This window comes from Thunnus thynnus, chromosome 2 (assembly GCF_963924715.1).
Source record: "Thunnus thynnus chromosome 2, fThuThy2.1, whole genome shotgun sequence".
NCBI lineage: Eukaryota > Metazoa > Chordata > Actinopteri > Scombriformes > Scombridae > Thunnus > Thunnus thynnus.
The window spans coordinates 32,558,113-32,702,291 of record NC_089518.1 but is presented as its reverse complement, the minus strand read 5'-3'; the positions used below and the strand labels follow the sequence as shown (position 1 = coordinate 32,702,291).

General features: G+C 38.8%; 3 protein-coding genes across 3 annotated transcripts; 1 reads left to right on the top strand and 2 right to left on the bottom strand.

Annotated features, from left to right (window-relative positions):
* The first annotated feature begins 36,394 nt into the window (after positions 1-36,394).
* On the top strand, positions 36,395-37,831 carry si:dkey-1k23.3 (heat shock protein beta-1). The gene is made up of 3 exons (XM_067570593.1): positions 36,395-36,975; positions 37,343-37,406; positions 37,631-37,831. The coding sequence occupies exons 1-3, from the start codon at positions 36,609-36,611 to the stop codon at positions 37,782-37,784; spliced, it is 585 nt and encodes a 194-aa protein (XP_067426694.1). The 5' UTR covers positions 36,395-36,608; the 3' UTR covers positions 37,785-37,831.
* Positions 37,832-39,542: 1,711 nt separating this feature from the next.
* On the bottom strand, positions 39,543-54,297 carry hspb8 (heat shock protein b8). The gene is made up of 3 exons (XM_067570580.1): positions 53,653-54,297; positions 48,751-48,814; positions 39,543-41,098 (listed from the first exon to the last, which is right to left on the bottom strand). The coding sequence occupies exons 1-3, from the start codon at positions 54,077-54,079 to the stop codon at positions 40,924-40,926; spliced, it is 666 nt and encodes a 221-aa protein (XP_067426681.1). The 5' UTR covers positions 54,080-54,297; the 3' UTR covers positions 39,543-40,923.
* On the bottom strand, positions 54,167-122,206 carry srrm4 (serine/arginine repetitive matrix 4). The gene is made up of 13 exons (XM_067570567.1): positions 121,082-122,206; positions 79,318-79,458; positions 68,984-69,067; positions 68,773-68,853; positions 68,655-68,681; positions 68,301-68,351; positions 66,321-66,404; positions 65,539-65,704; positions 61,392-61,714; positions 60,979-61,173; positions 60,374-60,475; positions 60,106-60,255; positions 54,167-58,501 (listed from the first exon to the last, which is right to left on the bottom strand). Exons 1-13 carry the CDS (start codon positions 121,282-121,284, stop codon positions 58,237-58,239), a joined length of 1,872 nt encoding a protein of 623 aa, XP_067426668.1. The 5' UTR covers positions 121,285-122,206; the 3' UTR covers positions 54,167-58,236.
* Positions 122,207-144,179: the final 21,973 nt, after the last annotated feature.

The window sequence follows — 144,179 nt, the reverse complement described above, 5'->3', positions numbered from 1 at the left end:
TATTACAAAGTGAAGTAAACAGAAAAGAAAAACTAAATGAAGACCATGCTTTGCCTTTAAACTGGCACCAGTTCTCCTCGGTACACTTTAACACAGTTTTTCAGGGTAATTGGCAGGTAGGTTGTTACAAGCATCTTGGGGAACTTACCACAGTTCTTCTGTGGATTTAGGCTATCTCAGATGCTTCTGTCTCCTCATGTAATCCCACACTGACTTCATGATGTTCAGATCAGGGCTCTGTGGGGGACCATACCATCCGTCACAGGACTCCTGTTTCTTCTTGTCGCTGAAGTTTTTTTTATGACTGACTATATGTTTGGGGTCGTTGTAATGTTGCAGAATAAATTTGGCACCAATCAGACACCTCCTTGATGGTATTGCATGATGGATAAGACTCTAATAAGAATATAATTGCCTAAAAGTTTTTGCACGGTACTGTATACGCACACACACACATATAAAGGTACAGCAAACCATTTTTGTGGTCACCGGTGCAACAGACTTGAGACTTTCAACCTATAGAGGTCAGTACAACAAAGCTTTTCTGCCATAAAAGACTTACTGTGGAGCTGTTCTTGTGAAGTCGTTTACTTCCTAATTTAAATTCAACCTTCAAATTGGGTCCAAATTTGAACCTTCAAAAGAAAATCCACCATTACTGACTTGAAACGTTTTAACGAATCTTATGTTATGTTAGAAACCATGAAGTTGTGGTGTGAAGTGTGTTCTGTATGGATTTATTTTGTGATAAAAGTGTCACAGTTTGTGTTATTTTACCCAGTTTTACCTCAACCTGCATCTATTTAGGTTAGTCCTTTCCTACATTTCCCAGTTGCCTTTCTAAGAAGCTACCACAGCTCTTCCTCAATAAATAACACCTCTTATGGCTAAATTACATCTTTGTCCATTGAGGCTACTGTCAGTAGAGAAATTAGTGTGCTATAATTACCTGTTTTCTCTTTGTATAACTGAGTTTCAGCACAGAATAGAAGCTCTTGACATTAGCTCTAAGGGAATAACAAAAACTTGGCAGTAACAAGTGATGGTTTAGATCTTTTTTGCATCAAACTCCATTTTAGCCATGCTAGAAATATCACAGTGTGATGTCTAGCCATATGTGTTTGGCCACTTGCCCTTGGGAAAAAGAGAAGCAGACCAACAAACAGTGAAAACGCCAAGAAATGGTGAAATTTTCGTATAATAATAGCTGTTTTTTTAAAGTAAGAGTCAGTTCTAAATTTAAAACAGCTCCTCATGGGGACATTTGATCGTCACAATTATATAAATATGCAAACATACACGCACACGCACACACACACACACACACACAAACACACACACAAGCTGGCAGGTGGCAGCTTGGCACACACTCACAGGTAGACCAATCTCTCAACAACTGAGGATGACATATGAACAACAGAAAGGAGCCAGACATGTCTCTCCTTCCCCTCCATCCCCCCCTCTCTCCCCTGTGCCCTTCCCTCTCTCCCGCCTGTCTGTCAGAGGAGACCCAAGCCTTAAGTGTGTGTGACGCTCCCATCAGCCTAATTATCAGGGTGGAAGGAAGCACAACACTTCAGCAACAGCGGCAACAGCTCTCCAAATGTCCTCTGCTGCCACACACTGCCATCCCCTAAGGAGTGTGTGTGTGTGTGTGTGTGAGAGAGAGAGGATGCTTTTTTGCTTATTGAGTGAGTCAGTAAGTGGGTGTAGCCAAGCGGGTTTGACTGTTTCAGTAAGTGTGTCTGTGCATCAAGATTTAAGGCTTAGAGTCTATTAAGTGTGTTACTCAAGCATGAGTGAGTACATGTAAATTCACCTGACTTTTCTTCTTCTTCTTCTTCTGTGTGTGTGTGTGTTTGTGTGTGAGGATCTGTGCATGTAGGTGCCACAGTGCAGGATTTCTCTGTTTCTGCAGAGCGTGGCAGGTAGAGCTCTTTGAAAGATAAGTTCTGGGCAAACTCAGACCTCCGGCTGAGGACTGAAGAGGGAGAAAATGAACTCCCTACATGGCCAAAACTACATGGACAACTGATAATGGAGCATCTCATTCCAAAACCACGGGTTAAAGGATAGGTTTACAATTTATCAAGTCAATCCTAAAACAATAGTCAGGTGCCTAAATGAACACGGACACATTTTTCTTGCTGTAATCATTCCTCCTGTTTATACTGGACATTAAGAAATCCCTTCATAATGCACTTGTGATATGTGATAGATTACAAAATACACGGTCCTCCTACTGTGCAAAAATGTATTTACAAGTTTATTTGAAGCTTCTTCTCAGTTTCTTTTTGTTGTTATTGGTTCACTGCAGCTTAACAGGAAAACAAACCGGGACACTAAGAATGAATTTTTTACTAAAAAGGCTGTAACTGTGAAAGATATCCACTCTGTTTGTACAACTCAGACTGCTGAAGCCTCATATTAACTTCAGATTAATGTTTAAATAAATATTAGGATCTTGGTCAGTATGAACAGCAATAATTGCAGCAGCAAGCAAAACCTCTTTCAACCTCATTCATATGGGCTTGACTAAAAAAAAAAAAAAGAATTATGAACCCATCATTTAATATGCTGCTATAACAGCCTTCACTTCTCTGGAAGACTCTCTTTTGGAACCTGGCTGCAGGGATTTGCTCCCATTCAGCCACAAGCGCATTAGTGAGGTGAGCCACTGATACTGGGCGATAAGGCCTGGCTCACAGTTAGTGCTCCGGTTGATCCCAAATGTGTTGGATGAGGTTGAGGTCAGGGCTCTTTGCAGACAAGTCAAATTTTTCTCAAGCTGGGAAAACCATTTCTTAATGGACCTGGCTTTGTGGCAGCAGAGGGACATTGTGAAGTTGAAACAGAAGCACACTATTATCTAAAATATCATTGTGTGCTGTAGCATGAAATTTTCCCCATAAGAATAAGGCTGGGGATATTCTGTGTTTTCGCATGAAAAGACAAAAACCAACAATTCTGACTCCCCTACCCTAAGCCCATTGCTTCCTACTGAGGATGTAAACCTTAACAAATGGTTCATAAATATATACTTTCATTTTATATAAAGGGCTAAACAATCTCTCTAAACCAGCTGTTGTTTTTATCAGATGTTATTCAAACTGGAATGCATTTGTTGGGGACTATTTTCAGGCGCGGACTAAATACGCTTATTTGGGATCTACTGAAAACAAACAACAGTAGCCGCATTTGTGATAATAAAAGAAGAAGTCAGCCACTGTGACGATCGCGCTGATGGGATTTTAGTAGTTTCTGGACAACAATGAAGGTCTGTGGCACTGAGGAATAAGCTACTGTATATCAGGCTTTGGCTACAGACAATACTTGTTGGAAGGATCAATTCATTGTTTGGTGTTGGTCTTTTTTTTATGGAATTTGTTAACAAGAAGAACAAACATAGAATATCATCAGATTCATCCTTTAACTAGAACTATGAAAACAGCCCCACACCAAAGACACACTAGAGCTGCAACTTTGTTTATTCTCTAAAACATCAGAGAAATGTGAAAAACGTCCATCCCAGTTTCCAAGACTCCAAAGTGACATCTTCAGATTTCTGATTTTTGTCTGATCAACAAAACCTAAATTTATTCAGAAGAGGAAGAAGAAGCAAAGTCTCACATTTGAGAGCTTGGAACCAGTGGATTTTTGATATCCTGGCTTGAAAAATGACTGAAACGATTAATTGATTATCAAAATAACTGCTGATTCATTTTCTAATCAATGAATTGACTAATCATTGCAGCTCTAAAGTACACAAAAGTATGCAAACAGTAGTGTCCACATGCTTTTTTTCCATATTCTGTATGTAATGAATTAAATATAAAAATAATAGTACAATAGAAATAAGTAAGTAAGAGTGAGGAATACCTCGGCTGAAACAAACTGCTCCCATTTGTTCTCAGTGGCTCTGTCTTTTTTCAGTATCTTAATCGTGGTCCTGCCTTGGCCAGGGTCTCTGCAAATGGAAAATAATAGCTGCTGTTGTGATACATTCATCACTCCAGCGACCTTCTGCGACCCACCACTAGTCGAAAACTGGCCTTCGAGGCAGAGACAGCCCGAGAGTCGCTCCGGCCATTATCAAAATCATAATTCATCGTATCGTAAAAACTGTACAGTGTTTTAGATTGATGCCCAACATCAGAGCTGCCCGCCTGGTGGAGGGCCCAGCAGTGTCGTAACCTTGTGATAATGTTTCATTTCATCCTCTCCTTGTCTTCCTGTACAGTAATACCTCAGCTGGATCATTTGGCCCATAAAGCTTAAGACTTTCTGGGAAATTGGATTTGAAGCTGAGTGTAAGGTCCTGGAGGCTGTAACATGACAACGTTTGGGTACCAAAAAAAAAAAATTCTCTTTGTAGCTCTTTTCTCCCTTTCCTTCCTTCCTTCCGTTCTTTCCTTTTCTTTTTTTTTCCCTATCAATTATTCAAAGCTTACAGTGGTATGCAATAATTTTCCTGTACTTCATTCTACAAGGAACCATTTTGACTGAGCACAGACACTTTTAAACTTTATGATTTCATCTATTCTCCTGGTCCAGGAATCCTCTGATACTTGAAGAAACTTCAGTGTTCAAATTATTACATGTGTTCTTATAAAAAGCAATAGAAAAGGGAACAAGACAGAAGTACAGAGCAGGACAGATCTGCTTCAAATCCACCACCATCATCCCCATTTCCAAACAATAGAAAGTGGCCAGTCTCAATGATTGGTGCCCCATAGCCCTCACCCCCATAACTAGCAAGTGTTTTGAGAGGCTGGTAAAATCCCTCATCTGTCCCATGCACCCTCACACCCCCGCCCCCCCCTGCAATTTGCATACCAACAAACAGAGCCACACATCCTATACACCACCTTCTCCAACCTGGAAAGGACTGACATCTATGTGAGGATGTGGACTACAGCTTAGCATTCAACACCATAGCACCCTCCAGGCTTGTCAGTAAGCTCGACGAACACAACACTGTATGATTGGATCCTGAACTTTGTGGTGAGAGTGGACAACCGCACCTCTTCACCGCTGACCCTCAGCAGAGGAGCGCCCCAGGCCTGTTGTCCTCAGCCCCCTCCTGTATTCCCACTACGCTCACTACACTGCGTGGTGACACAGGCTTCATACACCGTTGGGAAGTTTGCAGACCACACAACAGTTGAGGGGTTGATCTCCTGTGGCGACGAGACAGCCTAGAGGGAGGAACTATGGTGCCAGGACAACCACCTCACCCTGGACATCTTGAACACCAGTCATTGTGGATTACGAGGGGGGGAGGGACTCACCCTCACCCTCTCAGTCACCATCAACGGCAAAGCCGCAGAGAGAGTTGACAATTTCAAATACCTGGGGGTAAACATTCACAAGGACCTGACATGGGCTAGCCACACCACCACTGCACTGTTGGTAAAAAGGCCCAAAAGCATCAACACGGCCTCAAGCGCCTAAAGAAATTTGGCCTGAGGCCCCAAATCCTCAGGGACTTCTACCGGGACACTGCAGGGAACCTTCTGACAGGCTGCTTCACCACCTGGTACTGCAGCTGCACCAGCATGACTGCAAGGCGCTAGGGAGGGTGGTGCGCACGGCCGAGCACATCACTGGGTGTGAGCTGCCCAGCCTGCAGGAGCTGTACACCCAGCGGTGCCACAGGAAATCCCTGAGGTCATTACGGACCCATCACATCCACACAACAGCCTGTTCTCCCTGCTCCCCTCAGGTAGGAAGCACACAGGAGTCTCAAAACACGCACCAGCAGACTGAGGAACAGTTTTTTCCCTCAGGCCATAAGACTACTAAATAAATAACAAACACAGGGTTTAAATTCACTGATTCTGTCTTTTTATATATATTTTATTGCTTTTTATATTTTGTTATCATATTTTCTTTTTATATATTTTTGTGTACTGTACAATATTTACTGAGCCTTCAAGCCAAAGCATTTCACACGTTTGTACTTTTATAACTGGAGTGACAATACACATCTTGAATCTTGAATAAAGATCATCATATATCAATATCAAGCTGAGGGAAAAAAAAAAAGAATAATAAGAGTATAAAGAGGAAACCTTGGACAGAGCTGCCTTTGAGAAATAAAAGCAGACTACAGATGCAATGTTACAGGGAATGTGTGGGTTAAACATATGAGTCTAAGCACCACACAGCTGCTGCTTTTGCACTTTCTCTCCATTTTCTCTCTCTCAACTCCCCGTGGTGGGTCAATATCATGGGAGCTGAAACCTGGAGAAGGGTGGGGGGTAGTGGGGGCCGACAAAGATGGAAGAATGCAATCTCCTCGCTAAGCCTGGACCCCCTCCGGAGCTTTGGACTTTATATTTCATCCAGCACTGTCAGCTCGTGCCTGCAGCTCCCCATCACCTCCACCCTTCATCACGGGGCGCTCTACAGTACAGATGCAACATCTCTTCAGGTGTCTCGCTTAAAAACAGTGTGGATTTGACAGAAGTTACTCATCTGTCAACGTGCAGAGGTCAGCGCCGTAATGAGCCAATCACTGATGGATATGTCACTCATGCTGGTGTGTTTTAGTCTTTGGACTGGGGCTGCAGGCAATGGAATGACTCTTTAATAGTGAATGACAGTTCATGTATTATGTATGGGGCTTTTAGAGAGTAGGAAGGCAGCCCTAGTCATAATTCTAACACTCTATGTGTTTTTGTGTCTCATTGCTCAATCTGAATGCGCCATTATCTTGTCAAAATAGCACACCAGCTAAAATCTTTGCAGGATTTATGATTTAGAAACATATTAAATTCCACAGGTCAGGTTTTAACAGATCTAACCCCTAACAAATATTTACAGATGCACATTCCCGTACATACGCAGTGGCATCTGCCTTACATGGAACAACTCTATGGAGATTGAAAACACGATCCCTGTTATTAATCTTTGGAGCTGTAAAGCTCTAAACAAGCTAATGTGACTGAAATCGTCATGGTAAAGGAACATTCAGTGGTGTGGCTCACTGACGATGATTTTTAATAGTTTTTGGACAACAACGGAGGTCTACAGCACAGAGGAATAAGATATATCAGGCTTTGGATACACACACAATACTTGTAAGTAGGATTGATTCATTGTTGGTTTGGCTCTGCACATGACATTTGTTGACAGTAAGAAAAATATGGAAAAATCGCCAGCCAAATCCTTTAAGCTTCAGTACCCAGATATCATTACATTTAACATCTGTAAACTGTTTTGCAGCGGTGTCCGTGCTGAAAAGTTTAAACTTATTTGGGCAGTTGGAGCAAGTCCATCTATGAATCTCAATAAGGAGATGATGACAGCCTGATAAGGTGCATTTTTAGACAGAAATCTTGCCCAGAGCAACAAAGCCAACTTGTTATTCATGTATTTATTCAAACTGATCACTGGTCAGTTGTGTGTGGGAGGAAACCCCGACCCTGGAATAAATTACTTGGGGTCCCAGCAGGCGGTGCAGGGGCCGACTCTGCCGGAGTGGTCCAGAGTCAAGGCCTCCTGCAGCCAATTCAGACAGCAGAGCTGGCGGTAGATGACCTCCCCGCAACAGGGCACAATGACATGAACTTCAACATTCATCTGAGGTTTTTTTCTCCGTAAAAGAGTCACATGTCCACAAAAAACCCCAAAAACAACAAAAAAAAACCAAACACATTTTATGATCCCATTCAGACCCAGGCCAAAAATTCAATTTTTGCACAATTTCAATTCATCTGCCTCTGGAGAAAGCCCTTTCCTTGCTTAAAATATGAATATTTTTCACATTTCTTTTTCAGAATAATTTGGGATATTTGAAAATAAGAAGAAACATTTGATGTGAATTGTAACATTCAAGGTTCAAGACTCATGATGGTTATATACATGTAGAATTGTGGTTCATCTGGTAAAATCCTGTTAGAAAATGCATTTATTGTCAAATATGACAGCTCATAACAAAACCGCAATCTGTGAGTTTTTGTATAACAGCTTCAAATAAATAAATAACAGCAGAAAACTGATGAAGAATCTTTACTCAAAGTTTCACTGAAATTAGACTCAAGTAAAACCATGTCATTAACCTGTCTCACTTCATAGGGGTCATGGATCAACACCTATAATGTGAATTATTATCATTAATGAGGGACGCAACCAAATTTGTTGCGAACATGTTGCTTGGATCATCTGAACAACACTTTGTCGGTTACAACCGAGCATAATAGCGCATTTTGCTTGTAAGATCCAGGGGCCAGATGTATAAATAATGCATATGCACAAAAACCCTGCATAAGCCATTTTCCACACATATTTATAAAAACAAAATGTGTGGTGAGAATGTGCACACCTCATGCATAGTTTTAACCAGACATATTTTTCTAGAGACAGCCACGGATTATATGATAAGGTGGAGGAGGAGGTGGAAAAAGAAGGTGAGAGACAGAATCTAAAACATTGTTTAAGTTGTTAACTACACTGATTGTATGATTTTTATACGGTCTATACATTGATCTGTAAAATGCCAAAGGTATATTTATAAACTTAATATTTATTAACCACTTTTGTGTGATAAATTCGATCATTCTTCTAATTTACATAGGCGTCCTCTGTGTCCTCTGCGGCTCTGTTTTTGCTGTTAATATTCTTTTTTATCTTTAACTGGGACACACTATAAAGTCTGTTTTGATATGAGCGTTACAAACTAATTATTGATTACAGTGCTGACATTTAAAAATAATGATGATATCACTGCCAATGATGGTTTACAGGTCCATGTGATGAATTAATAAAATGAACAGTATAAATAGCCGCATATTTCTGTCTTTGTGCATACAAACAGTTTTAGTCTTCTGGGATGCCAGTTTTCTACTGGGACTTCAGAGAGAGGTTTTTCTATAAATTACAATAAAAACAGCCAGGACCACTCGATTCTTCTTTATTCTTAAAGTACCAGTGTGTAAGATTTAGTGGCATCTAGTATTGAAGTTACAGATTGCAACCAAAACTCACAAAAAACGTAAAAAACATGAAAGGCCCTCTCTAGAGCCAGTATATGGTTTGTCCGTTCTGGGATACTGTAGAAACATGGTGGTACAATATGGTGGCCTCCCTATGTAGATATAAAGGGCTCATTCTAAGGTAAAGGTTTCATGTGATTAGACACTAATTAAAACATACTTATGAATATTATATACCATTTCTGCCGAGTCTGCTCCACTAGATGCCACTAAATCTTACACACTGGTCCTTTAATTCAGTGCTACAGAGATGCTGATGACTCTTGTATTTAATTATCTTTTTTTTTTGTAGCTTTTTTTGTAAACTGATATTGCCGACAGTGTGGGTGTGTGTTAAGTCTGACTAATTGTTTTTCTTTGTTCTCTGGTCTCTTGAAAAATAAATCATCTTGAGTAAATCTATCAGTAGTCAAGTCAATTTTATTCGTCTAGCCCAGTGTCACAAATCACAAATTTGCCTCAGGGGGCTTTACAATCTGTATAGTAATACAACATCTTCTGTCCTTAGACCCTCAATTCAAATGAGGAAAAACTCCCTAAAAAAACCCTTTAACAGGGAAAGAAAATGGAAGAAACCTCAAGAAGAGCTACAGAGGAGGGATCTTTCTCCCTGGACAGACAGACATGCAATAGATGTTGTGAGTACAGAGTTGAACAAGAAAGACAAATAATAGTAATAGTACACTTAAAAGTGCTTTTAAGTGCTCTGCATCAGTGCCACCAAGAAAATGTTTTTGTGTTTTCTAAGATGTCTCTAAGATGATTTTGATTTAGATCCAAGTCCACCCACATGAAAAGTTAAACAGCACAATATCCAGCAATGGTACAGTGCCCCCTCCAATGGCCAAAAACAGCCACTGCAAAAACTAATTATACACAACACCCTTCATTTCCAGTCAAGCCCACTATTGTAGGTAAATTAAGTGGATAAAAAGCATCCACACAAGAGACCAGACCCTTTATATACGAGCTGCTGTAGTGAAAACAAATGCAAAACATGCCATCTCTCTAAAAGCTTGGTTACAGTGTCACCTGCAGTCAAGCGGTGTCGTCCGTCACCTCGACACTTTCACGCTTCGAGGCATTATGACCACATCCATTCCCATGATCTCTCCTAACACATCAAACACAATATGAATTCTGCCTTCTTTTCTTCCTCGCTCCCCCCAGAGCACAAATGTTGCTGCCCCAGGTCGCTCAAAGCTCTTTTCATTATCGACGAGGCCATTTGTCTGCCAGGCGGAGAGTCTGCTAGATTAGGATCTGTCAGATGTCAGGTAACAGCCTTCGAACAGGGTTGTTATTTTCCAGAGGTCTTGCCAGAAGACAAGGCTGCATTCTGGCAGTGGCAATAATGCCGTGTCAGAGGAAATGCATGTTGAATTGGAGGTGATGCATCATAAACACAGGCTGTAGAGATTTGTCCCTGTAGAACAGTGCACAGACAAATATAAAAGACAGAGTGTTTCACTGTGTCCATGAAGACAAGGAACAGGTTTGAAAGAACTTAAATAATTTCTAAGTAACACTTTACTTTAACTTCCTATTCCACTTCCTGATTTAGCATCTACATAAGCATGTAATAAATGAAGTATACCACATTACACACAGTTTAGTTATGAGCAGATATGGGACTATTTTCAGTGAGTCTGGGCTGTTCATAAAAGTCATAAAATCACCATGATCATCTTATTTGTGTCTGCAATGACTTTATAGCAGAAAGTAGACTTTAGACTTGACCTTAGGCTCAAGTCAAAGTCACAAAAATGAAGACTTGACTCTTGACTCGGATTTGACGGCTTAGAGAATTAAGACTTGCCGTGATTTGAGAATAATTTGAAAGATAAAACATTCAAGTCTAAAGTTCTGAACTGGGAAAATCCTTTGAAAAACAAAAAATACACAAGATAAAAAAACACAACTTTGAAAGGAAAATATTCAAATGCCGTGCTATTTTAAAGCAAACCTGAAAGATTTGTGATTGACTTGCTTATGAAAGCTTGAGTTGGACTTGTCTCAAAAGACGTAAAAACAGCTGTGCTTTACAGGCATGGAAATGATTTAAATGTTAATGCATTATATACACTATATGTGATGCATATATATATATATATACATACATCTATAAATATGAATACCCTTGTAATTGCTCTCTACAATACTATACTGTGGAATAAAGCATTTATTACATGATTGTACACATGTACAAATCCTTTGGAGGTAAGTTTAAAAATTGTTCATAATGTCCTGATATGACCTTAAAGCATTTTAAAATAATTTAAGTCCCCCCTCCACTCAAAAAGGTATTTTTCTGTTGGATGATCTTTTCACTGCAGGATGATGTATGTGTAGAGTTTGTTTTCACATTCATCTGCTGAGGGAGGAAAATTTATCTGTGCTCATCGTAAATCTGAGTTTAACATGTGGATGTATGAGCATGATTTCTGACATCACTACTAGTTTGGAGCCGATCGTGGTCCAGTATGCCACTTACACAAGTGCAATGTGGAAACCTGAAGCCTCCAGTGCACATACATTGAGAATGGACTTTGCAGTGTGGTAGGAGACACCTTGTGTCCAGCAGTTCAACTTTTGAAATCAACAATATTTACATATTCATAGATTCTGGATTAAGGATTTTTATCGAGGTAATTAAAAGTGTGTTACAGTATAAAACAATTACTATTTGTTTATACACAGGTACAAATCATTCAATAATGGGTTTACAGCTTTTTATGAATGTGTTTTAAACTATGAAAGACCGTAGATATGACTACAACTATATTTGACTGTGTTGTGATGCATTGATTAACTGTTTATATACCAGTTATTGACTATTGACAAGTTATTAACTTCCAGATGTCTGAATCGCCTCTGAAGGATTTTTTTTTAGTGATTCACATTGTTTACAATGAAAATTAATAATCAAGTGATGGTAATTCAGTCTGATTATCAAGTTATATAAATGCTAAATAGGAGTGTTACAATAGATTGTTACAGATTTATTTCACAGAACTGCAAATGTATCTTGGCTTTTTAGCAAACTATGGGTATCTGCTAGTTTGAAAGCTAAAATGTTCCTGCTTTGCCATTTGATCGTTTTCAACCACATAACACTACAAAACACAATATGTGATACATACTGTATTGCGCTGTTGTTCACAAAATAGTACTTGTGCATTGTAGGCAGCGTTGCCATCAAATCCTCTATAGAAGATCAAAGCAGTGCACAACACTTGAGAGGCAGAAAACCATAAATGTTGCTTTTGTGAACCCAAATTCTGTGTGTGTTTTGTTGTCAGTCAACACCTGAGTTTCTAACAAGGGAGATTTGTCAGAGAAAACTTTTTCTGACACGTTTTTCAGAAAGCTCCGGTTCACGCAGCATCAAAGCAGCCTGCCGAATGAAAGAAATACAAAATGAAAGCATCAGGAGTATCTGTCATTGTCAGATGTTTTGCATTAAATATTCAGCGATCTGCCTGTTTGTTTTTCCTTGTTTGATGTTTGCTGAGGTGTACTAACACATCTGTTGACATGAATCAAGTGGATGAGCACTGACTAACAGAGGAGGGTGGAATAAGTGCAGTGATTCCTTAAAATCAAAAGCTTTTCTCACCTTTACTGTGCCACAGGGTGCAGTGATTCTTTTCACAAATCTATGTCCTCATTCAAGCACGGAGTGAATAGTTCAATCATGACAGGGGGAAGATAATCAGATATTATACCAAACTCTCTGCGCTACATTACTGAAACAAGAAGTACTAACTAATCTTCTTAGCTCAGTTGCTTTAATTTGATTTACATGTAACCTCTGGTGCCTCATACAAATCGTTTTGAAGGTCAAACCTTTGAATTTCCTCATCTGGCTGCCCTGAACACCTTCCTGCATGAAGTAACCTGCAGAAAAGTACAGTACGCAATAACTCTTCCAACATACTTTATACAATACTGTGTACAGTACAGCACAATACTGTATAAGCACTGTATGTTTGAAGATTATATACTGACAGTGACATGCTGAAGGACAAAGCAAAGCAGCTGCGTTTCTCACGTCTCTTTCACTGGAAGTCACGAGCGTGTCGCCGCTTTTGAGTCGCTAGGGTGGGGGAAGCAGAGTGGGTTTTTTTTGCACGACTCCATCTCCATCTGTTAACACGGAATATCATTTGGTAGAACAATGTTTTTATAAGTAAAAGAACTGCTGACTCATGAAAAAATAAAGATCCCCATCAATCACCAAGATATATTATGGTACGTGAAAGCAGCGCACACCAACCAAGAGCAAGCTCTTGACCTCTCTGAGGTCTGTAAGGCCTGAAGAGTGTGTGCTGCACAACATTTTTTAACTGTGTATTACACAAATACTCAACCAAACAGAACCCAGCTTTTATACAGCTTGCCACCTTGAGTATCTTTTAACACTACAGCATGTATAGCTCAATCCAAGGCCACCATCTTGAATATTGTTGAAGGAATACACTGTTCAGTATCTTGTAACCTTACAGTGGTGCTTCACTAAGCAGAGGGGAGGTCAAGTGAGCGATGGACAGGGGTGAAAGGACGTGCTGTCTGGCTCTTCTTGGCAAAGGCCACCTGAACCCGGAGATGAACACTAGTACAGTGCTGTTAGCTTTTCTAGCATGATGCTGCAGTACAATCGAGATGTAATTGACATAATTAACGGTGATTTGTAGGCAGAACATGAACTGAGCATAATCTCACTGAGTTTTAGCTGAACTATATCAGCTCGCATGCAAGTTTGACTGGTTCAATATCAACAAATTGATGCTAATACAAGTAAATGCTAATGCTAGTCAATTATGTTAATACTAATGGATTTTGTGGTCTGAATGAAGCTGCTAATATTTTTGTAGCAAAATTTAAATTCTTTTAAATTTTAAATTTTCAAACCATATATTACAAGGATTCATTCAGTGTCTGTGAATCAATATTTAGGTCATTGTGTGGCTCTAAAATTTCTGGGACATGTTCTGATGAAAAACAAAAGAGTAGAAACCATTCCTGAACAATTAAATTAATTAATAAAATGTATTTAGAAGGTTTGCTGCAGGTTTGGCAGACTGTATTTGATACACCAAATTTTATTAAAACCCTATATATCAAATATTGTATAGGACAGTTTTATGATCCAAAGAATATTTGCAGCACCGCTGTAAGTTATACATATATATATATATATATATATATATATATATATATATATATATATTATAAATAAGGAATAACTTTACATAAACCCCTTTAATAGGCAAGTAGCAGTAGCAGTAGAAGAATTACAATATGTACAGACAGAATTACACTGTACTAAAGTATATAAAGTACTCAAAGTCTGGCATTATTCTTTTTTTTTAACAGTATTATCAACAAATTCCATGAAAAGACGTGTTTGTCCGTATCTCAGTACTTTCCAACTTCCTTAACCTGTCTGTAGCACTCAGCCCCAAGCTCACTGGTTCCTACTACAGACATACATGTTTAAAAATATATAGTTTCACTTTTTATAAAAAGGCTCTGTAATTTCCTCAAACCGCTGAGCACTGCTGTTTTTAGTGAATGACAATCAAATAAGAGGAAATAGTGCCTTTGCTGGGGGCTATTTTCAGCTGTTGATTAATACACATTTAGTGCTCGAGTGAGTATTTACAGTAGCAGGAGGCGTATGTTAGACTGACTCAAAATAAGCTACAGTGCTCATATTCATGGTAATGTAGGATGATGTCACTTAGTGCAGTGGCTCACTGATGTGTTTTAATAGTTTTTGGACAACAATGAAGGAGCCATAGAGAAATAAGCCATATCAGTCTTTGGCTACACAGGCAATACTTATCCATCATAGTTGGGATTTGTTGACAGAAAAATTAGAGAATATTGCCAGCCTTATTCTTTAAGAGGTTTACAAAGTTAGAGGCAGTGTAATAGTGTTGGAGTGGAGAACTAGTTAGTTAGTCCAATCCTTGATCTGATTTAGAAATAAAGTATACATTATACACTACATACGCCTTGCAACCAGGCTGATAAACTAAGCCAGAGGGAGATGCTGCAAGGAGAAGTGATACTGAGCTGATGTGAGATGTTGCCTTACCCCTCTGAATCACCGTCTGAGTCAGAGGAAAAACGAGGAGGTCGTGGCTCCGTCCTCAGCTGCTCCTCCTTCTTTATTCGCTGCCTCTCTTTCTTCCTCCTGCTCCTTCTGTTCGTCTTTCTGCAGGAGCTGGAAGCAGCTCTGGCCCCACTTAATTGCTGATGCCAAACGCCTGCAAAGCAGGGAAACACGAGCGAGAGTCATAAATACAGGGCATCACCCAGCATGCTTTAATAATGATATATGTTTGCTTTCCTACAATCCAAATGTCATAAATAAAAAACAAAAAAAACAAAATGCACATAAACCACAAATGTCAAGCCTACGCATTAATCTCCTGTCTTAGTCGGAGACATAAAAATACCATCAAAGCCAATGAGTTACGGTCAAAAGTGCTCGTATACCATTAGATTAATCCCTCACAACTAAGTATGCAAACATACACACACACGAGCACACAGTAAATTACCGAAATCAGAGCACACCAAAGCAGCAGGCAGGCACAAATGACACCTAACTAGAGCATTATGGGAGAAACGTGTTACGTCTGGCCAGATGAATGACTTAATTATGGAGGTTTAGCTTCCAACCATAACCTTTCCTCAAATACTGTTTGCTTGTTTTTCTCATACTGCACGCGCAATTACCTTTGCATTAATGCTGCGGTGGAAAATTAAAAGACATGGAAGCAACTGTCGAGGTGACTTTGCAAGGAGACCGGCCAAGGTAACACACCTTGATGTTTCTTAATCATTTCAAATGAGTGGTTTGCCTTCTTGTGAGTGAGGGAGGCTGAGAAAAGAGAGTCAAAGTGCAGACTGCTGGAAGGCTTGATGTAGTGAGCTGGAGTGGAGAGTCAAGGTGGTGAATGCTACCCCGGTTGTATGATCCTTTGGAATCAAAAGGAATTTTACAGGGCTGTTAAATGAAATGAGGGCTGCGGTTTAGCTTATAGCGACCTTGCTCATAGTGCAGGAAGCTCAGTGGTCATTAGGGATTTCAGTATGACTGACTCAAAGATAAGCAGTCACATCAAATCACAAAGGCAATATTAAGGGAATAATGTATATAGGGCAATTCAATGTTAATATGAACTGACTTTCAGTTGAATTGTATTAAGGTATGAACAAGGTGTTATCATTTAACAAAATTTTGCTGTTCATGAATGAATGCTACCAAGCAAACTATTAGAGCTGCAATGATTAGTCAGTTAATCGATTAATTGCCAACTATTTTGATAATCATTTTGAATCTTTTCCAGCTTCTGAAATATTTTCTGGTTTCTTTAGTCTTCTATGTCAGTAAACTGAATATCTTTGAGTTGTGAACTGTTATGGACAAAGGAAGACATTTGAATATGTCACATTTTCTTTTTACTCTTTATAGACCAAACAACTAATCGATTAATCAAGAAAATACTTTATTATTTATTTATTATTACAAAATAATTGTTCGTTGCGGCCCTACGAACTATAATTTAAAAATGAACAATATGAGTCATTTAAGAGTTTTTGACCATTGCTGGTTTTACTGAACAGTATCTCATGATTTACTAGCACACTGATGAGGACTCAACTGTATTCAAACATGCAAACAGATGCTTGACAACAGTTTCACACTCCTCCACTGATCGACAGTCGGAGGTGGTAACATGCCAAGAAACATGTTAATGAGTCAGCGAAAGGCAGGGAAGACTGCTAACTAGTAAACATGAAAGTTAACAAATTTGCATTTTTTAAAATATTGATTTGTAAGTGTTTTATGAGGAAGGAAAAGCACTGAACACATTTTTTAGGCCTCAAGGTTGGCTTGAAGCAGTAGTCGATGTTACTGGTGTTACATGGTGTTAGTGCGGACGATGGACGCTACAATTATAAACTGAAAATGTTCCAGTAGAGTCCCAGATTAAAAATATAGACCTGGAAATGTGCATGATATGTCCCCTTTAAAGTACCACAAACACATTTCATAGTATCTCATCATTCGATGTCTGAAGCACACACTGTACGATCCTTACAAAGTCAAGGGATGTGCTGATCCAGGGAGCAAATGTGATAAAATTCCTTCTTTTCTGGAGAGTTAAAGCGTGTGGCTGAACCTGAACCCATAAACCTGTAATGATCTGTATCGAGACACCTTCAGTTTGTGGGCTTACATAAAAAAATAATGGGTGCAGGTGTTTAGCATATGCCATCAGTGCACGTTGGCTTTTGTTTTATATGTGTAATGAATAATAACACAGGTCATTGCATTAATTGTTATGTATTTTGGCATGTTGTGACATATACTGCCCAGCTCTACATGTATACCACCCTATTAATAAATTAATAATAAAAAACTTTTGTCATATGCATTTAATATTTTACAGCAAACGTCCAGATTGACTGTAGTGAATGTGACAACCAAAGACGCTTAAATTTCCTGAAAAATATTAACTGATAGGCAGGGGTGTGAGGATCAGCTACAATGACCTGACAATATTCTGGTGACCTCTCTTCTCTTCTGAGCCTACTTGATTTTATTTGCAAGAGTGAAAACAGACAACTAAAGACTCAAACGCCTGCATATGTTCGGCTCTATTTCGAAAAGATGGCGCCATGAGTGAACGTGTCTCAAGCTCAAGTCTGTTTGTCTTTGTTATAGTAGCTTTGTAAGTTCTCCTTTATCCTTAACTACATCTTTTTGACCTGAATTGACTAAAATAAATAAATCAAGCATTAACTAAGACACTCTACACAGCCACAGGATTTGTGTATTTTATCTTTTTGCATCCCTGCCCAATGAAGAAGCAGCACATTTCACTCCAAACTTTGTGGGATGCCTGACATGCTGACCCATTTTGATGCAAAAGTGGATCCCATTCAAAGTAGTCTGAGCAGCACTCAGAATTCCTTAACTACTTTGGGAGAACAAGCTGATTTGTTATTGCAGCATGTTGGGGCCAATGAGGACAATATATAGGAGTTTGTCACTCAGGTTCAACAACTCCTACCTGATGGACAAAGTTGATGACTTGGAGAACCAAAGCAGATGCTCTAATCTCCGCTTTGTTGGAGTTCAAGAGTTCGCTGAAGGCAATGACATCATCTGTTTAATGTCAAGGCTGATCCCACAACTTCTGGAACAAGACAACTTCCCCACTCCACCGATCACTGAGAGGGCCCACTGATCTCTGACTATCCAACAAAGCAACAGAGCCGGTCCCAGGTCTATTAAACTTCTTGACTTCCAGGATGAGGTGAAAATCTTTCACCTTGCCAGGGAGAAAGAGAAGCTAGAGTATAATGGGACTCGCATCTACATCTATCCAGACTTGATGAGGAGGTGCCGGAGCTTTGATCCTGTCAAACACAAGCTTTCTAAACTCAATATAAAGTACTTTCTCCGTTATCCTTGCATGCTGTGTATTATAGTTGACAAAGAGCAGTGCTTCAGTTGCCACAAAGATGCTGAAGCTGCCTTCATGTAGTCTTCGACTTCTCCAGGATAATGATTATCTGCTGAGGTGCAGATACAATACTACATGACTCTTTATCTATTGTCTAAGCATTCAATTAGCATTTTTCATCTGCCTCTGTCTGTTCTACTGTATTACCTGACTCTTACCTGACTACTGGCTTTTTTTTTTTTTTTTAGCAATATTTCATGTTGCTGCAGTTCTTTTAGGAACTTAAGTTCACAATGCCATTAATGAATTAAATGTGAACAGTGGTGCTGGACTTGATGGAATAGAAAACATGTTCATTAAACTAGCTTCCCATTTTCTTATCTACCCCCTTGCTGATTCATTCAACCTTTCTTTGTCTACATGTGAGTCACCAGCTATCTGGAAATGTGAACGCATCACTCCACTCCATAAAGGAGGCAATGTACTTGATCCTAACAATTATAGATGTATATCCATTATATGTTATGTATTATAAGTCTTTGAAAAAATAATTTATAATCAACTTTTATATTATATCAGTATCAACAATATCTTATCACCATTTCAATCTGGCTTCAGGACGAACCACTCCACAAATACTTCCCTACTTAAATTCACCAGTGATGTGTTCTCTGCTGCAGATAATGATGAACCCACAGGTGCAATCTTTATTGATTTAACCGAAGCTTTTGATTTTGTTGATAGCTATTTGCTTTTAGATAAACTCCATGCTTGGCCTTTCTGAAAATGCAGTTCTGTGGTTGAATTCATACCTTCATAACAGAAAACAATGTGTCGTCTTACATGGGAATAAATCTGATCTGGTGATTCAACAAAGAGGTGTGCTCCAGGGTTCAACATTGGGACCACATCTCTTCTCTATTTATGTAAACAATTTACCATCAATTTTCAGTAACTGTTCAACTTTGTGCTGATGACACTGTCATATATACAACTAAACCTGATCTACCACTACCTCAAGCTTCTCTTCAGTCTGATTTCAACATCATACAAGATTGACTTTCACATAATAAACTATTGCTCAACAAAACAAAGTCCTTTATCACAATCTTTGGTACCAGACAGAAACTCAAATCAAAACCCGGTTCTTGAGTAATAACCTGTAATGATGTCACTCTTCTGCATAAAGTCGATAAATATCTTGGTATATGGCTTGATCATGTCTTACGTAAAGTCAACTTTGGAATCAATGTTTTACATCGGCAATGTTTTACCGACAGTGTTCATAAGAAACTTCTTCTCAACTTATACTTCAGATTCTTGACTTGATGTTGTCTATCAAAACACTTTACATTCAGACCTTGTTCCACTTAACACAGCATATAATAGACTGAATTTTCAGTCCTCAACTTATATTAAAATGTATTCATTTCAATTATCCTCCTTATTACAACAGTATCTTGTACCTTTTACTTCAAATTATTTAGTTATCAAGTCTGCTCACCTCTATTTCTCTGTCCCTCATGCTAAGAAAACAAATTGGCAAACGAGCTTTCATGTTTCCAGCAGATTGGAATAATTCACCTGTTGGTATTAGATCCATTTCATCACTTGGTATGTTTAAGCATGCCCTTTCTTCTTACTTTGAGATCGACTGCTCTTTTTATCAATGAAGCTGTCACTGTTTACACCTGATTGTATTTGGTGATCTAATCACACTCTACTGTTTATCTATAATTGGCCACTTTGTCCAACTTGCGGTTGTAATGTTTTCAGTGTTTTCATTAATTAATGTATGTGGTTTGTCTTTGTTCTTGTTTTTTTGTTTTTTGTCTCTCTGTACATTGCCGTAGTGATAATTGTGTTTCTATTTTTTATTTATTTTGTCACTCCTCTGTTCTTATGTAGTGATTGTGATATATGTTGGGACCCCCTCGAAAAACAAGATGGTACATCTCGAGGGGTTTATCCTAATAAATAAATTTTGAATAAATGTTCCAACCCTCTGCTGTTCCAGTTCTTATCTAGCGAGCAGCTGGCTGGTAATATTTCGCCCACAAGTGGAGCCAAGCACCTCGGCCTAGGAGGGGGGCACTGAGCACTTGTGTTCCAGCATTCTAATTTGGCTCCATTCGGTGATACACCGAATGCACCAGTTTTGCTCTGAGGCATGTCTGTTCTATTTGCATACCACCACACCCCTGATATTACTTATTAATCTTCAGATGTGACATCTAAGTCCAAAATGCAGCAGTCTTAATTAAAGTGTGTTTCTATCAGCATCGCTAATGACTCGTAGCATCAAATGTGCAAAAAGTTTTTCCCTGGAGTAGCTGCCGGCTGCCAAGAGTGTGGGAGGTGGCTCAGTGACCTTGCCTCAGACGTGACTAATTTTGTTAGCTCTTTGTGCTAAAGTGACTCTTTCACTTTGTTTCAGCTAATGTTTTTTTTAAATTGGATAAAATCTTCTAATTGTTAGGCAAGTGGGTGTCTTTCTGCTTGTGTTTGAAGCACCACATGCACAAATGTTTGTGACAACAGCAGCGGTTGTGCCTGAGTGTAACATGAAAGCTGAACAATAATACGCTGAAGGGAAAGGAAGGAAAAGAGAGAGAAAGAAGCAGACAGAAGAATGCTGCTGAGTCAATGACAGGCTGCACTATTTGGTGAGAAAAGAAAATAAAAGGCATTGAGAACAAGCAATGTATCATCAATACATAAACAAACAGTGAAACGTATGTGTTTGAAAGCCAAGATGCTCTGAAGTGAAACCCCATTATGTCTTTTCTCATCGACCACCATCTGTCCTTCCAGTCAATAACAAATTATTCTTCTTTGTGAGAGTGAATCATGACCACAAATCAAAGGCTGGCGTAAAAAGCTCATTAAAGATGACAATGCTTGGAAGGAGGACTTGATAGGTGGTTAAAAATTGATTTCAATGTAAAAAATTTAGACATTTGTGAAAAGGCGGGGTGGGGTGGTGGTGGTTGAGGGGGACAGTTTTAACAGATCAGATCATGGGAGCCCTTGGGTGGCAGCTTGTTGCCAGGCAACAAAAGAGATAGGGTTCGTGGTAGGTGAGGAATCTTTACAGTGATTAGAACAACTAAGATGCTGTGTCTCTTTTCTGAATCTACTCATTGCCTCTACTCATCACTTCATTGTAAATTCCTCAGCATGAATTTTTCATGCGCAAAATTATGATAAAAGCCGTCAGCATCGTGAATTTTGCAGGGTATGATGCACAAACCACTGCAACGTGACGTAAACGAGCTCAAACACATTTCATAATTAAATCCTAATTATAAATCTAAAAGAATGTAACTTGGAAGTATAATCTGTCAGCTACGATGTGATGAGAAACAGGACTTGCAGTAGCGCTGACAAGACAGCGTGGGATGTTTCATGTCAACATCACCTTCGACAAATGGCAGACCGCGACAACACAAGCTGGTGCAGTCATAAATGACAGAGTACTACAGGCAAGGGTAAGAGCCAAAACACAATGATTAGGCTTTATAGTCTGATCAGACACAACCGGGCAGTAGGGAACTACAAAGACGAACTGGACTCTCATCGTTGCTGTACACCAGATAATTTTATGTAATGTGACTGTGTGCTCAGAGCATGAATGGATTGATAATACCAACAAAGATACAAAGACATAAAACATATTTTATATACACATGGTGTATATAGCATCACAGTAGCAGTGCAGTTGATATTCAAGTGAATATCTTTACATTTGTGTCCTAATTTCCACCAAATCTTTAAATGGGAGATAAAATTGACATTACTTACAGCTGTGTCTGTGTTCTCAGGATTACCTAAATCATGTGACAAATCCCTGTCCAACAGAAGAGGGTTAGGGCCATTCGAAATGCATTATTTAACATTATGTAATATTATTAGCCCATGATTCTGATATTTTTGTGACTTAAATCCCAGAATGAATAATTTTCTCATAATTTCAAGACTCATCAAAGAATTATTTTTCTAATGGCACTAATAATCTTCCATACTGTCGACTTATAAAGATTTTGACAAGTGAAAATATACCAGATCCTGAAGTAACCTAAAACTATTTATCTGCTTTATTGAATTCTGGTGTGACAAGTAAGTGATAATACAGGACATATAAAATAACGTACATATAAAAATAACAGAAAAAGTGCAGGTGAGTCCAGTATTTTCACCTCAAAGTGTATTTTTGCATTTATTGCACTGATTGCATACCATAGCCATTTAAAAAAGGAAAAAACAAACAATTTTTGAAGCTTTGTTTGTAGCCAGTTTAACTCATGTTTACTTAAATACTACGATGGTTTCCTGCCGTAACTGATGATTAAACTGTTGACTGCAGTATGTTTGAGCTGCCCTGAATTAGATAAGAAGATGGACCACCCTTATGTATGGAGTATGTAGTATGGAGTTGAAGCCGAGAGATGATTAGCCTAGCTTAGCATAAAGAAAACAGGTTGCTGGAAGCAGGGGGAAAAAGCTACCCTGGCTCGCCTCAAAATTAAAAAAGACACGTACCAGCACCTTTAAAGCTCACTATATTGTATTTTGTTTATTTCTAACACAAACAGAAAATTGAAAATGACAAGTTGTGGTGTTACAGGGAGTTACGTGCTGTAACTACTTGATGCTACGCTAGGCTAATCACCTCCTGGCTCAAGAGTGGTATCAATCTTTACTCACTCTCACCAAGACAGCAAATAAGTGTAATTCTTACTAGTCCTTTAATGAAAACTGTGGTCTGTAGATGATGGGGAGTAATGAGGACATTTCTGGAAAGACACACAGCTGTTTTTCAGTTTTTCAGATTTAATATTTGTCTGCCGTGGGCACAAGAAATTAAACACATTGTTTTGTGGTGGAGGCAGAAATCTCAAAGACAAATATCCTAAAACTCGGACAAATAAAACTAAAACTATCAGCATGACTAGATACCATTAACGGTATGTGACAAAATATGTTTTTCTTTTTGTGATTTGGGTAAAGTGACTTTTTAATATGCTGTAATGTTGTGAGAACAGATAATGGTGATCGTATGGTTTACAATTCTATTAAGATATTCCTTATGACATATGGTATTGCTGCAAAACAGAACTCTATATGTCAAATGATTCCACTTAAATATCCAGGCAGAAACACAAAACCAGGGTGATTAAGTTTAAAAGGTTTACTCTGTCCAGAGAAGCATGTGAGCTGACAGAAAATGGGCTGCCATTTGGCCAAAAAGCCATCACAGCTCCAAATCATCACTACTGTATTCACTTGCAGGGATAAACAGCCACAATTCACTCGGGGGTTAGTTTCTTGTGTGAAAATGGCAACCTTTCCCCATAACACCTGTATGAATAATTCAGCACTCTGGGCTCTATCAGAGGCTGTCAGAAATGTCAGACGGTTGGAAGTACCCTTGGCCTCCCCCAGAGGATGTTGTCTTAGGGGCTTGCACACACACTCACAACATACACACTTGACCAAATGCCACAGCTTTTTCATTGCCAGAGCTCTACTGCCTGCAGGACACTGAAAGCCGAGCACACCTGCAGTGAGCAAACTGTTGCAGTTTTCCCCTTTTTTTATGGGCTGTTATTGTTAAATGTGACTTTTTCCACTAAAAGGTGCTACTTCAGTCAGCACTTTAAAACTGAGATAAACAGGCAAGGCTGCACTGGTTAGTGACCATAATTACAGATCATAAGCTGGACACGTTACTTTTGACTGAAACTTGGCTGGACTATAGTGGTAGCTTTACACTAATAGAGGCATCACCGCCAAATTTTAACTTTTTAAATGTTTTTAGGTTTGACAGAAGAGGTAGATGTGTATCTTCTCTGATATATTTTTATGCAGGTAACTCACTTTTGGTGAGTACGCTTCATCATGTAGATAACACTAGAGAGCTAAACAACCTGCTGGAGGCCTTTGGTTTCTCTCAGCATGTATGACCCACTCATAACCTGGACCATACTTTAGACTTAATTATGTCCAAAAGGAGTTAATGTCATTCATATGTCAGCAGTTGACATTGTTTCATCAGACCATTACTGCATCTTTTTCTAAATCAATCTTGATCCTTCAAGGGTCAACTGTCAAAACTGTCCAGAAATGGTACCTGTCTGGTAACTCAGCTGATATCTCTGCTATCAATTCTCTAATCTAGTAACGTCTATTATGTCATCCTGTGATGACACGGTAATCACCTTTAATCAAGGTACTAAACTGTTTTTAGATGATATTGCTCCTGTTAAAATCAAAGTGTTGTCTGATAAAAGCCCTTGGTTAACAGATTAATTAAATCAGGAGGAAGAAAAAGGACTGCAGAAGGGCTGAGTGTAAATGACATAAAACCCAGCTTCTAGAGCATTTTGATATTTACAAAAATCTATTAATTAGTTATGACTCAGAAATTAGAAAGGCAAGCATATTTTAAAAATATAATAAACAACAATACACACAATTCAAGGGTTCTCTTTTCTACCATAGATACACTTATAAATAACTTCAAACTTCAATTCCTGGTGATTTTATTTCCACTGATGAGTATGAGAACTCTGCAGCCTCCTTTCACAAGAAAATAATGACTATAAACTCTAGCAATCCTGTTTTTCGCCAAACCATAGTACAGAAACAGCCTTGGTCAAAGTAATTAAAGTGGAAATAGACAACTTTTTTGCTTTAACTTATCATTATGAAGTAAATGTTGATTGCACAGTGTAATATATAGAATATATATAGAATATCGACACCATCTGCATTTAGCTTGGTTCCCTATAAGTCTCGCTTTCACTATGCAATTCTGTCTGCTACCACGTACAAGGGAAGTGCGTCAACCATTACATAACCAATAGAGGAGGAGTGCTTTTGTTTTCCCTGGTAGCTACCTGCAGCTATATCTCATAATAATATGTTAGGTGGACAACCTCTTTCTATTGTCTTATTGCTATATGATAAATGTGGAATATTGCACAGGTAAATCTGATGACACACTACTTATAGCTGTGTATACTGAGTTTTAATTGGATTGAGTATACTACTGAATAAACTTTCTTCCCGTTAGCTTCGGTAGCTAACGAGAATAAAGCCCCCTACAGCCATCGAATACTGGATCAGTATCCAGTCAGGCAGATCTACTTGTTCATATGAAAATCTACAGACAGAAAATATGTTATCACTGACAGTTTCTTTTATTTTATAAAAACATAAACATGCTACCAACCCAGTTGGCTTTTCTCAACACATTCTAAAGAATTTCTATTTGCTTTCATGTCTCCATTGTAGACTAAATGATTGAAAAAACTCACACTTTTTCTCCTAATGTTTTCTTCTAACGTCCCTCCCGCCAACCCCTGCTGTAGTTACTTGTTTGTGTGAAACATTAACATTACTCAAACTATATTATTACCATGAAATTCAATAGCTTCAATTCAATATAAAATTGTGACAATTTCAATTTACCTCTTCAGTGAACATGCTTCTTTCTTCACTCTTATTTCCAAAGTGGTGTTGATCATTTCTTCATAGCGCTAGGCTCTGAGGAAAACAGAAAGTGATCCAGTTGTCTTTGTGAGAGCGGTGCGAACAATAAAACCACTTTGAAACGTAAGGGGGGGAAAGTTGAATGGTGGAGGCTTGAGAGGTGGGTTGGCCTATCTGGACCATCACTGGACTGGTTGTTACCATACCTCAAAGGACATGATTTTAATGTTTGTCTCGGAAATTTTAGCTCCAAAAAATTTTTTTTGTCTCATGTGGTGTTCCCTGGGGGTCAGTTTTAGGCCAGTTATCATGCCCCCGATAACCTGAGCCCTATTGACACGCTATCAGAATTTAGGATGTTGATAAATGGATGTCTAGTCATTTTTTACAGTTGTCAGTGACAAGATGACAATCCTGGTTATCAGGGCAAAGGCTAACAGAGAGGAAATCTATTTTAAATTTGTCACAACTGTCTGCGGAAAGTGTCACACAGCTCAGAAAACTTGGCGTCATCCTGGACGATGACTTCACTTTCCAAGCCACATAAGCAACATAATTAAAATGGGATTTTATCATTTAAGAAATATCACAAAGGTAAGGAGCTTTTTATCCCAGGAGGGTGCTGAAAAACTCATCCATGCTTTTGTTTCCAGTTGGCTAGACTACTGTAACGCGCTGCTCACAGGAATACCTAAAAAGCATCTCGATCGACTGCAGCTACTCCAGAATACAGCTGCTGGAGTTGTAACTAGAAAAAGAAAATGCGACCATATAACACCTGTGCTGAGGTCGTTACAATGGCTTCCAGTAAATTTTAGAATTTTAACGCTCGTTTTTAAGGCCCTACATGGTCTTGCACCCCAATATCTCTCTGACATGCTTGTAAGCTATGAACCAGCTAGACCCCTCAGGTCATCTGGAACAGGCCGTCTGGTTATTCTCCAAAACTGGTGAAACTGGTTTTAGCTTTTATGCTCCAAGCTGGTGGAACATCCTACCCAATCATGTTAGGTGTGCTCCAACGCTAACATCTTTTAAAACTATTTAAATTGAAAACATTCCTTTTCAGCTCAATAATCTGGTTTGCTGGTCTTAATGATTATATTATTTCATTTAATTTTATTCTTACTTTTTTAAAGGTTTTTATTCACATTTTATTATTTTTTACTGGTCAGTTGCTAGTCTTAATTATTGTATTTTGTTTGTTTTAATTGTGTGTACTTATTGTGCTTCCACCTGGAATATAATGTGATATATAAATAAAGTTTTGCTTGCTTGCTTCCTTACTGCAGCCCACATCTGTATGGGTGAAAGAGCAGCTAGACACCACACACCTATATCAACACTGTCTCCTGCGCAAAAGACAGCAGGGATTCTTTTTTTTCCCCCCATATTTGCTAAACATCCACAGATGTAACTCTCACCTGGCATGGCCTAGATGCTTCCTCAGGGATGTGATATCTGCTCTTTTTTCAACCTGAGTACAACAAACTGGCAAACTCTGAAAGCAAAATGCATCCCAAAAGATTAAGACATAAAAACAAAAGGACAAGCAGCTATTATAATTTCTTCTAAGTTGCTCGGGAGCTCAGAGCATTTCTTCTCCCATGAAAGACTCGTCCCCATGTGACCTCTGCAGAGGCAAATCGGGCAGCAGGCCAAGGGTAAAAATTGCATCTCTAATATGACATCGCTTATGGAAATGACGGATAATCAGGCAATTAATCTCCACATAATTAACTGCAATGAGTAAGAAAACCTCCTTATGTAAGATAAACTGATGTTTTCTACAATGTAAATTAGATAACAGGGTGTGAGAGGAATATAAATGTGGGCCCAATGATTAACTGTCACACCTTACTTCCTCCTGTGGAATCTGGAGGGTTGCTGTTAATGGGTTGGTCGCCTATCTTTGGTGGGTCATCTGTAGTCGCCAAAAAAATAGATCATCAGAGAGGAGGCAAAGTTTGGGGCTGGATATTCATGAGGAATTTTTTTATCTTCATGACTTTTCATTTTATTCTATTTTTATGGGTCTACAAAACACATTAAATCAAAGGAACAGTTATTTACAACATGGTCCCAAGATATTAGAAACAAAAAGACAAAAACATAATGAAATGAAACAATAAAAATCTTTAAAATCCATGTTGGCATTTAAAGAGTTTGGGTTCTGTCTCAGCAGCATTTACTACACCATCACTAAGAACGCTATTTCGACTTTAAAAAATTACAATGTCTACCTAAGGGAGCGTTTCTTCCCTCACAATAACTGACACAACTTTTAATTGAGCCACTACTCACACTCTGACCACGGATCAATGACTAAAAAGCAAGCCAAAGATATTGATCTTGATACGTCTTGTGTCTACTTCATTTTGTTCAGACCTCCACAGATCCACTTTTCAATTCCAGAAACAACATTTTTCGCTTAGTCATTGCATTCACAACTTTGATTACTGGTTCAAATGCCATGCAAACTGAACTCCTCATACCACGCTGACCCTATAGCAGGTCAGTCATGCTGTGCAGCCAAACTTTATTCAGACTCACAGAACTACATTTTAAATTCTAGTAAAGATACAAAATATGTCAGGCTGAATTTGCGGGTTATGTGCATGAAATAAATAAAGAAAACATCTATATTTCCATTTCATTGAGAGGTGTAACCATACACTACTCAACATGGAATACATGGGGCCCTGGGTTTGAATATTTCACTCAATGTAAACATCATTTACATTTAATGAAAACAACTGGAACAGGCGGAAACAGAATATATATGCAATACTGTCAGACAGTGTGGAATAAAATGATTTCTCTGACGTCAAAGCTGGGGAAACTTTTAGAAAAAGAAAAAGACAACTGAGTTCCAGAGAGTGAATGCTGAATCGTTGATGGTTAATACAGCTAAAAATGCTACTCCCCTAAATGTCATGGCTTTGTTAGATTTACAGATGAACTGGACAAGGACCAAGCTAAAGTCTTCAAGTTGCACCATCTAAAGGACAAGAGAATGTGCTGGAGAGCATACAAATGTCACGGCCGTCATTTTTCACTGTGAGGCTTCCCTCTGAGAAGTCTTGCCTCTACTCAACCCCTGCTCTGCCCCGCAGTCTTTCTTCATCTTCCTCCTCACCCTCCTTTCCTCATCATCCCCTTGTCCCCACATGCTTCTGCTGATGGATGAGCTCATTTGCTGCAAATCCCTTTCGAGTCAAACCAGGACACAGTTGTTGCTTTTCTGCTACTTCAGTGGACACAAAGAATATAGACCTCAGCATATGAATACTGTGTGCAGACATGAATACATACATGTATAGGAAAACTGATTCTTTTAGAAATGTTCTATGAAGTGGTTCTTAAGCTGTGTAATTCCAGCACAACCCAGGAGTGTAACACACACACACACACACCAAACAATGTTGTTAGTATTGCATTTGTCTTAACAGCACCGCAGAGAGCCGAATCAAAAGCATTGTAAATGAAATAACATTGAGCAGGAAACTGCAGAAGATGAGATTGCCTTGTTTTCCATCCTTGGTGATTTACAGTTTATACGGGTCTATTCTTGTTTACTGTAGTCATAGAGACAATGGATTGGCAACAGGCATGGCTAAACCAATTCAGCGAATGAATTTCTTCAAGCAATAGCATCATTTTATGTTAGATCGAAGTTCAAGCCTCGCTCCGTATTATTTCTGACTCATTGCTGGCTGCAATATCTTGTAAGACGGCATTCCAAAAATATATTTCCATAGATAAGCCACTTCATTCTGATGTGTCAGTTTTGATATGGACCACGTCTCCCTATTTGCTGGCCAGCCGGCTTGTCTCTGCCACTGAGCCAGCCTCACAATAACTATGATGAATGCAGTGTCCACAGGAACAAACCAGCCATCTGACACTTCATCCCCCTTGATGCATTTGCTGCTAATATTCCGTGGATCCATGGCGGGCTGTTTGAAGCCTCATGATTCGCTGTGACTGGCCTCTGCTGAGCCCTCCCCTGAGCATAGGTGACTGTAATCATCTTACAAATGGCAATGTCTTACTTCAAATGCATTTGTTGTTGGGAGCGGGGTTTGGGGGGATCAGACACTGCATCTGTGTTACAAATTAGGAAAACTGACTCTGCAGAACCCACCGGGCCTTCAAAACTATCTCTGAGATCCTCTCCAATTGGAATCACACTGAGGCTGGTTAAAGTAAACTGGGTCATGGGTGTGTTTCCCATTCTTTGATTGCAAGTCCGAAATGCATTTTCGTCTGGGCTAGAAAATTTGATTTGTGACATACTTGATGTGCTTGAGTGCAGAGAAGGATCAGTGTCCATTAAAAATAATGAAACGACTGGTGTTGGATGGGAGTGTTGAGGGAGTGGGGGGGTGGGGAGGTGAGTGATGAATGAGCGATAGAAGTCCTGCCATGAAATGAAAGGGATCACACACACAAACACAGAAAGATATGAACATATCACTTGAGAGGGGCATTAGTAGTTCAAGGGAGGAGAAGCAAGAGGGACCATGAAGACTTTCTGATCTTTACCAACTGCCAGATGGGATGGGATGAATCAGAAACTGGGGAGGGGGGTGGGGGGGTAGCAGAGGGTGAGAGAGATAGAGAGGGTTTGGGTTTCTTCAAATGAGGCTTGTTTTGGGTGAGATGAATAAACTGCCAGTGATCTTTAATTCAAGACATCAAAATTATTTGATGATGATGTGTTTACAGGGGGTGGGGGAACTCATCTGAGAGAATATATTATAAAGTCTCTCATTCTCCTTTATACTCACATGCACACACACAAACAAACAAACAAAGTCTATTGAATTTGATTAAGGTTCTGAAATTTATGCAGGCTAATAACTGTAGTACCTTTCCCACGTGTTGTTGTCTCACAGGATCACCGGTTTGATCTCCAGATGTGAGAGGGCAGTTTGGGTGCTTCACATAGTCTGCGGGGAGTTTCCAAATTACTCTGCCTGCTCAGCTGCATCTTTCTGCGGTTATGATTCTCCCGAGAGCCTGCCTCCTCCTAACATAAAAGTTTCTGGTCACAAACCAGTAAAAGTTTGAGTGTGTCCAAACTACACAAATTCAATGAATCACTCCAAATCTCTGAGTTACAAAGCAGTCTAAGTTGCACAGGAACAGTCTAACAGCTAACATATAGATGAATAAACAAAGTTAAAATGTTAAAACATTTCTACAGTGTAGTGTCAATGCCCTACTACCTCCATTTCCCATGGTAACAGTGAAGAAAGCTCAAGCCCCGCCCACAAGCAAAGTGAAAGTTAAAGGTGTAGTGTGTAGAATTTAATGGTATCTAGTAGAACGGACTCGGTCAAAATGGTATAAAATATTCATAAGTATGTTTTAAGAATTGTGTTTTGTTATCTTAGAATGGTTTTTATTTATAACTGGGACTCTTTCTGGGCAGACCTGCTTTATGAGAGATGGACTTCACCCAAATCATAATGGAACAGCACTCTTGGCAAAGATTATATTAGACCGTCTGTTATGACAAGGTGACCATGCAATGTCAAATCAGTGGAGAAATTTTAGTTTAGTGGGACCCTCACTGCTGGGGGGGGTCTCGCAAATGGTCATGTAATGTCAATGCACTGTGATGAAGCCGCTAATGGAGTGCCTAATGTCCCTGGCGCTGTGTCTGTTGCCCCCGTTTGTAATCGTGCCTTTAATATTGAAACTGTTGTCTCCGTCAGAGATGTTATAGCTACGAGGTGGCAGAGGAGAGGGCCAGTTCTAGTTCCTGTTCCTCTCATAGACTGTAGGCCAACACATATGCTGGCACAAGATAAAAGGTAAACATGGCTCTGTTTAACGTCTGTGCTCTCACTAATTAGACACTTTTTATAAATGATCTTATTAGTGAAAACAAACTTGATTTTATTTTTCTCATGGAAACGTGGTCGTGTACAGTCAGATGGAGCATCCCTCTTAATTGAAACATCACCTCGAAATTATAACTTTATTCAATCAACACTTAAAGGGAAGCAAGGAGGAGGGCTGGCTGCTATCTTCTCATATACTTTTAAATGTAAACACCTGAGCTTTGGTGATTTTTCTTCTTTTGAATATCAGGTCATTATATTTGAAAGTCAAACTCCGGTACTCCTGGTCACAATCTATCGACCACCAAAGTATTCAACCTCTTTTCTACCTGAAATCTTGGATCTACTCTCAGTCTGTGTTACAAACTATGACAGCATTCTACTAACTGGTGACCTGAACTTGCTTATTGATAATACCCTTGACTGCAGGGCTATGGATTTTATACAAGTTTTACATTCTTTACACACTTTAGATCTAGTGATTTCCAGATGGTTGAATACTGTGGTCGATAGGATTGTTGACTTAGCTGCGTCAGACTACTACTGTTTGTTTTTTAATGTTATTATCTCAGGGTTAGAAAGGAATGATAATAAATGTCTTACTAAAACATGCTTTTTTGGTCCCTCCTCAGCCGCTATGTTCTCAAACCATTTTATTTTCAACCATTGACCGTCTCCTAAAACCCACCCACTTTAACAAGCATGTCCATCATCCCTCACAGTCAAAGTGCGAGGAGTTTGCCTCGTTCTTTGAAAATAAGATTGTCAGCATCAGGACCAATATCATGACACTACTAATCAGAATATGCCAGCCCTACTCAAGGAAATCTAAATTATTTTAGAATAATCAGTGAAGGGGAACTCTGGAATATCATTTCACCTGCTGAAATCCTCCACCTGCTCACTCAATGCCATCCCCACCTCCTTTTTTAAAGAGGTCTTAGATAGGTTTATTCTTGATGTCCTAGATATTGTAAACTGTTCCTTAAAGTCAGGTATCTTCCCAGATCCACTTAAAACTGCTCTAGTTAGGCCTCTGCTCAAGAAACACACACTGGATTCCTCTGTTCTGATTTACTACAGGCCCTTATCCAACCTGCCCTTTCTAGGTAAAATACTGGAAAGGGCAGTGTTGATACAGCTAGAGGCTTTTTTACATGACAATGATATTTATGAAACATTTTAGTCTGGTTTCAGAGGTAGACATAGCAACGAGACTGCACTCACTAAAGTCATAAATGATCTTAGAATAAGCACAGAAAAGAAGAAAGTTTCTGTCCTTGTTCCTCTCGATTTGAGTGCTGCATTTGATACCATTGATCATGAGATACTTCTGAATAGACTTGAAAGCTGGATTGGTCTCTCAGGAACCACAATGAGCTGGTTTAATACATACCTCACAGACAGAAATTACTTTGTGAGTCTTGGTGACTATGTTTCTGAGAAGCGAAGCATTCTCTATGGTGTTCCTCGGGGTTCGATCCTTGGCCTGTTTTTTTTTCTCTGTAATGATCCTGCTTAGAGAAATTATCCGTGACCACGGGATTCATTTTCACTGTTATGCTGATGACACCCAGCTGTATTTATCTGTAGCACCTGACAATAAGGATGCCCTACGTCCTCTGCTAAACTGCTTCTCCAGTATTGTGCAGTGGATGAATGGCAACTTTCTCAAATGTAACAAAGACAAAACTGAAGTCCTTATCATTGGCGCAGATGCTCAAAGAGATTAACTAATAAATAGACTCGAAAATCTGGCCCTACAGGTAAAACCAAAAGTGAAAAACCATTCTTAATCCTGACCTCAACTTTGAGAATCATATCAGTAACGTTACTAAGATAGCCTTTTATCATATGAGAAACATCGCAAGAGTCAGACCCTACCTCTCCTTAAAGGATGCTAAGAAACTGACTCATGCCTTCGTACTCTCACACTTAGATTATTGCAACGCACTGTATACTGGTTTGCCTAATCGATCGGCTGCAACTCATCCAAAACTCAGCAGCAAGAATTCCAAAACCAGAAAAAGATGTCACATTACTCCTGTATTAGTGTCTTTGTACTGACTCCCAGTAATGTTTAGGATATATTTTAAATTCTAAATTCTTTTACTTGTTTTTAAAGCTCTGAATGAGCTAGCACCTTCCTCCCTGTCAGATTGCCTGTTGGATGTTCCAAATCGCTCCCTCAGATGGCATGGTACCAATCTGTTGAAGGTGCCACCGACAAATAGCAAGAGGTATGGCGATGCTGCCTTCAGAAGTTATGCACCGAGGATTTGGAACACGCTCCCTCCTGATATTAGACAGGCAACCTCAGTTTACAGTTTTAAGAAGCAGCTCAAAACCTACTTCTATGACTTTGCCTTTAATTGATTTTGTTTTACTTCTATGACTTTATCCCTTCTCCAGGATTTTACTGTCTTTTACTCTTTTATTATGTCTTAATTGGTATTTATCCCCTGTTTTTAATTTTTTTTTATATTTCTCTTGTAAAGCACTTTGAGCTGCATTTTATGTCATGAAAGGTGCTCTATAAATAATCTTTATCATTATTTGTTATTATATCTACATAGGGAGCGGGTCTTCTTAATGGATGTATTATAAGAGCTGGATACCAGACTAAAAATGACACCCATTCAGTCCAGTAAGAATTGCTCGGCCGCTGCATACGCCAAAAAAAGTTTCTAGCTTCCAGGTTGCTTCCGCATTGTGCGGCCCACTGAATATGTGCAGTAGTGTTTCTCCCACTGGCCCCGCTCCGCCCATACACTTTACATTGTGATGACGTTGCAGATTTTTAAATTGCTTCTCTCAGCTCAAGGAAAGTTTTACAAATATAAAACCCATGGATCAAAAAATCACAAAAGAAAGAATCATAATTAACATGGTTTGCAGTTAGTGGTGTCCTGTCAACAGTTTAACAGATGTCTCTTTTACTATGATGGTCTATGGGGAAAATGCTTTTTGGGCCACAGTGGTATTTTTTGCAGCCATACTGCAAGTGACCACTGGGAAAAAATGGCTGCAAGGCTAAGTGGTGGAGCCCCATCCAGCTGTTATAATACATTCATGGTCCTCTTCGACGGAGCCCGCCATGTTGCACCACCATGTTTTTACAGTAGAACCAAACACTGGCTCTGGAGAGGGTGTTTTGTGTTTTTCTCGGCCACCGTAGGTTCTCCTACACGCTTGGAAGGGGAGGGGGAGTGAAAGGGGTATTGAATTGGTTGCAATCTGCAACTTCACTGCGAGATGCCACTAAATCTTACGCACTGGTCCTTTAAAAGACTGATTCATATTTTTTTAAGTCTGTCTGAAAGTAGAGAAAAACAGGGTAAGCATCTGATTTGTATCAATTTTTGTTATATTATTTACTTTAAGGGATGATAAGTTTCCCTCTGCATATTCTTTTCATTTTTATCTCAAATTTCTATTACTGGAGGCATTGTCCAAGCTGTCACTAAAGCAAATTACATCATGATGCATTATAAAAAATAATTTTGACTACAATTGGCTTTAGATAAACTAAGCAAAAGATAATCAAAAATGTAATCAGGCTGACACTCACATATTTGAGAAAAACTGATGCAATTCAAAATAATTTGCTCCAAAAAAGATAATAATATATCATATATTATATACAATATAAAAATATATTCCTCCAAATATCATCTTCAAAGCTCACAACTTTGACAAATTACATCTTCACCTCAGCCTCCCAAGCTACTTTTAAAGTCTAGCATGAACACCTTTAGTGCGCCGTGACCATATGTGCCTTCAATGTGAACAGGATGGAAGTCTCTGATGATGGTTGTAACAGAGGAACCAATTTTTCAGGCGACTCCAGCAGCAGCAGAGAATCCCAATTTAACCTCTCACAGCGTAACCTACAGACAGAATCTGTGGGTGAGGCATCACACAAAGTGTCAGAAACATCTGCTCAATCTGTTTTGTGCTCCAATGGACAGTATGCCAAGATCTCAGGGCACATGGCTCTAAAAATGAAACACTGACAAGTCTGTCACACTTGATAAAAGAGGGAACAATAATAATCCTGTTGAAACTGCAGAGCAAAAGAAAAATGTAGTGGAAGGGAGCTTTGTACACTCAATACACACACATGCCACTGAAACGTTTCAGATAACACAAAAAAGAACATTTTGAGTCCTTCTCAGCCTCTAGCAGAGGTATTTCATGCTCCAAACAAATCACTGCCACTGTGTGTCCTTTGAGGGGTGAAACAGGGGGAAGAGAGTATCACTGGCTCATGACAAGACTGAGGAGGCCAGTCACTGCTGACAGAATAGAGTTCACTGAGATGTGAGAAGAACAGTCTTCAGGCAACAGATGCAACAGTTCAAACACAAACCAGCCTTAGCCAAGTGCTCGCTATTTGCCATCACGCCCTTAAAAGTTATAAATACGACTAATTAGTCTGCCGCCTTCTTCAGGCCAGCGAGAGGTAACAGCCTCCCTCAACGCCCATCACCCCATGCCTACACACCCTTCTCATGGGATCGGCATGAGTGCTTAATAAGTGCTAAAACAGACAGGAACACTATATAAAGCCCCTCAGAGATATCTCCATCTCACCACACTTAGCTTTGGTCAATCTTTCTTTTATCATTCCCTCACTCATTAAATAGATTTTAATTGCTGAGATTTCACAGAGTCAACCCCAAGAGTCCAAAAGTTATTCGCTGACTGTCATCAAAAGAGGGCTGCCATTTTTTAATCTGTGTAATTTTATTTCTGGAAGCATGAGCGAACAGGCCAAAACAGAGTCGTCATGTGGGGAGTACGGCAGGGGTGCCCCCTGGTACCCCCTGAGAAAATGGTGGCAGTCCAGCCGGCTTTTCAATCAGGATGTTGGCCTGCCGCCTTTCCTGGAGTCAGGGGACCCTCGGTGGATGGATGTGGACCGGCTCCAGAGGAGTCTGGCAGTCTGCTCCTGGCCAGGGTACATACCCACTCCCCTGTTTGTGCCCTACATCTCTCGGTCGATGCATCATACCAGCCAGGAGATTAGCAAGGAGGAGTACAAGTGGAGGGTCAGTCTGGATGTGGCTCACTTCACCCCCTCAGAGATTTCTCTCAGCGTCAAAGACGGATTCCTGGAGGTTGGAGGTACAGAACATTTGCATACAGCTCTGTTAATTAAACAGCTCCAAAGTTAAACTAATTACTTTTACACACAGGATAGTTTCTACTCTTGATAAAGTATTAATAATCTAATCTATCTAATATTATTATCTCAGAGTTATCTAAATAGAGTTCTCTCACAGTCCACTGAATAAAACCCTTAAAACTAAACACTGATGAGAAGGAAGCTGAATGTAACAAAATTAGAGCGCTGCTTAAATAATGTGCTTGGGGAAATTAAAATCACAGCTCTGTGGCAGAAATTAATTTCTGTGTTGAGTGGTTTCTCTGTGTTGCCTGATTCCTCTGTGTGTCCTCACATTCTTCCCCATAAATGGTAATCCATCCCCAGGGAAACACGAGGAGAGGCCAGACGAGCATGGATTTATTGCCAGATGTTTTACACGGAAATACAGGTATGTAAAGTAAACACTGATATTATTCTGCAGACGATGAAATATCCACAGTTTAAGCTATTCTAAACATCAGTCAACAGTCAGAGTGTCTCACTGAGGGTGTGTTTTTGATAGTATCCGATCTCTAAAATGCTCACTGGGCTGAGAAATTAGATATTATGTACATGAGTTTCAGTATCTGCAACATTGGCACACTGTATGTAGTAATACTCTGTCTTTTTCAGGCTCCCAGCTGAGATCGATGCTACTAAAATTGTATCCACGCTTTCTGTGGATGGTATCCTGACTGTGGAAGCTCCAGTTCCTGAAACCTCCGTTCCTGCTGCCATCACCATACCTATAAAGGTAATTACAACCGGGAAGTTTATTGACATTTAAACTGGAGATTTTCAAGAAAAGCTTTAAACAATATCCCCCAACTGTATCCAATTCATTATTTCTCTTGAGCTTCCACTTCCACTGAAAGGGCCTGGTGTAGAAATTCAGTACTGAGGTGGGCTGTGGAAGCTGAGTCAGCTGACCTTTAATCAAAACCACTCACTAAATTTCACTGCTGACATTTTCTACATACTTATCCACAAATGCAGATGGAGATGGAGGTTACTGAAGAGCGGGAAGAAATCACCCTTGATACAAACCCAGAGATTCCGTCTGCACATGAGGATCATGGGGAAGAGTCTCCACTAGAGGTCCATGGTGATCAAGCCCACCCTGGCAGCTCCACAGCTGGGCTTCAGGAGCATGAAGAGAGGAGGGAACAGGAGGAGGAGACCCATGAAGAGCCAGCTGGTGAGTCCCTCCCTTCAGCGCCTGCAGATGGCGAAGGCACAGAGAGTCTTCCCGATTCTTCTAAGCACCATGAAGCCCTGGAAAGCCAAGAAAGCCCAGACACAGACATGTCCCAACAGCCGGAGCACAAAGAACCAGCCGTGGATGTAGAGATCCAGGTAATGGCAGGCTCAGAAGCCCTGGAAAGCCAAGAAAGCCCAGACACAGACATGTCCCAACAGCCGGAGCATGAAGAACCAGCCGTGGATGTAGAGATCCAGGTAATGGCAGGCTCAGAGGAGGCTGCTGAGGAGATCACCCAGCCTGAGGTGCCAGAGCTGGGCCAAAGTCCAATGAGTGAGGTCCCAAGCCAGGACCTGGAGGCTCCTGAACAACAACACACCAAGTAGACGGACACACAGATATCGCCAAAATGTTGTTCACACCACATGTAATGCATCAGCCTGCATATGCTTGCCTTGCATCAGTTCAACAGATGCATTTTAGTCGATACCTTTATAATAGCCATATAACCATGCTGTGTTTTGAGCTCCAATAAAGCAATAGCATGTGAAAATGTTAAATATTGTACTGGCGTTACTCATCATGTCTACATGTTTTTACATCCTCTCAATCTTAACCTGAATAGTGCTGTCTTTGTCTGAATTTGCAACTGTTTATGAATATGTGATCACATTCATGAGCATCATGCTCACAGCTAACTCCAAAAATACGTGAGTGCAAAATTTAAAAAGTGATTAATCATCATGCGGTTTCAGCTAAGAGGTTTTGACATTAATCAGATACTATACATTTGCACAGCTGTGCATTAGTCACTTCTACATGAGTAACTTGCTCAAGGAGAAACTGGCATGGTTCCAGTTATGCTGTTGCCATGGCAGCACAAGTCCACACATATCATCCGATACCAATAAATATAACAGTTTATGTGAGCTGCACATCACAGAAAGCAGTGCTTTTGTACAGCCAAAACTGTGGGGGCCTTTTTTTTTGTTGTTTCCACAATGTGGCTCCAGTTTGAAAACTTTAAAAATTCAAACTGATCATCCCTCTTGAGTCCAACATACAGAGAAGATTATATTATTTTGCATCACACAACATGCAATGGAATTGCCCCAATTTTTGCACTCACATTCAAAAGCTCTGGCATTGCTGCCTCCATGAGTTCGGCCCATTCTGCAACACACAGCGGTGCCAATCTCACCCAGCACTAAGCCCTCTGCAAATCTGCTGCCCAATTCCTTCTGTTATCCAACAATGACACCACAGGCTCCCTGGATCCCTGGAACCAGGCTGGTGAGTGGCACGGTTCTCAATAAAAGACACAGATGTTAAGACACACTGGGAGACTGGCTGGACATTTTTTATTGCATCAGCCAATACAAAGACATCAACAGAAAAGAAGGCAGGAAACAAACGTCTTTGGCAAAGAAGTCAGTCTGTCCGCACCAAAATCATGCAGCCATCTTCCTGAATGCTCAAATAGAAAAGAAAATGCAAACCATATTGCAAAACCTGGAACACTTCAGATCAATGTTTATAATGAATTGTCACATATTAAAGTATATTTACAATACACTTTGGTAGAATACAGTATTAATGCACACAGTTCACCCTCTAGTGAAGCCACAGGAGGTGACTTACTTGCGTTTCTTGTCAGTTTAAGTGACATTCATTAACTTAAAAGATAACAGTCGAACTGAAGGAAGACACTCAAGTAAATAAAGGCACATTTGTCAAAATTGCTAAAATACTTATTTTTTTAACCAAAGAAATCATATACAATAGATTTTATGCAACTGTACCACAAAATTAGATGTTAATATAAATACAAACATAAATGTGATTCTTGAAAAGTTCACATATGGTGTCATCTTAACTTGCTGGTTGGCTTAAAATGCTATGACTTATAATGCATTAGTGGCCCAACAGCTCTAGCATAACCTCAGGATACATCCACATGTAATATTAAAGCTGCACTAGGCAAGTTCACACACTGAGGGCTCCGTGAGCTGTTTAGGTAACACTTTTTTTATTTTAGGTAACACTTTCACAACTTTTGCATTCAAATAGAGGTAAATAATCAATCAATAAATTATTTATTAAACATTTTAACACACTATAATGTAGTTATATTAAGATTTAAGGACATTTTAGCAACTATAGTATAACTCCTTCAAAGCATTGGTTATTGTGTAACAGTTAACGAATACTTGGTATCATAATGTAACACACATTAATTGCAATCTTATATATTGATATGTCTTCATTAATAAAACATTTTATGACACACTGTGAGGATTTGTTTGTGTGTTATCATTCATCATTATATATTATTACATCTATGTGATACTAACGTAAATGTAATTAACTGTGTATAAACAAGTTATGGATGCTTCACAAAAGGATTTATAATTGTTGATGCAATAATTATAGAGTCCTGCCTCCTCTGGACATGTGTCATTTGTTTTTCAGGTTAAAATGAAAGAGAAGTGAACAAGAATTTCATTAAGGCAAACTATTGCAGCTTGTAAAAAGGTGTATTTTTAGATAAAAAACCTTGCCTGGTGTAACTTTAATATGGACGTCAAAGAAGATCTCCCTATCATATTTTACACATTTTAATTCTAGATGTTTAACAACATGAAGCTGAAGGCCACACATTTCATATCAAACTTCAAATCAACTGTGCTGTTTGAACTGTTATGTCAGTGGGAAGGTGGGGGGTTTAGACCATGGTGGCCTCCTGGGGCTTGGGGACCTCTGCCTCCTGAATGCTGCCACCCTGCGAGCCATCGTTGCTGAAGAGGTAATATGGAGGCGTCTGCCGGGCTTCGATGATGAGGACGCCCTCAGGGGACAAGGAGGCGAAGACTGTCAGAGGGTCCACATCTATCGGGATCCTGGTGAAACGGAAGAGAAGAGGGGATGTGATTCAGGTTTTTTTTTATGCAAGGATACAAGTTTAGATGTAAGAGTAGCAGAAGTTTACTTGGTTGAGACTCTGTAATCTGCTGTGTGCGTTCGGCATGTTTAACTCTCATCCTGCCTACATACAAGTTTAACATACAAGGACTACCAACTGGGGTCCTTGGAGACCCCAAGAATAAACTACTGTAAGAAACAAGCATTATAGCAAAATGTTAACTTATTTCTTCTCAAAACATTATGAGTTATGTAATTAATGTAATCTGAAAAAAACAAGATTATTATTATTTTAGGAAAGTCACAGTTAGTTTAAATTGCAGCTTTTATCCCAAGTACAATCTTTCCACAAAGCCTTCAAAATGACTGACAGAGTGCCCCTTCCCCCCCCGATAGTGTGTGATACTTTAAATTAGGACCCATGAAAAACATGAATTCAATAAATAGCTCCATCTATTAAAATTGCATGGGCGTAATTGGGTCCTTTAGACGGGGGTCCCCCAGGACCCGAATACATTGGTATTTTTAAAAAGCAATGATTAAAACAGAAACAGAAAACAATGATGTGAAGTCATTAGGAACAGATTGATTGACAAAGTAATGAAAAATTGGAATGATAGAATAAAGCACCCGTGAGATATGACAAAAAGTATACCACTGGGGTCTGCTAGTACCCCAGTCGGTAGGATTAAGGTTAAAGGCACGAGTGAGAGGAACAAAATAAGGAGAGCGGTGAGGAAAAACAGTCTAGAGAAACAGTAGTTAGTTCCTGCTGGAGGTCATGCAAAACTATGTGACATTTTCCGCTATAGGAGCCACTGTGCTAACATTGTTAAATGCATGGATTTTTTATTAACACTTTGTCAATACCCGTAAACAGCTTCCAGTCGGATGATGACACCACTGTATGTCCAGGGGGGGAAAAAAAATGACTTGGCTCAGGATTGTGGCTGTTATTAAAAATGTTCACCCTGTCCTCCTCGGCTAGCACTCATTCTACACTCACAAAAACTATCTCACACCAAGGAGATGAAGTGAAAGCCATCCTCAGTTTTCATTATAAAAAATCCTCCTGCTCTGCGACAAAGACGAGGGAGAGAAAACACACAGTTGACCCAGGTGTGAGGTTTGCAAAAATGAAGCCTGAATCCAATTAAAGCGAGTATCTGCTCGCAGAAGTTTAACACTTATAAATTTCCATTGATGTATACTTTCCTAATCGGCTGCTCTCATCTGTCATATAGGCAACTGCTAATTTGTGTCAAGTATATATATTTTTTTCCCTGTTTGCTTCATTTTTTGACACTTCTCATGGTGAAATATTATAGTATTTATTTCCAGAGCAGAGCAGGATAATTGGCTTCCAAAACTTGCAGCAAGATCGGCCAGAACTGCAGCATGTGACAGCTTCATGTTATACAAATGTATAGAGACTTTAGGAACAATGATATCTTGTCATCTTAAAATGTCAAAATGATAAGTATTTAGTTCCAGCTCTTCGAAATAACGCATATATCACTTAATAGAAGCCCTCCAAAGTCTACTGTAGTGGTGCTAAAGTTCAACACATCCAGGCAAACTCTGCTCGTTGTCAGACAGCATAGCCAAATATGGGTATTCTAGGTTTTCTGTGTGAGCAGCCAAGTGTCTTTGGGAGTTAATATAAACATCAGGCTCTGTTGTTAAGAGGAGACTGTAGGTCTGCCCTCCATTTAATTAGAGAAGTCTCTCCACTGGCTTCCCACTCCACTGAGAAATACAAGTCAGAGGGGACAGAGGAGTGAAGACAGAAAGAAAAGGACCTCACCTCACAGAGGCAGACAGACATAGAGGTCGAGTATAGCAACAGTACGTCAAGCCTATTTGTGTAACCAAATACTACATATAATGTCTCATTGAGCTTTACAGGTTAACTTTAATAAAAAGTTCCATACGTAGCCCAAGATCTCTAAAGGGACAAGACAAGGAAAAACTCTCTAAAAAAATGAAGGAACACAAGGAGAAAACTAAAATTAGATTAAAAAAAAAAAGTCCATGGTGACAGGACAACAGGCTGTAATAGGAGCTGTAGGTGGGGGGAAAAGCAATTACAAAAAATAAAAAGAAAGGTGTGACAAAAATAGAAATACAGATTACAAATATAGTCATGACGCAATTATTAGACGAGTTAAAATTTTGACTTGATGATGGCCCTTGATGAAAAGTCAAGGGATCATATAAGTTGTTAAAATTCATTCCTAGGGGCGCCCCGGTGGCTTAATGGTTAAGACGCATAACACATAACCAGAATGTTCATGGCTTGACTCCTGGCCGGATGACCCTTGTCGCATGTCATACCCCTCTCTCTTTATATCCTGAAGTTTCCAGTCAATGCACTACAATGTCTGTCAAATAAAGGCATAAATAGCCAGAAAAAATAACCATTCTGAGAGGAACATCAATGTCTATGCCAAGTTTCAAAGCAATTTATGAGACATTTCAATCAAAATCATAATGTCAATCTCATGATGACGCTAGAAGAAATGTCAGCAGGTCACTTAAGTCAGCAGGCTTCATCCTCCAGGGACCATGACTGTTGGTACTAAATTTCATGGCAATCCATCCAACAGTTGTCCGACAACAATCCGACATTGTCGTCCCTGGATTCATGCTGCTAAGTCCCCCTGTTTAACACTTATAAGTATAATATAAACAATTAATAAATGGTTTATAACACACTATAATATAGTTATAAGCAGAAATAAGGACATTTTAAGTGTTTATTAGTACTTCCTCTATGAAGGCATATTTTATATTATTACAACTGTGATTTATTATATTGTCATCATTATCTGTTTGTCATCATTATCTGTTTATACACCAGCCTTCAGTTATGGGTGCCCACAGGAAGAGCTATACTGCAGTTGTTAACAAATATATAAAAAAATACTTATATCTGCTTATAGTGTCTCATAAATGATTTATTAAATGTTTATGTACTGCTTACAAGTGCAAAATAGGGGGACTCAAAGTAAAGTGTTACCAAAGCCAGTATTTAAAGTTTGTGGAAGCCAGTATTAATATTGAATATTTTTTATCAGTTCCCCGCTCCAGCCACAAACACACATAAACACACAAACACGTACTGTACCTACACATGTTTCAGTATCTATCTCCCTCCACCTTCCTTCAAGGAGCCAATTGCTGTGAAGCAAAGTTGCCCCTTCTGACAAAGTCAAATCACTCAGTCGGCCCATTACTTGGGACTCCGGCAGAAACCTTATCTGTGCAGCTCGGTGAGTTTATTTACCTCTGGCAAGCGCACATTTTATCTCAGACATTGATTTTGTACAACTGCCAAAAAATTGTCCAATATACTTTCCCCCTGCACAGATGCTGAGACAGAGACAGACAAGACAGTGAGACCTGACAGGGTGTGTGTGTGTGTGTGTTAAACATATAACCCATATGTTCCTTCCAACTGATACAGTGCACATATGGACTAAGTACTATAATGTGTCTCATGAGGATAGATACAGAGGAAGAACAAACAGAGATTCCTGAATAACAAGCCGATCTCACTGCAGACTTTCACATACAGTACAAAACATATAGGGGTTACTGTGTAGCTGCTGGGCCACATGACCTCAAGTTTCAAAGCTACCTTTGCTCTCAGGACTGATTTTACAACAACATATTTGGTTAATAACTGACATATTTCCCACTTGTTTGGAAAAACAGAAAAATTAACCCTTGGTCCCTGTTGCACCCTTAAACTTTTACTTTTGATTAATTGAATAACAAGGGTTATCGCCTTCAAACTGTTTGTTTTGTCCGACCAATAGTCCAAAAAACTAAGATATTCAGTTTACTATCACATAAGATGAAGAACTGCCATAAAAATGCTATATTTCTGATAGATTAAAGGTTTTTACATTTTGCTGTCTTTATCTTGTTTTTACATGTGGCAGGTAATTGATAAATGTGTTGATTTGTATTAATCTTTGAAGGATAATGCTGGTGATTTTCCATATTTCTCTTGTTGTCAACAAGCCAACAAGGGAACCATGCGTCACTGCACAAACGTGGGAACGTGGTTCCGTTTACTTCGCTTGTTTACTTAGCTTGTTGTGCTGCATATCACAACCTCTTGACTTTGTACTACGTTGCACATTGTTAAGATGATTCAAGTCAACAGGTTGTGATATATAGAACAACAAGTTAATGAAGCTCTATAAACTGAAAAGTGTTCTGGTGCATGCACAATGGTGTCTGCCTTACACAAAACTACTCTCCAGAGACTGAAAATGTGATTGTTTTTATTACTCTTTGGAGTTTTCTTTAAAGAAACTACCATCATCATAATCTTCATGAAGAAACATGTCACCCAGCGCAACAGTGTGGTTCATTGACATGTTTTTAATAGTTTTTTGGACAACAACAGAGCTGTGTATCCAAAGTCTGATATATGTTATTACTGAGAGCTCTAGGGCTCTTAGGAATAACATATATCAGACTAACATACATCAGACTTTGGATACACACACAATACTTGTAAATAGATTAATTCATTGTTGGTTTTGGCTCCGCAGGAAATTTGTTGACTATAAGAAAAGTATAGAAAATCACCAGCCATATCCTTAATATTTTGCCTTTTTAAAAACTGAAGTACAAATAAAGTTTATTGAAATTATTACAATTTAAGCCAGAATAAAAAACATAGTTGTGCTTCAATTAAAAGTACATTCACAGTCATACAAACTATCCGAAGGAATAATATGTCTGCCCTATGCTCTCTCTTTCTCTCTGTCTCTCATATAACCAGCGTATTTGTGTATTGAGGGCAGTTATTTATATGTGTGCCCTATCCCCCCTCCACCACCACCACCACCACCACCACCACCCCACCACCCTTGCTCTATATATTCTATGTCATTCACTTTAGGTTTTGCCCAGCGGAAGAGCACAGGCCTGATCTCAGAGCTTTCCAATTAAAAGGATTGTGATATGAACAGTGCAGGGCTAGCACAACTGCTTACTAATTAGCCAACAGGAAATTAACAGAACTGGAGTGACGCGCCAGTGAGACGGCGATTCGCACCAGCGATTAGCACTGCTGTTTGAAGTCTTCCCGCTGCCCAATTAAACAGGCAGAGGCGGAGAGCCAGGCAGGTTGTGGAAACTTCTGTGGCCTGTTTGGCTTGGATGACTTACAATATGAAAAGTCTCCTCCTCCTCCTTCTGCTCTACAATACTTATTACAATACTTATCCATGTAGTGCCTGCTTTAATATTCTAGTGTTAGTAAAGGTTGTTTTTTATCAGTGACAGCTATTTGGAGTTGACAAGTTTTGATTGGAGAGTTGCGTGTCCACTCGGAGCTGATATGACTCTGGAGCAGCTGTTCGAAACTATTTTAAGTGAGAGGGGTGGAATGACATAGTATTGACTTTTACACACTTACGAGATAAATAAACATCAATGATACTAGAGCTTCAACGATCAGTCGATAAAACGATTAATCGACGGAGAATTAATCTGTGACTATTTTGATAATCAAATAATCGTTTTAGACATTTTCAGAGTGAAAATGCAAAATATTCACATGTTGCAGCGTCTCAAATGTGATGATTTGAAGCTTTTCTGTGTCATACTTGGTATCAAACTGAGTATCTTTGTATTTTGGACTGTTAATTGAACAAATCAAGACATTAGAAGGCATCAACTTGGGCTGTAAGAAATTAAAAGGTGCAATTCTGACTATTTTCTGACATTTTATGGACCAAAAATTAATCAATTAACTGACAAAATAACCAAGAGATTACTCCATAATGAAGATAATCATTAGTTGCAGCCCTGATAAACACTCAGTGGTTTGATATAAGCAATAAATTGAGATTTCTGATTTTTGAGTCATCTCTAAAATGTAGCATGTTGCATTCAATGTTTGTTAGCAGAAAGTAATGTACATGATATGGACACTACTTCAAAATGCCACCACTTCTTTTATTCCATTGTGGGAATTTATGAGAGCACTATAAAGAGAATAAATTTTACAGAGTACTCTGACACCCGGATTAAATAGTGAACAATAAATATAGTGCGCTATGTAATAAATAGGGAGTGATTTAAGACACACAGTCTTGCCCCACTTCCAGCTTCTGATACATATATATATATAGTTGGATATAACTTTTAGCTCTCAGTGTATCATCTGTTTTTTGTCTGTATTCTAAAGTAAACTGGTATCTACCACTGTAGTGGACAGTTTATTTTGAACACATTGTTGTGTATGTACATTTTTGTATTCAGAAAGGAAGCAAACTTTATATGCATAGTTACAAACAGTATACAAAGTGATTTGCAGAGGGAAGAAAAAAAAAGAGGGACTGAAAGAGACAGTATATATAAGAATATAAAAAATATAAAGTTTGAAATATTATGTGATAAAGTCCAGAAAAAATGACTACAGCTTCCATGAGCCTTTGCCACAGCTACGATATTAAAACCTTATTGGATGTCATTTGTTGGATGCTAACAAAACAATTTTGTTTAAAGTCAGTATGTGCAGATTTTTATGTGATTATAAAATATTTCAGATACTTCTGATAGCAACAGTTTCTGATTAACAACCACAGTGAAAATTGATACAATCTATGTGTTGCTTTCAGCTCGTTTATCTTTGAATCCCGTGGTTAGAATCATGAATGGAGGCTGGATGTTTGTGTCTTTTTTCATACAACAAACTACTGAGACACATCACTGTGAGAAATGTTTAAATCCTACATATGGTGGCTTTAAACTAAAGGTGTGCTCACATTTTACTGTCCAGTTTTGTAGTACATTTATCTTAGCACATGGACAGTATAATGTTTTAGCTTTTTAGAAAGATGAAGATGAAAGAGGCTCTTGATGGGAAAACACACTGTCTGGCTAAAACCATTAAAACAGATGTCAGCAGGAAAATTTGGGCTCACTGTGGCAGTGGTTCCCAATCTTTTTCTTCTTTTGGCTCATTAATATGAAGCCATATCTGCTTGTAGAGAGTCGTGTAATCGAAAAATGATTTTCCTCTCAACAGACCATTTTATTTAATAATTTTAGAGGTTTGAAAATATAAAACTGCTCAATATGTAATCAGGCAAAAGGCTGAGCAGCCTTTTCTCAGCAGCAGATTCTAGCAGAGTTTTGTTTCTTATTACTTTTTCTTGGTAATCATGTCTCGGCCCTTTTCAGGCGCCCCAACCATCAACCACAGCTCTGTAGCATTCGTATTGTATGTGCAATGGCTTAAGCAAACAAGATTTAAGTATATAATGGTAGATATGTAATTTAATTACACGGTAAACGGTCAGTTTAATTTAACACTGCCACCATAAAAATCAAAATGTTGGTAATATTTCTATCAGTCTTCAGCCATTAGGGATAATTTAACGGTTTTCATAGCTCTGAGAAGCCACTTCACGGTCCTATCAGCTCAATGTGTGGACAAACAACTCTCCATTAAACACTTCTATGTTCCATAATGATAAATTATTAGCTCTTGAATATGCGGCATGCGTCATAAATATGATGAAAACTGAAGCTGTTTGTGTCCATAATGAGCAGAAAGCCAGTGAGGAAAACAAGAAGGAGGAGTGAAATTACTCACTGTATCTTCTTTGTGAAATTCTTTGTCACTATGCCTCCTTCTTCTTGCTTCTCTTCATGTTTCCCTGTTTGGAAAAAAAACAATGAGTGAGCCATGCAACCTTAAATAACTTCAGGGATGAGCGTTACACAATAGTTTAGCAAGGTCATGGATCATAAATGGATGTCCTCATCACCAGTTCAATAGGACACTAATCATAAATACCTGTCATGACTCTTTCAAACTTTAAATTTATCCATGGTATTGGAAAGAAATTAAAAAGGTGATGATGACACTAGAATAAAAACAGATTTCATTTGGTGCACAAAGTTTCCATTGCTCAATCCAAATGTGTTTTTGTAATGTGACATTGGGTGGAGTGCAATGAACATGTTGAAATGATGAAACACCCTTTCATTCTCTCAGACATGTTGAACTTGGGGGAGAACAGCTCAGCCTGGAAAGCCCCCTCCTAACCCTCCCTTCCTTCCAGAGCAACAAGCCTGGTCTCTTCCCCGCACTGTTTATGGCCGTTCTATCTCTCGGGCCTGCTAGCAGCTGCTCTGGGGCTGCTAAATGTCAACGCCGCCGCCAGCAGTGTGGCCTGCCCCACCCCTCAACCCCCATCCAGCTCGACTATGCGCTACCCTATACCCCCCCAGTGACGTCTCTGCCTGCCGAAAGTGCTGGACTCCACCAGAGATCCAGACTGGAATATGTAAAGCTCCAGAGAGGACTGAGCTACAATCACCGGTGAAGTCATGGGATTATTATATAAACCTCACCATGACTTAAGAAGTCAAACTGCTCCCCTGATTATCTCTATAAGATTTTTCATGAATAACGGAGGTTTGGGCAGAGAGTATCCTCTCCTTGTTTTCAAGGCTTTTTATGACAGAGATACCAAATTCCAGATGCTCTGTGTAATATGTTCTGGGAGGAGTGATGACAGACAGTGTGTTATCGTAACGGATAACGCACTAAAAAGGTTTTCTGCCTGTACAAATATCAAGGACAGGGCTGTAGCTTTCACATTTGCAGACGCAGGATGATGTTTTTTGATACAACTTTTGTTGCGGGGAAAGAAGGAGGTTTATGTGTTTCCTTCTGTCTATTTTGCAAGACTTGGATAGACGTAGAAATCAAGGATAGAACATGCTTCTGAAGGCTACATATGCTGCAACTAACAATTGATTATTCTGCCAATTATTTTCTTGATTTGTCTATAAAACACCAGAAAACAGTGTACAATGTCTATCACAATATCCTCAAATGTTAAAATGCCAAAAATATTCAATTAATTATAATGTAAAACCAAGAAAAGCAGTAAATTCTCAAATTTAAGAACCTTGAACCATCAAATATTTGGCATTTTTGTTTAAATAATGACTTAAATGTTTATTTTATTATCAAAATCCTTGTTAATTAATTTTCTTTGAATTGATTATTCAATTGATGGTTGTATCTCTCATGTGAATGTATATTTCTTTTCCATTTCAAACTCGACTCATGACACTAAATTTAACCAATCAGTCACACAAGTTGTTGTTTGGGATTAAGCCTGTTTGACTAACCCATAAGGTCCTTTCCTACGTAGATCCACAGAAACATTTACACAACCTCCAGCCTTATGAATCACTTTGCTGACTGGAATTGTTCGATTTAACTCAGAGATTTGTTGTCACTTAAGTAGACTTTGACCTGATGTTTGAATACATAGTATAAGGACAGCTGTCCAATCAAAGGTTTACTTCAGTGATTTAGTACTGTTGGGGGACTTACAAGAGTAAGATTAACAAAACAATGATGAACATTGAAGCAGGAGAGGACGAGGTATGCTGATGTTTAGTCTCCGGTATGGGTCACTTGATCCTACATTTCCTATAATGCAACTTGATGCTCTTTCAAGACCCACCTCTCCAGTTTTAACACAGACTTTCTGTTATGAATTTTGTTTAGTGCTGCAACTAAAGATTATCTTCATTATTGATTGATCTGTTGATTATTTTCTTGATTAATCAATTAGTTGTTTGGTCTACAAGATGTCAGAAAATGGTAAAAATGGTTAAAAATAAAAAAAATGGTTGATCGTTGTTTCCCGAAGCCTAAGGTGACGTCCTCAAATGTCTTGTTTTGTCTGACCAACAGTCCACAACCCAAAGATATTCAGTTTAACCAAAAAATATTCACAACTGAGAAGCTAGAATCAAAGACTTCTGGCATCTTAAAAAATGTGATCACAGTGATTATCAAAATAGTTGCTGAATAGTTTTCTGTCAATCGACTAATCGTTGCAGCTCTAATTTTGAGTCTAAAGCCCAAGCCAATATAACTCTGATGATATCATTAGTGTTATTCTCTTCTTACTTTGAAAAAGCTTCCTCCAGAGCCACAGAGGAAATCAAAAAATCAATTTTTGTGACATGTAAACTGAACATAAGTAAGTTAATTGGTGGATGGTCCTTCTAAAAGCCTAAAATTAAAGAGTCCTTGACAAGAAGATTCTTAAAAATCAAGAAGTTGTATCACTCTTGATGATGTTTATGTTGGTTGGTTACTGGTTTGAACTTTAGGGTCTTTCTATTGGAACTTTTGGCCATGCTGAGCCAAATCATGCCACATTGATTTGCGTTTCCATTACCAGTTTGTTGCCAAGTTGTGCCGAGTCACGCCAGAGATGGACTATCTCTGGAGTCGGGCCAAGTTGAGTTCAGTACAAAACCTCTAAAAGTGCTGATTAAAAGCTCAGCAACCACCATTATGAAACCAGATTTTAACGTTAAAAGTTTGTTAATTTACCCATTAATAAAGATGGAATTACAGTATTTATTAATGGGGTTTTTAGGTGGATGCATTGAAATGAATTAAGGTATTCTTAATGTATTAATTTATACCTTAAAATGCCTTAATTTTTATAATTAAGGTGAATTATCAGTGCAAGTCACTTTGCAAAAAAAAGCAACTGATTTGGTCAGTGACAACAATCAGCTGGACCGTTCCGTGTTAGGAAATTGTTGGTTCACGTAGTGAGCACCGCTAGCCTCAAACATTCATGTATCACACTCCCCAGTCACACGTTTAAAACGGGGTCGAGTCACCATGGCAGGCAGGCCCAACATGGCGCTGATTGAATGACCCAACTGGCATACCAACAATGTGTTTATAAAAAACTCAGAGTTAGGGGGCCTGCTCTCCTCTGTGCTCCCTTCAGTGCGGGGTATCCCTGGAATTTGTCTGTCTTTTGAAGCACGGACATGAGGAAGCAAATTTCTACAAGATTTAGTGACCAAGCTTGAACGTGATACCAGCGGAGACAGAAGCTGCACAAGGCCTTCTGGGTAAAAGTCTGGTCCTATTTCCAGAACATTCTCTCCTGTGTTTAATGGCAGCGAGTGGCTTGTCTTATTGTAAACAGAGACTGTTGTCACGGGCCTTGCCTTAAATCTAAATCGAGCTCATGTGTGACTGCGGGAGTGATTCTCCAGGAATCTGAAACAGGTGTCTAAGCTTGAGGATCTGCCTGCCAGCGTGCAAGTCCCAGTCCCCAAAATCTGTCCAGCTCACTCCATATCAAGACTCATTAACGATGAGACCATGTTACACTGCCGAGGCTTTCATTGTGCTGCTTCGAATCTGCTGCCAAACTAAAAGAGATGATCTTTCTTGGCCAGATTTGAACGAGAATCCTCAGAGATGCTCAGTAAGATGTTGTTTATGCTTTGTTTCAATAAAATCTGCTTGGCTCTGGCACTTTGATTTGGCTGCACTCCTGTTATTTAAACAATTAATTTTAGACTTCAATAGAGCTGCGAAGATTAGTCAATTGATTGGTTGTTTGACAGAAAATGAATTGTCAACTATTTTCATAATTGATTCATCGTTTAGGGGCACTTTTCATGAAAAAAATGCCTTAAATGTGTATATTTTCTGGTTTTATTACTTCTGTGATAATAAACTGAACATCTTTGGGTTGTGGACTGACAAGTCGAGATATTTTAGGTTGCATCTTGTTCTTTGAGAACAACAGTGATCAACATTTTCACCATTTTCTGACATTTTATAGACCAAACGATTAATCAAGGAAATAATCAACAGATTAATTGATAATGAAAATAATCGTTAGTTGCAGCCCTCAGACTATTTTGTGATTTTAAATGTATTTTACTTGTACATGTGGACGTTTGTCTTGCATGTTTAAGACGTTTTGTCTAAATGTGACTAACTGGTGAAAGTTAACTACAAATAAAAACACATTAAACAGGACTGTTGTTGAGACTTTTGAAATATCGAGGTCAGAAGTCTAAACTCCCTCTGCATAATCCCACCTCCTTAGGTCGGTTTTGACTTGCCACCCAAAACAATCTTGTAAGATTTCCTAATTATTTATTATTTTAAATATGCCGTAACTGTTTAATTATATTTTCTGTCAATTTATAATCACTTTAAACTGCTTTTACACTTATTTGTGGTGGAAAAATAAGAAATGATTTTGCCTTGAAATGTGTAATTTCTATGTAATTATATAAAGTAAATCCCCCAAATTATGCTGGGTATATACTGAGGGCATGACCTCCATGTCCTCAATGGCAGCTACAGTCCAGCAGATAATGTTTTTCACAACACAATGTAGGCCTATCTGTGTACCTGTCCTGTTTATACTCTATTTAAAGCGGTTTCTATGCAACTTTTCAATGTAATTTTTCATTCTGATTATTTAATTGTTGTCTGTAAAAGCACTTTGGAAAGTATGTGTTGTTTTTAGATGCACACTATAAATAAAACTCATTCGTATTCTGCACTGATGTTTGTCACAGTGGCAAGTTGTCTTGAGGCTCACTTTGACCTCGAGTCACAGCAGTCAAAATTGCCTTTTCTTCCATTTATCCATACAGGTTTAGCCATCAAAACAACCTCACAACTCACCTGACACTTCTACAAATCCATCTCTCGTTTTGACGTTTAATTCCTCTGGTTTAAAGCTGTGGACGTTCACACAAACTTTCCAGGGCTCGCCCCCGGTGGTGATGGGGGAGCTCCGGGAGGAGGGCTCGTTGTACCTGCTGGTGTACAGCGTGGGGCCTCCCTGGGACTGGCGCGGGGGGAAACCTGTGCGTAAACTGCTGCTGAAGGGCGAGGAACTGAGGCGTGTGCCTAACCGGCCCGGCCGAGCCCAGCCCGGCCAGTCCATTGCGAGATCATCGGGGAAAGGTGGCATCCCAAACTCATCTTCCATAAACCGAGGTCCGAGCTGATCCCTGAATGGAGACTGCTCTCTGAACGGCGATTCTCCAAACGGATCCCTGGGAAACCTCTGTCGGTTTCCCATCGTGTAGAAGTCTCCCTCTGCCATGTCCAGCTGAGGTCTAAACCTGAGAAAGTTCAGCTGTTTACGCGAAAACAACCCTAACACAAAATCTTTTCCTTTTTCAAACAGGACCACCCAAATCTATGTGTAGCAAAACTTTTATCTCTTTCGGATTACGTGCATCACCGTTACGCAATCGGTCACCTGTTGATCCAACAACAAACACTTAAGAGGACTAACTTTCTAACGCCTTCAAAGGAACTGATCTAATTCCTTCTGGCTGTGGGTTTTATACTGGGTAGCGATTTCCCAGACGATGAGTCGGCACAGGGCAAGTGTCTGGAAAGTGCTGGGAGGATCTGGAGATCATGCACACTGCAAAAAAAATACCAATTTGCGAAGTAATACCGCAACTTAAACACTTAAAAGTCCTTAAAACAAGAGGAAACTGTTCCTGTTATGATTCACATCAGCGTTTTCAGCTGTTTATTAGAGTCAAATTACATGTCAAGACTTTAATAAGGATTACATGACTTGCTACGGTGGATATTTTTTGCAGTGCATGCGCAACAGCTGACCAAAAGACCAGCCTTCCTTTTACCAAATTAAGTCGCTCTCCACATGTCACTCACACAGAGTTGGAGCTCCCTCCTCTTTGTGACTCACTGGCTTTTTAATAGAAAATAACGCAGAGCTTCAGGTCAAACACACTGATGTCACTGTACGGATAAAACAAAACCACTAAGAAGTCAACTTTGTGAGGTTAAATCATCTGTTTGTTTGAACACAAGAGAAAACTGCGATTGCGTTTTTTTATTCAGAACATGATTTTATATACTAGCTTATTCTGAACACGCAGTGAAAGGGAAGGGAAAGTTGATTTCATGGAGGTTTATGGCGGGGACAATTCAATTTCCAGGTGACACATTATTACAACGCGAGTTCACACTGACACAAGAATAAATGTGACAGTATGAAAAACATGTGTTTTTGCAATATGCTGGTCCATATGGGAAACGGGAGAGTAGCCTATGCATAATTTTAACACCAAAACACTGGATCACTATTGCTATATGAGCTTCTTATTGGAATTTTTCAAGATAACAAAAGACATGATCAGAGGGATCTTCAGCACAAAGACATCTAGAGTCCATTGATTGATGCGTAACTGGCATCTTTTCCTCTTCCACATCAACACCATTTTAACACATCCAAGGCCCAAATATCACATTCTGTAAATGAAATCATCACATCCTTTGAATAATTTATACAATGCAGATGCATATTTACACCACAGTAATTACATATTCGACATTATTTTGCACAAGAACTAATGTAAACTTTACATTGTGAGATGGGGAGAGGTGCCCATCCATAAAGTTTATCAACATGACTGCACAAATCTTCCGCTAGCACATAGTCAACACTGGTTGAAGTCATCATCCTCTTATACTTTATGACTTTATGACTTTTGTGCCAGGTTCCTTCCTATTCCAGCGTTATATTTCCCTCATTCGTTCATTTTACTTGACATTCAGGGAAATAAGCTGCAAGTATTGAGTGCATAGAGAGCAGTCTGTCAGGCTTGGAGCAGTTACACAGACAGGATGACGGATACAAAATCAGAGAAATATGACTCTTAATTATGTGGAAAGGCAGTTTCAGACTTCTGCAGATTCAAACTCTGCAGTCAAAGCAGCCGCAAAATTAACTTTAAAGGAATAGTTGGAGATTTGGGGTAATAATCACTTTCTTGCTGAGAGTTAGCTGAAAAAATTGATACCGCTTTCATGTTTGTTTCATAATATGAAGTTATCATCATTAGCTGCTTGGCTTAGCTTATTAAAAAGACCGGAAACAGAGGGAAACAGCTAATTTGGCTCAGTCCGCATGTAAGAAAATCAACCTACCTCTAAAACTATCTTTTTTTTGTTTAATTTGTACAAAAACCAAAGTGTATAGAACAAGTTATGGTTTTACAAAACATCATGTGTTAGACTGTCTGCTAGCACATAACACAACTGCACTTGAAAAATGAGGAAAACTTTCTACAAAGCAAAGAATACAAAGCAGCAACCTTCTGCCTTTCTTTATTCTTTGACCTCTATTGAGTTTTAACAAATATTTAAAAAAAAAAAAAATCCAAAAATATAAAAACTTGGATTGCCAGAGAAATAGTCTTGTGGCAAGCTAACCTCCCTACAAAATAGGACCTTATATCCATTATGATTAAACAAACATGAGTCTTACAGTTCTGTTACGGCAGAATCTTCTCTCAAATTCTTGTTGCCGGGTTAAACATTTTCAGCTCTGTTCAGAATATCTAGAGAAATATCAGATGATGAAGAGGACGCAGCTCAGTGCCGTTAATGTATTAGACAACAAACATAATTTTAAACAACCAGTTTTCAGATTAAACCTTACAAAACAACACTGTCAAACCCACAGCCAACAGTAAACCTGCCAGCAGATTAGCTCAAGAGTCTCTCATTTCCATCTTTATGCTAAGTTTAGTGAACCGGCTCCTGGCTGGTGCTTCATATTTAGCAGACAACTATAAGAGTGGTACTATTCTTATCTACCTCTCTGCAAGAAAGCAAATGCACATATTTTCCAAAATGTCAAACTATTCCTTTTTTGTTGTTGTGTTTTTTTTTTTAAGCACCCAAAACAAAAGGTCAGACAGGAAGGAGCTTTTCTGCAATTCCAGTTTGTGCTCCTTCTTTATTTGAAAACACTGCCTTCTAATTTGAGGTTTATGTGTGAGTCAGGTGGCAAAACCAAAAGGAATTATTTACAACATACCAAAAATAAATTACAGCAGTGTCATAACTATAAATTGACAGTGTTGCATAGAAAGATTGACCACTACTGATAGGGACAACAAACCAATAAATATTAAATAAGTAATAAATATGTATGCTTCTGCACAATTCAAAACTTGACCTTCTGTGTTCATGTAACACTGGAAAAAAAAAAAAAAATCAGTGGCTATATGTGTTTGGTTCTAGTCTTGTAGCAGGAAAACATTACTCAAGTATATTAAGATTCAATGTTATTCATAAGTTCTGACTTATTTTCAGTTTGTTGCGACCAAGTGAGGTGCAGTTTTTTCTTCCTGTGCTCGCTTTTTAATCTAATGTATCAAATAAACAAAACTCTGAGACTAACACATGCAGTATAATAACTACAGACAATCTAAGATGAAAAATTAAGCATTGAAGTCGATAAAATGTCTATTACTTTTATCTTTAAAGTATCTTTTTTGCAATTGTTTTCATTTTGAGATGTCAAGGAAATACCTCTGCAGACACTGAGGATTTTGTCAGAACAAATCCTCCTCCCTGTCCCTGCGCAATATTTCAATCGCTCTCTGTTGTATTACATGGACTGACATTTCAATTGTTTTCCACTTGATCAGAGGATAAATTAATTTGACATTTGAGCTGACAGGCTGTTTGCTCGCTGTCAGGCCACCCTCACCGTTTCATTTTTCAGAGAAAACACGTCTGTTCCCCACCTTGTGAAATGCTGAGATCAGAGCAATAAACCGTTTCCTTATTCCTGATAACGATCCCTCTGAAGCCATTTGTAAACACTCGGATCAAATGGCCGAAATGTTACCTCGATTCTTCACTTCATGGTGCAAAACCTAGAACATGCTGTCCTGTGAAACTCTGCCTTTCAAGAGTTCAATGTTCACCCAGTGCATCTGCACCTGCATATGGCCGAAACATATATTGCAAGATAAAACAATTATGGGAATTAAGTAGTTTCAACCCATTAAAAAATAAATATTAAATTTACAGTTTTAAAGCATTTAAAGTAATAATTTAATGGGAAGTGCACAGGCATAAAAATAAGGATCTAAGTTGACCAAATACAATAAATGTGTTTCCCTCTATGTGATATTGTAAATATCTAAGAGATGAACAGTCTCAGGCCATTGTGAGTGCTGATGCAAGAGGATGCTGTACATGAACAAAACAAACAAAGACATTCGGTCTCCAGTGGTCTCTGTGGGCAGAGTGAACAAGACTGCCTCAATGAAAGACATGGTTGGACCCCTGCTGGGACATTTCCACTCAAGCGTCAAAGACGAGCACGGAGACGCACACAGTCGATTGTTCCAACATCCGCTGTCCTCGCTCTCAACTGGAAACACGGCAGATGTTTCTGTCCCGTAATGTTCTCTGGGAAACCTAATGCCTGGTTTTGTTGCGTTTGTTCAGTGAACTGCGGCTCCGGCTGCGACTGCGGGTCCCAAAGATTGAGTTCCAGGATGAACTACGACTGTAGCTCCTGTAGGAGGAGTAACTGTGGCTCCGGCTCCTGCTCCGGCTCATGCTGTGTATCGGGCTGCGACTGCGGCTACGCGTGAAGAGGCTGCTCCAGGATGACACGCTGGTCGATCGGCTGCTGGAAGAAGGACTGGGTCTGAAGTATGGGATGGGGCGCTTCCTGGCACTGTGAGGAGCCAAATAGATATAGATTTTTATATATGAACAATGGGTCGAATGACTATGTTTAATGTGAAAGAACCCACAAAGAATTTTCCACCCAACTGCAATCCACTTCAGCTCTATGGAGCGTTTTAGTGTCTTTCAGCTCATTGGTTTGAGTTTACAGACCGCAACATTACTGTTTTGGCTCACTCTCACTCCCCTCATTGTCATTTTCAGTCGCAGCAGGCAACTGTTTCAGTGAAAAAGTTCTAAAAAACCACTGTACACTACCTGCTCAGCACCAAACAGCAAACAGACACAGTTAGAGATGAGCTGGTGAACATAATGTGACATTTAGCATCTAAAGAGACAGATACTTTCCTCAGGAGGCAAAAACAGCTAAAAAGAGAGTGAATATGAGATTTAAAGTTGTCAGGTGGACATAAACATGACTCCAAATGAATAATAGTATTGCTGCATATCTAACGGATAGGTAAGTAAGCAACTGTTTGCCATATCAACTTAGAAGGTGATAAAAAGTCAGGGTGTCGTGGCCAAGTGGCCAAAAGCATCAATTAATGGAAGTTTAAAGCTAATAGATTTTTTTGGTCATTATAAAGATGTTATAGCTCATTTCTTACCAAAAAAGTGCCTATTTACACATCCAGCAGATGACATTTTGGACATTTGTAAAAAAGACTTTTGCTTTAAGAAATACTGGCTGGGATAGGTAAATAAGCTTATCGAGCTGTTCTACGGAAATGTCGAAAGCGGTGCGACAGGATGCGGAAGCAGGGTTAGTGGAGAGCAAGCTAGGCTAACTGCTAACCCCTACAAACCGGCAGTTCCAACAATCATGCTGGTTAATGTTCATTCTCTGGACAGCAAAATGGATTATATAACCCCCCTATCAGTGCTGGTCACTCGTTGACATGCATGACATGCCAGTTTTCTTTTTCTCTTGGGATTTATAGGTTTGTTATTATTTTTAAGGGAACCTTTAGATATATCTTTTCTGTTGTTGCACTGTTGTGGGCCGGGAGGAACAGCATTTTGTTTTTTGTGTATGCAAATACACAAGAAATTGACAATAAACTAGATCTTGAATCTTGAATCTTGAATTAACATGTCATGCTTCTGGCCACCTGATGTATGTAAGTCCAGCATTCACTCCTCTTCCAGCTCAGTTTTGTTCTCCACATAACCAGGAAAATATCTGTCTTTTTAACGTACTGGATGCTCCACTGTGTTCACTAGCCAACATACACAAGCTAATATAAGCTAAATTTATCTGTCTGCCATATAATGCTGGGCAGGTAGCGGTTGATGGGGTTGATGGGAAAAGTTGTAGGCTGTAAAACCAAAAAAATGTAGCTGGGTTTGTCACTACAAATGACCAATTTGATCCATGTTTTTTTTTTTATTAAATTAATTTTTAAAGTATTGATTAGAAGAGCTTTAAAATAGAATTACAAACACACAGCTCATCAACATGAGGGAAAGATTTCAGGTTGGGGACTTGTCCAACTGAGGGGGTGGAGGGTGGGACCAGCAGTACGTTTTTGCTGCCTTTGGGCATAAAAATGTATGTTGTGGCTATAAATAACCACAAAAGAGAAGCTGTACCTCGTGATTCTGCGTGCTTCCAGATGGCTTGGTGAGTCTCTCCTCCTTTTCTTCATGGGAGAGTAGGATTTGCGTCTTCGTCTCTTTCTGCTAACCTTATGCTTCGCATCCGTCCCTCTGGAGCTAGGTGTTCTCTTTCTGTCCCGTAATCTGAGAAGCAGACATAATAATGTGAAAATTTCAGCACCAACAATGTAAATACAGTATATATTTGTTGTACGTCACTAATGAAGAGTCATTAGCAGCTGAAACATTCAGTAAAATTCACCTGTCAGCGCTGTATCTCGAGTAGCTTCCTCTGGAGCTCATGCTAGCCACGCTGCCTCGTCGCCTCAGATCAGCTGAATAACTCGGTGAGCGTGAGTATGAGCTGCAACCAGAAAATGACCATTAACCCCTCGAATCGAGCAAAGCACCAGTAGTTATGTCTCTATAGAATATTACACAAATTTTCATGCAAATTTCTGAAATTTCAGCAAAATAAAATGAGGAAGTCACTGCCCCCGGCCAAGAAATAGGCACTATATTTTACTGTCCACTACTTTGACAGTGAAATTCATACACAACGAAAAAAGTTGTTTCTACTAATGACCCCACAATGCAATGTGTTGCATTTTATAGATGCAAAGATGACCGTTTTATGACTCTACACCTGTTAGGGATGATGTAAAATGATGATAATACATCACTTATTGCTCCCTACACTGTAGAGTAAACTACTGAGTGGTATACAGGGAGTATGTGGATGAGTAAATGAGGAACATAAGCACATAAGCCCCAGTAGTTTTTACACATTACATTTGTTTTGTGCAAATTAAACAAACAAGACATAAAGCGTTAATCAGTGTTCCTCTCTGTTCCCAGTAAACCAACCTGCAGGATGACAGCGACGGGCTTCGAGAGTAGTGTCCGGAGTATCTGGAACTCCCCGATGATCTGCTCCTGCTCCTTCTGCTGGATGAGCGGTGTTTCCGACGCCTTCGAGACGACTCTCTCATCCTCTGCGAACAACCGGAGGTCTTTGGAGATCTCACAACCTCTACCTGACACCCCAAGGTTATCTGCTCTCTGCAAAGCAAACACATAAAGACATTTCAGCGCTTTGACTGATAAAGCTTAAAACATATCCTGGGTTGTTTTTAAAGAAATGCTCTTCCTCATTGTAGCACATAAGATGAATATTTCAAAAGGCAACGGAGCGTGGGAACAGAAGATAAACAGCTTGAAATTTCCCTGAGAAGAGTTCGCTCAGATGCACTATTTATTTATTACGAACACAACCTTACCTCTTGCCATTTCCACTGAAAAACGTGGCAGACAGGCCGTCCTCCCCGTAAGGTTTGCACAAGGAAGCGTAGCTCGTCACAGAGTTCCCTGAGTCAGAGGCATTGTCTCTGTCAGTGAACTTCAGCTTCTCTGGTGAGGCCAGACGTTGACAGTGTTCCCGCTTGCTGACAGTGACACTCGCCCGAGAAACACCAGTTTTGCTTGACGGCGGCGAGGACGTGTCATTCCCAGAATCGTAATCGTGTGGAGCGTCGGTCTGGCTCAATAAATGGTGAGACCCTTTTCCTTGTAAGAGCTCGCTTCCAGGTTTTGACGACAAAATCTGTAAACAGACAAATAGGCTACAGCTTAAAACCGAGCGTGTGTTGAAATATGGAACCTGCTACCTGTTTTGATGCACTGTGAATACTCTAGCACAAACGCACATATTCCCTTGAAAACACAGAGAAGAGATTTCTTTTTTTTTTTTTTTTTTTTTCTCGGGACAGAAAACTTTGAAAGATAAAGACATCATGCAAATTTGAAGCATGCGATTAACCTCAAAAGAAAGTCTGAACTCAACTAAAGTCAAAGAAGTCAACAAAAAAACAAACTTAGAAGAAGTTAAGTCTAAACTAATACAATTATATGAAAGGAACAACAAAAGAGCAGAGAAGAAAGAAAAAAACTATGCGTTGAAAGATCTACCGGCTCTAACTGGAGTGAAGAGAAAAAGAGTAAACAATAGCCCCCATTGAAAAGCCTCATTTAAAGAACATTGAACAAACATCACAAAAATGGGTATTATGTAAAAATGAAAAGGATTGCAGACAAAGAGAGATCCCATCAGTCTAACTAAGAAAGCCCTCAGAACAGGACAGATGACTGTGCTCTTTCTCCTGTAAGAAGTAAATAATTAGCCTGCACCGACCTACAAGTACATCCCTAAATCTGCGGATAGCATCGACTTACCAATCAAGATTTCCTCCTTAAGTAGGTAAGGTGTAAGAAAAAGGGAAGAGCGGGCAACATAAGTGCATCATTAGAGTCGTAAATTGCAAGAAAAAGACAATAACCCTCTCTTCAAACCCAGAGCCAGATAGACTATTATTGGCATGTTCCTTTTTCTTTCCTTGATGGTGCATTGTTTTAGAGTTTTTACCGGAGCGAGAAGTCCTTTACTTTACATGTGTGCTTGTATGTGAGTTCAAGGACTGCACACCGAATTTAGAAATGTTTTTTTTCTGTTTTTTTTTTTTCTGTAAACATCCACAGATGGAAAAAAAGATACTGGCCCTCCAAGGACCACAGTTGACTGATCTTATTAAAAATTATGATCTCTCTTTACTTATTGATTACGAGAAACTCAAACTTTAATCCAGTCTGTCCTCCCGAAGGTTTTCCTATTATCTAGTCTAAAAGTCGACACAACAGACCAGCCCTGAGGGAAATTTAAACAAATCTTTACCAGTCGCATCTGCACACAATCTGTGCATACACAGGAGTAAAAGATTTCACTATCAGAAAGACAAATCTTAAACAGACACATCTTTCAATGTCACCTCGAGATATTTTGACAAGGCTGCCTGCTTCAAATAAACATTTCATCATCTTCATGTCTTGGTATTTTTGCAAATGTTTTTTTTTGTGTGTGTGTGCTGTCTTTCTCTTTTGTTGCCGCATCGATTTTTTATGCTTCCACTACAAAACAAATTCAACAATTCACCACTTCTATGTATACAAGAGGTTGACATATTTTATAATCAACCACATTCATGTAGATTATTCATATTTATGAGGGTTTTTCTGTTCAGTTACTGTATGACATACCTACCTTTCCCTTTATGGATTGCTTTTTTAAGGAAAGAAATATTAAGCAAAGGAAAATACTGCATTACTTTTGAAATTATGTTCTTTTATTAAAATCAAATCAAAGCCCATAAATAAATGCAAACACCAATGAATAACACTGATACAGTAGGTCTACCCCTCAGTAACCAACTGTGAAGTCCTCCTGAAATACTTTGGGATATTGAATGCCAGGCATGATTCAATCTATGGATTAATTTATTGAAATTCAATTAAAACCCTGTGGTGTGTAATTAAAAACACCCGTCTGTGCAATTAGCATAATTTAATGATTGCTGGAGAGAAATTCAATATATTTTATGCTCCAATAAGCATGAGACAATGAGTTTAAGGACATAGCTGCATTTATGAGGCTCTTTGGGGAAAATATGCTTTAAAAAAAAAAAATCAACCTGTAATAAACAGCACAATTTTAAAATTCAAAGTCAGCCTTCTGGAAGTTGCCAATCACACTTTTAAGATGTTTGTTTTCTCTCTTGGTTTCATTTCGGTTTCAAGTCACGTCTGCGATGTGAACAATTGAAACTGTCTGCTGGAAATATAACATAAAACAGATGCAATGACTGGAGGGGACTGAGGAGGGCCAAAGTGAAAAGGCAATTTTTTTTTTTTTTTGTCGCTTCAGTGTCATATGAAGGCTCCAGGCTCCTGGGAGAATGCTAGTATGCAAGTATTTAGAGGTCAAAAGAAGTTATTTTTAAAAAAAACATACTCTGTATGCACAGCAGGACAAGATATACCTCAGTCTTATTCACTGTTTTAACCACAAAGGTTTCATTAGGTCAGTCTGTGAAAGTAAATACAATCAACTTGGCATAAACTAAAATCTGGTCACCTGCTTTTGTGGTTTTGTTTAGGTCCAAAGGGGAATGCAAATGGTAATAATTCCTATTTATAAAATTATTTTATGTGTTAATTGTTCATCTACGTCTCCTGCTTCAACCCAGACTATGTATTGCTTATGTTGATACTAGACAAGCAAATGATATGCATCCACACTGTTTGCCACAACAGAAAGCAGTTTGCCATTTGTGTAGCATGGCATAAACTAATGGTGTATGTCCCATCTCAGACTGTCTCTAACCTTTAAAGCACTATGTGGTAACTTGGCTCAACTGCAGTCATTAGACAATAAACAAGTATGTGCTGCCTGCTGCTGGCGGATCAAAGTTTAAGAAACACATACGTTTTTGTAATTTCTGTTCATTATAAACAAAAAATGTTTCACTTCCTGTCGCAGCACTACAGTTTTGCACTAGTGTATTATCCAGTATAGTAGGAGTCCTACAAAACTAGTAAAAGCTAAAAGATGAAATTTAAAAGTGAAGATGTCTAGTGTGTCGAGTGTTTAACTTGCCTAACAGTTAAGCGTAACTGTCTAATAAACTGCCATGTCCTGCCAACTAGTGGTGCCTTTTCCTTCCCCCTGAGCAGCAGTGACATCTGTATGTACTGTGATGTTGAGTGTGGTCAGAGGTTAAAGAGGCTTATACCTTACAACCTATACATGCCAGTACAACTACACTTTTCCTCTTTCAGAAATCTACTAATCTAAACCAGTAGAATAATTTAACGTACTATACTATAGTTGCAAAGTGCTTATTTTGTAGAAATAATTCATTAAAAAACACTGATACTGCTCATTCATTCACATCATCAGTGAACATAATCTGAGAATTTAGGGCTGGTATAATGTACTGTACATATAATAAGACAATACACATGGATACTGAGAAATAGTGCTAGGGCTGTTCGAAGTCATTCTAATATTTGCATTTAAATATGACCCGTTATATATCTTGACAAAAGGAAAAATAAGCTGAGAAATCTCTACTCACATTGCTGTAATTTTTTTCAAAATTGTTGTTGTTTGGAGTTCTTTCTACCAAGCATGTTACATACTTAACGGTGTGGGTTTTTAAAACAGAAAAACAAGAACTTACTGCAAAATGAGGAATTACAAAACTGAGCTCAGAGTCATGGCCATGTACAATTTATTTAATATTAAAAAATTCACTCCTTACAGGATAGCTAAGTGGGTTTAGACATAATTTCCAAAAAATATTCTATTTCGGCTGAATGTCAGTTGAGCTGGGATGTGAAACTTACATCTTAATTATGAGTTGATGAAGAAATTAATAGATGTCTTCATTGAAAAAAAAAATATGTCCAAACCCAAGTGCCTCACTGCAGGTATTACTGTATATTTTGATTAATAAAAAGCTGTTTTACATGGCCATAACTGAGAAACCAAACTGAACCTTTGGCAGCATTGTTAGAGTCCCAAAGAGTACTTACGGTGCCAGTTGAGAGGATGGAGCGATATTTTGGAGCCGTTTTACACACTGATTTGGTTGCAGGTCTCCACTGCATGTCCGTGCGGTCCAGCACTCCATTTGTTTCCCCTCTTACAGCTGCCAGGTCTCCTAACGCCTGATGTACCACAGATTTCTGCAGATGGTGTCTGTGGGAAAATTCTGAATTTAGTTTTCATGACACAGCATCGTGACATAAAAGCTTCTGCTCTATTACACGCAACACAGCACTTCAGGGAATAATGCAAAAACTAGTATTCATGCATATTTGATGTCAGTGAGTCATTTGAATTTATATCAGCAACATAGAAAAATTTGTTAAGGGGATGGTTTCAAAGTGAGGTAAATATCACCTCCAATGTCAAAGTTCACTAACTGAGCTGTGCCCCTGAATGCCATTCCGACTCTGCATTCAATAGCGACTAATGAATGACCAGTGGAAGTGTCTAATTATTCCAATGCTCACAGAAATGCTATCATCCCCGTTCAGTGCAATCCATAAAAACTGTCAAAAACAACATCTTTCATATTATCACTTGGCCAAGATTTTGCAATATGTCATCATAATTTAGTGCATCGATCCGTGGAGTGAATTTGGGGGCATTTCCTGTGAAGCTGTGATAAGAGCTGGTCTTGCCTGAGATCAGGAAGTCACCTCTGCCTTATCAGTCATCGCTGTGATGTGACCAAGAACTCAGCAGACACCTCGGCCTGATAAGATAAACTGAGGATCAGGGGGCGGAGGGGGGATGGATGGGTTCCTACCTGTCCTCTGTGGAAGACTGGCAGGAAGAACTGTCTGACTCTGACCTCCGATAGCGTCGTCTCCGACGTGAGTGAGTCCGGGAACTGGAGGTGATGAGGAGAGCAGAAGAGGAAAACACTCAAGTGGATAAGGAGCCAAAAAGCACCAGTGCCACAACTATAACTTGATTTACAACCAGTCGATTGAGAGAAATTACTTAGGAGCAATTTTTTAAATTAAATATAGCCGCAAGCGGCAATTTGTGAGTTCAGGCCTTTTTCGCGTTTAACAGAAGGAAGCAGCTCAATCAGCCAAAATTAAAGCTGCAAGAAGCAACGAGCAGGTTTCAGGCCTCAAACGGTGAGCGAAGTCACTTCAGCTAGTTTAATTCTGTTTAAAGGAGTGAGACCAATCACATGTGTTTCCATCTGTTATCTGTTTTATTACTGTTGCAAATCAAATACTTTTGGGTTTTGGACTGTTAGTCTATGGGAAGCATTTTTGACCATTTGTTTGTATTTAACAAATTCAAGGTTTGTTATTTTCATAATTTTGTAAAGTAATTAATGAGATCTGGTAATATGCCGATATTGCTACAACAAAGTTGTTTGGGGTAAGAAACAGTTATATGATCAGACAGGTTGTAAACAAGCCAACAGATTATCTGAAACAACTTTCATTTAATGGTAAAACCGAAAGTGAGCTCAACGGTACTGCCTGTAATAAGCCTTCATTGTGTGTGTACAACTACGGCAAGTATGATAGGTCAAAGTTGAACCAAGAAGTTGGTCTTTTTGCTGTTATGGAGGATTACAATGGACAGTTTAGATTATAATTTTACTGTTTACTTTGTTTTCTTCTCCAAATAAGTTTGGCTAACCTGGTGGTTTATTTAAAGCCCCTGGAAAAGCATTTCTCTATAACATTAAGTATCCATGACTAAATAAGCAACAGCAAAATTCTTTAAGAGATAACGGATACATTAATTGAAGATTAAAATAATCATTAGTTTCAATGCAAAAGAGCACATACTGTATGTAATGTTGGTGACATCTCCAAGTACTTGGGTCTTGTTTTCTGATCATTATTCTTATTTGAGCTGAACTGTGTGAAAAAGTTAGATCGTGTCTTTCTTTCCACTGTTGCATCTTCACGTCTCTCTGTTAAGGTGTTGCATCAATTATCAACATTTTGGCACTTTTTCCAAATACATTTATACAAATCAGATTACAGATTTGGATCATCTGATGGATATGAACCGCGTTTGAACAAGACTAGGTCAAAACCCAGTATATGGCTGGACCATGTGTGAAACGCTAGAAGGCTTTTTATTTGAAACGATGGATACAGGAAGTGGCGACACTCGGACGACTGATGAAGCCAGTGGAAGCCAAACTTCCTCGGTCAGGGACAGACTTTCTCGTTTATAGGGCTGGCCTGTTGCCGTCCAGCCAAAAATAGGAGAGCACATCAGAGAAGGTGAAAGTACAAAGGAACAGCAAAAACATGAAAGCGCGATGTGATCAGAACAAAGGAAGAGAGAGTTGTGGTGAGCCGGAAAGCAGAGGTTTCTGTTGAAGTAAGCAGCAACTGAACTTGGCTCTGTGATTACACACAACAGCCTGCTCATCCAAAGTCGAATTATAAAACGTTGCAAGATCACAGCATGAAATTGGTTTCTCTTACCCTCTTTCACCTCCTTTTTTTTTTCTCTTTGTGGCTCAAGCTTTCAATCTGCTTTCCTCTTTATGAGGGTTTTTTCACGCTTTGCCAAAAAAAAAAAAAAAAAAAAAGCTGCACATTTGTGTATTCATCCATCGTACCCTACATGAGAGCGTTTTGGAGGATCCTCTTTCTTTCCTCCTCAGCAATGAGTGTTCTGAAAAAGGGTGGATGGGCTTATAGCATGGGGGAGGAAGAAGGGGTACTGTAGGGGGTTAAAAAAAAGTTGTGTAGGATTTGGGATGTACATGATTCTGATGCAACAATCACAGACTGACCTTTTCTTGTGCTTGCGCTCATCCTTCCTCTTATGTTTTAAACTTGAAGAGCTGGTGGGATGAAAGAGAATAGAATCATGAGCGAGGAGTATTAAGACTGACAAAGGCTGCACAGACACCCAGCTCTCTTGCTGATACATAAAGGGCATTGGCTTTTATGGTAGAAATTCAACAATCTTATGGAAAGCAGGCGCTAAATGTTACAGCACATTTATGACAGAAATGCATCCAGGTGAGAACTGTTTGCTTTTGAAGTTGCTTTGAACTTTTAATTAAATATTTGAACCTTTAGAAATTACAGATACACAGTCAGAAGACATGCTGAAATTATGCATAAAGTAATCACATACATACCTGTGTTTTGACTTTTTGGAAGTATACCTGGAATGGAAAAAAAAGAAAGTTGTATTTGGTAAATATAACTGTTATTCCATAAACAATGTCTCTATCATGTAAAGTAAGCAAGAACTACCTATGTCGCTTGCTTTTCTTGGAGCTCTTCTTCTTCTTCTTTTTCTTCTTCCTCAGTGGTGAGAGGCTACGGGAAGGAGACCTAAAGCGAGAGGACAAATAAATATGAGCTCTCGAGAGCGCTGAACATCCTCCTGTACAGATGCAAACATCACCAAAGGTTTCCGGCAATACGCCTCCTCACAAGGAGTCATCTCATTTTGGGAACTGACCTTCTCCTTTTCCTCTTCCGTTCGGACTTTCTCTTCTTCTTCTTCCCCTTGGGCCTAGGAGAGAGTTCCTCATCAAAGGAGGACCTGCAAGCAGAGACAGAGCAGAGGGGACATTTCTGTATTCATTCCAGGGATGGGATGTGAAATGTCAAATCTCAGCAGTGAGGTAATAACATTTTTGGACGTGAGTTATAGTTTCTGACTCCCAATATTTGGACTTTTGGACTTACATATTGAGTCTGCTCTTACTTAAAGTGTTACACCCTAGAGTTCATCTGAATATTTTTTTTTTCTGCCTGCTTACCTTACCTGCAGTGCTCTCTAGAAATGTTTTGTTTTATTTGTCCAGGTTTTCAGAAATCTTTCTATCGCCATCCCAATACAATGGAAGTTAATGGAATTTCATCTGTTGTGCTCTAAATATTTTTTCCCATTTGAACCATTTTATGCTGAAGAAATAGTACCTATGAAACCAGTTTATGGTGTATTATTTTTTAAATGGCTTTTTAATTGCTGTGAGCACCACAAAGGGAATTCTATTCATCTCCATTATAGATACTTTTATATATGAGACACAATTCAAGTATGAAAATCTTCCAAGTCATTTCAGGTCTTATTTTGAAAGGAACTCAGATTCACTCTTACTCAACCAGACAGTCATCTGATCTTCATCAGATACAGGGGTCCTAACTTATAGAACTACTATTCTCATTTGGTTAAAATTTTCTCCTCCTTACAGTCCTTCAGGGCATTTTTTTAAAAAAGGCTTTAATCTTGGTTTTATAATCCAGTTTAACTGGACACAGTTAACTGTGTCAATTTGTTTTTCTTCATACATAGCATATATGAGCATACAGTATGTATATTATTGAGGTAGAGGTAATAAATATGCTCATCTGGGCTTTTTTCTTGTCCCTGCACATGAATTTTTAAAATGTTATTTGTGTGTCTTTGTTGGATTTTAACCTGTGCAAATAAACTGAAACTCAATTGGAGTTGAGGAAGATTCTGGAGAAATCAAATCCTGAGCAAATAAAACTTTGAGTTATTTAATGTAATCCCCGGTTCTTTGATAACAGAGTGAAGTGTTTCACTATGGGGAATCACCTCAGCTCAAATGACACCATGTCTGTCCGTGACAGACAGGTTGAAGTGTGCAATATGACCCCCTCATATTGCACAGTAACAGTTTCAAAATGGTGAGTGAGCACTCCAAATGATCACAGCGGTGCAAAGAACTCCAACAGACTGTATTAATAGCTACATTAATACATTATTCTAATGTGTCAGAACTTGCTCAGAAACACTTATGATATAACGAAACTGTTGCTTACAGTTTTCTCTGTGAATTTCATACCAAGTAAGTGTGAAACTCGCTCTACAAAAGTCTGCACAGCTTGTGAAAATCCACATCAAATATTTGTGGAATTGGTTCCAAAAGTTCAGACATTTACAAGGCCAAACCGAGACAAGTTCAAATGTACAATTATTTTTATAGAACCTAATGGGTTGGAGATCCTATCTGCTCAGAAAGCTACAAAATACTACAAAAAAATATATTCTTTGGGAGTTTGCTGTAATTTATTTACTAAATTCTTTGCAGACAAATACCCCCCAAACAAAATGGGTGGGGTAAAATAATCCTCATGACTCATCATTGGCATCACATAACTGCACATAAATACTTCTTGATTCCCTCTCACAACAATCATAAACAAGATTATCTGCGAGCTGAATGTCCCATATGAGATGATCCCATCACAACAAGATGATGAAATCCTCTCCAGACTGGTATAAAGCAGAAGACTGATCGAATGCCAGTGTGCTTCACTGAAGTCAAGACCGATGGCGACACGGCTGCACTCAGAAGGGGAGATAGATGTTTGTTGCATGCCGTGGACTGTCAGTGCCTATAGCCGACTTCACAGCAGTCTTCTATGTTTGATGGGCCCTTATCCTTTGTTCTCCCTTTCTTACTGTTTCACACTCTAACATACACAACACAGCAGGATACATAGTTTAACATTTCAGCAAAGTAAAGGCTTTCGTATAATGTGATGAACATTAGTTCCTGAACAGCAATGCCTGGTGCCTGATAAATGTGTAATTTAGTTTTTATAGCAGAACTGAATAGACATTTTAAATTATTTTTTTTATTTATGCCCTTGATATTGCAGCACATAACTTATCACCAAGGTACATGTTGGAGAGTAGAATTCTTAATCAAAGTTATTCTTAAAAGTGTACTCCAGTGATGTAGTATTGCATCTTCATAAAGCAAGAGGAGAGACAGTTATCTAGACTTTAAGTACCTGGTATGGGTTAAACTCCCAAAACACTGAATCCTATACCTCCCATAATCCAACTAAATTGCGCCTTTCATTATGCTGTGCTCATGTTATGTTAAATACCACAATTACCCATTTGTTAATACCGTTCTAATGAACATCCATGTCATAATCACAACTGGGAAACTCAAAAGCTCTGATATATCCAATTTGACGCTAAAGAAGAGCCTGAAAAAGCAAAGGAATATGGATGCCTCTTGTCAGCCAAACTCTGTGTTTAAGGTAGTTTGTATATAGTGCTATATAACCTGCTATATAACAACTCTGACATTGAGTGGTCCAATGACATGATCGCTCAGAAGTCGTAATCTTCTGGCATTAAACCCTCACTGCAATGCAAATGAGTCTTTCAAACATCAGGCAAACAAGTTGCAATGCAGGGCTTCAGTTAAAAATTCCCATTCATGGGGCGCCTCCATGGGTTTGGGACTCTGACCATGAACAGCAATGTCCTCAGTGTGGTTCTGTCCAAAGACATCTCGTTATCTCTCTCTTCTGACTGTAAAAGCATGAAATCCCCCCCCCCCCCCCAAAAAAAGTAATTGTTATTCACCAGACTGAACCTAAAATTACTCAAGTGATGTCACTTGAGTTATTTTTGTCATAAGAAGTCAGAACAGAAGACATACAACTGTTTTCACAGTCTGAGAAGTGCTCTTCATGACCAGTAAAACTGTCAAGGAGTAGTGCTCCCTGTGTAGTAACTGGTAAAGTTTAAACAGTTAAAATACATTATCATGATGACACTTGCTTATTCAACAGACCTCCTCCAAAACAAACTCAAAGCCCTTATGGTTTAGGAATGCTCAACCAGCTACTGTAAATAGTTGCAGTCTAGAACTCTGATTTTGAGACTGATCACATCAACTTAGGTGTAAACCCTTGTACCTTCCACCAATTTCTGTCCCCAAGCTGGTACATCAGATTTGTAGTCCTTAGCTTATCTAGTAGAAGCTAATGCTATGGCTGTGAGGACATCTTAACATAAACATGGGTTTCTTTACTGATTCTACCAGCAAACAATGACAAATATCTGTTTTATTTAGACTCTACTTGCTCTCAAATAGACCTTTGTGCTCAACAAACACAGCATGTCTGCACACTTTTTCATATGTACTGACACACATACTCATGGCTAGCCTGAAATATTCCAGTATATTCCAACCATTCTTCTCAGAAAGTGTGAATTTGTCATTATAAAAAAAAAGGAAAGTGTCAGATTCCATCTGTTGACCAGCTTGATTGCTGTCCAGAGGTTCACTTCATTTGCTTGCTGAAAATGACTGATGTGGAAATGGAGATGAAGGCCTTTGAAGCACCACAAGCTCATTGAATGTGCCTTTCATGTACAGACCGACTGAAATTCATAAGAAGCAAAGGCAGGAGGGCGTGAGCGTGCATGTAGGGCGATACAGACTAAAGCAGAGATGTGCAAGAAGATGCTGTTGACTACAATTCATTCGGGCAGCTTTACCGTGGTTTTGATAATGATGTGGAAAATAAGCTTTTTTGCAAAAACTGGAAAGTGAAGTGAATTGATGTGAATTTTATGGAGGAGAGATGGAGTATTTACATCATTAATGGCAGGCTAGTAAATAAAGGAGAGGAGTGAGCTGGCATGGAGACATGAGGCACTTTCTTATTACACCAACATGTCCCTTTACTCTCGCACAGACAGAGAAATGTATGGGCACATGCAGACACACTGACCTGTTATATGAATCAACAGATGCAGCTGATGATGACTGATGTTTCTGTCCACATGATATCATTTTCAGTCAACACAAAGGATGAAATTAAAGCAGCTAGGAGTAGTTATCTTGGGGTTTATCATTACAATCAAAGTAAGATGTTACTTATGATATGTAAAGCTATGCTCATTTAAATGTTATTTTTATTTTATTGACGTTGTGCACCCCAACCTGCTGATTACAATCATTGGATCTTCTTTACCCATTTCCCCAAATTTTGGGGGCATTTGGGCTCTGGTACTGTTAGTTGACCTTACTGTACCGACAGAAGCTCCAGTTCAGGGCTGTATCTACCAATTACTGTCATTATCAATTACTCTGATGATTATTTTCTTAATGATTTGATTAATCATTTAGTCTAGAAAAAACTAGTAAAATATGTTGATCACAAGTTCCTAGAGCCCAAGGTGATGTTGTCATATTTCTTGTTTTATCTGACTAAGAGTCCAAATCCCAAAGACATTCAGTTTACTATCATAGAAAACTACGACAGTTAGCAAGTATTCACAATTGAGAAGCTGTAACCACTGAATTTGTGGTGTTTTTGCGTATGAATGACCTAAAAAACAACAATCAATTCCACTTTAATTCCAACCATGGAAACAACCATATAAAAGAGTCACGCTAGTCTTTGGAGTCACTGGGCAAAATTTGAGATTCAAAGGTCTGGGGCTACAACAAAGGCACTTTGAAGCGGAATGGATAAAAACAGATAAATCATTTTTGCCATTTGAGATTAAAAATAAAACCAAAAAAGTTTTAGAATAATACAAAAAGTAACTGAAAGATAATGAATTTTGCACCTTGCATGCTTTTGCAGGGCTTTCCATAAGGATACGGAGTAGCCAGCCAATGGAAAAATGTAGCCAGCTAGAGGGTTCTTGGGGCATGCTTCCAAAAAATTTTGTCCATAAAAGCCCAAATTTGGTGGTCTCTGGCACATTGTAATGCCACTATTCCATCATATAGACTGATCTTAATTATTACATGTTTTAATGAGTTTGTCTACCTGATTTTAAACATGTAGTGAATTATTGTAAAGGAGAATTAGGCTTCTTGTGTGTTTTAGCACACATAGTCTGTAAATAGCTATTAATATTTAAAACTAGTCATAACTGATCAGAACTTTGTCATTAAGAATCAACAGACCTTATTTATTATTTTTTATTTATATATTGACACCTTCACTTTAAGGTTTATCAAGAAATGCTACAATGATGGTGTATTGTTTTACTAGAAACATAGATGCACTCATATTCAATGAAAATAAACAAGGTTATTTTAAGGGGGGACATGTTTTTAATCCCATGTTTTATCTAGTCTGTGCAGTGGTTTTAAATTAAATTATTTATAAAAATAAACAAAGTCATCTTCATTTTCATCTTCACTGTCATCCTGAGTGTGAGGCATAGACTACATTTTCCTCACATGACACAGGCCTGTTACTTTGACAGCGTTGCCTGTTTTAGTGTGTGTTTGCGATGCGTCTTAGAGATGGCTCTGCTGTAAAAAGTACAATGTAAATAAAGATAATTCATTCATTTGTTCATTCACTAAGCCCGTAAACGTACAGTGCTTTCAGTGGACTTTTTAATACTTACTGACCAATCGTCAAGTTGCTGCCACCGGTGTTTTCCAAAGCAGCCCGTGTAATGAGGATGTCCCCTGTCTGTGCAATAAATGCAACACTTAATGTGTTTTTTTGTCATCAATTATTTTGCTAATATTTGTCTGAAGGCAACTCTTCGCTCTCTACTCGACAGGACACAACCTCTCAGCTGACACACATTCATATAGAGGTGGTGGGACTGATACAGACGGATAGGCGCTTTTCTCTATCATCATGCTCGCATTGTTTTGAAGCGGAGGCTAGCTGCCGTAAATGTACACGCATTGAGAATTGCAACTTGTTAATCAAAACTATTTTATTAGAATCAAAACTTAATATAATAAAGTAGCCGGCTGGACTTCGCCTGTTTGGCCGGCAGCCGGTGTTTATGGAAAGTTCTGCTTTTGTCAGCTAATCTTCTGGAAAACATTACCAATATTCAGATTATATTTGAATAGCACAGCCTTAAGCTTAATTTAGCTCTGGTTGGAACATATCAAAATATCTACAAGTAGTAGCTGCATAAGACACATTGTTAAACACTTTCATGCTTATTGCAGGGTAATCCTTTCATTTATGCATCAAATTCAATGAAATGTACCTCCACGTTACACAAACAGCAGGTCATGCACATAGGTGAGTGTTCAGGACTCATCCAGACATTGACAAACTGCACTCCTTCTTGATATATGCGACCACAGAGCTCTGGAGACTATGTGCCTGTTTCATTGGATGCAGAAGACTGTCTTGCTATAATAAATGGCCTTGCTTGGTGTAGTCGGCAGTTTGGGAGCATTAGGAACTGAAATGCATTAGGGCTGATTAGACAGACCAAGCCCAAGTACCCTCTCCTGGTAATGAGAACGCTTTGTCACTCATTAACACCTCTACTATTCTGGCTTTGTAGTAAGAGAGCACAAGGCAAGCATTTGCAGGCATTATTTTTTTTAATTTTTTATTTTTTGACAGAAGAAACAGTTTCTTTTGATGAAGTGGAGAGAATAAAAGGGAGAATGAGAGAGCAGTCAATTGCCAGCTACACTGGGAATGGTGATTGTGCGAAACAATAGTGTATGAAAAAAGGGATTTGGGGACATCTGATGAGAATATGCTCAATGCTGAATGCAGCCTGTTTTCCTGAAGAGCGTTCTGCTTTTTTTCCAGGCTGCAATCATGCATGAATACCATAAATGAATACATGTAACTACATCCTAGATATGTCATTATATTAAAAAAAATATATCACTTGCTTGGTGATAAAATTGTCAGGCACTGTATTGTGCTGTATTTCATTTATATGTATCTATAGGTAGTGTATTGTGTTTAGTACAGTTGTGATCAGGTGGACTTTGTCTGTTTCTAGGTTTTTAGGTTTTCCGATTCAACAGAATTTAATGGAAATGATTTATTTCTGTGCTCTTTATAGACTCAGAGGCTTTTTCTAGCGAACCAGGTGAGGTTTACTTTCTCAAACTCACTGTCGCTAACTTACTGGTTCTACAGAAAGCCAGCATCAGTGGCTTGTGGTTTCATGTTATAATTAACATTGGTTGCTCTGCTAAATTGGGCTGCCGCTGGCCAATTAGCAAGATAACAATCTGCAGAACAAATGTCTCTCTCAATGGAGGTAACTGTTCTCAGGCAGCAGCTTGCAGTGCAGCCCGTCCTCACAAGAAAAACAACAGTATAGATCTAAAATTCAGCCGACAAAAATGACAAAAATTTAGCGGACATAGTATTTATGACCTGGAGAAGTGACGCAGTTCAGATGACGTCAATATAAGGAGACCTGATAAGATGATTTTGCCTTATTAGGAGGAGGCAGGTTGAGTGGATGGCTAGATAGTTAAATGACAGAAGGTGGATTTTGCTGCAGGAGACCACCGTTTTCCTCCTGTTTCCAACCGCGAGTTGGGACATTTTTTAAAAAAGGTAATGTTGAGGTGTTTACTTTTGCCATGATGACAAAGGTTGCATAACTTTAAGGAAGTATAAACCACGTTTCAAGTGATCCTTTTAATCATCATCTCTCTAACCCTAACCAAGTGTTTTTTGTGCCTAAACCTAACCAGACCTTAACCACAGAGTTGTCACACCATAAAACATCATTATTAACAGTGATTTGTAACAGAGTGCATTACTATGGCTACTAGAATTTGGAAATTAATCTCCCTCATTAGCCCTTTTACTTTTATTGTAAAATAGAGATGAATAAACAAAAACTCAATATTTATCAAGCATCTCTTTAATTCTTGGTTGCATTTGTGAACCTGGATGTTGCTGGTGTGTCCTCTCAGACCCTCCTCTTCTCTGCTGATGTTGTGGTCAAAGGTAATGACAAACAGGTATCTGGTGGTGATTATTTCTTATGACTATCAGATACTCAAAGTGTCTTAGACTAACTTCTTCAATGTGATTCTCTTAGTGAATAATATATGAGGGTGGATCCAAAAATTCCCGGAAGTCATTGATAGCACAGGAGTAGGGTGTGGTTATCGGATTTGCTGCTAGTGTATGACAACTTGGTTGAAACTAAAATTGGGACTGAAAGGGAGAAGATTCGCCACTGTGGAAGAAATCTAGGAAGAGTCACAGGAGACATGGTGACAAAAGATGACTACAGGGAATGTTTCCAGGAGAAGCACCGAGACAAGTGTATTGCATCTCAAGGAGAGTACTTTGAAGGGGATTAGAAAGGTACTACTGAAAAAACTACTGATTTATAATGACAAGTAACAATATTTAACATTTCCAAGAATTTTGGGACCCCACTCTTAAATCTGTAATTCAGAAAGCCTTCAGTATTTCTCAATATGTAGTCAATGATATTTTATTTTGTCCACTTGGATGGTAGTTTGGGTTTATCATTGTTTAGCAATAGTCTGCATAAAATATATAATTTCCTCATTGATTTTAATGAGAACACTGCACTGGCACAGTGGGCTATTTGGTGACAATGTTGAACCAGTTCAACATTATCCTGGTTGGACAATCGAATTCGTTCAAGGACACGTTATTAGTAAATGAATTTCTAGTGTGAACAATGTAATTGTATTGTTTACCACCCAATCACAATCATGGAGATGGCAGACAAAGATTGGTACCATGAAAAGAGTTATAAAGTCCTGTGTCATAGCATTATAAACTGCTGCGCAGTGTTTTGGCATCTGTTAGGCCTTCAGACTTATGGATGTATTACCCAAACTGGACATCATGGGTTGCACCTCACTGTCTCATAATTACATGACGCAAAACTTTCCCCCTGTGTCTCTGCCAAAATTAGAAGAGATAAATACACTTTAATGAAAAATAATATTAAACGAGCTGAGTTGCAACATAGTGAAACAGCAAAGCCTGCATATAAATGATTAAGGTGATCATTTAAACTGTCATCTAGTAAATAAATTGATAAAGAGACGTGATACGTTGTCACATTTTGGCTTCCTTGCTTAGGAATAAAAGCTGGTAAACATAAGCGCGCTGTGTCCACTTTACTGACGTCAACTCCCGTGACTCCTCAGTACTTGTGTTTTGATAACGACTTTATATATCTCTGAGTCATTTGGAGCGACTGAAAAGAGAAGTCCTCTAGTGTAGATTCCACTCGAGGAAAAAGCTCTCAGTTCCAAGGATAAAAAAACACATAAATCTTTCTCACCTTGCTGTTTCTATCAGATGTTTCTTTGCACAAACGAACCCGAAAAATGATTATCAGAGGCCTGCATGCTTTCTGTGAGCTCGCTGCTGAATTAAAAAAAACAAAGTGAAGCAGCCGTTGGGTAATGTTCATCCAAAGAGATGTGATTCATGTTTATGATCCTCTCGAACACCTCAGATGTGCCTTCAGTCGTGTTTTACATATCACTGGCTGCTTTCCTGCTGTGTAACTGCAAAAGCTTTGAAGGTGTCAGATTAATTAAGTTTTCTTCAAAAACAACAACAACAAAAAAATCTGCTTGAAAAGCTTTTTTTCCCCACCTCAGAATAAGAAGAAGAAAACATTGTTCTCAGTGTGTGAAGGAGAGTTTTGGCTCAAGGTGTTGGTGAAAGAGAGGATCTGAATGACACAATGTGGAATTCCTTGATTTGATTCTGTAATTCATTCTTTATTTTCATTGTAAATTGTCGTGTTTTTTTTATTTTTTATTTCTGCAACCCTGTTAATGCTGCTGCCTGTCTTGGCCAAGACACTCTTGTAAAAGAGGTTTTTAATCTCAATGAGACTTTTCCTGGTTAAAGAAAGGTTAAATAAAATAAAATAAATCTTTGTATTTCCCCACTGGGTCTGACCTGATAAGACTGTTTACATCCTCTCCAACAGAATATAGAGATTAACTCTCTTTTCTCACTGAGAGTCAAGCCCTGAAGGAGTTTTGGTGTACTGTTAAAAGGCTTTATCATCCGCACAGTAGTCTATAGAAATCACCTCCAAAAACATAACAAAACAAAACAAAAAAAAACCTGATTCATCATCAGAAACGTTTCACTCTCTGATCTACAATCTTAAAGGACGTCGATTTCTTGACTTTCTCTTTGTAAGCTCTCCTTCTTTGAACTCAGAAAATCTGCTTGATGGTTTTCAAGCGTTGCTGCCGGGCATTTGTGAAGTCATAAAGACTCACTCACCTCCTGACCCTGCGATGACTGTGGCGTTTGCGTCCCTTTCCTTTGATGCAACCATTTCTGTCTGCGACGTCCAACCGGGTGTCCGCGTCCACCCCTTTCCTCTCATCAGTCTTGAGTGGCAGGCAGGCTGTTGTCTCTGAGCTGTGAGGAAAGAAGAAAAAAAAAGAGAAAAAACAGGATTAAGTTTTTGCTCTTGTGCCTTCTCATGAGAACTTTTCCAAGTGATTTTTCTTGTTGTCCGCACATTTAACGCTTCCATCATACAATAGCGAAGAGGATTTAGCATGCTTGGTTAGCCTTATTCCCTCTGGTCTACTGGGTATGTGTTTTATTCCCCTCCATTTCTCCCTGCCAGCAATTCTCTGGGAAAATTGGAGGTCAGCCATTTACCATTCAAATCGAGGTGTCAATTGAAATGTAGTTATTTACATGCTTCAGTTGCCCTGACATTTTAGGAAATGGAGTTTTCTATCTCGTGCTGGACACATGCGGCCACAGGAGATGCATGGTCATAAGAATAGTTCTCCTTGAATTCCTGATAAACATACATTTTTCATTATTTGCTGTCAATAAAAGTAAAATAAAAGATACAAAAATGGTCTAGAATGTACACACTGAGTCTCATATTTGAGCATATTCCCTGCAGTTTTAAAATTGTGCCAACTTATTTTTGGCTCTCTAATAATGTTGCTATAAGTCAGGTGTTTAGTACTTCATCCACTTCCACCTGAACCTCCCAAAAATCTCCACTGACAGACAAATGCGGCTGCAGAACGAATGACTAAATAAACTGAATGATTAGATGTGAGCACACAGTTCTAGCCCTGCTTATTATCCTCTATTTTAGTCATGGGAGATTTGAGCGTAATTACACATTCTCCTCTTCTTCGAGTGGTTCCCGTCTGATTGTAATGAGAAGATAATCAGAGCCAGAGATTAGGCCGTCAACGCCGCCTCCTCCTCTTCCCCCAGCGACGAGCAGGCAGGAGCCGTCGCTTTCTATCTTCCTCACCTTCGCTTTCCTCTGCTTCTCTACATAAGAGGGATTGCCCCCGGCAGGGACCCAATAAAAATTTTTTTAAAAAACGGCGTACTGGATGCTCCGACATGACCGAGTATTTGAAAGGTGATAGGAGAGATAAAGTCAGCCACTGGTAGGATGATTAGTCTGATAAAGGAGGCTAGAAAGAGGAACCTTTGAATATCTTGGTGATGTGGCTAATGTTCTCCTACTGTTGTTGGAGATACAAATGAAACTCTGCTTATAATGTTTGCTGGATTGCTGCGTGATATTGAAGATGTTTGACAAAGTGACAAATGAGTCATTTCATTAAATTAAATTAAAGCTGAATTCTGAACAGAAGGACCATCAGTAGTGTTGTGCCTCTATATCGTCTGTCTTCATTTTATATAATTATTGATGGTATTCATTTATGTTGCGGAGTGAAATGTCGCCTAGTCTGGTTGCAGACCTTTGAATCATCACACAAATCTGTTGTGTTGTCCCATTTGTTCAGTGATTCATATAAGTTTGGTGTTATGCTCATTGACGGCTGTTTTCTCTGGTTGGAGAGACAATCAGAGCTTTTTAGGCGGGATTAAAAACGGGAACGTCATCTTCATCATTTGTCATTTTCATCATTGGTCATATTCATTTGTTGAATAAGTCAGACTAGTCATGTGCACATCTCAGTGGGGTCAGTGCGCAATACAAAAATCTATTAAATTGCAATACAAGGAGTGCTGGTGCACTAAATCAAAGCTCCCTTTAATTCTGTTAGCGACATTTCAAACAACTACAGATGACAGGAGTCATCGCTTTCTATCTTCTTCACCTTCATTTACTGGTCTTTCTTCTGTAGTCGGTTGAAACGTCCCTTATAAAATTAAAAGGAGTTTTGATTTAGTGTGTGGGCACTCCTTGTATTGCAAACATTTTCATTTCTTGCCAAGCTTCAAGAGGGTGCATCTTACGTAATATGAGCCTGTCTGAGGGAAGACGCAAGGAGAGATATGGATGTCTGAGAGTGGCTCGCTGCAGATGAATGCACAGGGCAACTCTTTTATTTAGACCAAGATGAACAATGAATGATATCCCTCATCCTTGAAGTATTTTTGATTTTGTTTCTGTCTGTGTCTATTTGTTAACCTAAATGAACTAAAACCAAGGCCAATGCATGGCTGTCCAATCGAGAAGAGGATGAGTGCAACGATGACGGGAAGCTAGCTAGTAATTCAAGTAAGACCTGCATTCTTTTCTTGTTGATTGGCAACCAAGACATTTACTGTATGTAATGGCCTGTTAGTAGTTGGTATTACCATAAGTCCTAGTTGTAATTAAATCCCCCTAAACCTAACAACAAACCCTTTTACCAGTGTTTACCTGTGTTGTGACACTAGCCACATTCATGGAGAAAAAAAAACAGAAACATGGCCACGGAAATGGCGACAAGCGTTGCTGAGATTGATTCAGCTGGATGTAGTGCGTTACTTGTTACTGATTTGTTAGGGTAGATTGTCAGGCTATAAATACCACGGACCTACCAAGCTACCTTTTTATTAATTTATTTTCAATACACAAAAATGGACACATAAGAAGTCATCAGTAAACACACAAGCAATTTAACTCTCCCCTGTCTCCTCCTGCAATGTATTAGCATTTAGATTTACTGTGATTTTGAATGTTTCTTTCAATATGTGTTCATGTTCAGTACATGTGTACTTCAGGCTCTGACACAAATGTAAAAAAAAAAAAAACCCAGACAAAATGAAATAAAACAAAACAGTCAAATCAAATAGGTAACTTGATTGTGAATATATTACGTTTTCTGTCTCTGTCAGACAGGACAAGAGTAATCTGACAACACAAACAAATTAATCAATTAGTCAAATGTATAGTCAGAAGAACAATCTCTATTTTTGTGTTATTATTTTGATCGTTGAATATTAATTTTAGTCATTTTCCAAGCTTTGTACAAAGACTTGTCTTGTTTTTGTGTTATGTGATGTTTAAATGAAAATATTTGGGTTTGAGACCGCTGGTCAGAAAAAAAACTTGCTTTTATGACATCACATTGAGGTTTAGGAGATTGTGATGGATATTTTTCATCATTACCTGACATATAACAGACCAAATCAATTAATCAAGAAAGTAATTGGAATATTATTCAAATATCAAAATAATTAGTTTCAGCCCTGAAGAACTACGCAGTCAAGTATAATGGGTCTCCGTTTTAAGGACCATCCCTCTCTTGGACGGACATACTGGGGTTTCATGCCTTTAGTGGATATTATGGATTCCTAAAACACATCACATTACATCCTGATTTGTGCATGCAACAAAAATACTCTTACAAAACTTGTTTCATAAATAATCCAATTTAACACAAGGATTTAGCTAAATCTCAGTCAATTCACACCCACAGTATGAAGCAGATTTTTCAGCTCATTATATAAAGGAAACATTGCACAGTAAAACAGTACAACTATAGTAAGAACTATTTTCTAGTTTGCTGTTGAGCCTCCCTGCTTCTAATAGTAATTTATTTAACCTTAATTGTCCATGGAGATCTTTGGCTGCTGAACTCGTTCAGTCTGACAAAAGATATTGATGTTGCAGCCAGTGGTAATACAAGTGCCGTACTTCCTGCAGAGATCTGAACAATATACACAATTTACTCGACACAAGAGAACAAAAAACATTTGTGCCGTTGAACGTTCCGTTCCTGTGTCCCTGAATGAAGCAGGAGTGGAAAGTGGCCCAAAGCTCCTTTTACTGGCCCCCTCTCTGCTTCTTTGTTATTTGCTGTCACTCTAAGAGCTGCGTTTGATGAGTTCTAAATGAAATCGATTTCACCATCACAGATGCACATTCCCTTGATCCGGCCCTGCAATTTATGGCTGAAACTTTCCAAGCTATAAGCACCTGGATTTATCGCTGGCCGTTTGTATCTGTCAAACAACACCCCTCGCTCACTCCACACACACACACACACACACACACACACAAACACATACACGCAAACTCTCAAGCATGGACAATCCTTTTTGTAGCTGTAATTCATAACCAGGCAGCGGTTGAAAGTACTTTTAAAGGGACAATTCAAAGTAAACCAAACTGGCAAAAAGCTTTAAATGAATGCAAATACTGAGCGGATTAAGTGAGAGTACTTTGATAATGAAGAATTACGTGGACAGTAATCCTCCAAAATCCTGACTGGATTTGTTTACCATAAAACAGGTAAAATGGAGTCATAGGCTGGGATGAGCTCCATTAAAATATCCCCCCCCTGGAATATGGTAGGATGGGAACGCCACTGATTGAAACCGTTGCCTGAATATAGCAACGCTGCAGATACAGCCAACATCCCACCTCTTGACTTTTTGACCTCTCCCTTTCATCATGTGTGTCATACTTTACATGTATGCACTTTTATTGCTCCCTTGCTGACAAGTAATGCTGTCATCGGAGGCAGAGAGAAGTGACTGTGCTGTGACTAGCTCCTGTTTCAGTCTTTGTCACAGAGGGAGAGTCTCACTCCTCTCAGCGTGGGGCTTCTCTGCTCATCATACATCACTGCTGTTCATCGTCACGTGGATGGGTAACAAATACTGACAGATGGTGTAAAAAAAAAAAAAAAAAACATGCAGCAAACAGGAAGACAAAGCTTTGTTTAAGAGGGTGTGGATGTGATTATCACTGTTATGTGTTTCCAAATTCGGATGGGTGCATTGCAGGCATGTGTGTGTTCCATCCCTTTGTTTTATGCTAATTTTAGCATTAACGATTTTGCCAATCGAGGAAGTGTGGCGGTCTTACAATGCACAAATCATAGGAAGGAGTTTGGGGTTGATGTGACTCTATACATGTGACTTTGACACCAGAGACCAGCATTTGCACCGTGTCCAACATGTTGTTAGTCTTAGACTGCTAAAACACTTGCTTAAAGGAGACGTCTTGTGATATTTCTTTCTTATTGTCTACAAATCCCATGAAAAAGACCACAACAAATACACATAGACATACATACACAAGTGTATTTTCTATGCAATTTGTTGACAAAAACAAAAAATATAAAATATCATCAGACTTATTATTTAAGGTTAGCAGATAATGGTTTTACTGAAATAGAGGACGCATCCTTTATCATGCTTCAAGTCACCTTGGACTCCCCCTGACCTTAACCAAGCGTTTTAGTTGTCTAAACCTAACTGGAGCTGCAACAATTAGTCGTTTAATTGATTAGTCGTTCGACAGAAAATTAATTGGCAACTATTTTTATAATAAAATAATTGTTTTAGCTTCTCAAATGTGAGAGTTTGAGGATTATCTGTCTTGTAGATGATAGTAAACTGAATATCTTTTGATTTTGGACTGATGATCAGAGAAACCAAGACTCTAAAACATTACAACAGGCATTTTTCCAAGACATTTTAGAGAGAAAACAACTAAATAACAAGAAAATAATAAGCAGATTAATCATTAGTGAAAATAATTATTAGTTGTAGCCCTAAACCTAACCTTAAAAATGGATACTAATGCTTTGGGTGCCACAAGAGAATATTGTTTAGAAAACAAATAAAATACAGGTTTGTTCAGTATGAATATTTAATGTAGTTTGCAGATATGTTCAGTATGGACCCATCTTTGTTATGTTGATAGAAAACAATCTGGGGGCAATTATATTTTTAATGCAAATTAGTTTATGAATGACATTCTCAGGAGATGGTTTGTGCATGTGTATGTAGGATCATAGTTTTCCTATTGGGGCCCTAATGAAAAATGTGTAACATTGTCAACAGAGAAAAGGAAAGGCAAAACATGTCTAACCTTTTCATTTTTTTTTCCTTGCTAACCATCTGCTTGTTTGTTGAACTTCCAGCTCTGTGCGGAGATATTCATGAAACATCATCAACTGCCAAAGCCACAGGAGGATCATCATAGTTTGTGTACAGTTTCATTGTCCACACCCCATTGACGATGTAAAATTGAGATAAAGTGCCACGCTATCTGCCAGGAGCTGCTCAGTAATCTGCCAGCTGCTTTACACAACACCGGCTCGCTGTCGGAGGGCTCAAACTCACAACATCAGCTGACATTGTACAGGTGTGCGAGAGGCATGCAGGCAGCCATTAAACTAACCAGCGAAACAGTGCTACACAGCTACGGTGTTTGCATTAAAAAATGTGTCAAAATCACAACGGCGATTAACACAAATTGCATTCTCAGCTGCCCCAATTACATTCTGCAAGTTATGTTTTCATCTGCTCTCTTCTATTTCAAATCAAGTGTTTACTCGAAGCATGAGAAAAAAAAAAAACACTTGACAGTTTGCTTCAGCAACCCTTCTGGGGTGTTCCAGTATGCTGGATGAGTCTGGGGGATCTACGGGGACACAACAAAACACAAAGCACTCGAATTCAACCTTTTCCCTCTGACCCCTGTGTCTGTAGAAACCCTGCTGTGACATGAATGAGATCTTACAAAATACAATTAAGAGACACTGAAAGGGCATTTGTACATTTTCCATTCTGTGATCTCATCTATTCTTGAAAGCACAAACAGACAAATGTACTGCCTTATAGTTTTGTTTTGTCAGCATAAATCTGTGTATCCTCACAACCTTTGCTTCTAATGTCCATTTAGTTCAATTAATTTTCTTTAATTACCCATGTGTTCAGCACCTGCACACACCGCATTATCCTTGTGCTCTTGATGCAAATTTGGGAAAAGTATTCCTCATTTAAAAGTGGTCTTGTAGTATCCCTTGACTATTGAACTGGTTAATGGTTCCACATACAGTACTTATGACCCCACGTTACAGGCTATGGTCTTAGAGTGGACATAAGTTATCATTTCCCTTTTCTGATAGTCTCATCTAAGGGACTTTTAGAGGCCTGAAGAGGTAAAAGTATCCAGTATTTCAAAAGAAGAAGACGGAAAAGAAAACTATAAAAAGTCATTGAAAAATAAATATGATTTTGTGTAACAGAAATATTTTTTTGTTGTCTTTTTGATCCCTTTAATAATCATTCTAAGCCCAGATTGGGAACCAGTAGAATAGGTGACCTGCTAATTGTAAAGGTTTCGTGTCTCATCATGATCTTAATGGTGTTTTCGTGGCTTTTCCACTGTGCCAAGAACTAATTTCTGATATTTGGCGTGCAGAAGTAGATGCCAGCTTTCAAAAATCCATACCAATCGAACCTCCGTCATTTTGGTTACCATGCCATCCTCATAGTTGCTCTGACCTGCTGAGTTCTGTGAAGATTCACGGCTAATGGAGCAAGTGAATAACCAAGTGTGGCAAACAAGTTAGGGGATGTGCATGGAGGATCAATACAGCTACCCCTAAAGCAAAACAGGAAAACAACATCAGCCGATCGATGTATGACGCGTCACCTGAAGAGGTCCTAACAAGAGGGAGAATTTCAAACTGAAGTAAAATTACCATTCAGTATTTTTCTTTTCCTTTCTAGATTTGTGAAGCATGCATACTTTCAGACTCAGTTAAGAAATCATATTGAAGATAAAGGTTGACTTTAACTGCAGAACTCCTACAAGATACATAACTTCCAAATAAATGAAAAAGGAAAAGAAAAAATTCCTGAGCTAAATGCAAAATGTCATTACTGTGCACAATGGAGTGGTCCTCAGTCTAACAATCCAAACATCCTGATTATACAGAGTGGAGGGTTGCCAAATTCTCCAAATTAGCACTTAATTAAGGAGCTCTGTTCTGAGTTACAATCTTGTAAACATGTCGAGCCTATCGGAGCTGATAATGGTGACTGAGGAAGGACTTGCATGGCCTTCATCCTCTCAGGGATCAGGAGAAATGTGTTGAAGTGACAGGAAAGTGTGTGGAAATAGGGATGTTTATATTTTGTCTCCCCAGTCCCACAGATGATTTAAGAGTTCCCCACTCACTCTTGAGGTTCAGAGAGGCTAATAAACTTTTCATTATCCCTGTCAAAACAGCCAGCAACAATTGATTATCGTTATTATAGGAGTGATGATAGTTAAGATAATTACCAGGGAAAGAGATGATCTACTACCACAATTAAAACCCAAACAGGGTGGTCCAGAGGCACTTTAATTTACACTGAGAGTGTTTACACCGGTTTCAGACTCGAGTCAAGAACAACTTTATCATCACCCAAAGGACACAAGCAAGCAATTAAATCCAAGCAAAGTGAATCAAACACATCCCTCACCAGGCGAACTCTTAAGTCTCTTAAAACCTGTTAAAACCTGTTCAAACTTTTCAATGCAAAGTGGACACTTTGGGTGAAGTGTTAATGATTAAATGTTAAGAGATCTTGAGGCAATCATTCAGCTGAAGACCCACATAAAGACGAGCATGTAATCAAGCAGTTTCAATCAATTAGACACATAAGCAAAAGACCCCACCACTTGATCACTAAAGCCGCCTTCAAACGGCGAGATTTCTGCACTAAAAGCTTCAAACGCATGGAGAGACATTCAAAAAAATCAGGAAGTATTTACATTTAAATGAGCTTCTGAATGAGCTGGCATTTATTGTAAAGTATAATCTCAGATATCTGACTATTGAACACATATGCTGCCATGTGATTAATTGCTGCTCTTGTGGAAAGCAGTCTGGGGATTGTCATGTCCCCTGGAACAAGTATATTCATGTGAAAGTGCTGTTTCTTTTCTTACGGGTAAGAAAACCACCTCATGTATTCCCTTCCCGGTGGAGGTAATTTTTCTCAGAACATCCCAAACGTGCACAGATGGGTAATAGATTTTTGGTGACATTCCTCCTGCCAGAATAAATTGCAAGGACAGATGCAAATCCTTCTGGGTGGCTGAGATCTGCCCCAAATTGGCAGCCTCTTCCTTACAATGCATGACAGGAAGTCAGAATGATAGAAGTGACCATCAAAGATTTAGTTGTTCAGCCCCTGTTAGGAGGCATCAGTTGCTCTGGGCTATTTTCCTTCTTTGCTAGTTTGTTCCATCCAACTCCAGCATAAAGCTCTGACAGAGAATTAGGCTGTAATTATGTAATGATGGGTGTGTGTTTTCTGTTTTCTATTTTAATTGACGGTTCATAATGTATCAATAATTAATTCTTTCAACAATTTTCACTGAGCTTCATTCATTGCCTATTTGTTGAAAACAAAGTGGATTACTTGGTCCTACCCCCGATGTATAGTTGATAATGTGGCTTTGTGATTAAATTTTAACAACAACGGATCCTGATTATTCCAATCAAAGAGACTACATTGTCTTTGAATATGAAATAAACCGAACATCCCCACCTCACTATCCGCCACTCAGCAATAGCGAACCCTTTACCTTTCCAGCGGGTATGTACGCTGCAAGCCAGAGTGACTTTGAAGACAAGTAAGGTTGGTTTATTCAATTATTGTGTCCTGATGATAAAATGGGAGCAACATAATGGCTTGATTAATTTCCTTATCACGGTGAGCACAAAGAGTAATTACAACCAAATCCACCGCTTGGTGAACCACACATCAATCAAATTAAAGCAGTCTCCACTCGGCAGCAATCACTTTCAAACTGAACAAATGAGTCGATTGGTTCAGACCTGCGCCTCCAGCCAGGGAAGTGTTTACCTAAGAACTGTAACTCCAAGCAAAGGTTACTCAGGGTGATTTGAATACTCTGAACATGTCAGAAACCTTAATAGAAATAATGTTTGCACAATTATAATGCCAGTGTGACTGAGGCAGTTCAGTTCAGAATGTATTTGCCTAAAGCAATCATCAAGCTCACGACAATCTTGACGACTGACCGCTTCAAACTAGCAGAATTGTGTAAATGTGAGGCTCCGTTCAAATGTCAATGCATAATAATGCACAAGTAACTCCATGACCTCCAATCTCATCCACCAAAGAAGTACCCAAAATGCTCATTTTCTAAGATATTGGTGTAGTTACACGAGTGTCCAATTGAAGACTTTGCCTTTATAATGTGTGCAGTGGTGGAAGAAGTATTAAGTATTAGTATATATTAGTACCAATACAGCAATTTAAAAATACTCCATTACAAGTAAGACCAGCATGAAAAATCCTATTTAAGTAAAACTATAGTAAAGTATTAGCAGCAATTAGTACTTAAAAGTATTAAAGTAAAAGTACTAATTTTGTCCCTCTGACTGATATATTATAATAAGTGACATTGTTAGATTGTTAAACATCATTGCGTCAGCAGCATTTAACTGTTGTAGCTGCTGGAGGTGGAGTTAGTTTGAACTACTTCATATACAGTTAGCCAGTTTGGTTCCCAACCTAAGGGTCGGTCCCCTCCAAAGGGTCACCAGATAAATCTGAAGGGTTGTGAGGTGATTGATGGGAAAAGAATGGACTTTTTCTTGAATCTTTACTTTTTGGTGAATTATTGGAGCATTTACTGAAACCATCTGAGAAGTTTAGAGGGAAAAATCACTATTTGATGGAGCTGTTAACAACTCATAGACATCTGAAATGTGACCCCGACTACACACTGCTTTTTGTAAGACGTCAAAAGCCAAAAAGGTTGGAAACCACTGGTTTCATATTTAACAATGTGTTGTATTTTAAAAGCTTGTTATATTATCCATTGTGTCAAATCTTCATCTGAAAAGTAACTAAAACTGTCAAAAAATGAAGTGGAGTAGAAAGTATAATATTTCCCTCTGAAATGTAGTGGAGTGAAGTATAAAGTAGCATAAAATGGAAATACTCAAGTACAGTACAAGAACCTCAAAATTGTTCTTAAGTGCAGTAATTGAGTAAATAGTTGCTTCCCACCGCTGAATGTGTGAAGACAGAATTGCTTGGCAGAGACTAAGCGAAGCTGTCTGACAGGTGAAGTTGGAGCGGGATCGATAGAGGAAGAACACTATGACCTCTGACCTCAACACTCGGTCCTAACATGGCTGCTCATTAGGGCAATGGCACAACTCAGCCTCTTTCAGCCTCCAGTGTGTAATTTGTCATAAGCCTTAATGACTTAATGCTCTATACCTAAGTCAAATAAAAACTAAAAAGTAGGATATAAGAAATCACTGCTTGATAATTTTACATGTTATGAAGCTACAGGTGCAAATTTACAAGCCATACATGACTGAAATACTCAAAACAACTTTTGAAGTCACAAAATTACTCTGTACTCATAAGAAAAGGAGAACTCCTGACAGTCCTTTTAAGATACCCGCTCTCAAAAAACAGTGAATATACATGCAATACAGTATAAAATACAGCAAACATACTGTTTTTCAGAAAAACAAAAATTTTACTGCATCAACACTGATATAATCTCCCCACTGCCTGCTCTGGCAGCTAGAAATAAGTTTTTTTCTCTTTCTTGCTACTCTGAAAACAGCCAGAAGGTATTTCTCCAGCTAATTAGCTGTTATGTCTTAAAATACTGCACATTAAAGAATTAATCCACTTTGAGGAAAAAAAATATAACTAATGTTAGTTTGACAAAGTAATAACTTACATATAACGGAGAAAGTAAATATTACCACAAAAATGATCAGTGTGTCAGTAAAATCAGGCCACTCTTTCCCCAACACTCCGAGCCATAGAACTAAAGTCAGAACATCTCATTAAAATTAAAATATCTCTAGATGTTCCTCTCCAGACAAATGTAAATGAGGAATGTAACATCAACTGGAGAATGAACATTTTTGTGTGCATCGTAGCTTAAAGGCTTCATTTGACTTGGGAAAACCTGCTGGTTTCCATTGGCAGCTCTTTTCTGTTTGCCTTCTCTCTGTAGAGCTAAAATCAAATCAAATCACAGCGCTAACACTCACATTCACAAGAGCTGTTTGTGCTGTGGTTCATTACAGGAGCCACTACAGGCCAAGAGGAGGAGAGAACTTGTAGGAAGGAATGTTGAGGAATGTTAACATTTGAATAACGTCTTCGTACGACATGCGGCTGCTGCTGCTGCTGCACAGATGAGTAGGAAATGTCTTATTGGACAGTGACAAGTCAAATATGGTCACATGTATGCGTCAGTGCATGTAAATATTTTAACAGAGTGAGCTCATGGCTGAGTTCAGGCAGCAGCACTTTCCTGTGAATTAGAGGCTGAAGCTCTGAAGCTCTGAAAAAGATGGCACCATTCCCTGTAGCAACTGCTTTACATTTCATTCCTGTTACAAGCCGCTTTTGGCATGGGAAGCGAAGTTTATTCCAGTGGGGAGCACGGAGCCAAAGGCCAACGGAGTAATCAGCACCAGTTCAGTTCCAATAGGAGAACAAAGGGATTTTAACACGGGCATAAAGACTGTGCCCCCAGCAACAGAAACATGCACAACAAAGCTCGCCTGACTCTTGATTAGCCCACAACCTCATATGAATGCCAACACTGTGGCACTGCCATCATCATCCTGCTGCCGTCATCATCACCGTTGCCATCGTCCTTATGCCCTTTGTGGTCAAAATCCTCGTTATTTTAGAGACAAGACGAATAACTCTGGCGTCACATGTTCCTCTTAGCCCAGACTGTTAACATCTAAACTGGTAGTATTTCTCCTCTTTCACGCATCATAAACCTTGCATGTACATCAATTACTTGTTTCCAAATCGAGTTAGAAGTGATTAGAGGGTTCTTTGTGTGAAGGCGGAGGGAGGGAAGCAGGCATAGTTGGGTTTAATTAGCAGCTTGTGAGGCACACTTCCTCATTGCACTTCTTCCTGTGTGAAGGAGATTACTGAAGAGCCTTCTGCAGATGCTAATGTATGTGGAGTGCAGCGAGCAATAATCATTGTGCACCCTGTGTTTAATTAGCACAACTATGACACCAGAGATGAACAAGGCGCCAGGAGGAAGCTGCTAAGGAAAATAAAAAAGCCTCTGGGTGATTGACAGAAGGTGTTCCTGCAGAGTTTGACCAAAGAAGAAGACAAAGAGTCAAGTCTTTCAAGAAAAGTCAGATCCGGAAATGGGCCTGCCAGTCTATGCTGTGAAAGGAGACTTATTTTTCTAAGTGAGTCTAATTTTACCACTCAAACAGCAGCTGACAGATGGGTTCAGGATCGGACATTTCAGTTGCTCTGATTCAAATGTGACTTTTGGGCTTTTGAGAAGAAACTATCTTTGTGAGAAACTAAACAACTGTTTTAACTTTTGCAGCACACCTCTCCCATTTAATTGAGAGCATAAATAGGGAATAAAACTGCCATCTGGCTGAAACTTAATCAGCCAATTAAACAAGTATTATTTACCAGCAACTGCAAAGGAAACCGTAAATAACTTTTTCCATGACACTGAAGCTAATTTAAAATCTGCTTGACAGACCATCAGCCATAGCTCTGTGCATTAAGGACCCTGTGAGTTGCCTTTTCCCATTTCTGCCTCCAATTATCCACCATCACGTCTAGTAGTTGCTCTGTGGGAATAATTCCTAGCATTAACTTATGGGTTTCTCCACACACCTGTCTAGATGCACAACCCTCCATGGGCGAACAGATTGGGGCCCTACACTCTGCTATTTCAATCTCCCCTCTGCCTTAATGAGCTGCTCAGGTTCCACACTAATTTGTGTCAGTAAACATATCAGGTTTGCAGCCGGCCATGACAAGCAGAATGAAACTCAATGGGGCAATCGACACCTTGGTGTGGGAGAGAGAGTGAAGGAACTCCTGACAAGATCTAGATCTACGCTGGTAATTAGCGGGTTTAGAATGGACCAACATGTTCCATTAATCTCAACTTTCCATCTCCCTTTCTTTTCCTTCAACCTCATCCTTTGCTGTGACGCCCTTTACAATGCAAAATAGCCCATGTGAATTATTCATGATGGCCCTCTTATGACCACATTTCACAGTTTCTGTTGCCTCATTAGATAAATAATGTCAGTGGAATAGAAAATGTAACATAATTCTGAAGAAAGAGGGCCCCCCCCCCTTTATTCTGTCCTGTGTATTGATAAGCCCTCATGGAGCAGTGAGCAATCTGGCTTAAAATTATGTCACAAGTAACATCTGGATGCCTGGATAATGGTGTGTTTTCACTCTTCCTTCTCAGTCAGTCAGTCCACACTGTCCCATATAAATGACAAATTAAACATATGTATAGTAAATTACCTCTTAGCCGCAAAGCTGATGATTTGATGCACAAAATTCAATTTATTCTAAATCTAAAACTGCCTGCATAGAGAAAACAGATGTAAAGACTAAGCTTCCTTTTTAAACTACAAAAACAATGTTAAATTTGCAGCACCATGACTGAGATAAGTGCACAGCATAAACATAGACACAAATAGCATCATAAAACTAGCAGGATTATTTTGGGCTCAAAACCATCTTGAATTACCTGACACCTTCCCCTCACCTGTGCTATTAGTTTTCCCATTATGCATTGTCTTATCATGCTGGTTTTGGTGTGAAGACATGAACATGTGAACTATACTCATGATCCTTCCTTCCTCCTGTTCTCATCACAGCTACGTCTTCGCCACCTACCAGGTGTGGCGCACAGGCAGATGGAGGCACAGCATCTTAACAGATCCAGCAGACCTAACACCATTTTTGATGCTATAAATGTACCTTAGTGGATGGCATCATTCTCTGTCTCCAGCCAAATAACTCACCCACTTTACTCATATGCTTGTATCAGACCTCCAGGCTTCTTCGTCTTCGTTTCTGTGCTGCTTTAACCTTCTGTCTCTGTCTATTTGAGTCTTGTCTAAGAAGCTGAGTCCCAGTTTTGCAAGTAGTTGCTCTACAGTCCCATAACACCCGCTGTCTGTGGTGTATCAAAGTCAGGACCTCCTCCCACGCCTGCTGCTACACCCTGTGGGCTGTTACACGGGCCACGGGTGTCATATCCTCAGCGTAATCTCTCTCCTTCAACATCTCTGTCTGCTTTTTTTCTGCTTTTTTTCTGTTCACTTGGCTGCATTCTTTGTCCCTTGCATTGTCTCCATCTCTGTCATATATCTCTACTCATGTCTCTTTCCAGCATCCTTAGAGAGGCAATTTTAGACATTGTTGCTCTCAGCACTCTTTCTTATACCCACCATGTCTACTACTCACACACAACAGCATTTGAAGGTAGTAGTCCACTACTGGCTAGAATTTGTGGAACCAGTATTACCATGCTACCCTTTATTCATACATGTATGTACTGCATATCTACGTAGGAGTGTGTGCAGGCGTCGGTAGAAGTGTGGCTCATAAATGTTGGCTCTTAAAGAGACTTGAATTAGCTATGCTAAAATAATCATCTTAGGGTTGGAGCAGGGCATGCAGTATGCGACGACTACAGAGAGTAATCAAGACACCCGTTGATTTCCCCTTCCTCCACCCATCTTTCCCCCCCGATGCTAATCAGCGTGGCTGCTCCTGGCTGCCTGACGGACATGATCTGATTTTGAGACGGAAATGCTGTTAGCCTGCACAGGATAAGAGGGGAAACCGACACAATATGGTATAATCAGAAGTGGCACGGTGGTCCAGTCATCTAAGTGTCTATGAGGGAGAAACTGAATGCTTATCAGCTGCAAGGGTGCTGTCCTTTGACCCCTCCTTTGGGGTTAAGTACTCATTTTACTTTTCTGTACTTTAAAGCGCAGAACAGAGTAGTTTTGCCATTGACTGAGTACTTATGCATCTCTTTTGGATTGTTTATCTACAATAAAGTTTTTGTGTATCTGAACTGACTTATAAAGTTCGACTCTTGAATGATGACTCTGCTGGATAGAAACCATGTTCTATTGAAATGTCTTTTAAAATCACATTATTTTAGCCTTAGTCTTGTCTTAAATTGTTTTATAATTTGTGTCTCTTTGTGCTCTCACTTTCAATTTTATCTGCTAATATTTCATTTTATTATTACTTTGTTCTTTTGTTTTTAACTCCTGTATTTGCAGGTTATGGAAATGCATGAAAAGTTGCATTAAATTTATAATGTCTCATAAAACATAATATGAGTGGGGTTTTTTTTCTTGAAGCTGTACCAGCAGACACAGATGGAAGTTTTATTACCTGTCTGTCCTTTGAATTAATTGGGAGGTTTATGTTGCAGCCCAACATCATGATTTAGACTGGTAAGACGGGGTTTGGAACAAACTTTGCACAACATATTGTACATTTGAAATCCCCCCTTTTTACATTTTGGATATGCAGAATGAATAAATAAACAAAATGTTTCCTTATCAACACACACACATACACACACACACAGTGCTTCTGTACATTTTATATCCCTCTTCTACACTGCATGCATGTCCATAGGCTCTCTATATTGTAGGCTACAGAGCACAAATGGAAACTTGCTTATTATAAACCGACTGAATGTGAAACCATTAGCATTGAAAAATTATACAGTAGAGAAATGTCTATAATTAAAATCTCGACCTTTTCTTTCTTGCGCCACATAGAGATGATATTCAAGAGACTGTGGAATATGCATCTTTAGTTAAAAAGCGTAGAAATAACCCTGATGATGTCACCAGAGTAATCTCAGGTTGGGTTTAGAGACTACAATTTTTTATCAGAAAGTCTGCACTACAAACTGGAGGTGAAGTTCAGGTGAAGTTCAAATATGTGGGTATTTAGTAGACAAGGGGGGTCTAAAGACAGACGCAATCAAGTTGAATTAACGGAAGTATAGGATCCAGCATTTTCTGGATGTCTGCTGCATCGTTTTTGATCATTGTTTTTCTAATCTGCCTCCTGAGAATCTGCTCTTTGTGGAAGTACAGCACTAAATCACTTGATTACCCCTTTAATTGTGCTACATTTGACTTATTTTGGTGAGATACATTTTTACAACTGAACTTTTTGGCAGCAAAGTAGCAATTTTTCTATTTGAGTAGAATATTTCTTACTCTCTCCACCCATGCCATCATATCATGTTAAATTAAAAACCCAGATTACAAAAAATTATTACTTTGCAATGAATTCTGTACATTTAACGCAGTTGTTCATAAAGACGGATTTCCTCTAATCACCATGAAACCACACAAATTCAGTGACACATGCCAGTTTTGCTAAAACAACAATGTTCCACAACACAGCTTTACATACTTCCTCTCTGGAGGTTTTCTAACCTGTTTCTGGGGATGGCTGGAGGTGACCTCAGCCCATGTTGGTACACATAATTATCATTTCCCTGAGGGGGAACCTGTGATCAATGAGAGAGTGACCTTCCCCTCCATACGCACCTTCCTCAAAGTCGGATAATAAATTGGTTCATCTCACCTCACCTACCGTCCATGTTATTTAGAGGGCTATGTGAGGGAGTCCATTACCTTTTTATGGAAAGGAGGTTCATTCAATTTGCTGGAGATCCAATAAGAAGTTCTGTATGGATGCACGGCGAGGGGCTCAAGGGCAAGTGAATTATTCCATTATCTTTAATGTGTGGGAAGGCAAAAGCCATCAAGGTCCTGAAGGGATTTATTTAGATATGTAACCTGTGTTCCTCAAGAGGGAAATGACGAGAGTAAATAAAAAGGACAAATAGGCTCCTTTATGCTTATTCTGTCAGTTTTAATTGATTTGGAGAAGCAAAGGTAACTTCTCTGCTCATTGTTATTATTATTTAATTCATTTTATATGCTCATCACTTATTTTGTCAATGATTTAACTTTATAGTGCTGAAACAACTAGCTGATTAATCGATTGACAAAAAATTAATTGGCAACTATTCGATAATTGATTTTGTTTGTAGCTTATTTGTTGCAATGATTTGCTGCTTTTCTTCGTCACACATGGTTGTAAACGCAATATCTTTGGGTTTTAGACTGTTCGTCACCCTAGGCTTAAGGAAATTGTGAGATTTTTCACTATTTTCTGACATTTTGTAAATTAAAAGATGACTTATTTAATTGACAAAATAATCTACAGATTAATTAATAATAAAAATAATAATTAGCCCTACAGCAGTAGTTTTATAATTTACCTTTAGGTTGATAATGACTTTTAATAATTTTTTTTTTTTAAATTTTCTACTCATCTACACGTGTATTTGTTGTATTGAACATAAAAATTAAAAACCAGGCTGCATCAGCACCCTGCCTTGATTTTCTCTTCATTCCAGGTTGGATCCTGATGTGACAAACAGGAAACTCTAATGACATTTAATTGAAAAGCATCACAGCCATATGGCTTGAAATGATTGGCTTAATTAAAGAGTCTTCTTAAATTTGGCTTAAACCTTATTAAGGGATAATCCCCCTCAAAGTCAAAGGTGGTGTTTAAAGGATTCACCATGTGGCGTATAGTCAGGCTGCACATACTGTACTGTATTAATGTGGATATAATGAATGGCATACACGGTAAAGCGACATGCACATATGGTGTTGTATTGTTGCTTGTTACTTGTAGTTTGTAGAGAACTTGTTTTGTAGGCATCACAGCTGTCTGGCTATTTTGATTATAGAACAAACTTCACCCACTGTGATAAAGACAGATAGAGAAGGTTTAATAACTGAAAATAAAAATCTATCCTTCCTTGAACACTGTTATGCTGTTTAAACAACTCCTTTTTTGATGGTGTATTTTTCTTGTTTTCCAGGTATCCCCCAAATTATTGTGTAGTTGTGGTGGTAAGCCTCCCAGGTCTCAGAGCATCTTGTTTTGTGACCAGTTTAGTAAGTAGATGACAACCTAAATGTAACTTAAATGCTCTTTAAATATATGGTATTTGCTGTGTGAAATAACTCCTCTGCACTTTTCTCCCTAAGTTTAATACTTTATTTCATAAAGTATATGATGATGATGATGATTAATGATGCTACTGGAGATTTTTTTCTTTGTTTTCAGGGAATAGCCGAATCCTCCGCTATAACACACTGTGGGAAGCCAAGTTTAGATGCAAAATAAGCAGTAGGGGGGTAAAATAGCCTTCAAGATTGTAGATGATGCGTCCTCTCCACTAACAGGAGCTTCTAAGGATTATTTTGACATTTTGGAAAACGTGTGTACTTGCTTTCTTGCCGTGAGTTGATGAGAAGATTGATAGCATTCTCATATTTGTTGTTTAATTATGAAGCTACATGTAGAGCAACCAGCTGATTAGCTTAGCTTAGCACAAATACTGGAAAAGACTTGCGTGGCTCTGTACAAAGGTAAAAAATCCGGTACCTCTAAAGCAAATCAATTAACACGTTATAGCTATTTTAATCAGTACAAAAACCTTGTCATCACTACTCTTGGCAAAGAAATAGTCCTTCTCAATGTTTGTTTTGTTGTGTTGTGTGTTTGGGTGTAGTCTCAACCAGGCAACAGTCACAAACTAGTTAGCTCTATCTAGTTAGCTTTAAGTCTTCACCTGTTTTCTTTGTGTTGTTTGGGTCATTCTGGGGAATGTAGGAACACTACACACTCTATGAACTGAGCAGAAATATAAAGACATTAAAGGCCGTTTCGTTGTTTTTTTTTGCTTTTATTTGACCAAGTGGTAAAACATCCTGACAACTGAGGTATAATATTTCTCCTTTTCTAATGCAATAAATCTCAAGGTGGAAATATTGTGGATTCCATCAATGCAACAGGACACGCAATGTGTGGGCATACTGAGCATATTGAATTCTGATCTATTTTGAGAGCTCTCTGAAATGCATCATTGCTTCATAACATAGGTAAACAGGCGTAATATTATAAATTCCGTATTTCATATCATTTTCCACATATTGGGAAATAAGATATGTTGAAAAATAATCTCTTAAGGCATGTATGAGGCATTTGGCACACAGCCTGTCAGCTGCTTCAAACATCGTCAGCGTCTTGACAGCATGTTTTTTGTCACCTTGTTGGCAAACGCAGCCGTTCTCTGAGTGAACTGAAGAGCAGCGGTGCCTGAGAAGGATGTAAACTTGAATCTCTTCCCTTTGTCACAGAAATCCTCTAAGCGTATTTTCCAGAGAGGAAATAATTGCCAGGGAAGGGCGAAATAAAAGTGACTCAGGAGTGAAGAGTCCACTTTGTGTTCTCGGGGGAAATGGAGGAGAGTTTAAAAGAAGGTGAGTCTCATCCTGCAGTGTTTCGAGCGGAAGCAGATTATGAAAAAGAGGAGAGGCCTGATGGAAAATGACTTAAGCCTTATTCACATGGGTCCATTACCATACAGTATGTTGGGCACTTCTTGCAATTAATGAATAAACATGATAACCTCTTCATCCCTGACTACAAAAATCTAAATTTATAAGTTGTCACTTTGTAATTTAATGTAGCAAATGTCATAGTTCATTTAAACCCTTATATTTTCTATTTGCTCACAAGAAATCAGATCTCTGGGAAAAATCAGGTTGAAGAACAAGGTCACTATAAATGTGCATGTTTACATACGGCAGGTCAGTAATCAGATTTCTTTAAGACATTGTTTCCTGATTTTGTTTTGTCTATTTTTTGGTAGAACCTGGCAGCACAGTGAGGACAGTCTCTAATGTCTATAGTCTTTAATGACAGAGCACATACGTCTTCCTTACAATGGGAATGTGAATTTTACAAATAACTGTAGAAAACCGACTTATTTAGACTTCTACAAGACGACATTTTTCAAGTTTTAGTGTCGCTTCCAGTTCGGTGGTGAGACTCGGATAGAATTATTTTGGATAGAAGGATGTGCCGCTCTTAAGATGCTTTCTATCATCCTGCCACACTGCTGCCACAACGATACCTTCCCTGCCTCAAGTCTTTGTCATGCACATGTGCTCTTGAAAACACCCTGTTAGGGAAGCTGGTTATACGTATACATGGCCTAGAAATCGGATTTCTCCAGCAGATATCCTGCTGTGTTAACCAGGTTTCTCTAATTCCTTAACCCGATTACAGAAACCGGGTTTCTCGTTAACATGACATTTAAGATATGATGTATTACAGACAGCTGACAGCTCAAGTACATGCTCAGTAAATAACTGCTTGCACCTCTGTCTCCATTTTTCATGACAGCAGTAATGAAGCAATAGTACATTTAAAAAAGGGAAAAATATTGCAGTTTAATTTAGTTTTATCAGGGGACCTCTGTCTTCATCTAAATCATTTAACAGTTAGAAATTTGCCCTCAAACCTTAACTTAACAAACTGTAGACATAGTAGATTTGCACAGAATTCAAATCACCATCAATCTTTGAAATTATTGCAAAACCGTCTCACGTCCCCAAGCAATATTGCTCCTGTGGGAATGGGGAACAGGGCTTTAGGTCAGGATTAGAGCTGATAGCACAGGCGGTCATCCACAATGATGACTTGAGGCTTAGTGTTACGTTGCTAACTGGCTTTTAAACTCGACTCCGCCATTCTGACGTACCCTCACCTTGGCGGCTGTCATTCATTCAGCGAGCCGGTCTGTCAGTCAGGCTGGAGGACTGTCCTCTCGCCTGAGAGTTTATGAGAAAAGATAGGGTGTCTGTGAGATTATTCCTCCTTTCCAATACCATATTAGCTCCTAATCTCCTGCCTCTCTCGGCCCATTCTCAACAGGATGAGGTGTCGTTAAGGGCAGCGACAGATGGAGAGAGGGATGGTGGAGGACTTTGCAGAAGACGGAGTAAATATGTCAGTCACTTGAGGCGTTTGAGAGGTTTTCTTGAAGAGGAGAAGCAAAGTCAACAAGCCAAATGCCTTTCTTCCTCCCCCAAGTCTCTACATCCGAAGCATTCAGACATATTACTACACCAGAACACACGTCTCCCGGATAGTTATTATGCAGAACGAGTTTTAGTAAAATGTTTCCTTATCAACACCCACACACACTGTGGTTTTGATTCATGTGCACCACCTGTATTTCAAAAGCGTTGCATTTCAAAAGCATTTTTCATCAGGATGAATAACGAGGCAAATGTGCAGAAAATCAAGGACTCAGATAAGTGGATTAAAAATAGACTCCATTCTGCTCTTTGACTTTGACGTTGATATCTCAGTGCATTAAGTTTGCCCTTTGGCCATCGTGAGAAGGATTATGCCACCAGTCAGGATCTATTTGTTTACGCAAATCATCACCCCCCCACCCCCTCCCACCCCGGTTGAATATATCAAACAAGATGAGGGCATCCTAAAGTCAAATTGTAGCCGGCAGCTCAATGTCCATCATATGATATGATGTATTGTGCTGTATTCTACTGCAGTAAGTTCTGAAACACTATCTAGATATAGACAACGTAGGTTAATTTGGAAGGTGATTAGATTAGGCAGATGTTTCTGCAACTCCAGTCTATGAGACATCATAATTATTGCAAACTTAGCTTGAATTCTTTCATTATCATAAACCTATAGGATTATTTGCCAAAGGTTCCCTCGGTATAAGTCAAGGAAAGAAAAATCAAAAAGTCAAAAAACTTCTAGCACAGCCTTAATAATTTAGCAGCCTTCTCCAGAACTAGGAACTCATTTAGATGAGGACAAAAGGCACTCGTGCATCGCCCTGGTCGGATCAAAGGCAAATCATTAATTCCAAGGCTCCCTTGTAGTCAGATCTGGTGTTTTATTGCGACTAGATTTCCTTAAACTGTCTTCAGAGTCAAAGAGAGTGCTGAGACAAAGCAATTCTATTTCTCCTACAAGGGCACTGCTGAGCCCAAGTTTAAATTGAATGCCCCAAAATAACCGTTTAATTATGTGGCTATCGGAGAGGCTTTCATGTTTTCCAAATGAATCAGGGTGAGCGCGATAACCAATTCTTTCATTGATGCAAAACTGAGGGGGGAAAAAAAAAAAAAGTCCTCCCCGCTCCTATCAAAACTGATAGAAAGCCAGTGAAATTAGCTCATATTCCAGAGACATTAATTATATTTCTTATAATTAGGTAGAATATCCCCAGATCACCCCGATCCCTGCCAGATAAATTTAATTAGTGGACAAATTCACCGGCACATGCAGTGTCCGTATCTTTATATGACAGTCCTCCTGAAGTTTGTAGCTGTCTTAGTTTTTCATGTTTTACTATCAAGCTGTGGTCAAAGTCTAATTTCCACCACAGCAGGCAATAAAGCTATATTGTACTGTAGATTCAAGCACAATGTTGTAATAACCAATTCTCTATGAAGGGCTTTTTTTAAACTGAGGCATTTTATCTGAGTCAAAATATGGATCAATAGCATTTCACAGACATGCAAACTCAATAACAAATTCTCAAATATTTTCATTTTGACTTCTACTTCAATTATACTTGTCAGAGCAAATCTGTTATCGAGTGAATAAGCCTGTGATTCATTTCATGAAGGCTGCCTATAGCTAATGAATTACTGGCATTGAATATATAACAGATCACCACTCCAGGGTGAGGAATAAAGCTGAATCTGAAGGCTGAAAAGTTTATTAAAGATGGATTGTGGAGGACTTGTGTGGTGGAAAACTGTTCTTCTATGAATAGGCCAGTAATTGTGCAAAGAAAACATTTACATCTTTAGTAGATAGTTTCTATGGGAATACGGAAGAGGAGACTCAGCAATGTCATATTTTAATCTTCTATGTGTGATGGGCGAAGGCCGCTGGGTCCTGTGTATTGTGAGAAATGCAGAAGATGCCAAGTACAACGTTAGAGAAGTCTGAAACACTGTTGTTTTCTGTAGCCAAGTCATGTCTGGATTATTACCAAAGTGTTAAGATCAAGCAAGATGGGGTTTAGCAAGTAAGCACCACATTAGGAGGGGTTATGAGATGTATATAATTTAATGTTTTATGATTTTTCATTAGGTTCTTTCCCGGGATCAAGGCCTCGGTTTGCTTTGTATTGCTCTTTGTGCAGAGTAAACCTATTCACATTGAACTCTACCAGCTTCCAGTGTGTTTCTTTGAGTCTTTCTCTTATAAGTTTTGAGTTTAATACTAAGTTGTGGGAGACCTGAAGATTTATTGGCCCATCTGAAGATTTCCCACGACACTTACCTTGCTATTGACACAAAACTTGATTGATAAATTGATTATTTATGGATTTACAAGACAACATGTTACAGTAAAATGAGTGCACTTATTTCCAACATGGTCTCAAGATGTTGAAAAATCAAGAGGAGAGAAACAGAAAAACATGGGAAAAGGGATCATTTATATCTTTGAAACTCAAATCAACATTTGCCCATCTTAAAAAAAATAAATCCCCATAATACTGAATATAAAATAACAGAAACCATCATAATAATTCATATAACCTTTATTTTACTAATATTCCTGACTGACTAGTTCATCATTAAACCCTTAAAAAAAACTCCAACAAAGTCCAACTAAACAAACTCACTCACTGAGTGAATGACTCAGCAATGTGTTCTTAAATTGCATCTGCAATGTCATCTCTGCATTCACAACATCCTTAGCTACCGAATCGCTTAAACCAACCACGTTTAACATATGTCTAATGACTGAGCAGTTCACAAGGCTGTTACTAAACTTAATTAAGGAAACGAATGAGCCATTTCTAAAGACCACAGCAACAGCAACAACATTCTTATGGTATGCAGTATGCTGATGTCATATAAAAGTGATAACTTTCTGTAATGATTTTCTGCTGTCTGCAAATATGAAATTGCATGGTGGACCTATACTTTATTGAAGTCATTATAATTTGAGAGATAACCTACTTATCGATGACATAGAAGAAAGAAAGATGTGTTTGTCCTTCGGGGGTTAGTTTAAGGATCAGGGTTGATAAGTTGGTGATGACGATAAAGAGAAAAAGTATCAAATAGTGTGAAAGAGGTGATTCAAGTTCGCTAAAAGGATCATATCATCTATTTTCTCTCGGTGTGATTTGGCCTGACAAAACAGGAGATTTCCACTCGACTTCCTAGCATGTCTCTCTCGCTCCGTGAACAGCGACAAACCTGTCAGCTCCATTTGTCCTAATCAGTTCTCAGTGGGACTTGCTGGCTGCTGGAATGTCAGTGGGAATAACACTCACACTGGGAAGTAGCACACACTGGGAAGAGGAGCTTTTGCACAACAAGTCTGCACCCTCTTGCACAGCTCTCTACCTGCCATACTGACACTCTTTGACCTTGAAGTCGACCTTCGCATGGCAACATCTTCCGCTGCTCAGAATCAGCTTGTTGCTCGGCATACTTTATCTATCATCGTCTGATGTGGCATTAGCAACTGAAATTTAACTTGAAGCTCTACAAGGTAGTTTTATACATTTGATTTTGGTGCGATATTGTCCCAGACCACACCGAAAAGAAACTAAACTCATATTAATTTATTTATTATCGCTCATACTCGAACTTGCTCGCTCACGTTTATCTGAAGGTGAAACAGAAGTGAAACTATCTTCCCATCCTGTCAGGTCATAATCAATTTCCTCTCAGCCCATCACAGTAACTTTCTTCTTTGCTGACGCTGTCCCATCCCGATGTCGTTCGCATTTCATCCCATTTCAATCCCGAGTAACTGAGTATAACAGAGCGTCTACCCGTTGAATAACAGGCAAGATTTTAAAGTGATAATGTTGAGGCTCCTATATTTACCTTTACTAATCCAGTTCAAATTTGTGACAACAGGCTGATGTTTAACAGATTTTCTGATCAGACAGCCAACAGACTGAACCAGGATCATTCACATATCTCTTCTTCTCTTCTCTTCTCTGTGATAGTGCTTAACTGTGAAGGGTGCCTCACAGTCTGTGACACTGTCCTTGTTACATTAAAATCTTCCCTAGAGCGACTATAACTGCACTAATGAGTAGTTGTTATATGCTGGGAGTGTCTTGAATTTGGGAGTCACTGGTATTGATCAACAACCCTGTCAGCCCCTCAGATATAATATAGTTATTTTATTGCTAAAAGGCAATAAAAATTATATTATCGCTTTTAAAAAAGCATGCAGCAAAAATGAAACCTGGCCAGTGGGTATACTTTTATGCTCATATAAAAACGGTAAAGCACGAGGCAACAAAATTGATTCATTATTTATGACTGAATATTGTAAACAGGAATAATAACATAATGAGGCTAAAGTGTTAAGACTAGTTAACTGGGATCATAAGAGGCCTGGTGGCATAAATTCTTAATGTAGACATTTTGTGGGCGTTTGAAATGCCCTCTTTCATTGATTGAAAAGAGCCAAAGCAGGTAAAAACAAACATTTCAGACTCTCAACAAAGCAACTGCTCCATGATGCAACTTTCCCAGAAAGTTTCCGCACAGTATGAAATGTAAAGCAATCTTTGTTTTTCACCCGGCATGAACTGTAAATGTGTCATAGCTTTGGAATCGCCTGTCATTGGGTGACATTTCGTGTCAAGGAGCGACGGCAGAGGTGAGAAAGAGGCAGAGGGAAGGAAGTAATGCGACGGGCTAATTAATTCCTCCGCTCCCATCTCTGATTGCATTTGTGACATCAACACCACCACAGTTTGCACCCTTACCCCTGCGTCAGTTATGCAAATGGTGGCAATTTCACATGAATGGCAGATCGTCTTCCCGAAATGAGGATGGGCAAGAAGCGAAAATGAAAAATGGAGGACGAGGCTGAGATGTGGGAGCCAGTCAGCCTTGAAATGATTTAATTTATGTGATGAGGAGTTGACTTTGATAAGTTTGCATTTTAATAATGAATACTATGACCGCTTCAGGGGTCCAGTTACAAAAAAAAGTAGCATACTTGGCAAGCAGAAAAGAAAAAAATCATTTAAAGACAAAACTGAGGCTGAAGCTCACTGTCTGAATGTCCTCTCTCTCTCTCTCTCTCTCTGTGTGTGTGTGTGTGTGTGTGTTGGACCTATTGTAAATAAGATGCGTCTGGGAGTTTTTCAACTCCAGAGTTAAATTTGCTGCCAGGGGAAAAAGGCTTCAGCCTATTATGTAGGATTTTTCAGATTTTCCAATATGCCAACTCTGGGGTGTGTATGCATATTTAATGAGGTCTTTGCCTCAGTGCGATTTTAGACTGAGAAGGATTTCAGCCCTCTGTCATTATGAGTGATTGTACCACCTCATGGCACATTGCAGTTGGATGTGGCAATAACTATCTGTCTATCCCCCAAAGCATCACTGATCTTATTATGATTATGACATTTTCAGCCGCTGTATATTCAAAACCTGTCGTATTATATAATTTACGTTGGGGTTCCTACAAACTTGGGAGTTTATTATTAGATTAGATTAGACAGTTTTATTAATCCCCAATGGGGAAACTCATTTGCCACCGAATCAACTCATACAGACAACAAACAATATAGACATTGCATTCACAGTACACAACAAATAAATAACACCACAAAAAGCCATTTCGGACATGAATAACAGCTGACAGGTGCTATGGATCTAGACCACATATAGAAGTGGTCATTAAAAAAATCTGACCCCTGCTGGAACAAAAGACCTTCTGTTTCGTTCAGTCGAACACTGAGGCATCACTAGTCGATCCCTGAATGAGCTTCTGAGTCCGTTAAAACACTGTGTAATGGATCGCCTTCAAAATACAGAACTGCTTTTAGTTTGGCCCTCTTTTTTAGTGACCTCAAGTGAGTCTCAGCCTTTGTGATAATCTTATCGATCTGGTTTTTTTTTATCATCCACAGATTAATATTCCCTAATAAAAAACATGAAGAAACTTCTTACTGATATCAAAGGATGTACACTTCCTCCACACTGACCTCAGTGTCCTTTTTCCACTTTAATTTACTGTCCAAGTAGACGCCAAGATATTTGTGAGACTGGACAATTTCTATCTGCTGATCCGCTGGGAAGACTTCCTCCTTCTTCCTTCTGAAGTCAATAATTAACTCTAAAAATTGCATCACACCAGCTGGCAAATGACTAAACCTTTCTTTTGTAGGCCAGGTTATTGCCTCGGTTAAGTAGACCCACTTGGGCAGTGTCATCCGAAAACTTTTGGATTTGACAAGACACCTGACTATAGTCGATGATAGTGTGAATAAAAAGGGGGATAAAACCGATAAAACACAGAGTTTTGTTATCAAACCTGACAAACTGAGGTCGAGACAAGAGATAATCTAAGACCCAAGAGATATATCATTCATCTGTAAACAAAGAGGTGTGGTTGAATTGTATTAAAAGCACTAGAAAAATAAAAAAAAACATAATCCTGACAGAGATGGCAGTTGTTTGAAGGTGGCTGTAAATGCCGTGAAGCATAAAAAGTAGTGCATCATCTACTCCCACACCGTTCCTATACACAAGTTGCAAGAGATGTTGAAAGACTGAGACCTATCTACTCAGATGACCCAGGACAACCCTTTCAAAACATTTCATTTTGTGTGACAGCAGAGCTCCAGGTCTAAGATTAGTAAGACTACTACTCACGTTGTTTTTTTTTTAACTGTAACAAGACAAGATGTTTTCCACGTTACTGGAATATTTGATGAAGACAAAGAAAAAAATTGAACTCGATTGAGGACTGAGCACAACTGGTCAGCGCAGACTTTCAGGGTGCGTGGATGGACATCATCAAGGCCTGCTGCTCTGTTAGCCTCAAGGTGCCTTAACTGCTGTCGAACCTCATCAGCATTAACAACAACAGCTGGGCTACAGTCCTCAGGACTTATGTAGGACTCTAAGCTTGGTGTGTGATGTAAGTTCTTTTTAGTGAATGAAAGACCAATTCAAGTAACAGTCTGACAACCATTTTCACTCCTTCAGTGAGTCAAAGCTTATTTTTTGACAGTTAGCAGTAGGTGACGTGTCAGTGAGAAGTACGTGCTGTAAAGATGTTAAAAGTTGAATAAGTTAAAGGCACAAACACAGTCAACTTTAAAACAGACTGCCCGATAAGCAAAAATGTCAAATTTTGTCACTGCTTTCCAAAATGGCACATGTCACTTCTCCAAAAGGCAAGAAATGCAGCTCAAAGTGCTTTACAATAAAGAAATTACATGCATCAATAGATGTAAAATGAACATAAAAACAGGGATAAAATGCCATAATTAATGTGACATAAGATGGAAAATAAGATCCTCCCCCTAAACAAACACATAAATCTGAATATTGTACAGCATCTATGCAAGTCAAACATATTATTAACAAATATTGGAAAATCCTCGATTCTGAACCGAGTTTGAATCATTTATCATGCTCCGGACCTCCTTTTTGCTTCAAGAGAGGCAGAAATGTCAGAGACATTGATGTCCGTTCTATGTATAAGGAACCTACACAAACTAATTGGCTTTCTCAACAAGTGTATAGAAACTATAGATGTGGAAAATGTTCACACTGTCCAAACACATTTGATAACAAGACATTTAATCACTCTCATACAGGGAAGAAATATGATATAAAATAATGATTTAATTCTCTCTCTACACGTCGTTTACATCTTGAAACGCCCATGTGGCTTAACGTATGTATACCAAACAAAGCGCCATCTCAAATCGAGAGCTGCTGAGCCATAAGGCTGCCATTAGAAATGGAAATATGGATTATGCCATCGCTAGGCACTACGAGGAGAAAAAACCATGTCAAATTTTTTCGGCGTTGAAAAAGCGCGACCCAATCCGAGAGGTGGTAATTTGATTAAGCAGCTCTTAAGAAGGGAGGCGTTTTGGATTTATGAATTGAATACAAATTGAACCTTATAGACTTAATGAAACACAGGATTTAAGTTCTCCTTTGTGATATGAAAATAGTAATTATATCTCTCTCCAGGTAATTTGGACCCTCAGGGAGAGATGAGCCACTGTGTCCCCTGACACTCACCCTTCCCTGGTGTAGAGGGACAACTGTAGGACTAATAGTCTATTCTTCTAAGGAAATCTAGCTCATCTTCTTCAGTTGTTTACAGGAGTTAGTTTTTTAAATTAAGTTATTCTTGTAAGTCTGTGTGATATTAGCCATGCTTTTTAAAAAATGTAATTTTGTGTAACATTATTGTCATGTTCTTTGTAAAACGCTCACCTTTGAAATACTGAAGACTGTGATAATTAGTCATGTGACCCATGATGTATTTATTACACCTGTGAGTGTTCATGTAGTTTTGCTGAGTGAACCTGAAGAAGCTACAGGCGAAACGTGTTGTTCGCTCCTAATAAAGTCACAGTAAAAGTCATTTCAGTGCGCGGCGGTTAACTTTGATCTTCACCTAAGATGTTCCTGCACCCGAACAGCACCTGATTGAAAATACTGGCTGTTCACTGAGAAAAATGACTTGTTTTATAAGTTGGTATGTCATTTCACAAGATACATAAATTTTGTTTATTAACGGGAAAGTGTTGTGACAAGATGAAATGATATGTTGTAATGAAATGTTTCTTGTATGTAGTAATATCGATGTTATAATAACAAAAATATCTTGTTATGACTGTAAAAGGAGCTCGTTAAAATGAGAAAATGCTCATTGGGGTCATAGAGAAGAAAAAAAAACAAACAATATGATCATATTTCACGTGCAAAAGCACATCATCTTTGGCTCGCTCACATTCAAACGTGTTTTTGTTTCTCCTCCAGCGTGATGCCTCTTCGCTGCAGGCCAGTCGGTTAGCAGTTAAAGTTGAAAGTTGGCTCATATCTTTTTCATGTCCGGGGACATCAATGGTTTGTGAAGATCTAATAGGACGTAATGAGTGAGCCGTCCCCTCTCTCAGCCACCACACTCATTGGTAATGAATCGCTCAAAGGAATAGGTCATCTCTTACTGTCTGTAAGATTTACTACCGTCCATTTCATGTAGAGGACAAAGGAGTGTTTCACCTTCTGTCACATCGTCTATTATGAGTTTATTCAATGCTGTACATTATGTGCCTACATATAATTCAATTCCCTTTGGCCAAGAGTCAAGAAAGGATTTCTATTCATGGGGCAAAAATATGATATTCAGTAAAATGTAATAACCTTGGCTGCTCCAATGTCCTGAAACGGACAATCTCCAAATCTCACTCGCAGAGCCTCCCCTCTCATTTCTTTATTTTCATTTGTGCTTCCCTTCTTTTTCCCCTCCCTTCTTTCTTTCTTTCTTTTCTTTCAGTTATTACAGTCATGCTTCACACTGCTCTCATATTGATTTCCATCCTACCTCTTTATTGAAAATAATATATATTTCTCCTTTTCATTTCTCATTTCCCTTTGCCTCTCTATCTCTCCCTGTTTTTTTTTTTTTTTTTCACAAAATACAGAAGCCAATTACATAAAGCTGATTGCTGCCGGACATAACCCACAGTGTGTGTTTTTTCCACACAACCTAGTTCACATAGGACAAAATGTATGAAACTATTGCAAAGTCTGTGTTCTTTGTCTTTTTTTTTTTTTTTTTTTAGCCCCTTCAGTTGAGTCAGCTTTAACCTTGTTATGTTCTGGTTGTCAGTGTTTCAATGTCAAAAAAAAAAAAGTACACAAAATCTTATTTTAGACAAGGTTAAGCTATGCAGGAAGTACAAGAGACAAAGCTGAAAGTCCACTGAAGTATTTGAGGCAACATCTGTCTGTATGTGTTACTCGCAACTCCAAAAATAAAGCTGACTGGCCATAACATTATAGGGCCAAAGCTCATAGAGATAGGAAACCCTTAATGAGGTTTGAAAGACTAAAGCTAGTGATTCTTGACAGTTTCTGTAAAAACCACACACACACACACTGAATCAACGAAAAGCACAAAGAAAATATTACACTTTTTAAATAAGAAATCTGTATATTTACATTTGATTTACATTTGTCTCATCTGTATCTCCATCTGTTATATTTATTCTCGCCGAGGCTGCACTCAGCAGACTGACATCCTGCGAATAAGCAACACAATCTACTATGTTAATGGTCTTAAATGCCACGAGCCCTTTTTTTAATGTCACTGCACTCCATTTTACCATAAAGTAAGCGCAACCAGGTGCAGAATACATCCGTACTCCAGTTTCAGCTCAGCCTAGATTTATGTACATGAAGAGTTCAAATTCCAGTCAACATGACAGTTACTTTCAAACAGGGTTTTTATTTTCTGTTATGACTGTGGAAATAAACTAATTCAGGCGTAAAAACTCGAGCGCAAACAAAATCAGTTCCCCCCTTCTCTGCCATTGGAGCAGAAAATTTCTCTTTACAGCATGTCAGATTATATTCTTGCCTTATGTTTTACTGATGCTGATTGAACATCTACATCTCTGAACGCAGCGTTAATGAAACATTTTTTTTTGTCGTCGTCTTACTGTCATTGTCAATGCTCTGAGTTGTATATTTAGTTAAGTACAATTTTGAAGCATGAGTACTTTGAATATTTCCATTTTGTGTGATTATTGTGTCTTTCACCTCAGAACACGTATTTAACTGTAGTTATTTTGCAGAGATATGAATACATTATATTGTTTGAGGTTAAATTAGTCAGTCTGACAGATGTGTTGGCTTCAATTTTTAATATATTTTCAGTCTCTCAGCCAAATGAAGTAGTGAGTAGTCTGTATAAGACATGCACTTTGTACTTCAGGTCTTTTTGCTGTACTTGATTTGAAGTGATTGTTCTGTATTAACCTCCTTTTCATGCCTAGAAATACTGATATTTTACTTTTGATACATTTTAAAGCATACTTTTTAAATTCTGAATGCAGGACTTGAAAGTTTATTGTAGAGATTTTAGAGATAATGTGGAAATCCTCCTCAGATGAGGATTTAAGTACATACAATAGGACATCATTAGTAAATATGTGAAACCAGGAAAGGTTATATTTTGTAATGCAGAGCTATGCAGATGTCAAATATATATACTGTGCATTTCTTTACACATTTTAATGCAGGGATATTCAAGGTTAAATGTGCACTCTAAGATCTATAAAGACATAAAAACTGAACAATAGTAGAAGTAAATATGTGGGATTGAAAAAAAAACTGATTGTGACATCTTTGGATAGAAATGAAAGACTGTCTGGAGGATGTGGAGGAGTCAAGGACATGCTTGCACAGATGATAAGATATCTGGATGATGTTAGAATCACACAAGCATATGAATAACCAGGTTGCTTATGTTCCATGCAAACATTATAACCTGAATATGAACAAGAATAAGATGCATTGCAGGAATTAATGTGAGTAAAGTGTAAAAAATGTAATTAAACTAAAATGTTAAGCTATTTGGTTATAAAAAGATCAGAAGTGCTGCTGGTCTGCCCCTAAAAAAGTGGTAAAAAAGGGGGAAGAGACAAGCCTGCACCCTATCAGATCACACTTGACCTTCAGATTTGTAAGCAAAGTTTTTTTTCTCCCCCAAAAACTAGAAAACTCTTTCCGAACTACATAAAATGTTGAACATGAAAATCTGCTCGACCTTACAGCAGCCAGGAGCTGCGGGAAGAAGGCTGTGTGTGGCATTTTCTTCACAGAGGTGGACCACAGGCTGAGAACTGTGATCCCTGAGGGGGAATTTCACAGCAGCTTTGTGCTGATGTTTGAAGGAAAGGGTTAACTCTCAGCTCTTTGCTTTCATCTTCGAAAATGCTGCTGCTGCTGCTGTTGCTGCTGCTGCTGCTGCTGCTGCTGCTGTTCAGCTCTGGAGGATTTATCATGTTGAACCCACTATATGGTGCAATGTCAGTCACCATATGTACTGTATGTATATTCCCATATATGTACATGCAAGCAGTTTGAGCGCATGTATTCTGCTGTATGAGCTTCTATAACGACCAAATATCCGTACAAGGAGAGACATAAGAAGAAAATCCAGAGTGGAGTCCTCACTTTCTCAAGGCTTGTTATTATTATTATTATTATTATCTTTATTATTATATCAGATTATATTGGGATGAGGGTCAAGATTCGGGTTAAAGCAACAATATACTTGCTGCCAAAACAAATGTAAATATTTACCAGCTTGTAAAGACAGAGGAAGAAAATTGCTGCAATGACTCCAAAGTCTTTGCAGCATCAATAATCTTCCCTTTGACAAAGTGTCTCTGTTTACTTCTTAAACCATTGCTTTTGTTTCTGCACTAGTATTTCATAATCAATTTTTCAAAATGTCTTGCTGAACAAATTAAAGGTTGTCTGTGTCTTTATGATGGATTCAAACTGCTTCTAAATTCTCGAATTTATCTAAGCTGTCTTTGCCGCCGTTTCACTGCAGCCGTTGATGTTTTGCTCAGAGCTTATGTCATTTCTATTTATGTTTTTTCTAGGTTACAGCCACCTCTCTATATTGTCATATGTTTACTTGTCTGGCATGGAGAGTAAAACAATGAGTAATACAAAACTGCAACGATTGTACATATATTTGAATGAGTTTGTGTGCGTGAAGAGTGGATTTAGACATGTTCCTCTTAATTCCCAGCATATTGATGCCTTTGGGGGTTTCGATGTACTCAACCACTGTACACAGTAATAATAAGGAATTTATAATATGTGTGTGTACGTCTGTGTACACTGCCCAGAAGGATTCAGAACAGCTCTCATTCTCTGATTCATAACCACAAACGAGCTCACAACCTGACACCTTCTTATGAAGTGTATATATGAGAACAAATAAGAAAGAGATTGGCTGCATTCAAATATCAAAGACTCTCTTGAGCTCTCTATTCACAGAGACTTGCTGCTTTCAGGCACATTCATTGTTACCCATCATGCTTTGGCTATATTAAACATCTATCACAAGTTAGCGCTGAAGTGCAGCATTTCGTCTTGCAGAATCTATAGGTGTGTCATTAAAGCTGAACTCATTTCTCACCAGTGCCAGGTTGAGCCTGCGTGGCGCAGAGGCAAGAGTGAAATTTGGAAATGTCAAAGTGAGTTTTAAAAGCCAGAAATATCACCACTTGAAGTAATTGTTGAGTCATTGGCATTTATCGATAACACGTTCAAACCCCATGATAAATTACAGTCATTTTGTGCTGTGGTCCAGTGAATGTCTTTCTCATTCTTTAACGTGCAGCCATCAGCTTTTTGGCCCTGTTTATAAAATGAACAAACCCTTTCACTGAATCTACCACTAAATGACACACATCTGTGACAGACAAAGACAAAATAAGATCAAAACAACACAGTGACCTCTAAATTTTTCAAACTCTCTGCTGGTAAAAAAGAAATGTGAATGTTCAAAGTGTTGCTAATTTGGAGCTGCAGAAGCAATTTGACTAGTTGGCCTCTGCAGGTTGCCTTCACCGTGGCCTACATGAAAGCAATTTCCACTCACAACCAGCTCCAAGTATTTATGAAAGCCTGTCTTGCCATTTTAAGCAATGAACAAAAAAGTTATGTTGCCAAAATGTAACTCATTAAAGGTGCACTATGTGAGATTTGGCCAGTTTTTAACATACAACAAAAATGATCAACAGAATGTGAAGAGATAACAGTTTTGACATTATGTCAAAGACATATATATATATATATATATATATATATATATATATATATATATATATATATATTGTTTTGCAGAGATACCTACTGAAGTTAGCATGCTAACCAGCTAGCCCCAGCCTGTTCTGTCTCATAATACCACCACTTTGTGCCTCAAGGGCAATAGAAAGTCATTGTAGCGTCCAGTCTGCCCTCAATCCAACATGAGAGGAAGAGGCAGTAGCGCTGCCCCGAGCAACCAGCCAGCAATGGCGGAGATTCTGGTGATATGCAGCCCCCTATTTGTTTGCAGCAGGAGGCCAAATGTTACATATTACATCTTTTAATCTATGTGAGAATAAAATTGCAGTTACATTAACAGCCCTCAAAAAAGCCCCCCATCCTGCAACTATTTAGCAATAATTCCCTCAACTAATATAGCAATAGCCACTGCAGGTTATTATTTTCCTGCAGATATTATAGATGCAGTAACACCAAAATGGATTATTGCAACAACAAATAATTGCTGCTACTTTCTTAAACAGTCTTGTACTTTATAATGATTGAAAATCTGACAAAATTAGAATTTATTGAATAATTCCTCTACGATATGGCAAGCAAGCAGTAACATTTTGATTTTCTAAAACTACATTTGGAATGTTTTGGTGAGATGAACTAAAGTAGTGCATCATACTTTCTACACTGATGTTAAAATTATCCTTTGGTTATCTCTTGTTGGGTAGAAGGCTTTGAAATTCGTTCAAAGTGGAGTGACATTTTGTTTTTTTGGAGTGTTAGTTCTTTAAAAACCCCATTGATAAACTCAAAAATGCTTGATCTTTAAACTATAAACAACTGTTCCTTAGTGAATGAAAAGCTCATATTTTCTGAAGAGGTCCTCATCCAAAAGTAACGATCTATCTTGGTTTCTTTAAAGGTGCCATGTGTAGGATTTAATGGTATTTAACGCGTTAGAGGTTACATATTGCAACAAACTGAATCCCCCCCCTCCCCTTCCAAGTGTGTAGGAGAACCTACAGTAGCTGCAAAACTTGCAAAAAATGTGAAAGGACCTCTCTAAAGGTGGTGTTTGGTTTGTCCTTTCTGGGCTACTGTAGAAACATGGCAGTGCAACATGGCAGGCTCCTTGGAAGAGGACCCGCTCCTTATGTAGATATAAAGGGCTCATTCTAAGGTAACAAAAACACAACAATTCTTATTTTCAGGTGATTATACACTAATTATGGTATATTTATGAATATTATATTCCATTTCTGCCAAGTCCGTTTCGCTAGATGTCACTAAATCCTACACACTGCACCTTTAAATGGCTTGTAATGCACAGCTACATGCTGTGACAGTGTATCAGGTGTTAATCATAAGACACTAGTTTGATTCAAATGGATTAGCCATGCAGAAATCAATGTCAAATATAAATCCACAGTCCCAATTTGCATTTCTGCTATAGCTCCTATTCCCCTGACATACTCAATGCATCCTGCTGTAAAACACAGTGGAACGGTGCATCAAGTGTTAAGCCACAGACACTGGTTTGATTCACATGGATTGGCTATGCGGGAATCAATATCAAATGTGAATCCATTTTGGCGATAAGCCCTATTCCAGCCTGGGGAGTCGGCATCATCTCCTGCTCTGTTGTCAGCATGCCTCAGCACCCGCATCCTGTGTGCTCTGAGTAATGTGACACAGACACAGAGAGGGCGAGTTAACGCGCACTGAAAAGATACTGAGAGAAGGAAGGAGAGAGATACTGATGTGAGTCGGGTAAAGATACTCAGCGATGAAGAGAGCAGAAGCACAGACAGAGAGATGTATAACGGCAGACAAACCCCTCGTCCGTCACTAAATCACGTCTGTCATTCTCACAGAGAGAGAAAGAGAGATGCTTTGTCCCGGGGGGGGGGGGGCTCCGACTGCTACTCCTTGATGTTTTTGAGACTCTATATCTTATATTAATTTATTCCCATTTTTTATGCTTTTATTCTGTATGCATCAGCACAAAGATGGCCACTAGGTATTAACGGGATACAACGGTATTCAGAAATTCCAACAAAAAAACATGCACTCCTTTTTTATTAAACTGATACAGAAACGCTCTGTTAACATAATGTACTGTAGTGCACAACATGCTCCACCAGAGGTCAATTAGTCACGATATGATATACTGGTGGAACAGGCTCAGCTGATTAAGATGGGGAGCGCCAGTGGATGTACAGGACTCGTAAAAAATAAAAACATTTTGCAATATTTTGGGTTCAGATCCGATGATCTGGGCAAGTCATCTGACATGAAAGTAGCTGTGTGCACTATTACAAGAACAAGAAAGTTGTGGCGAAAGAACGGTCGCTTTATGCTCAATCAGAATTTGTTCGTATAAAGTGTTTATAGTTGTTTCGAATGGCACCGCTGCAGTGCAGAGTGAAAAGCCAGGAAGCTATTCGAGCATCCAAAAAGCAGTTCTAAAAGAGTATACAGGCCCAAACCTCCATTCGCACCTCAAAGAGCATCATCCATTAGCTGTTGCAAATGTGAAATGTCGGGAAGGTATTAAGGTATGAAAAAATAATTACTGGCCGAGCCTAATGGCCACCGTAGATTTAGCCAATTTTGCAATGCTAATGTAGGCCAGAAAAACACAGTGTCAAAGGATAATTCTGGTTCAGGAATGAATACAACAACTGTTGCTGTTGCTAGAAAGAATTTGGAAAAAGTAAAGGACCCTGAGCAGTGACACAATCGTTCAGGCTTTACAGAAACCCTGAGCTTAGACAATCTTATTTGGAAGAGAAACAAGGGTGAACGACTTATAGTTTACAAACCTGGGTCAGCTTTGACCTACACTATACTTGCCATAGTTGTGCTCACACAGTTTCCTGTTCAAATAAGGACCCACTCAGGCTTAAAGTGCCCAATTTAGAAACAGGTCTGTCGAAGAGAGGGGTACATTTAGCGAAGTTGCTCCTTAAGAAGGAGGCGTTCCAGATTTCTAAATTGAGAACTTTAAGCCCAAGAGGGCTAAATGAGGAACTAGACTTAAGCCATTTTGAGGGCTCTACTGGTTTTTGTATTTGTCCTAAAAGAAACAAGATTTTTTTGAAAACAGTTGAGCACAAGGATGGTCAAGGTCAACTGTTTTTTTTTAAATTTATTTTCAATAAATATTAAAAGATGGAAGAGATTTGAGTATATTGTGTTTTGAAGAGTGAGGTTGAAAGAGTCTTGAAAAAACTGAAATTCAAGCCATTTTACCTTGGTGGACTAATCAATGGAGTGTATATAAGGACACCAGAAACAACCTCAGAAACAGAATTCATGACAAACAATAAATAAAAAACCTAATCTAATGTAATTGAGTACAACACCCCTGCAATGACTAACAATCCAATTTTAATGATCCGATTTTGATCAGACCACTTTGAAGATGTTGTTGATTTGACTCCTTGGTTGTTTTTGAGGCTGTTGTGTGACTGCACTGCATCGTAGTGTAAGGTGTTCCTGTTATTTTGTCTACCCTGCTGAATATTCCCCATGGTGCTGTCAGTGTACAAGCCCCTCCAAACCCTTTTCCTCTCTTCCTCGTTAAACCAGCATCTGCTAAGAGGCCTGAACCCCCCCTCCCCACCACCACACACACACACAAACACACGCTTTCTCCCCACCCTCGCCTTGCACTCTCGAGCCTGCCATCTGCCACAGAGTTGGACAAGACCCCACTAACACAGCAGCAACACACACACACAAACACACACACACAAACACACACACACACGTAAGCACGCAGGCACACGCTCTCATTTCAAACCCTTGCAATTGCTGGAAAACATCTCCAGTACAGATGCACATGGATGCACACAAACCCTCTCAAACACACACACACACACACACACACACACACAATCACATAACCCAAAGTTAGCCAAGCTGCATTTTTAATGAGAAGCCCCCCCATGAACAAAACAGCTTGCAGGGTCATAATGGTTTCGAGTAAAGCCCCACCCGGCTACACAGAGCCAGTGAACTCCTCCCCTCTTCTCTGTGACTGGCCTGAAGAGGAGGAGACAGGGAGGACAGAGGGAGAACAACAAACTCTAATTACTCCTCTGTGGCTCTCGGGCCCCTCCAGCATTTTTATTTCAGGAGTAAAGACAGGAGGAGGAGAACGGAAAGGAAAGGAAAGGAAAGGCGAGGACAAACAGAGATTGCTGATTGAACATGAAACATCTCATTGTGGCTCTCCTTCTGTCTTCTCTCTTCGTTCCCTCACTGCTTGTTGTACATAATGCCCCCCTCACTTCCACTGCCTTTTGTTCATCACCCCTCAGTTATCCACAGTGAATAATGATGTTTCCTCTTGGAGAGAAAGAGGCAGAGGAGCAGGCCTAAGGCCATGCATTCTGATGGTCTAAGCATTCCCCAGTCACACTCTGCTCGGGAAAAATCAACAGTGCAGTATGGAGGGAGGGAAGACGCCCGAGCCTCCTCTTGCATCCACATTCTCTGGGTGTTGTGTTTGTTTGTTGTGTTTTACTCATTATTTACAATATGTATCACCCAAAAGTCCCTCTGCGTTTTCTCCCTCCTGCAAATACACACAAGGCTCGAGCGAGAGAGGGACGTTGGACCGACGGGGAGGCTGCCGTCGTCTTACACAAACAGACCCGAGCGAATTAGCGACATTATGTCTGCTCTCTGGGGACGTTCGCTCTCGTCTGCCCCTGCCATGCTGCCATCATCGTCACTGTCACCCGGACGGAGCCCGTGGAGGGGCAAAGCCACTTGAGGAGAGCTTCCTTCCTAGTGAAGCTAAAGCTGAAGAGACAGCTGGGCCCTGCTTCAGAGTCTCCGGCTATTTCAGAAAGGCTGCTCAGTTCATGGCAGCCAGCCATATCACATTTCTTTTTTTTTTTGTGGGTTCATTTGCTTTTTTTCTAATGTTTTTTCCCCAGTTTGCGCAAATAGATTAAACTCTTGCTGGCTGATTGACAGGAAAATTAGGACTTCAGTTTTTGCTTGGATCACTGAGCTGGGGCACAATGAAGTCAAAGCATACTTGGTCATATTCTTGCCATAAAAAGTGTTTTTTGGTCATATACTACAAGCTAATAAAATCCTTTATAACCAGGCCATGTGCAGCATTATGGTCCTGCTGTAATAGAAGCCATTAAAGACACATTATCTGGTTCAGTGTGTCTTTCCGCAGCCTGTGCCGATGTAGGATGAAATGGGCCATTCTAATCCTCATTAACATAGCTAATTTCACATAAGAGAAAGTTGATAGTGGGTGTCAAAACCATTCAAAGGTCACCCAAGCAAGCTACATCATTTCGTATGCGAATACGCATGCGCTTGTGTGTGTTTGTAAGGTTGTATAAATGTTCTGCGTGTATGAACATTTATTATGTGAGCTGTTGCATGTATAGTAAGCCTTCGTCAAAGTCAAAGCACTGTAGTTGCTTCTGATGTGTAGAGCAGTGCATAATAAAACAGATAAAGTCATCAAAAGTCAGAAGATGATGGTCGATTGTGCAGACAGGAGCTAAGATGGGATAAAAAGAAGAGAGGAGGAATAAGGAGGAGAAAGGGCAAAAGACTTTCATCCTTCCTTCTCCTTCCTCCCAGGCTGAGCGTGCAGCTAACCTTTGGTCGGAGGGATGAAAGTGCAGGAACAGACACGTGACATGTTGCTCCTTCAGCAGTGACTCTGGCACAAAGCCATGTCACAAGGGGAAGACGGGACAAGTCTGACATTAGAGGCACGGCGATGCTGCCACATGACCTTTAAAGGGGACAATTAACTGAACATCACACCCTTCATGCCGGCTGTGTTTGGCTGTATGTCACATGTGTCCTGCTGCATATAGAAGCAGATACTCATGTAGATGTATGTTTGATGATAGATCAACACCAAAGACAAATCTTGAGTTCCTTACTTCTTAAAAGGTTAAGTAATTGCTGGTTTTGGGGTCAAGAGATGTCTTGGTGTCTGTGGTCACGTTTTGTTGAAAAGTTCAAGTTTTTAGGCGTCTAGGTTACACAGTATAACCATTGTTTCGTCAACATTTTATTGACTATATTTCAAGCGAGCAGCAGGTTCTAACAACATCCCAGTTTCAACAAGAAAACTAGCCATCTTTAGACCTGTAAAAAAAGCATGATCAATGGGGGGGAGAATGACTTTGGGAGAATTGATCAACTTGCTCTTTATGTCACAAGATCATCAGCAGAAAAAAATCCAACCATATCTGGATTTCTCAAACTTACATCTTAAATTAGATATTAGAATCTTTAAAACTGATCATCCTCTATGCTAATGTCTTAGCTTGAGTACACAACAAGGATACCTATGTGACACAAAAGATATTATTTGTTGTGTTGTTTCTGGCATCGGCAAATCTAGAACATTGTTAAACAACAACTATCAGGGTCCAAAAACTTGCTGATGTTTTGTATGAACAAGCATGTGTTGCAGTCGAGGGTTACTTGCTCCAAAAGCAAAAGCTTGACAATCTTTGACAACACTCATTAGATTAACTGAGTAGCAAATATCTTTCAAAAGGGAAAGAAAGAACACAATGTATGCGTGTTTTTTGACTGCAATTACAAAGTAGAGAACTCACTCAGTCACCCTCCTGCGGGCGGTGATGCTGGCCATGATGACGCTCTCCGGTCTCGGGGTTGCCACAGCCTTGAAAGTCCCCTTCCAAAACTTCTCAAAGAGCTGCTTCTCTTCCAGCTGCTGGAGGCTGGCGGTGCTGCCCTGCGATCCTAAGGACGGAGAGGGGCCACAGGGGCCGAGCTGGAGCGAACAAGGGGGCTGCATCGGTGGTTCTCGGTCTCCAAACCAAACCTGTGCTGTGGTACCTCACCAGATAAAGTCAGTCATGGAAACACACACACTCACTCTGGTTGTCGCTCAGGAGCTGTCCAAGTACTGAATCAAACTGTGTCGAGCGCAGCGACTGTTTTGCACCGTCTTCTCCTCTCACAGCAGCAGGTCAGTGTGTCAGCGCGTCCGTCTGCTCTTCGCTCTTGAGTGGGAGCATGGGGAGAGGGACAAAAGCTGACCCTCTCCAACTGGAGGCTGGGTATTGTTCTCCCAGATGAGGGAAGGAGGCGTGGGGGAGATTGTGTTTCTCTCTCCGCCTCTCTTTTTCTGTCACATCTGCTGCTTTGTGGGATGGGGTCTGGGTCGGGATTGGGAGTCGGAGCGCTCCTTTCCCCCCCCCCTTCGTGTGCGCTCCCGTCGGCAGTTTCACACAGAATTAGGCATCACTTACGAGAAATGAAGCATGTTTCAGTCCTTCTGCTGGAGTGAGGAGTGACAGACAGAGTGGCTTTCTTGTTGCTTGAGTGCAGTGTTTTGGTTTAGAGTTGATTGGACGCCTACGCACAGCGGCTGAAGGCTGAGCGGGTGTCGAGACAAGTGTTGCGGCGTGTCTGAGGGCAAGCATGAATGTGCGCTGGAGAGTGTGCGAGTGGAAATCGAGTGAGGAGCTCAGCGGAGAGCGGCTTGTTTTGTGTCTTTCAGCCTGTGACGTCAAAGTTAGGGGCTGGACACAAGGGAGAGGGACACCTTCTGTCATCCTCTCTCTCTCTCTCTCTGTGTCTCACTTGTCTCGCTCTACTATATCCATAATTAGATTCATCCTGACTCATGGAAGCATCACTTTCTTTCTTTCAATTTCTTCCTTTCTGTCTTTCTTTCTTTGTGTCTCCCTCCTGTCGTTCCTTCCTTCATTTTCCTTCCTTCCTTTCATCGTTTCTTTCTTTCAGTAAATAGTAGAGCTGGAACAATTAGTCATTTAATCAATTAGTTCATCAACAGAGGATTAATTGGCAGATAATCTCACAATCAATCGATCGAGTTAGTCACTTTTTAAACAAAAATGTGAGATTTGCTGCTTTCTCTGTTTTATCTCATTTTCAGCTGAATCTCTTTGGGTTTTGGACTGTTGGTCAGACAAAATGAGACATTTGTAGATGTCATCTCAGGCTCTGGAAAACTGTGATGGGCGTTATTTTATTAGGCCAAAGGATGAAATTGATCAAATAATTAGAAGATTAATCAATACTGAAAATAATCACTAGTTGCATTAGTTGCACAAACAAAGGTTGACTGTTTATGTATTCTTAATAAAATTAGAGTCCCTTTAATTTTCGACATTTTCTTTACATGTATAGTATGAGTATACAGAAGACTGTTGAAATAATGTAGAAATCTAAATAAACAAAATAATCATAAATCCATAGTGTTGATTTGTCACCATTCTTGTAGTATGTATTGTATTGTATCTCTAAGAATTATCGTAGAGTCGCGTTGGAAACTTTGTCACATAATCTTTCTGAGTACTTTCAACTTCCCTTATTACACAGCATGTGTGTAATAAGTAATATGTCTTCTGTATGTATAGTCTGCAATATGCAGTAAACTCTATGAGTCTCTTTCTTTCTTGTCCTTTTCCCTCACACACACACGCACACACACACACACACACTCCATCAGTGTCTTGGACAAAAGGCAGAGTAAATCAGCATAACAAAAAGGCCTGGCTCTGTGAGGACCAGCCGGAGCATGTGGCTGACACAAACCTCCCCCGGGGGTTTCAGCTTTTCCCTGCCGTTGGATACCTCCTCCTCTCCTCTCCACTCTGCTTCTACACGACACATAACACACAGCAACAGCTCAACCACCCCCCGACCCCCCCCTACAAAACCTCCCTCCCTCCCTCCTCCTCTGTTCCTTTCTTCTCTGCTTGCCACTGCTGTAACGTATGAAACTCTGCTTGGAAATCTTGGTAGGGATTATTGATGTGGGACAAACTGCTACAGGGATATTACAGGGTTTAAGCTATATACAAGTCTGTGTAATACTTTAAAGGACAAATACTATTTATAGACTTTTGGAATTGGTTACAAGCTGTAATATGAGACAGCAAATTGAGCTGATATACTGAGAGCTTAAATGTAGAACTTCACTTTTCTTACTATATCATGGAGAGGCACTTGTATACCACTGAAACTGTGCACTCTCAAATGTTTCAAAGCTATTTATTTTAGCTTTTTACAGTCCTAATCTGTGATATTTCACATACATACTCTTAGGGATGCAGATTTTAAGCAATTTCCTTCATCGATAGTCGGCCATGTTGACAATCAATAGTAGATTAATCATTAACAATCCAATGGATTGTTAATGGAAAACGTTTTTGCATAATAAAACCAGCTTCATTAGAGAACATAAATTAAGTAAGACTAGATGTGTTGGACGTATCTAACGATTAAAAATAAATTCCGACCCATTTTGTTTGAATCAAAAGTGCTGTAGCCTTCAACAGTAAGTATTCTGTAAGATTATCGATTAAATATAAATCAGGTTAAACCAATCTCCCAAAAAACGGACCTCAGTCTGACTGGTTTTATATAAAATAATACGCATACCTGATTTACAGCTGCTTAGCTGCATAGATGTCACGTGGGCGCAAAAATACTGTCGCTCCAGTTTAATCAGTCCAGGAAATCTTTCACCATTTAGCCACAGCAAAAATACATTTATGCTCAAAGCAAGGTGGTGTCACTTACACAGTTCATCACTTTACTTTTGATTTTTCTTCGAAAAGTTTAATTAGATTTCTGCTTGTCCGGTACATTAGCACCACAGCTACAGCACTACTCTCTCTCACTCACTGCCTCTGCTGAAGATGCAAGTTTGGCATTAGCATTAGCCTCAGATAGCTAGCTAAACCAGACCAGGCCACCAGACCACAACTCTGTGGATTTCTTACAACTTCCTAATGTGTTCATCCACATGACTGTCACAGTGAGCAGAGTGAAGCTGCAGCTTTTCATCCTTGGATAAATTATAAATTAATATATATTTAATTGATTAAATTATTAATGGCAATCAATCGATAATCGATTAATAATTGATATCATCTTTTTTGCCTCTATATCTCTGACTCAGAAAAGTCCTCCAAATTATACAAACAAAATATGTTGTTTGTCCATGCACTCCACAACAACACATGGAAAAGTTCTGTCATCTGATGAATTAGGAACCGACAGCCAAGGGAGAGAAAGGTCCCAGGACAGCCGGTGGTCCTTTCAACTGTTCTGCCTCATTGTAAATACTGATTGCTGATTGTAAATACATCTGCTCTGGATGACTTTGACTAATTTCTACTGTATATATGATCACATCCACAGAACTCCCTAGCAATGTGTGTGGACAAGGTGTCAAACAGGTTTTCACACACTGAACTGACAATATCGTCATGTGAACTTCACTTTCCCCTAATGAGAGGTTGTGGGCGTGGGTGGGAATTAATATCTCTCTGCTAATAGGTATGCATAAAGACATAGCCTGGTATCTCGCCTGGATTAATAATGCATATATTAGCTGATAACATGGAACCTTGATGTATAACAACACCAGCCACTTAATGATAAGTGGCTGCTTCATCTGTGTGCTTTGCATAAAGACAGAGCTGAGGCGCTCTCAAATCAAACCAGAGGGCAGAGTCGAGCCGGTCCAGCGAAAAACACAGAATATGTTTCATTTATGGTGGGGAATATCAAACAGCCGTTTCTGCCGTGAGATGAAGTCAAGGTTATATTGGAGGGCTGCGCTGAGGGCAATGGGGTGGACTTCCTCCTGCTGAGTGTTTTTATGAAGTGCTTTTGCTAGCTGTGGTTTTTATATGGAAAGTTGAGCTGAAGGACACAAAGCTGTTGTGGAAAAAAGTCATTAAACGACGAGAGAGACAATCACTTCATGTGTTAGCCTTCGTGTTTTCATGGAGAGAGTTGCACCTGGTGACGGTAATTGGTTTTGAAGTGTTACATGACGTCACATACATATAGGAGACTTTATCACATTCTTCATGATGGTACTATTAATGTAAAGAAAGCACATAATATCCGACGCTGATATTGTTTCTGATTGAGCTTGTTTTCACGTGACGGTACATCAACAACTTTAAGCCAATTAACAAGACAACTGAACAGTCATCTGTAATTTTCTGGGTAAGCTGATACACAGCCAACGTGAAGAGCATCCATTCAAAGTAAATCACAAATTAGTTGATTTTTTTTTTTTTTTTAAAAGACATAGCAGGAATGTATAAAAAGTTATTGAAGGGGCTCTATTACGTTGAACTGTCAGATCTCAAGCTGACAGTAATTGCAGTTGTTAGAGCAGATGGATTCATCTCTATGGATTTTTTTTTTTTTTTTTACATCACAGATCTATTCGACAAGAAAGGGAAAAGACAAATTGTTCAGAAATGTAATGTTCCTTTCTCTTTACCGATGAGAATTCAAGTCGATAACGTTTCTTTTTGTGCTACTTTTGCCACTGATGCATAATTTCAAAGTTATTTTTGTTCTAGTGAAACTCACATGAAAAAAAAAAACAAACATTTTTTTTTTCCCCTTTTATCACATTGTTCTTTTCTTTTTCATTTTCTCTTTTCAGAATGCACACCTCCACAAAACTTCAAGAGAAATCAATTGCTGGTATTATCTGGGGATAAGCTGTCACCACAGCATTCAGGACAGCCGAGCTTACTTTCAATAAAGTTTTGAAGAGATATGACAGTAATAACGTTTCTTGGCTCTACTTTTGTTACTGTTGTGTTATTGAATTTTTAGTTTTTATGTTTAGGGCAGAGTGGTAAACTTTATATTTCAGCTAATGAGCCCTGAAAACGAGAAATATGAAAAATGTGAAGTCTCCATATTTGACAATTCTTCGTTTCCAAACATTTGTGATTCATGTTTTTGTCACACAATGATTAATCTTATGCTTCTGTGCTTTTTCCACAGGTGTACATCTGTCCAAGTTGTCGGCTGCCTTAGGAAGTTTAATACAAAGCTGCATAAAGTTGTACTTTGCATTACTTGTCTCATCATGCTTGCACAAAATAGACAAATGATGCCATAAAAATACTAGCAGGGAAATAAATACCAGTGCCTGGAGGGGTAAAGCAGCCTCCAGATCAAGATAGGAGCAAGAGAAAGATTTATTAGATTTAGAATAGAGAATTTCAAGAAACTGCATATTTGGTGTATTTGAGTTGATCAACAACAAATGTAATTTAAATGTTATATTATAGACTGAAATAAGACTGAGTTAAGAAGTTATGCTGTACCTTAGAGGGCTTTGAGTTTAGGAGGCGCATGCCTCCTCAAAAATGTAACCACATGTCAGGGCTGCGACTTGATGTGTGTTTTCAGTCAATACACCATATTACACTGCAGACCTTCAGTTCAACTCAATAGCTGCTCTATGAATGGATAAATGCAGCACCTGCACAGCTGTAATCTCCTGTTCAGTGATAAGACATGATGGTTAGTTGGATGTAACTCCAGTTCTAGTATGTGTGTAGTCCACCGTCACTCTGTATCACAAAGCATATAAAAGTATGTAAACACAGCAACCCCGTCGCCTGCAACGGCAAATACGTTTTTGTAGGAAACGTAATTCTGGTCAAATTACATTTTCTCACAACATCATGAAAAATGTTGTGAATTAATGTATTTGGCAAGTTGCAAAAATTTGACAAATGTATTTCTTTTTTTTCGGCCAAAATAACTGATCTTGCACTTCAATATCTTCTGGTAGTAACAATAGTATTATTAAACTTTAAATGGTTATGTTTAGGCATTGGCAGAACTTGGTTAATGTTAGGGAAAGACGGTCGTGGCTTAATACAGGAAAAAAAGTCTGCATCACTTGAACCACAATGTGATATAACATTTAACCAAAACCACGATCTTTCACTTACCTTAACCAAAGTGCTTTTGTTGCCTGTACTGAACCAAATAAGGAGCTCAAGTCTGAGTCCTGTGTCTTCTACACCCAACATCCATCCTGACCTCCTCCCTCTGACTTCAGTGTGATATTTAAATGTAGTGCTTTATCCAGTTGAAATAATATATGTGAACATAATCCAGGTAGAAATTACTTCGGTCAACATAACATAGTTAGGAAAACAATTAAGTATTATATAAAAGTAATTTCTAGGAGAACAGACAGTTACTGTGGGGAACGGCCTGATCATGTACATTACAATGTGTTTAACATTGCGTTGGTAAAATCAGATGCTCAACTAGGATTCCCATTAATCCCTTGCGTCAATTATAAATCCACTTTAAGTGTGCATGCTCAAGAATCAGGTTGCAGCTGTTAAAACATTGTGTTAGCCTTTAGTACATGGTTTGAGACAAGTTGCATTTAAAAAGTGTTACACCGATTCAATGGGAAGAGAATCAATGATATGACCTTGCAAACTCAAAAAGCTGTGATTAAAAAGCTCATTCATGTTTACACTGTCACACAATTTGGACCGAGAAGAATAAATAAGCTACATAATTCTACTACACATCAATATATTCTCAGAGGGACTGTGCATTAGAGAATATTCATACAGAACACAAAACATCTATTCTCTAAGCAGCGTCTGAAATTTGTATTCCTGTAGCCTCTCAAAAAATGTTTTACACAGCCAAAGAGCTTTGCAGAGCTTTGATCAATCTCTTGTCCGTTTTGTACATGCCAGGCAGAACTGTTGTTCATAAAGTGGTTTACATTAATGAAAAGTTTGTCTGTTGCCCATTTTTCTCTCATCAGCCAACTCTCTGCAGTAGCTCTGCTTCATTCATAAAAAAAGAGAGTGCTTCATTGTTAATGTTAGCAATGTAACTACATTAAATTTGAGTAGTGTCGGCTGCAGATCCCTATCCGGGGCTTGATCACACCTGGACAGAAAATGGCTGATGGTGAAAGTGTCTGAATTCTGAGTGTGAAATTTATACACTATCCTACAATAAAATGTTGCATTTTATGGATACAGACATTATCATTGTCTTGTCAGTGATGCCAGCGATGTTTTATAAGGGTCCAAAGCCTCGATTTACTGGTCACTACAGAGAAAAAACTAAGGGTTTATTATATAGGGAGTAGTGAACGAACAAGCAACTCATTTAAGATACAACCTATAGGTGACCCACTGCTTTACGTCAATAATGATGTAACTATGCAGACATTTATGCAAAAACACAAGTTTTGAAATGTTCGACATGACTAAAATAAATCTCCCTCTAGTAAAACTTTGAGGCTCCTCTTTCAATTATAAACTATAAATTACTTTAAAAGTAGTACCAACACATTACAGGATAAAACCCAGCTCTCACTGTTACTGGGTTGCAATATGACTGCCAACAAAGACACAAGCTCTTCGATTGGTTTAATGGTTTACCCAGAATCCCCTCATTAACATGTAAACCCCAAATTCTTGGTGCCTTGGCTCAGGCTGCTCAAACCAGATAAGATATTTAATTTTCAGGCTATAGCAATTTTGAAATGACTTCCATGAAAATGGCATTTTGATCATCCCCCCCAGCACCTGAAGGTAAATAGACCTGGTTTCACTCTATTGTGTGATGTTGCACTGGGGTGCCAAGGTGTAAGGAGGTTTTCAGATAAAAGTAGAATTAACAAAGAGGAGAGTTAGAAACGCTGCAAAATGAATGCAGCAGCTTGGGGAACTAATACTGTTGGTATGTTTGAAAAATGTACTGTAGCATCCAAACACAGACAAATAACAGCCCTTCAATCAAGAAGACTGATTTAGCCTTATAGAAAAACCACAGTACGGTGCAAAATGACAGGAAATGTGGTGAGATATGTTGCTTTACTGAATCTTTCTATTAGCATATTATACAGAATACAAATTAATTTTCCAGTTGTATCTATCCCCACTGACACAGAGATGGGTGGATACCTGCAGAAAAGTGTCTCAGCTTTAGAAACGTTGGATAAAACCATGAGCAGTCAATCTCACATTGTAATTACCCATCATGCTGTAGCTCATGGCTCTTCTTCCTCCCTGTAGGTAGAGAGATAAAATAAAGATTATGCCTCACAACCCAGCTGACTACATTGCAGTGCACGTTGTCACCATAGAAACTTGGGGCTTAATGCATTTTCAGGATAATAAAAACGTGAAAATTGCCCAATTTAATATGTGCTTTAACCAAAGAGCAAATAACAAATAGGTGGAAATCACACAGAGAGTGAAACGTTGAAAGGTTGTTCTTTGTTTATGATGGCAGACTTGTATTATGTATACAGCATACATTACCAGTCAAAAGTCTGGACACACTTTCTCTTTCAAGTGAATGGGAAGGTGTGTCCAGATTTTTGATTGGTACTGTATATATGTATGTACATGTTGAACAAGAAAAAAAAATGGTATATAAAATAAGCACAGAGGTACCACAGCATGATGAACCTGAGCAATATCGCTCCACATTTCACATCATGTGAAAGTGCAGCCTTTTTCAAAAAAAAAAGAACAGTTTAATAAAACTCCTCATCCTCCTTCATGACTGACACCTTCACATATGTCATCAGGAATCGATAGGCTCCATCTTATTGTCCTGATAAGAAGTAAACAAAGCCAATCAAATAAAATGATTGTAGGAAAATCTTTAAAAGAAAATCTCAGTGTCGATGAAAACGAGTGCATGACTTTGGAATTAATTTCTCATACTTTGCATCTGATAATCACAAGCAGAAAGACAGGAAACCATTACTAAAAATGAAAAAGGTGATCTTTTCCTAACTAAGCACATTTGCAGTGGTAATATTTTAGTAAGTTTGTCACGGGGTGGCATTTCAACTCTGATGAAAGCAAATAACTCCACAGAGATGCTTGAAAACATGATCCTTACGCAGAATTCAGAATTTCATTTCAAAATCTGATTTCATGCGAACAGACAAATTACAGAATTGGTTGGTTTTTTTAAAGCAGATTAAAACAATCTATGCATACACTTGACTAACAGCCCCTTGCGGTCATGGTTACAGGTACTGTATAATGACTGCCCTTCTAAAAAGTAGAGGCAGAAGTAGTGAGACATTATTATGGTGCAAATCCTCTTAGGAAAAGAGCTGAGTGGATGGCTGGCTTTTATAAAGTGTCATCAGTTGACATCAGAGATAACCTTTCACATCTTGTCTTGATTGTGGTTTCTTTCAACCATAACCACAATCTTTTCCTAAACCTTCAGGGATAAGGCTGTCAATTTTCTATATTTTTTTATTGTCAACAAATCTCATGTGCAGAGCCGAAACAAACAATGAACTCAACCTACTTGCAAGTACTGTGTGTGCATCCAAAGCCTGATATATCTTATTCCTCTGCATTGTAGTTCTCCATTGTTGTCCAAAAATGAGCCACACACTGGGTAATATGTTCCGTCATTACGAATACTTTGGACAATTTAGTTTATTTAGAAATGGCTCCAAAGACTAATAACAGAGATCACATTTTCAGTCTCAGGAGAGTAGTTCCATATAAGGCAGAGGCCACTGAGCATGTGCAGGAATGCTGTTCTGTTTACACTGCAGGTTTACTTACTACTAGCAAAAATGTGAAACCTTGATATTCTTGGTTATTTATATCACAAACATTACGTCAAACTGTATGTAAGTTTTTCATATAAGCAAATGTTTCTCAAAAAGCTTGTTCAGCCAAGTTACACAATGATTAATGTTTATATAATGCAGTCAAAGGTATAAAAATAGATACTTTTATAAAAACTATCCACGTTTTCTTCCACAGCATTGTTTTGTCCTGTGCTTGCCAAATTAATGACTTTGCCCTTCTTCTTGAGATGAACACAAGTGCGTTTGTTCTGAAATAATTGTACAGACTTCCAAAATTAAAAACATGAGCATGCAATTTTAACTTTCCTGATGAGTTTTCTGGGTTGAAGTTCAAATATTTCCTCTAACAGGCATTTGTAGTTACTTTTATTATGAATCAAAGCTCTCAGAAGTTGTCAAAAACTACCTTTTTTTCTTTGCATTTTAAAAAGGTAAGAAAAAGATAAACAAAATTTATACTAAGAAGTAGGGCTGGGCAATATATCTATATTATATTGATATTGTGATATGAGATTAGATATCGTAATATCGTGATATTGCATAAGTGTTGTCTTTCCCTGGTTTTAAAGGCTGCATTACAGTAAAGTGATGTCATTTTCTGAACTTACCAGACTGTTCTAGCTGTTATATTATTTGTCTTCACCCGCTTAGTCATTATATCCACATTACTGTTGATTATTTATTAAAAATCTCATTGTGTAAATATTTTGTGAAAGCACAAATACTCAATCCTGCAATATTGTTGCAATATCAATATTGAGGTATTTTGTCAAAAAGAAGAAAAAGTAGTAAAAATATGCGATCTCAGTCATGTATAGATCTCATAGTGAATGAACAGAGAACAAAACAAGGCTAACAACCATCTGCATGTCCCTCCCTGGCTCTCATTTTTCATAACAGACATGCAGACTCTGAAATACTTTATTCCGTGATTCAGCACAGTGTAAGCAGCGGGTGAAGAGGCGGTCAGGGAGGGGCGTGTGAAGGAGAGACCCAGCTGCACAGGGCAAGGGTAAGAGGACACTCCCATCTTGCTAAATTAAATCATGAGTCTCCATCAGGGTAAATAAACCGGAGGGTTAGGGGATGACTCTGTGTAGTGAATCTGCTTTTCCTGAGCCCAGAGGATACAGAATAACGCTCATCCATGGTGATTGTCACGCCAGGCCGTGGTACGTTACGCACAGTCCCTAAAGTCAAGCTAAGGGTCACCTCATGAACTGTCATCTGACAGGACAGCAGTCATGTTGTAAGGCTCACCCAGAAATTAAACACTTCTGGCACAAATGGGGGGGAAATTATTTGCCTCTGTAAGGTAAGAATTGAAATTTTGAAGTTTGAACAGATGTTTTTTAATGAGTCTGTCATGATTTTCTTTAGTAAAATCCCTTCAAGTTACCGACTCAAAACTGCTGCAATCGTGTATTATTGTTCTAGTTGATTGCATGCAGTTATATTTTATTACAGGACGCTTGCATGTTATGAATGGGAATGAGAATTAATGGTTTCTTTACTTTTAAGTACACAAACAACACAGCATGGCTAAAACAAATGCATCTTTGAAAACTAACCCACTCGACAGATGGCAAAGGTCCAACTGATGCAATTGTTGCTCCACTCGATGTGCAGCGCTGCCCTCCATCACCTTGTGACAGAGTCCTTTATCTATAAATACAGTTGGCAATTAAGAGAAGGTGGTAGGTGATGCCACACGTCTGATCTTCATTTGCAGAGCGAAACTTTCTGCTGCCCCAAGAGGACCTGCTGTGACACAGGCCAGGCCTCTGTCACTCTCGGTGTCGCTGTTTCCATTATGTACTGTTGGCAAGGCTTTGAGTGTAAAAGCTGTTTTTGCAGACAAAATCAGGCCTGAGTTGAATAGGTTTAATGTTGTATTTTACACTTAAATGCTAAAATACATTAATTTCCTCTGTTTCATTTGATGAAATACACAAGAAAGGTTCAATCAACCTTTTTCAGGGAAAGTAATTGTTATCCCAGAGTCTTTTGTTCAAATGTAACAAGAAGGAATAGTGGATAGGTAGCCAATTGGTGTGTATGTGTGTGTGAATTTTCCTCTGTGGTGTACTGTACTTAAGTGCAATTTTTAGGTACTTGTAATTTATTTGAGTATTGAGCTGCAACTATTAGTGGATCTACAAAAAATAATTGCCAACTACTTTTAAAATCAATTAATAATTTTGAGTCTTTTTAATTGTAATTAGAAATACTGCCTTGCGGTTATACGCCTCCACTAACTAGTCATAGATACAATTTACATCAATGTCTGTCCAGACTCATATAATATTAGTAGTGAAGACTTTGAAGGAATTTAATAAAAGGTATTAAGTGTATTTTCCTTGTATGTGTTCATGTGCGTTGCCAATAAAGCTGATTCTGAAGGCTGTAGCCTTGACAGTAGACAATACTTCAGAAAGAAACTATAAACTATAAATTCTAAAACGTGGCTGTTTCACACACATCTTCAACCCAGCAGCACAGAAGATCTATACAATCACCACAGTTTCAAGGTGGATACCCAAGATTAGTGACACCATTTCAGTATCTGACCAGATGTGAAATATGGTCACAATCTTCCCTTCTGTTCCTGAGTTATGGTGTTGAATAACAGCCAGAAAAGTGTTTTTGAAGAACATTATGATATCACAGTGAAGCTGACTTTTGACCTTTTGGATATAAAATGTCATCACTTCATCATTTTATCCTATTAGACATTTGTGTGACACTTTGTCACAGTTAGCGTATGAATTCTAATAAGTTATGGACAAAAACGTCACAATGATCTTGACCTTTGACCACCAAATTCTGGTCAGTTCATCCTTGAGTCTAAGTGGACGTTTGTGCCAAATTTGAGAATTACGTTCATGAGAAAACGGCTATGGCTATCTCCAGCGCAGAGGTATAAAAATCCTAAAATTCTCTCATTCCCACTTCTTCACTATGAATATTTTTTGGGTTCTTTGGTCCTCTGTGATAGTAACTGAATATCTTTGGGATGTGGACTGCTGGTCAAGACAAAACAAGACCAATACTTATGTAAAAGCAATGCTTATGTTAAGTGAGATTTTGCAAGACTTTTGCTTGTTATGGAGTAATCTCCCATTGTGGTATTGCTACTTTTATTTTAGCACTAGCATGAGACTTGAAAGTACAGTCCCCTCCCTGCTCCGTTGATATCTGTCCCTTCACCTGCATCCTTGTGATTGCGTACACCCGATGTATTGATATCTCCCCTGAGACTTGAAGATTTTTTTAAAGCAGGTATTTGGAGCTCGTGAGAAACCCATGGCGACAATTTTTTACAGCTAATGCTAGCTTGGAGCTTCAGTATTAGAGGAGTAGTGGGCAAAAAGTGCATTCAATATCTCTGTGCTGCTGCCAGTCTGTTCAATGTTCAACACCTCCACATTAAGATATGCTTTGGAGAATTTTTTTTTTTTTTTTGGTGGAGGCAAAGGAGTTGTATCTATGCTAACCTCACCTCCTTTCACATCAGTGACTGAAACATACACTGCACAACACATGCAATAATTCGTACACTGCCTATAACACTCAGGAATTCACCAAACAAAACACACATTCCTTAAAAAAGACTCAAAGGGAGTTTTTGTTACAAAAATTTAATGAGCTTTAGCCGTGAATAAATAATCCCTGTTCTGCAGCATGCAACCCATTTAATTGCATTACTTATCAACTTGTCAGAGAAATCCATAGCTGGACGGGAGAGAATCCCACAACAAACACCGTCTCTTATGGAGCTCAGTTTCATAACAGCTGTGTTCGTCAGAAAGTCATAATTCTTTTTTATCTTATTTAAAATTAGTCATCCATGTAGAGTAGAATATGTGCATGGCAGATAAAGAGAGAGGCAGACAGACAGAAGAATGACGGTGATGGTTAAGAAAGACGGAGAGAGGCAGAGAGAGTAAAATGCATTCAAGGTAAAGAGAGAGGAAGAAACCGAGAAAAAGCAAAATACCTCCAGGCAATGCCTTTTTCAAGTCGCTCCTGTTGGCATTCAGAGTCTGCCCTGTTTGCCACTGTCTTTATAAACAGCAAAATCGATATGGCTGCTGCTCTGACCCCAAAGCAGGAGCAGCCCATCAGTGGATTCACTTACAAAACAGGCTGTTCAGGAAGGGCACAGCTCAGCACAGGACAAAGAAAGTTTTCAGAGGGGATACGTTCTGCTTTAGAGCTCTGAAAAAAAAAAAAAAAAGAAACTATTTACTTAATGTTCTGACCTGATGTAGAAGAAAAATGGTCTTACTGTTAGCCGAAAAATGGATGTCATGCAGTTGAATACAAGCTGTTTTCAAAATTTTGCAAGTTAAAAGAGTGGTTCAACGTTTGCGGATTCTTTTTCAGCTCACTCTTCTTAGTGAATATCAACACTAGTCTCATGTCTGAAGAAATATAGTCACTTTTATGTTTGTGCGCAGATTAAACAAACAGGATACGACATGTTAATGCGTGAGCTTCAGGGTGTTGGTAGTTTTTTTCTTAAACTTTGGACGGAGCCAGTGTTTCCATCTGCCTTCAGTCACTATGATGAGCTACACTAATCACATCTGGGCTTTGGCTCCATACTTAATTTTACTCTCAGAAAGAAAATAATTAAGTGTATTTCCCAAAATGTTACCCAAAACTATTCCTTTAATGGCTCCAAATGGCATAAAAACATTTCATGATTGAATATAGGCATACTTAATTTCAATTCATGTATAGTATATGAATGGAAATGGAATAAACAGCAGCCTAACAATACAAGTTCGTTATGAGGTGTGGCCTCAAAAATCAGTTCAATCAACACTTCTCTGATATTATCAACAAAACTGAATATTTTAAGCTTCACAAAGGAAAAATCTATGGCAGGGCTGTTGTTTTCAACTTCATTAGATTGTACAGGCATAGCTAATGAATTGTTAACTCAGTGTATAAAATGGCATCAACAAGCAGCACGCAGCCCACTCTTTATAGTTCCCTCTAGGGTTTCTTTGCAGTAAAAAAAACAATAAACTGTGGAGGCCTAATAGTTAAGATGCATGCCATATACTGTGAAGTCCCTGGTTCAAGTCCCGGCTGGGAGCCCTTGTTGCATGTCATTACCCCTTTCTCTCTCCCCTCATTTCCTGTCACCTCTCTACTATCCACCTTTAGATAAAGGAAAAAAACAAAAAAAATCCTATCAGTGAATATACCTTTACATGCTAAGAAAAGATGATAAGACAAATGCCTTTTTACTTTAAATTAAAAAAAAAACATCACGCACATCAGTGGTACATAAGCTTATAAACAATGAACAGGACTTGAAATCAAAGACAGCTGTGAGAGGGTTGAGTATATGTGTATGTGTGTGCTCGACGTCTTCCTGAGATGACACCTGACAGCACAAGGTATATGTAGCTCCCTGACGAGCACAACAGCCTTCGTCTCCAGGACAGAGAACAGCAGCGGTACAAAGCAAAAAAGAAACCAGCAGACAAACACGATCTGATGGCCTCAGCTTCATTCTGCCAATCTTTCCTCCCCAAAATACCTGACTTTCACACCTCCTTGACATAAAACAAGATCCACTCCCAATACCCCGACGGAATCTGGGATTTATTTTTTGCGTATGTGCCTATAAAATAGACTCTTATGCAAGTGCTCCAGTTTTGAAGTGCTCAGAGGGGTTGAGAGTCCATATTGTGCCAGTTCTGTGCACTGAGGGAGAAAAAAAAAAAAGAAAAGAGGAAGATGATGATGACTTGACTGAATCCACTCTAATTGATGGGTCCCTTGGCCTGAGGCCCGAGTGTGTTTGTGCTTGTATGTGTGTGTGTGTGTGTGTGTGCTCTCATTCAAGTGCACGCTCGTTCTGTGCACACTAAATCATTGTAATGGACCTCTTATGCCAGAAGAACTCAATGGGAGAGGACACTCACAGAAGACGGCCCCGTAACAAAAATCGTTTGAAGGCAAATCGCTTTTATGTGTGGGCTCTCATTGAAATGCATCATGGGCAACGAGGTGTTTTGCGGACTTTACCCACTAGACATCACTAATCACCGGACTGCGTGACAGATAGTATGGTTTGGTCATCACTATATCTTGGGGAAAATCTGATGCGGGATCTCACTGGTGTTCTCAAGAAGAATTAAGTTGGTTTTCTGCTTAATAACATCTGATTTTGAAAAGGTTAATGAAGGAAAATGTCTTTAATCTTGCTTCAAGCAACACTTAAAAGGGAAAACTGATCACTTTGTGTATCAATAAGTATTTAACATAAAACTTTGTGATGTAAGCAACATAGAGAGATGTGGCTGTTCATGACCACAGTTTTGCAATAATTTCATCCAGCTCGGGCTGTAAAACAGATAAAAATCATAAGGAGGAAAACATCTTTTTCATCTTTGCATCTTAAGCTGGGCTGTACATTTTATTTTACTGATTTTTCATGTTGCTTTAACTCACACTACATGTTTGAATCAGCCAAAACGTACAATTTCTATGTTAACACTGTATGGATCGATTGACGGGTCATAATGTGTTTGCTCACACAAAGGACACCCGATAGATTTTGTCCGTTGACATTTGCAATATAGTGTTATTCAAACATGATGGGCACATCCTCAAAAATGCTGACAAAAAGAGAGGAAGTGTTTTTTACTTAAAACAGAAGAAAGACTGGGGGAAAAATGGAAAAAACTAAATGGAGGAAAGAACAGAACAGACCTACAGATGGTCTGCCTGTTTTGCAGAAAAGTTTGGCTTTTATTTATATCACAGCCGTCTCAAGACTACAGTTATCCCTGACATTTATTATCAAGAACAATAATAATAATAATATCAAAACAAGCACGGTAAAATTTCTAATGGATATTTTGACAGCAGCCATATGGGAAAGTGGATCATGGAACTGATCAAATTACAAGACAGCTGAACAAAATTTCTGACATGCCAGAAATCCATCCAATTAATCAGGAGTTGCCCTCAAACTTAACATGAAACGACTGCTGGCCTGATGCTAAAGATGCTAAAAGCTAGTGCGTGGACTTTGAATTAAGATTTGTTGTCAAGCTTCTAAGCTATTTACAGTACAATAATGCAATATTATGGTATAAATTGATGCTTTGTGTCACATCGTTGCTTAATATAAAGAGAAACAGACTTAATATACTGCAGACAGTTGTATCATTAAAATACTGATCTGTTGAGATCTATAGAGGATATGATCCATTATGACAAGGCAAAGTATTTCTCTTTTTTTTTTTTTTTTTTTGAGGAGACCAACACTTATATTAATGGATGCAAACAATATCACCAAAATACAAGTGAATCACTTGTGCCTGCGCTCCGTGCTTTTAGCACATGCAAGTAGAGAGGTGATAGTTTCACAAGACACCCTGCCTCTTCTTGTGACTGTTAAGCTCATAAGAAATGTCACACCATCCTCAAATTTAAAAAACACATTTTTTTTCCGTTGGACTTGTGGCTGTTTTCCTTCGACCTACAGTATTGGCTTTGATATAAAAAGCCTCTGGCATGGAAAAAGATTATGTACTGTATTGTGTGAGCATTGTCATTATAATCCCGCTGTAGATGCAAACCATTCTGAATGCATACATGAATAAATACATGAATACCGTATGCTTGATCATTCTAGTGACAAATGGTTGCAGTGTACGATTACAGATGGTGGAGATATCTGTATGCTCTTTTTGGATACTGTCTTGCACATCGAGAGCTGAGGTGTTAGAAGAGTCATTACAAACAGCGGGAAATTATTAAATGAGACACACAAATTATCATGAGAGAAGGAAAACAGACTCTATGCCACCAGTATTTCTCATTTGATCAGATGGCCAAATCAATTAAAGAAAACTCAATCTGTGTTTTATGCACATTGTATTATCTGATTATTCACTCACAGAGTTCTATTAATTCCACTTTTGTGATAGTTTTTTTACGGTGTAAACAAACTTGAGGTAGACTGTAAAGCTGTATAATAACTCAACTGTGGGCAGCTTTGTTTTGCACACATATAGTACATCACATTAACTATGCACCGGTATCTATCTCCAGCATCGGATTTGCACATATATTACTGTCAGTGTAACTGATATGAGGAGTTTCAACCCTAATGGAGTGAGATGTAGGAGCCGAAAGCCATGCTAGCAGCTCTGTGAGACTGTAATTAAGCACAGTGGTGCTTTAAGCAAAATGCTAACATCAGCATGCTATCATGATGATGCTGACATGCTGATGTTTTGCAGGTTCAGTATAATGTTGCATGTTCACCAACTTAGTTTTGTTTGTTAGTATGCTAACAGTAGCGCATCAGCAATAAACACAAAGTGCATCAGCCCTCTCTGCACCTTCTGAAGCTGAGGCTGATGGGAATGTCAATGGTTTTGCAATGACCTGGTGTTGAATGAAAGGTTAAGCAAACATTCTTACAGTTTAATCTGTGGGGGACATGAATATCTGAGCCAAATTTCACCGCAAGCATCCCAATAGTTGTTGAGACATTTCACAAAAAAACACAAATTTCAACCTCATGGTTGCACTAGCAGTAAAGTCAGGGGATCACTGAGGTTTAGAGGAGTCATCCTAATACAGTAGTTGCTGAGTATTTTTCATTCTTAACCAAAGTGGAGCCGCTAGCATGGCAAAAAAAAAAAAGTAATGTATTAAAATATTATCTTACAAACTAGTTTGACATGGTGGATACAACCTGAAATTGGTGAATTCAGTCCAGTTTTTAAAAATGTTGAGCAATAAACTAAGTAGCAACATTTGTTGCATTTGACCCTATTTAACATTTGAGCCTCTGAATAAAAGACCTACTTTTCCTGGTATTATCCAACACAATGTTAAGTCATATTTATTTAATAAAATACATAAATTCTGGGAGCGGTAAAACTGTCAGTGCTCAGATTTTATTATCACTTCTCACATGAAAATCATACAATTGGATAATGTATATTTTCAACACACACATCTCGCATCTTGTGTGCCATTTCAATACAGTATCAGTTCCAACCACCCAGCCACCTACATATTCATGCAATATAATTTAATTTTTAGGTTTATTACCTCCACCAAGGAGGTAATAAGATACAGAAGCAGATTAAAACCTCCAAATACTTTCCATTATGAAAATAATAAAGGTGAATGCTTTCTTGTAAATATGTTACACTGACACTGATTCTGTTTTTACAGTTTAAAAAAATGACATGGCAACATACTGTATCTTTTCTAAAATTGTGCCCTTCCTCACACTTAAAGTTTGGCTCCTATAATAATTGCTCATTTCTAGTTAAAAGCAAAGAAAACATTGAAGACTAAGTAACTAAGGGCATTTTTGTAATTATGTGTTTATTTGGCCTCAGCATGCTTTGGCACAGCATGTTTTAAATTACTGTATGAAACTTTTATGATGTGAATTTCCTCACACTTGTAACAATTAGTAAAACCCTTTTCTACATTAGAGCTGCAACAATTAGTCAATCAAACAGAAAACTGTTGTGATAATCAGTTAATTGTTTTAATTTTTCAAGCAAAAATGCTTGATTTTATGAAGAATAGACTGCTTTTGGGGGGTTTGGACTGTTGCTCAGAAAGAAAACAAGATATCTGATGACTTTACCTTGAACCTTAATTTTTTTTCTGTGTTTTCTGATGTTTTATTCACCAAATTAATCAATTAATAAAAAAAAATACTAGCAGAGTAACCGATAATAATCATTAGTTGCAGCCCTAATTCCACACATAATACAGTAACACAAGAAGGACAAAATAACAGAAACAACTCACAATTGTAATGTAATTCAATATTACACCACCACAAACTACAGCTTCAAATTACCATACAGTGGAATCAGCACTTCTCTGATATTATTAGGCTTGATTCACTCTCATACTTGAGGCATTTGCCAGCTGGGGGAGACAAACAAACATACACAGTGATGATGAAGAGTTTTTATCCCTCATAATTACTTGAAGAAGTACAGTGTGGTTGCAATGCAGAAGGCTGGAGAAGGAAAGCGTGCAAGGGCAGTATGGCATGGGTAAATGTTTTATGTACCATGTGGATCCTTCAAAATTTTCATGCTGCTCTTTTACAGCCGTGATAAATGAAAGCAATATAAGAAAAAGACATACAGTGTGTAGCAATTTTCCTTCTTCAAAATGTTCTTTTATTAACATAGATAATGTCTGATTTTGAAGCGTGTTCCTAGAAATGTTATGAGTAATTTCAGTGGTTGATTTCATAGAAAACATTTTCTGTTACGTACCCAATAATAGTGTGAATTGACAATTATAGTGACCTTCATGTAAGAGTAATGTAGCCAGTGTATTTGAATGAGTTGGTAAATAGTATAATGACAGAATCATAACCAAGGTAATCTGCAGCATTAGTTTTTCAAAGTCTTTTTTAAGATACATGTAAATTTTTGTAAGTAAGTCTTACAGCACAGTGTCTTTAAAGTCAACACATTTCATGCAAGAACACTTTCTTACTCTAATTCTGAGCTCCTTGCTTTTTTTATATGATACTTCTGTGTACGACTGTCTCAAGTCAGTTTCAGCAAACCCTCTTTCATTTCATTTCTTTTTTTTCATTCACAAAAATATCACCCAAGAGAATGAATAAAAGAAAAATAACTAGGGCAGCAACTAACAGTTATTACATCTATTATTGATTAATCTGCTGATAATTTCCTCGATTAATCATTTAGTCAATGAAATGTATTCTGTGCTCGCCTGAGGAGTCGGTGCCAAACTAGACAGATAGCCAACATAGCTGATCCAAAAAAGGACTTGAGGCTTGAATAAGTTTAGGATCTTTACCAAGCAGCAACCTCCGAGGCTGAGAAGTGAAGCCAACGCGGAGGAGCCAAAAACTACTCTTCCTCCAAATAGCCGTTTTAAGCTGGCCCCAAAGGAAGTCAATTCCAATAGACTCCCATGTTAAAATGCCCAACTTTACAGCAGAAATAAACAAATAAACAAATAAACACAGCCTGGTACAAAAAATGGTTTTGGTCTCTAGGCAAGCAGCTAGCTAGCTTTTCTCAGAGCCCATGATGATGTTTTCAATTTACTTGTTTGGTCTGATTAACAGTCCAAAACCTTACAGTATTTAATCAACTGTAAAAAAAAAAATATGAAAAAGAAAAATAGTCATCACATTTGAGAAACTGGAATCAAATGATGTTTGGCATTTTTGCTTGAAAAATGACACTGAAAATGAAAATGAAACAATTCATCAATTGTCAAAATAGTTGCAGATTCATTTTATTTCGATTGACTAATTGAGTAATTGAGTAATTGTTGCAGCTCTGAAAAGAACTTCACACTATGAAGATGTAAGTCTTGCTGTTGGAAATCAGCAAACAAAAACAAATGCAGCTGTGTCAGCGGTGGTATCTGGAAAATAAAGCAGCCTGACATGAAGTTACATGCTAAAATACATCTTCCTAAAGCAAAGTGGTCCATGACTTAAACAGGAGGTGGTCAGGTGGATGACTACAGGTGATGTTACACCATCAGATGCAACAGAGACGGTTTCCCCTGTACAGTAACATGTATGAGGCAGCTGTTTGAGTGTGAGTTGCCATACCAAAATACCCATACCAATACAATCTAAAAATAAAAAACAGCAACAACTGCAACACAAGACTGTTGTCGAATCTCTTAGTAAATGAACAAGCCATGATGCACATTACAGAGACGCAGTGAACATGATACTAATACTACTTTTATTTTTATTCATGTGGTTTTCAGTATGTAAACCACAGATTCATTTAGCATAAGGTGTAGGCTATGTATCACGTAGGGCTGCATCTAACGATAATGGTGAATGCAACCAGTTCCTTTACATCACTTCTTGCACGAGGCCTGATATTTTTAGAGATTCATGCAGTGGTGCACTGTATGTGTGAAGCCAAGTGTTGATATAACTATTCTTAAACTTGACCTTACTTGCTGGTTGTGCCACAAAGTGATACATCTGAGTTCAACTGTTCTGTGGTGATTGGTTCAGAGACGTAAGTGGGGACCTGCTGAGCCACACGTCGACGCTGCAACGGTTGCCATGGGATTAATGATATGCTGTAGCTCCCTGAAAAAAAACACTCTAATGCCATTGTTGCACGCTGTTCATTATAATTAGCTTTAGATTGCCTCTCTGTTCTCTGAGGGCATGAAGGAATTGGAGTGTTTTTGAGCTGCTTTTTGAGTTTTTCTTCACTGATGGATACCTTTGTTGTTAACCGCTTTTCATGCTGGTGGAATTCAAAGCAATAAATACCAGTTCCTATATATAATGTATGCTAAGGTGTTGCAACAAACACACAATAAACAGTGGGTTTAATGTCACAAATATATCTCGACAGTGAGTCAGGATGACACAGAGGCCACTCTCTTTCAAGCAAAGTAATAACACAAATTATTAAAAAGCAAAGCCTATCTGCTCCTCACAGACTTCAGACTATGGTACATGATATGCTACACTGTCAGAGTAGCTGAGCTTGCACTGCTGTAAAAACATATTACAGTCAAGAATGTACAATGTAGGCAAGGCTATTGCTTGTCAAAGCATATCCATGACAGACTTTCTTCACAACCCCTCACGTTTGTTGTCTGTAATACATGATGTACAGCTCTTATTAGGTTGGATTTTAAAGAGCATGAATGGATTGTGAAAATGGGAAAAGACAGTCTGAAGGACTGTGTGAAGTACTGTTCACCTGAGAACCGCTCATGGACCCCCTCCTCCAGTCACCATTGGTCAGTGTGACCTATGACCCATGACATCAACAGGTAAATAAAAGGGCCAGCTCCCTGTCTGCACCACACATGAACCAATGTACAGCTTGTGCGCCACATGTGTAAATTTGACCGGCAAAAAATCGATATATATGACACTGATCAGAGCCGGTCACCGGTCATGGCCGATCAGCTGAAAAACAGACGTTTTCGATCAGTGGCTGATCGATCGGTACATCGCTACAAACAACAGCTTTATTGTGGGCACCAAACATTTTAAAGTGGTGGCTATCAAGGACCACAGAGCCTCCAAATGCCACAAAGAGGTGATCTGCATCAAACAAGAAAAGTCGACACAGGAGAAAATGGCTGCAATGAGTGTGTGTGTGTGTGTGTGTGTGTGTGTAATAATATGTGGTAGACTGCTGAAGTGATGTTAAAAGACTGTCAAAGTTCTGGCTTAAAATGGATACAGCGCACCA

Excerpts from the sequence above, each read along its gene's own strand:
- hspb8 (XM_067570580.1), bottom strand. The coding sequence starts at position 54,079 with ATGGCAGAGGGAGACTTCTACACGATGGGAAACCGACAGAGGTTTCCC. Across the intron at positions 48,815-53,652 it reads TGGATTTGTAGAAGTGTCAG|GGAAACATGAAGAGAAGCAA; the intron begins GTGAGTTGTGAG and ends TTTTCCAAACAG. Across the intron at positions 41,099-48,750 it reads AATTTCACAAAGAAGATACA|GATCCCGATAGATGTGGACC; the intron begins GTGAGTAATTTC and ends CCGTTTCACCAG.
- si:dkey-1k23.3 (XM_067570593.1), top strand. The coding sequence starts at position 36,609 with ATGAGCGAACAGGCCAAAACAGAGTCGTCATGTGGGGAGTACGGCAGG. Across the intron at positions 36,976-37,342 it reads CGGATTCCTGGAGGTTGGAG|GGAAACACGAGGAGAGGCCA; the intron begins GTACAGAACATT and ends ATCCATCCCCAG. Across the intron at positions 37,407-37,630 it reads TGTTTTACACGGAAATACAG|GCTCCCAGCTGAGATCGATG; the intron begins GTATGTAAAGTA and ends TGTCTTTTTCAG.
- srrm4 (XM_067570567.1), bottom strand. The coding sequence starts at position 121,284 with ATGCAGCCCCCTTGTTCGCTCCAGCTCGGCCCCTGTGGCCCCTCTCCG. Across the intron at positions 68,352-68,654 it reads TCCAAAAAGTCAAAACACAG|CTCTTCAAGTTTAAAACATA; the intron begins GTATGTATGTGA and ends TCATCCCACCAG. Across the intron at positions 61,174-61,391 it reads TTCAGTGGAAATGGCAAGAG|AGAGCAGATAACCTTGGGGT; the intron begins GTAAGGTTGTGT and ends TTTGCTTTGCAG.